The 140,014-nt window shown below is 36.3% G+C and overlaps 2 protein-coding genes and 1 pseudogene across 2 annotated transcripts in view; 1 reads left to right on the top strand and 2 right to left on the bottom strand.

The window, feature by feature from the left end:
* The window catches only part of CPZ (carboxypeptidase Z), a 57,400-nt gene extending 46,352 nt beyond the window's left edge, over positions 1-11,048 (bottom strand). The window contains exon 1 of the mRNA XM_031941580.1: positions 10,833-11,048. Coding sequence (XP_031797440.1) covers positions 10,833-10,929 — 97 coding nt within the window. The 5' untranslated portion in view covers positions 10,930-11,048. The remainder of the gene's footprint in view (positions 1-10,832) is intronic.
* A 15,493-nt stretch (positions 11,049-26,541) lies between these two features.
* Positions 26,542-37,171, bottom strand: GPR78 (G protein-coupled receptor 78). Its single transcript, XM_003773415.4, has 3 exons — positions 36,020-37,171; positions 34,518-34,631; positions 26,542-28,864 (listed from the first exon to the last, which is right to left on the bottom strand). Exons 1-3 carry the CDS (start codon positions 36,685-36,687, stop codon positions 28,627-28,629), a joined length of 1,020 nt encoding a protein of 339 aa, XP_003773463.1. The 5' UTR covers positions 36,688-37,171; the 3' UTR covers positions 26,542-28,626.
* A 12,919-nt stretch (positions 37,172-50,090) lies between these two features.
* On the top strand, positions 50,091-95,635 carry LOC111721390 (annotated as a pseudogene).
* The last annotated feature ends 44,379 nt before the right edge of the window (positions 95,636-140,014 follow it).

Raw genomic sequence — 140,014 nt, 5'->3', positions numbered from 1 at the left:
AGGACTTTATATTTGTTGTCAAAGGACCAGCCAAGATTAATGCAAAAATGTTCATTGTCGGAGAACTGGACACCAAGAGATGGCTTTTTGCAGCAACAGGACCTTAAAAAGAATGACTGCTAATGAGTAGAGAGACTTTAATCAGCAGGGAATCCCCACAGAGATAAAAACAGAGATCCATGAAACACTAAAGTGTTTCAGGCATCCAAATACATTCTTGATGGAATTGTGGATGGCCAAACATTCTGGGAATTAATTTGAAATTATGCCAAAAAATGTGACCAATTGTCCATATCCTTTGAGAGATTCAATGGTAATAATATCTCAGAAAGGTATATATATAATAAAATAATTATGACACTACTTTTTGTAGTAGCAAAGAACTGGAAACAAGGTAGATACCCATCAACTGGGAAAATATCTGAACAAAGTATACTTTGTAAATGTAATGAAAGAGAACAGGGATTGTTTCATTGACTGTATTTGAATCCCCAGTATCTAGCACTAGGCTTGGCATATATTATTTAGTTGTGTCCAACTTTTTGTGACCCCCTTTGAGGTTTTCTTAGCAAAGATAAGGTTTGCTATTACTTTCTTCAGTTCATTTTACACACGAATAAACAGAAGCAAAAAGATTAAGTGAATTGCCTGAGATCACTCAGCTACTAAGTGTCCGAAAAAAGATTTGATCTCAGGAAAATGAATCTTCTTGCTGCCCATGGTTGGCATATAACAAGTTCTTAATAAATACTTGCTGCATAATAAAAGATGATGCTTCTAATATAGAGAAACAAGGAAAGATCTGTAATAAAGTACAGAGATACAGAGAGAAGAAAGCAAAAGCAGAAAAGCAACATAAAAAATGACTACAATAATGTAAATGCAAAGAATAGCAAAACAATTAAAATCAAATGCTATGAAATCAAAGGACCCAAGTTTGGCATACCAAAAAGGATTTGATGATGTATCTCCCTCCCTTCTTTGTAAAGGACAGGATATTATAGATATGGAATACCATATATAATATTAAACTTGTTTGGGATTTGGTTAATTTTTCTTTTTCTTTTGTCCACTATATAAGTGATGGCTTTTCAGAGCAAGAGAGATATACTGGGAAATGGAGGTGTGGTAAAAACTGATATTAACATGTTTGAAAAATAAATTTGAATTTATTTGGAATTTGTATTTCAAAAATAAAATTTAAAAATATGTATGATTTAGAGCTGTAAGGGATCTTTATTTTAGAGGTCAAAAAATGGAGACCCAGAGAGGGAATGGGACTTACCAAAGAGTACATGGAGTATACAATACATAGAATTCACAGAATATACAGTACAGAGAATTTAAAGAGTATACAGTACAAAGAATTCAAATTTAGTACATTATTAAACTACTTTCAAGCAATATAGTGATGAAAATGGTCAACATGAATAACTTTTTTCAATGTTATTTTATCCTATTCCCCTTCTCACAATCTTCATTTCAATCAAATTATCCAGCTAGCTGTTCCCTGCACATGACATTCAATCTCCCACCTCCAGGTCTTTGCATATATGACCATAATGCATGTCCAGAATGCACTTTCTCTTTTCTTCTATTTAGTAGAATTCCTAACTTCTTTCAGAAGTCAGCTCAGGTACCACCTTGTATGTGAGACTGTCCTTGGTTGTCCAGCTATTAGTACTTTCTATGAAATTACTTTATATAAACTTTATTTACTTGTTTGTCTTCAAGCAATTTTCTGTAAGTTCCTTTTGTTTTTGCCTTTGTAGCTTCAGCCTCTAGCCCAGTGCCTTACATCAAGTGGGCATTTAACATGTCGTTAAATTGAGTTAAGGTTAGCACCTTGTAATCTGACAGATCTCAAGTTACTTACTTGACATTATACAAATGGAACTTTTTAAAGCTGACAATATGTCCAAATATGACCAACCTCAGAATGATTAAATAACTTCATTTTCTTGACTACATACAAACAACCCTAGAGCTATTGAATAACCTCATTTTCCAGCCTTTCTAATTCAATTCGGTGAATACATTAATAACACATTGATGGCGGAGGGAGGAAGGGAGACATTTCTGAAATGAAAAACAAACTATTTAAAATTAGGAGACCAGGGTTCCAGTTGTAAGAGTCCTACTAGCAGCATGTCTATGGATAAATCATCCCTTTCCACTCCCCCAGGAATCTCTGTTATTATGACACCATTTTGAAAATAATAAAGTGTGTTCTTACCATGATGTAATGTGGGAATCGAGTGAGCTAATGCATGTAAAACACCCTCAAACCCCAAAGTATCATATAAAGATCAAGTACTATTGTTATCGTTGCAGTTATTATCATGTTATCTAGTGAATCAAATGAGAGGTGGCGTTTTCCACAGCTCCTATCCATTTGGCATAAATGTTCCCGTGGACATATGTTAAGTGTGAATTTATTGGGTAAATTAGCTTGTTTTAGCTTATGAGTCACTGACATTTAGGACATTAAACAGTGCCAGACATATGCTTACAATGGCCTAATTTGGAACCTGACAAACCATGACAAAAATCAATACTTCAAAAGAACCAGAAAAAAATATACCAGGATACCAACACTATGTGTGGCACCCATACTTCCAACTTTAACATTCATAGGAACAAAATGGAAAGAAGAATTAGCACCTATCAAATGAGTGCCCTGGTCCATGTGAGTGCAAACATTCCTAATGTTTTTGGATTTTTGTTTGTGTGTGGGAGAGAAAGGGACTCGTTATGATAATATATTTTAATAGTTTTTTTTTTCACTGACCACATCCAAAAAGGAACCATGGAGTCTGAATGCAGATCAAAGGATCAAATCATACTATTTTCACTTTTTTTCTTATCTCTTGGTTTTTCTGTTTTGTTCTGAGTCCTCTTTCCAAACAGATTAACATGGAAACAGATTAACATGATTGTATATGTAAACCTATATCAAATTGCTTGCTGTCTTAAGAGGGAGGAGGAAAGGGAGAGAGAGAGAAAAATTTAGAACTCAAAATCTCACAAAAATCAATGTTGAAAATTGTCTTTACATGCAATTTTTGGGAAAAAGAAAATACTGTTAAGTAAAACAAAAAATAGTATTTTATTTTTCCTCTAATCATATGTCAAGAAAATTCATAGCATTCTTTGTTACAAGATTTTTAGTCCCAAATTTTTCTCCCTCCTTCCCTTCCCCTTCTTTCTTCCAAAGATGACAGTTTGATATAAGCTTAAACATGCTATCTTGAAAATCATATTTCCATATTAGTCACAGTTGTAAAACAAGAAACACGCAATTGGATCAAAAGTAAAAAATATCACAAGAAATAATACAGTAAGTGAAAAAATATGCTTCAATTTGCATTCAGTCCATTAGTTCTTTATCTGGATGTGGATAACATTTCCTTTGTAAGCCCATACTTGCTTTGGATCATGGTGTTGCTGAGAAAAGCTAAGTCATTCATACAATGTTTTTCTAGTTCTGCTTATTTCACTTTGCATCAGTTTGTGCAAATCTTTCCAGATTTTTCTGAAATCTGCCTGTCCATTATTTCTTATTGTATAATAGTTTCCTTTATTTTCATATAACCACTACTTATTCAAATATTCCCTAATTTTGTCACCATGAAAAGAGTTGCTAGGAATATTTTTGCATATGTAGGTCCCTTTCTCCTCTTTTTTATGATCTCTTTGGAATATAGACCTGCTAGTTGTATTGTTGGATCAAAGGGTATGCGCAGTTTATCTGCCTTTTGAGCATAGTTCCAAATTGTTCTCCAGAATGACTGCATCAGTTCACAACTCCACCAACAATGTTTTAGAGTATTTAGAGAGTTTTCCACACCCTCTCCAACATTTATCACTTTTCTTTTTTGTCATATTAGTTAATCTGATAGGTGTGAGGTGGTATCTCAGAGTTGTGATAATTTGAGTTTCTCTAATCAAAAGTGATTTAGAGAACTTTTCATATGCCCATAGATAGCTTTGAATCCTTCATCTGAAAACTAAATTCATAGCCTTTATCAATTGGTGAATGGCTTGCATTCTTATAAATTTGACTTAGTTCTCTATAAATTTGAAAAATGAGGTCTTTTTCAGACATATTAGCAGAAAAGATTGTGTCCTTGTTTTCTGCTTTCCTTCTGGTCTTAGTTACATTGGTTTTTGTACAATAACTTTTTAATTTAATATAATCTAAATTATTTATTTTGCATTTTGTAATTCTATCTCTTGTTTGGTCATTAATTCTCTCCTTCTCCATAGATCTAATGACTAGATTATTTCTTGTTCTTCTAATTTTCACATTCACAGTTATGATTACTACCTGCACATTTCCTTCTATTTTATTCTTCCTTCTGCTTGTCATTTTCTTTTAACCCTTTTCTTCCTCACTAGTGTTTGCCTTTGCTACTTTCTTCTTATCTTTCTTTCTCTCAGTACCAACCCTAACTTTAACCCCTCCTATTTTTTTGTAGAAGGTAAATTTGTGTATTTTATTCCCTTTCTGAGCCAATACTAATGAGAGTAAAGTTAACATCTCACTCATTGCCCCCCATCTTTTCCTCCACTGAAATAGTTCTTTTATACCTCTTCATGTGAAATATTCTGACTCCCCAATATATGAATTATTTTTTTCTGGTCACTTGTAGTATTTTTCCCTTGACCTGATAGTTCTAAAATCTTGGTATAATCTTCCTTAGAGTTTTAAATTTTCTAATCTCTCTTTTGAAATATCTGTGGATTTTGTCAATGTCTATTTTGCCTTCTGCTCCCAAGATATCAGGATAATTTCCCTTGATAATTTCTTCAAAGATGCTGTCTAGATTCTCCTTTTGATTATGACTTTCAGGTAGTCCAATGACTCTGATACTCCTCTCCTGGACCTATTTTGCAGGTCTGTTGTGATTTTTTTTTCCAATTCTAACTTTTAAGGTGTTGTTTGAATTAATAAGATTTTTACATTTTCTTTTCCACTTGACCCATTGTACTCTTTAAGGAGTTGTTTTTTCAGTAGGTTTTTGTATCTCCTTTTCCTTTTGACCAATTCTCCCTTTAAAGCATTTTTTCAAGCTGTTGACTTTTTTTTCATAATTCTCTTTCATCATTCTCATTTATTTTACAAATTCTTCTTCTATCTTTCTTATATGATTTTCACATTCCTCTCTGAGTGCTTCTAATTATTCTTTCTGGAGCTGAGACCACTCTCAACTTTTTTATTTTGAGGGGGGGTTGCCCATAGGTATTTTGACATCATTGTCCTCTTCTGAGTTTGTGTCTTGGTCTTCCCAGTCACCATAATAACTTTTTGTAGTCATATTATTTTATATTGTTTTTCTTTTAACTCATTTTTGGCCTTTTCCCTTGCTTTTAAGTTTGAGTTCCACTTCCAGGATAGAAGGCACAACTGCTTCAACTTTCTTGTGACAGTAGCTGCAGATTCTGCCTATTTACCTGGTACTGTGGCTATTTACCTGGTGCTGCACTGATACTGCCCAGAAGCCCACAGGGGACCCTCCTGTCTGGTATCGTGTTGAGGTGGTGGGGTAAAGGGTGGTTGGTGCTAGTAGAGTGTAGTCTGACAGCATATCTGGTACTGAGCTGTCCTAGTGTGGTGTCTGATGCATGCTGAGACTCTATTTTCTGTGTTTTTCCAGTGCTGAAGCACATGGCGGTGTGGCTTTTGAAGGCTGCCTGTTTGCCCAAGGTTATAATGAAGTGTGTTGGGATTTGTGCTGGTGGCTACCTGTTTTCTTAGGCACCCTTACCTACTCCAGGCTGTGCTGAAGACATGGTTGATGAAAAATGCCTGTTTGCTAACTTTCCCAACATCCCTAATGTTCTAAGGAATCTGACATTCTATTTCCTGAGGTCTCTTCCAGCTCTGATTGTCTAAGAAATCTAACATTACATTATCTTCCAGCTCCGATATTCCAAGGACCTTGATATTCCATGTCCTAAAGTTTCTTTCATTTCTGATGTTCTATTCATGTTGACAATTCTAACATTCCAGTATTATATGTGCTTAAAGTCAGAAAAGCTGAGTGTGATGTCCACACATCTCTAAAGACTAATCCAACTCTAAATTCCACATGCTCAAGCAAGCCATATTGCTTCTCTAAGTAGAAAACAGTGGATGAGCCATGAATTTGGAGTCAGGGGAGCTTCTGCTGAGCCAACTTTCTCAAAAAGGAGCAGAAACTATTTATTGAGGACAAAGCCAGGTACTCCTCTTCAATTTATTCTTTGGATCTCAAGACTAAGATTTAATAGTCTTTTGCCTTGAGTTGGACTATAAGCATTAAATCAATCCATCTATTTCATGAGTATAAAGTATCTAAAAATAAGATGCCTTCTAAATATAAAAAATAGGTTTTTGATCATTAAATTTAAAGTTCACAAAAGTTGAGATAACCTATTAATTCTCTCCTTTTACAGAAAAGGAAACTAAGTCCAACAGATGAAAAGTGGCTTTTCCAGTATCACAAAATAGTTGGTCTGAGAAGTCTACCATCTTTAATTTAACTCTAGAGCTAATATTCATTTCTCTGGACCACTTGATCTTTTAGCCAATTTATGTTGTTGTACAGTCATTTTAGTCATGTCAAGTTCTTCATAATCTAATTTAGGGTTTCCTTGGCAAAGATAGTGGGGTAGTTTGTCATTTCTTTCTCCAGCTTATTTTAGATGAGGAAACTGAGGCAAATGGGGATAAGTGACTTGCCCAGAGTCACACAGTTCGTATCTGAGACCAGATTTGAATTCAGGAAAATGAGTCTTCTGAACTCCATATCCAGCACTTCATCTAACTGCTCCCTTAGTTAATGAAGGTTGTATTTATATAAATATGGGGTTCAAAACATGAAATTAGACATTCCTGGTTCTCCATCCTGAGAAGACAAATTTAGATAATACAATAATATGTGCAAGTCTAGATGCCATACTTAATTTTAAGATCATCAACCAGTGTAATAATATCTGAGAGAGGGTTGTCAGCAATATGATTTGAAAACAAATCATTCAGGAAATAATTAAAAGAATTAGGTTTAGATTGGAGAGAATTTAAGAACATGTACATTTGAAGAGCTAGCATGTTATTTTGCTTGATCCCAAAGAAGAAAACTAGAATAAAGAAAAACATAAGTTACACAGAGGCTCAATACATTAAATAAATGCCTACTGATAAAAACTCTCCAGGGGTGGAATGAACTAATTTAGAGATCTGGTAGAGGAGATTCATATGCTGAGTTGGACTATAAGTCCTCTGAGTTTTTTTGCCTCTGAAAATCTATGATTTTATGACATATATTAATGAAAAGGAGGTTATATTGGATCAATGATTTCTAACTTAGGTTCCCTGGACCTCAAGGAGTATATAGAGAGACTGAAGGAATTCAATTGGGACACTAAGGAATTCAATTGGGATACTTTGTTCATCTATTTAACAATATTTTCTGAGAAGGGGCCTGTAGGCTTCGCCAGGTGCTAAAGAGGCCCATGGCACATGCAAAAAAAAAGAATAATAATGAAGAAGTCCTGATACACATAATCTCTGAGATTTGTCTCTGACATTGTGATTCTGTGACTTTATGAAGTGTTTTACTTTGAGCAGCAGGTGGCACTGCTGCTAGCAGTTAAGGGTGCACATTTTATTTAAAATATTGAAAATTATAGAAGCTCTGAGTCCCAGAAACTTTCATAGTTGGAAAGGACTTTGGATCATTTCTTCCAAACTGTTGGAATCCTCTCTAAAGCATTCCTAACTAATGTTTATCTAGCCTCCTCTTGAGCAACTTCAGTCACACGAAGCTTACTGACAGCCATTTCCTTGTTGGACAGCTCTAATAGGATAGTTACATAAAACTGAAACATGCCTGCTTATAACTAATGTACTATCATCGAATCTTGCATTGAAAACTGGGGGAAATTGCTTAGAGAATATTGAGCTCAATATCTTTATTTTGCAATAAAAATAGGTTGTCCAAGCTAAGACAGTGAGATAAGCTCGGTTTCAACTCCCATCCACAAAGCATTATCCCTTCTTTTGTATTATTCAGTCTCTTAATATGAATTCATTCATCCAAGTTTTCCCCTTTCTCCCCAAATAGAATGTCATTAAATAAAAAATTCCCTTTCTAAGGCTTAGAGATAATGTAGGTTAACTCCATGATTTCATGTATTTGAAAACCAAACCCTAAGACATCAAGGATTTGCCTAAGATTGCATAGCTAGCAAGGGGCAGACTTGGAACTAGAATTTAAATTTACCTATTCTTGGATATTGCTCATTATACCTTTAGATCTAAGTCTTTCTTCCATTTTTTCATGGCTCTCTCTACCTGTACCTGTACCTGTACCTGTACCCGTAGATGAAAATAAACCCAGTGCTTTCACTCAGCCTTGGATATGATATAGTTTCTTTCCTCTCATCAAACTGGATATTCTCTTCTGGACATACTCCTGTTCATAGTAATATTGGTTCTTTTTTTTAAAATCAAAATCTTGGGATTGGACCTCTTGAAATCTTGCGTCCTCTTGAATGTCTCCAGTGATGAATAGATCACTACCTCATAATCTGTTTCATTATTGGGCAGCTCTAGTGAGAAAGTAATATTAAACTAAGATTTGTCCCCCTTGTAATATTCACTTATCAATCCTAGTTCTCCTTCCAGAAGGTCAGGTAGAGTGTCATATAATTATAGTTTTCAGAGCTGAAAGGAACCTGAGAAACAATCTAGTCCAAATTCTTATTTTTAGGTTATATGCTGAATTTTATATTAATTAAAGAAGTTATTCTATAGGTTTTCACATCATTAACAAAATTATTTCACAAAGAGTCAAGATTTTCCAGAGTTGATCATTCCTTATTGGAAGGTTAACCCTTTTTAGCCTGAAAGTAGATTGTTTAACCAATAGATGATCAGTATGTGGCATAATCCACTATACCAAATAAGACAGCAGTCTCTTGAAGGAATTAATTATCAGTGTCAATCAATATTTCAATCACTCAACATATGTTTTATTGAGGGTCTTTTGAGAGGCTGTCTCTTTGAAAAATAGATCTCAAGAAGCCTTAGACAATACAATTACTAAAAATACATTAAAGTATGGCATTTCTATGACACTATATAATGTTTTTATATGTGTTATTTGCAATCATGGAATACTGGAATTGAAAGGGATATTGGAATGTAGAGTATATAATATTAGAGTGTAAAATCTTTACCTTACATGAAATAAAAAAGGAAATAAAGAATTTCACCAGGACATCTTAGACAAAAAAAAAAAAAAGAAAGAAAGAAAGAAAAAGAGAATGGGCCTTCTTTGGGGCAAGAATAAGTGATAAATGATGAATTGTCCCTAACCTACATCCATCTCTATACAATATCAAGAGAATTAGAAGTCCCCAAACATACTTTTTGGACCTTTCCATGGATGATTTAGAGAAATACCTGAAAAACAATGCTACATACAGGAAGATTGCTTGGAGCCACAGGGCTTGTGTGGGTGGCATTCTGCACCAATGTAGTCATTAGCTACATCAGTAAGATCACAGCTCCATGGAATCATTGAAGGAAGAAATAGGAAAAAACTTAAGAAATAGAAAATCAAGAGTTCTCAGGGATCTTAGAAATAGAATGTTTTAAGGATTTTAGATGGAAAGGATGTTAGAACCTAGAATTCCAAAACTGAAAATTTTGAAAGTCATTAATGAATTTAGAATGTCAAGAACCAAGAAAGTTAGAGATGGCAGGCAACTGGGAAAATAAAAGTTAGAGATGGGAGAGAATTTAAGGAAACAAATTATTATTGGTGCAAGGGTACCTTAAGTAGATGTTATCTTGGCCGGCCACCTCACCCTTCCTTATGTGACATTTTTCACAGAAGGAATATGAATTCTTGATTTTAGAGTAACCCGACTTAAGTCCATAGACAGGGCAGAATTTGTGCTTAGAGAAGAGAGAACCTAGATCTTCTGGATCCCAGAAAAGTGTATTTTCCTCTGTTACACTGCGCCCTTTGTTTAATTGTGAATAACATAAATCCTCAGCATTTGCCTACACAGGCAAATCTGAGTAGAACTTGGGGGGCTGGGACTCCCTCCCATATTTTCTGTTAATTCACAAAATGGTTGTCAGTTTCCTATCCAGGCACTGGAAAGCACTGCAGGATCCCCCAATCACAACCAAAAGACCCTCTTCTCCCACTAATCTCTGCCCCCAGTGCCGATCTCCATCTGTATTCCTCCAACTAGCCTCCTCTGTACACCGCAGTGTTATCCGGAGCCCTTAGGTACCTTCACTCTGCCTAGTGGATCAAAAGTTCACCCGGACTGAATATCAGGCTGACCAGGGTTCCTGGAAAGGCAAGGAAGAGCGATTCCCAGCAACCATCCCCCTCTTTGCAAACACATAGATAAGAGGAGACATATGGCCCTGATCTAGCCGGCAGAGGCAGCCTCCCAGCCCTACATGGCTGGAAGCCACCCCTTCACGGGACATAACCCACCCCCATCCCATCACGTGGCCACAAGAAGGACCCGATGCAACGCAGCAGTGGTACCCCAATGAAATGCCCTCTACCTCCCTCCCCAGAGCTGGGCAAGGTTCTGTGCTACCTCAACCTTATCTCCCACTCCCAATTCATTCCTCAGCTCAAAATGTCTCTCTCTCGACTCTTTTTAAAAGACTTCCCGAAGATATCCCCCTTTCCCCGGATTGAGCCCTGCAGGCAACTTATTTTCTTGCCCCTTGATGTGTGGCTCCCTTCTCCCCTGAGGGATCCCATCTCCCTTGGGGGCCAAAACGTGGCAGTGGCCCCCTCTCTTACCGATGGTGTCCTGATCGGGCTTACAGCGGGGGCCAGCCGCCGTTAGCCCGGTCAGGGAGCCGAGCAACAGGAGCGGGAGCGGGAATGCTGACCGCATGGGGGGCGCCTTTTGTCCGCCGCCGCCTCAGCCGAAAGCTGTGATGTGGCACTGGCTGCAGCGCGCTCCCCTCGCAGCCTCTCGGAACCCCGCAGCCTGGCCCAGCCAGTCCTCCCCTCTGCTCCCCTCCCCCCGCCCCCCTGCCTGCCCTCCTTCCCTCCCCGCACCGCGCTGCGCCAGGGGCCAAAAGCCCAGAGAGAGTGGGCCGGGCGGACGGATGCGCGCACTTTATGGAAGTTGAGCACAGAGAATCAGATTACAGTTGGCAGCCTGGCCGTCCCTCCTTCTTCGAAAGGAAAAGGGTGGGGGTGAGGGTAGGATTTAAAAAAAGAAATGGGTGTAGAAGAAGAAAAAAGAGAAAACATACATGTTGCGCTCATCCCTTTCATTGTCTTCAGTCTTTCAAATGAGTTAGACAGTTGGAAGAGGGGGAAGGGAGCCTCCTAAAACACAGATCTCAGAAGGCCTTTATTGGGAGGGAGCAGGAGAAGAGAATCAGAAATCTTTAAAGTGGAAGAAAAGGGGATTTACAGCTGAAAGCGAGCTTTCAGTTCGTTAGGTCCGAACCCCTTCTTTGACAGAACCAAGAGGTTGAATTGACTAAGGCAGAGCATTTGGAGGAATTTGAATCCAACTCTTCCCACTCCAAAAATTCAGGGATCCTTAAACTACAGGAAGCTCCCACTCCTGTGAATTTGTTTTGTCAAAGACCACCAATGATCTCCGATCCCACAGCCTTTCCTCCTGGATCACTCTACAATATTTGACACAGCAGATCACCATCCACCTCTAGCTGACCTCGCTCCTCCCTTCTCTTCAGTTATGCTAATCATGCTGCTTTCCTTGGAATTGTTTGAGCTTTTTTATTTTTTATTTATTTATTTATTTTTTTTTTTGCTGATTCATCATCATCTCTCCTCCTTCTGAGTACGTGCATTTGTCAAAACCTCCATCCCTTTTTCTGCCTCTAAATTCTCTCTCTTTTGACAATATCGTCCATTCTCATGGTTTCTGTTATCCCTTCTGTGGAGATGAGTGCACATCCATAAAGCCAGTCCCAGTCTCTTTATTCAACTACCATTTTTATTTCCAGTTGCCTGCTGGATAGTCTACTTACCTTTTTATTTGCATTTGAAACTCATTATGTGCCAAGTGTTATCATTGTCTCCTGCAATCGTTCTAAATTTGTTCTTGCTTCAAACTTCCCTTTCTGTCGATAATACTCTTCCAATCACTTAGAATGGAAACCTTAGAGACAGCCAAGTACAAAGAAAAGAATGTGAAATTTGAAGACACTGGACTTGAGCTTTGCCGTTCATTGCCTGTGTGTTCTTGAAAAAGGCATTGAACTTCATTTTCCTTACCTGAAAAATGAGAGATTTGGACTAGATAATCTCTAAGGTTGTTTCTAATTCTAAGTTTATGAACCAGTGATCTTTGACTTTTCCTTCTGCCTCACCTTCCATCTTAGTTGCCAATTCCCATCCTACAGATTCTACCTCCCCCCACCCCCATTTATATATATCTTGAGTTCTAACTACTCTAGTTCAGATCCTTCTTTCTTCTTGATTTGATTCTTGTAATAACTTCCTAACTGGTTCTTCTGTCTTCTGCCTCTCTAATCTATTCTTTCTACAGCTAGTTAGCTGCCTATATCATCTCTCTAAGGCACAGATGGGAACATGTTATTCTACTTCAGTGCCTCTCTATTTCTTCCAGGATAAAACACAAACTTCTCAGTATGGCATACAGAGCCTTTCACAATCTTGCTCCAACTTATCTTTCCCATCTTAATTCACACTACTTTTCAGCCAAACTGGACAGCAAGCAATACTTGCTGCATTCAGGCAGACCACCACCACTACCACCTGTGCCTCAATTGTACTCCCTTCTTATGTCTGTCTGGTGAAATGATTTTCTTCCTTTTGAAGCTCATCTCCACCATATGGCCTTCTCAGACTTCCCCCTCCCCAACTAAAAGGATTTGCTCACTCTTCTCATTTTCTTCTTTATTCCTATCACACTCTACCAAGGACCAACTTATTTCCTTACCACCCACTAGAATTATATTATATGTTTCTTGAAAGCCGAAACTGTCATTTTTCATTCTTGTATTTTCAGTGCCAAGCTTAGTGCCAGACACATGGAATGGAATGAATGGAATGGAAGAGGAGGAACTTAAATCATAAAGTGTCAGATCTGGGAGAGGGAAAGCATAAGATGTAAGACTTGGAAAGGAACTATGAGATCAGCCAGTCCAACCTATCATTCTACAGAGGATGAAACAGACTCCCAGAAAAAAAAAGTGATTTTTTTTCCTGAGGTCACAAAGTAAATTGGCAGCAAAGTCAAAACTTGAGAATAGATTTCTTTCCTCTCATGTTAATATTCTTTCTGCTGCGGCAGGCAAAAAAAAACTGTTCCTTCTTTCAATTAGAGACCCAAAAAATGAATAATTTGTTCTTCAATTCAATAAGTTGTAATTATAAGAGACTCCTATGTGCTAACTTCTAAAGGACTGTCCTCTAGTTAAGAAGGACATTGACAAATATATATATATATATATTTTACATATACACACTTATATATGTCTATATGTTTATGAATATGTACATCATACACATTTCCCCTATAAAAAAGTATCTTCAGGATAATATAATGACTCTGTAGAATTAGAGTATATATTAAAATTATAGAAGGCAGTGTGTCTATTTGTTCACTGATATTTAAAGATACTGATTTATTTCCAGATTTAAAAAATAAAGGGATTATATTACATGTTTTCTAAGGTATTTTCCAGCTCTACTATCTTATGTTCTGTACACTAAGATTCTTTCCAGCTCTTTTATTCTATGTATTGAGGTCCCTTTTAATTTTGACATTCTATGTTCTAAGACACTTTCTACCTGTATGTAAAAAGCCAAGTTCTATGTAATAAATACTCTATGGGGTCTCATAGACATCCTGTGGTCTATAATCTAAGATCCCTTCCAGCTCTGACTTTCTATATTATCCAAATTTTATCATTTTTTAGTCCTGTAATATGGTAAAAAAAAAAAAAAAAAAGCCAATTTGAACCTTGAGTCAGAAAGATCTGGATCCAGATCTCAGGTTCTAGTCCTAGATTTTCTTACCTATGACACTTGCCCCAAGATTGAGTTTCCTCATTTATAAAAGAGAGATGATTTACCTAAAGAGTTACAATGAAGCTCAAATAAGAGGATATGTAAATGCAACTGTTGCTGTTCTTTGATTTGGAATTAGATGATAAACAACTGTAAACTTGCACTATTATCAGGCCTATAAATCCTGAAAATCCTGTGCTCTTATATCCATAGAAGGAAAAGGGGTTCTTTAAAAGTCATGGTTAAAATGTTTGTGACAAAGGCAGTTGCTTGTTCCCTCAAGTGAATTTGGCAGAAAGACCCAACATCTGTTGTGGATTCTCCACAGAGAGAGCCAGAGGCTCTAACTGTCCCTCATGATTATATAATATGTCCCTTGACCGGATGACACAATTCCATCATTACTTCACTGTGTGACCTTGATACCTATGTTAATGTCTTTGGGCCACAAATTCCTTCTCTATCAAATAAAAGACTTGGATTAAGTAGTCTTTAGTTATGGTCTTGGGCAGCTAGATAGCTCCATAGTGAACAGAGTGTCAGGCCTGGAATGAGGTTCATCTTCCTGAGTTCAAATCCAGCCTCAGATTATGGCTGTTTGACCCTGGGCAAGGATCACAGATTATAGCCTCATACCAGCTGTGTGACCCTGAGCAAGGTCTGTTGGTTTTAGTTTCTCATCTGTAAAATGAGCTGGAGAAAGAAACAGCAGAGCACTCCAGTATCTTTGTGAAGAAAATCCCAAATGCAATCACAATGAGTTGGACATGACTAAAAATTTACAAAACAACAATTCATGATTTTAAGAATACTACCTCTAATAACTTAGTGGCCATGTGACTCTGAACAAGTCACTTCTGAGAGTGGTATGATAGAAAGAGAATACAGTGCATGTTTTAGGGGATCTATGTACAAATCTTAGGTCTGCTACTTATTACTTGTATGAGCTTGAACAAATCCCCACATCTCTCTAGCCTCATTTTTCTGACCTACTTTTAAGTAAGTTGAACTCTGCAAGGTTCATTCCAGCCCTAAAATCTTGTAAGAGTTTTTTCTCCTCCCCACTTCAACCCCATCCCCAAGTAGCTTGTGCTCAAAAATCAATCCCTTTCAAAGTTCTTTTAATCTACAATAGGAAAATTGATTCTTAATCAATGTAAATAATTCTTTTCCTACTAGGTCCCAATTCTCAGTGCCAGAAAATTCAGTTGGGATAAATAATTGTACTCTACAATCCAGCTTCTTAGATTATGGTTCACAGCCCCATTTGAAGTCTCATAACTGGGGGTCAAGAAATTATGATTTATTATCAATAAATGTTTGACTTGTTTGGCTATTCTAAATAACTATATACTTGGGGTCACATAAAAATTTCTCAGGTGAAAAGGGGTCAGAAATGGAAAAATTTAAGAGGTCTGCAGGATTCCCAGAGAGTTTCACCCATGCAACTAATAGCTGCTAACAGTACAACCACTGTCACCACTACCACGCAGATCCTGAGAGAAACAAAGTAATGGTGGGAGCAGAGAATTCCAAGGAGACATTAATTTGTAGGGGGGAGGTTTATTATCCAGCATCAGGCAACAAACATTTAATTAAGCACCTACAATATGCTCAGCACATGCTAAGCACTGGGGATACAAAGAAAGGTTTTTTTTTTTTTTTTTTTAAAGTCCTATTCTCAAGGAACTCATTAACATGAAGGAAACTGTTTAAAAACGATATATACAGGATATACTGGAGATAATTAGTAGAGAAGAGGTGCTACATTAAAGGTGATAAGGAAAAGCTTCCTGTATTGAGGGAGAAGAGGTTATCTGGGAAGTCAAGGAAGCCAAGAGGCAGAGATGAGGAAGGACAACATTTCTGGAATGAAGTTTTTGGTGAGGAAATAAAGGGATCAACTATAATTACAGGCATTCATCATGTGGCTTCTAGAGTACTTCTATGAGGACCCAGTTGGCAAGTGAGCAGATATGTCCAGAAGGAGCCAGTAACCTGAGACAAAGAACTGTTTCTATCATCACCCAAATATACTTTTGACTCAGATCACTATTTGCTCCAAAATAAGTGTCATTTCTTCAACCAAAAGTTAACCTGCCTTCCTCTTTTCTACCTTTTTTGTTTTTGCAAAAAGATATGAAAGGATCTGCTTAAAGAAACTGTCTCATTTTTGATCCAAGATCTGCCATTCTACTTGTGGGACTCCAGGCCAGGTACCTTCACTTGCTGGGTCTATGCTTAGTTGTCCTTAAAATAGGAATGATGATTCCTGAATTATCTGTGATCCCAAGAGTTGTAGCAAAATCTTTTACAATCTTTGAAGTATTACATAAGTGTAAGCTAGTCTTATTAGGTTTTTTTTTCCCCTTAATTCAATAAGTCATCTCTTAGCTTTGGGTGGATTAAGAAAAATGTTTAAATCCACATGGATGCAAAATTATATTTTTCTCTGGCATGTGAATAAATCCTTTAATTAGTTATGTCCAAAGTTACTCCCAAAATGATGATTAACATTTATCTACCCACTTGATAGCAGAAACCAACAGATCAGGGACTTGACTATATCTTCCCTGCCTCGTTGGCGGTAGTCCCCAAGCAGTCATCAAGAGACTGTATGATTCTTCCCTTCACTTCTCAAGTTTTTGCTAGTAATAAGCAGTGGTGGATTGCTGTCTGAGCTAGGGACTTAATTATATGGCAAAGCCAATAATGAGTCTGGTCTGAAGGACTCTCCTTGGGCCTATTTAGAATTCCATGGGAACATCTTTAATCACAGGTTTTGTCCTCAAATAAATACTTAAAGGAGTAAAATCAAGCCAATTCCAGGGGAGGTGGGAAACGGAAGGGGCAATTAATGAAAAGGGACAGAGATTTTTTTTTTCCTTTTGAAAGGAGGAAAAAAAGAAAAGAGATTAGTTCCTGTAAAGGACTACTTAAAGAATTATACAATTTAGAGCTTAAAAGATCTTTATGTATATCATCTAGTCTGTTACCTGACCTTGAACAATCTAACCTTCCTTTTCTGGTATTAGAATGAAGGACACTTAGATTCTTTTCAGATCTGACATAAAATATTCTCAGGTACTTCTGAATTTTATATTGATAAGTATATCACTCATTTGGCACTTATGATATTTTGTTTTCTATATTTTACAAGGACAGGGACATTATCTGTGATTTTACTGATTTAGAGAAGAGACATCCATGGGAGAAAATCCCCCCCCCCCCACCAGTGTAGATAGCCAGGTACCTTCTCTGCAATTGATAGCCTTAGAGAGGTTTCTGGGACATTGACTTGTCCAGGATCACATGATCAATATGTCAGACTCAAGGCTTGAACCCAGCTCTTCTTGACTTTGAAGTTGGCTTTTTACCCAGTATCACAAGAAGCCTTTCTTAAAATATGGTTCCTGCACTAAGATTTTTGGGATGCCCTGTATGCTTCTATATTGCCATCTAGAATTTAAACTCATTTAAAACATGGATCATTTCTTTTAACTCCTTGTATCCACAGAATCTAGCACAGTGTATGTGCTCAGCAAATGTTTAGTTATTTTAATTAAATTCAACAGACATTCATTTAGTATTTACTATGTATAGCCCCCTTAATTCTAGTGACTTTCCTCTATTAATTATTTTCAATTTGTACTATATTAGCTCATCTAAAGAAAATTGTCAGTATATTGTCTCTCCCATTATACTGAAATCACTGAGAACTGTGGCTGTTTTTTACCTTTGTATTTCCACATGGTAGGTCCTTAATAAATGTTTATTGTTTAACTGAGTGACTCAATATAGTTATTTAAAATAGATATTAAAAAATAACAGTCTCTGCCCTCAAAGAGTTTGCAATCTAGGAAAGGGTAAGAAATGTGTACAAGTAACTAACAGTAAAAGTGATGAGAAGAAAAATAATAGAGAAGAAATCAAAGAGAGAATCATGGGAAAATAGGGAAGGAGCAATTCTTCATCATGGAAGAAATCAGAATGTCATGGATCAATTGGTATATAAATTGGATCTTGATGGAAAGGAACAATTTCAAGGAGGGTAACAATATGGATAAATGAATGCCAGAAATCAAACAGTATACAGATCAATAAACAAGCTTTCCAAAGGAAATAGAAAAGCAAAAATGACAATTGGAAAATGAAGTAGATGGAATATTGAGTTGATAAAGTGGAATGGTATGAAATAACAAAAGAGTTTGGAGACGTATACATTGGTGCTATACTGGTAAGAGTCTTAAATGCTAGAATCAGAAGTCTGAATTTTATTATGTAGACAGAAATGAGCCAGTAAAAATGGAGCATAACTTAGACATCTATGTGAAGGATGGAATGAAGAGAAACAAGACTGAAAGTAGAGATGGCCATAAAAAAGCTATTATAATAACCTAAGCAATAATAGCTGACACTTGAATAGTATTTTATCAAGAAAATGCAAATATGCACATGTATATAATTTTATATGATTTATAGACATGAAATATCTATGTATCATATATTTGCTCTTTTCAACTCTGATAGACAAAAGCTAATTATTATTTCCAGTTTACAGAGGAGGAAACTAAGGCTAAAAGAGATTATGTTACAGGAGGTTATATCTACTACGCCGAGATAAAGAATCCAATGTTCCTGGCTCCAAGATTAGCACACTCTTCACTAGGCTTTAAAAAGACTATTAATCATGTGAATATAGAAGAAAGAAGGAATGTCCAAGATATTATGGTTGCAGAATTGAAAGGATTTGATAACTGATTAAATGTATAAAGTGAACTAGAGGAAAGAGTCAAAGATGATTTCTTCATTCCAAGCTTTGGTGACTAGAAGGAGGATGATATTATCATCATCCAAAATAGGGAAGTTTGGAAGAGGGACAATTTTAGAGTAGAAAATTATGATGAGTTTTAGAAATACTTAGTTTGAAGCACTAAAGAGACAATCAGGTGAATATTACTAGCAATTCGCTAGAAATCAGAGAAGTGATTGGGGAATAGGATACATAGATAGACAGATACCTGTACACAGATACACACACATATATGTATATACATATATAAATATATATGTATATATGTGTATATAGGCTATCAATATAAAAGTTTTAATTGAAATGAATTATAAGATCAACTAGAAAGAAATTATATAGGGAATAGAGAAGGGATCTAAAATTGGACACTTAGAGAAATCCACACTCGGAATGGCTCCTAATAGAATCCTAGAATATCAAAAATGGATTTTTGATGAACATCAAAAAAAATTCCTTATTTTACAGAAGAGTAAACTGAGGCCCAGAAAAAGGAAATGATATATTTGAATCCTACATTTGCATTCAGAAAATTAGCTTGACAAATTTATGATTGAAAAAGCATAATTACATAGAAATTTATATTTAAAAAAGCTCTGAGAAAGGTCCTTAGGAGTTATTATTTCAAAAGAAGTCAATGGTGCAATCTGACAATTGGAGGGAAATATTATAATCTTAGCCTACATTTGTTTAAGAGAGATATTGTATCAGATCTCATGTTCCATTCAGAGAAGAAAATTTCAAAAAAGACATTAATAAGCAAGAGACTGTTGAAGGCAGTGCAACTAGGATGGTAAAAAAATGTTTGTGTTCATTTTATATGAACATCAGTTAAGGAAGTGGGAATATTTGACCTACAGAAAAGATAAGAGGGAAGTGTTAGCTATCTTTAAATATTTAAAGGTATCTCATAGGAAAGAAGGGTAGTTAGTGCAGTATAGTGCAGTGTTAAACCTAGAATAAGGAAAACTCATCTTTCTGAATTCAAATCTGACCTCAGACATTTACTAGCTGTGTAATCCTATACACAATTAAGTTTTCACTTAACTGTTTGCCTCAGTCTCCTCATCTGTAATAATCTGGAGAAGGAAATGGCATAGCATTCTAGTATCCTGTCCAAGAAAAACCCAAATCTCATCATGAAGAGTTAGACATGACTGAAAAAACAGCATGTGGAAGAAAGATTTTATTCCTTTTGATAGATGAACCTAGAAGCAATTAAGAAAAAGTGATAAGGAGCTAGGTTTTGACTTCATCTAATAAAAGATTTTTACATAATTAGAGTGGTCCAAAAGTTGAATGGGCTGCATTCCAGAAGTAGCTAGCAAAGGTTGATTTGTCATTATTATTATCAGTGGGTATTATTGTTTAGATGTGCGTTGAACTAGATGAGATTTTATTAATTATAAAAGTTAGGAAGACTGGGACCAGAATTCGGATTTCTTAATTCTTAGATCAGAATTGTTTTTAGCAACATCCAGTTTCTAGACCATTATAATTTTTCTGACTAATTTTTACAAACTTGACCTTCCTTTTCTCTTTGAGCTCATGAGATACATAGAAGAATAATGGATGTTATTTTTATTTGAAAGATAAGAAAATTGAGGACCAGAGATAGAAAGTAATTTGGCTTAAATCATTGACAGCAAGTTAACGGCAGGGTTAAGACTGAGACTTAGGCTTCCTCTAACAAATTTAGAGTTCACTATACCATACCCCAATACCAAAACAGATTACATCTCTCATTAATAGGTAGATGATAGACACATAGATGGATGGATATATAGGAAGATGATAGATGTGGTAGATAAAACATCTATTAAGAGTTTACTTTATGGGTTGATTAACCTACCTAGCAGAGGTGGCTACAACTAGGAAGAGAAACATAAAGGCAAAATGAGAAGAGAAAAGGCATTTTGTCTCTGAAGTGCTTGAGCTACATTTCAGAGTTTGGATCATGCTACTAGAAAAATCCCATCATCATAAAATTCATCATCCTGTGAGATAACATCAGTTTGGGTATTCATACCTTACTGCTATCCTTAATACTCACTGCCGCTCTGATTGGAGAGGTGTTCAAAGAACTCCCAAACCTACATTTAATGTGAGATTCCAGACCAACCAATTCTTCATTTTCCATCAGTTGCATTTCTTTGACTAAATTACACCATACCCCCTTGCCAGGTACATTATGTCTCACCTCTATCCACCTTTCAGCTTCCTGTATGCATTTTCTTGTCCCATTAGATTATAAGCTTTTTGAGGGCAGAAACTTTTGTTTTAATGGTATCCCTTGCAATTAGCATGATGCCTGCCATATAGTAACTGATTAATAAATGTTTATAGATGGATTGGAATTCATACAGACATTAAACAACTAGTTACATATACAGATATTATATAACCATAATTATATAATTATAATAACTATAATACTATTATATATAATATATAAATATATTATATAAGCAATATATGTAACCAGCAGGTGGCACTGACAGGTAAGATTAGCTGCATAGGTGAAGTAATAATCTTTACTTTGGCATTTGGCATTTGGCCATTCCTCCCAAACCACTTTATTCATTAACTAGGTGAGGCAGGGATGTCCATGCCTTGATTCATGCCTTTATTCTCTAGATAACCAGAAGTTTCCCTAAGATTTCTATCATTCCATGTAAATGAACACTGTCTTACTTACTACTCAATAGCCATAGCATAATTGGTTCCAAATCATATGATTCATGTATCTCTGTTATTTAGCAAGTTAAGAATTATTACAAAGATGAGTAAGAGTCAATAAAATTAACTTTAATTAAGGTATGAGTTAATTAAAAAATGAAACTCATAAAAATCTCTTATTTCAAAACTCCCAAATCTTGAATGAAACCCTAGTTATTGTAATACTTTTTTTTCATTTCTGTGTATTCCCGACTGATCACTGACTTCCTCCATCTCAATCCCTTTGTTCAGTTAATAGAGATGAGTCATAGAGAATTTATAACTAATCATAGTTTCATATAAGACAAAAAAATAGAAATAACTTAAGTAACTAAAGAAACCATGCTAGTTCAGTAAACTATCATTTCTTAAGCACATATTATGTGCTAGAAATATAACAAATGCCTTCTGTGGACCCACTTTTTGATAGACACATGATGGACTTACCGTAAAAATTGCATTTTTTTACATTATCAATATGATACTTTTTTTTGCTTGACTATATAGATATTTGCTACAAGGTACTTTTTCCAGAGAGGGATGAGAGACACAATAATTTTTTGTTAATTGAATAAATTAAAAACCAAATAAAACTAAATGAATGCTAATCAAAAACATAAAGGAAGGGATAGGATAGAGGTGTTAAACCTTCATTACTGTCTTTTTGCTAATCTCAAGGAACAATAATAGCCAGTAGTTTTGAACCATTTCAACCTTTTACCCATTCTTTAGATTTTAACTAGATAGAGTGGCAAGCAGGGCTTTTAAAAAAATCAATATTAATGTCCTTCTTATCTCCAGTCTTACTCCTTTCTCAAACTAAAATGAACTTTGTTCTTAGCCATTTCAAATCGGTCTTTTCTTTCCTGAATCTTGAAGTTTTTAACCTCTAAGTCATAGCATTTTTCCTATGTTTATGAAGACATGATCTAGAACCCAGTTATATGCATAAACACAAAATATGTTGTTGTAAATATGCTCACTGGTATAAATCAGAGTTAAAAGGTTGGCCACTATCACTATTACTATTCAATATTGCTAAATGCTATAGTTAATGCTAGCTTTGACAATAAGAGAAGAAAAAAGAGATTAAAGGAATTACAGTAGGTAATGAGGAAACCAAACGATTACTCTTTGCAGATGATCTGATGGCATACTTAGAAAACCCTAGAGAATCAATTAAAATGATTAGAAATAATCCACAACTTAAACACAGTTGCAGGATACCAAAAAAATCGACATAAATCATCAGCATTTTTATACATCAGTAACAAAATCCAACAGCAAGAGATACAAAGAGAAATTGCATTTAAAATAACTGTGGATAGTATAAAATATTTGGGAGTCTATCCGCCAAGGGAAAGTCAGGAACTATATGAATAAAACTACGAAACTCTTTCCACATAAATAAAGTCAGATCTAAACAGTTGGGAAAATAACGAAGTGCTCTTGGGCATAATAAAGATGACAATAAACTAATCTATTTCTTTAGTGCTATACCAATCAAACTCCCAAGAAACTGTTTTATTGACCTAGAAAAAATAACAACAAAATTCATCTGGAAGAACAAAAGGTCAAGAATTTCAAGGGAATTAATGAAAAAATACAAATGAAGGTGGCCTAGCTGTACCAGAGCTAAAACTATAGTACGAAGCAGCAGTCATCAAAACCATTTGGTAGTGGCAAAAAATAGACTAGATGATCAGTGGAATAGATTAGGTTCCCAGGACAAAATAGTCAATGACTATAGTAATCTAGTGTTTGAGAAACCCAAAGACCCCAGCTTTGGGGATAAGAATTCACTATTTGACAAAAACTGCTGGGAAAATTGGAAACTATTGACATTGACCCACACCTAACACCATATACCAAAATAAAGTCTAAATGGATTCATGGTCTAGACATAAAGAATGATATTATAAACAAATTAGAAAAAAACATAGGATAGTTAACCTCTCAGATCTATGGAAGAGGAAGGACTTTGTGACCAAAGAAGAACTGGAGATCATTATTGATACCAAAAATAGATAATTTTGATTATATTAAGCAAAAAAGTTTTTGTACAAACAAAACTAATGCAGACAAGATTAGAAGGGAAGCAATAAATTGGGAAAACATTTTTACATTCAAAGGTTCTGATAAAGGCCTCATTTCTAAAATATATAGAGAATTGACTCACATTTATAAGAATTAAAGCCATTCTCTAATTAATAAATGGTCAAAGGATATGAACAATTTTCAGATGAAGAAATTGAAACTATTTCTAGTCATGAAAAAGGGCTTTAAATCACTACTGATCAGAGAAATGCAAATTAAGACCTCTCTGAGATACCACTACACACCTGTCAGATTGGCTAAGATGACAGGAAAAGACAATGATGATTGTTGGAGGGGATGCAGGAAAATGATGAGTGTTGGAGGGGTTGCAGGAAAACTGGAACACTAATACATTGTTGGTGAAACTGTGAACGAATCCAACCATTCTGGAGAGCAATTTGGAACTGCTAAAAAAGTTACCAAACTGTGCATACTCTTTGATCCAGCACTGTTTCTACTGTGTCTATATCCCAAAGAGATCTTAAAGGAGGGAAAGGGACCCACATGTACAAAAATGTTTGTGGCAGCCCTTTTTGTAGCGGCAAGAAACTGAAAAGTGAGTGGATGCCCATGAGTTGGAGAATGGCTGAATACATTATGGTATATAAATGTTATGGAATATTATTGTTCCATAAGAAACAACCAGCAGGATGATTTCAGAGAGGCCGGGACAGACTTACATGAACTGATGCTGAATGAAATGAGCAGAACAGAGCAACAAGAAGATTATATGATGATCAATTCTGATTGACATGGCTCTCTTCAACAATGAGATGATTCAACCCAGTTCCAATTGTTCAGTGATGAAGAGAGCTACACTTAGAGAGAGGACTGTGGGAACTGAGTATGGTTCACAACATAGCATTTTCACTCTTTTTGTTGTTGTTTGCTTGCATTTTATTTTGCTTCTATCTTTTTTTTTACTGGATTGATTTGATTTTTCTTGTGTAGCATGATAACTATATAAATATGTGTGCATATATTAAATTTAACATATATTTCTACCGTGTTTAACATGTATTAGACTACTTGCCATCTAGAGGAGAGCATGGGAACGGGGGGGGGGGGGATTGGAACACAAGGTTTTGCAAGGACTAATGTTGAAGAATTGTCCATGCATATGTTTTGAACAATAAAAAGTTTTAATAAAGAAAAAAATTAAAAAGCGAAAAAAATCAGAGTTAAATAATTACCTGATGAATTAGTTCTATGGAGTGCAACAAACTAAATCCTACAAGAAAAGAGAAGGGAGGGAGGAAGGGAAGATAAAAAGAAAAGAAAGAAATAGAAAAGTGAAGAAAAGAACAAAATTTATTATATATCAAGCATTCTCTATGCCTTCAATGCATATCTATGCATTTGAAAGTTCATTAGTTGGGGTTAGGGATATCACCTAAATTATTGTGGAGATGGAAAGATCTAGATTGATTACTCAATTCAAGCTCTTACCTATCACAATGCATATGGCATATTGAAAAAAAAAAAAAAACAAAACACTTAACTTGGTAGCTAAACATGAAAAACCTGGGTTCAAATCTCATCTCTGCCAGTTATTAGCCAAGTGGTCTTAAACTAGCTGTGCCTCTGATTCTGTGTAAAATGGAAATTTGTACAATTTAAAGTTATAATTACATAATAATTCCTTCTAGTCCAGGAAAATGTGCAGTGCACATTTAAATAATGCAACCACTTCTTAGGATTCATTATTTGTACTAATCAGGATTTAGTAGCACTTATCTTAATTGGCCATTGTAAGGAAAATGACTTTGCAAAGTACAAAGCCCCATAGAGATGTGAATTGTCATGCTCCTTTTCCAAAGTCTTTGAACATATATCTATACTCTCTGTTGTACCAATAAATGAACCTGAAGATACAATGTATGGCTAGATTAACTTTCAACCAAAGAAATGGCAAACACGCAAATGAAACTTTTATTGATTTAGAAATCATTTGGGAAACCACATAGCTTCATGATACACCAAAGGACATGTGAAATATTTTCCTCAATATCCACAGCACTAAAAAAAAATAAAATAAAATAAACAAACAAACAAAAAAAAAATCTAAGCTAAGAAAGGCTAAAAATCAGTACTTCAGCATGAGTGTCCCATCCACTGAGTTTGATATCCAGTGGCCATGAAACAATCCAATCTGTATCAAAATACATATTAAAAAAAAACAATTTCACTTGAAACAAACACAAATCTTTTGGATTCTTCCACAAGGAAGGATTGCTATCTTTCACAGTGATGACAGACTTCCTTGGAAATTTTTTTCCTAAGGTATCAGTGGGATAGATGGAAATTCTGTGACAAATAGGCAACATCTTTTTTTCACATGAATGCTTCCCCTGAACAAATATTCTATTTACACAGATGTACAAAGGACAAACACCTTACTAAAAGGACAAAACAGGACAGCACATTCCAATTTAACATAAGCAGAATAATTTTTTACTGCATTGAGGCGTACATGACTCACATGCAAAGAAAGCAGTAGGAGAGCTTTCTGGAGAAGTTTTCATCATTATGGATTGGGGAAGGATCACTGAAAAATTAAATTCTACTTTAAGTCTCTAACTAGGTTCTGGTTCCATTAATAAAGGAGGCTTCATAGTCCTGCAGTAGAAAAAATGCTGGATTTGAAATGAGGAGACCTGGGTGTGAATCCTCCTACCTTGTAACAGAGTAGCCTAGAATGAATCACTTCCCTAAAATTGACTTCAGTTTCCATATCTGTAAAATGAGGAAACAATCTCAAGATATATTCTAATACTTGTATTTTTATTCACAAACTTGGGTTCTTAGAGTAATTTTTGTGAAAATTCATATCCTTCCACTTTGCAAATGTGACCCACTTAAGCTAGATCCATTGGATTTGGGGCTTGGGCTTTATTTTTTTTTTTAGATCAGTGAATACCTAGTCAATATAACTTGCATTTATAATAACACAATCAAAATCAGTGTCATTTATTGAATATAAGCCAGAATCACAAAATGTTGGAGTAAGGTTGAATCTTAGAGTCTAATTCAGTGCTTTGTTACAACAACCAGGAAACCAAGGGTTATAGAAACAGAGACTTGCTTGAGATTACACAGCTAATTAGCAGCAGAGTTGGAATCAGAATCTGGTTGTCCTGTTCCTTGAACACTGTTTAATCCATCCCATCATACTTCTCCCAACAAGATATTTGACTGACTTGCAATGGACCCACACATGTAAATTGGTTTGAAAACAAATCAAAGTAAATTCAAATGATGAATGAGTTAGGTGATAACCTATTAAAGTAGGTCAAGCAAGGAGCAATCTGTTGGTAACCCAAATGTCCACCAAATGAGTTTGTACATAATGATGGACATTGCCTTTGAGCATTTTAAAGTCAAATCTTTGGGAATAACTGAAAATCCAGGATTGGATTTTCTAGTTCTTATCTTGGACATGTGATTTATAGAGGAGCAAAAATGGGAGTATCCCAATGCATCTTAAATTTGCCTGATAATCTTTATATCAGGCTATGGATAATTATTCAACACTTGAATGTTGTCAAATGAATGATTTTTTAAACATCTGGCACTCCAAGCCCTTCTCTCCCATGTCCCCTCATCAATGGATCTTGGTATGTTAGAAGTTTGATGACAAATCAGAATTTCATTCCATTGATACTTTACAAATGGGGGATTATGGTGGAAGGTAGGCTGAGAGTGGAGATCAAAATATCAAGTCATTGCTTCAAAGCTTGCTTAAGTTAATTTTTTTTTACTCTACTCATGGTATGGAGGAGGGAAGTTAAGTTCCTGTCTATAATCTTTCTGTTTTATAGAACATACTATATTCTTAGCTTTTATGGTGTGTAGTGATAAATTTTTCCTTATTCCAAATGGAACCATTAATCACTCATCCAGAAATAAAAGGTGACAAAGTTATCAACATTAAACTTGCTGGTTTCTTTGATCATTATAGACTACTCTTCCAAATGGAAATGTTGGACTAGTGTGGTATCAAAGTAAAAGTAAGTATATTTAAAATTTACTAATTTACCAATAGATTAAACCAAACTCTTTGGTGAGGGAAGGAGGATGAGAAAAGGAGATAAGAAGGTATACTGAATTGAATCATAGATAAAGAGCTAAAAGGACCTTAGTGGCCATAAAGTCTAACCTCTCTCATTTTACAGATGAGGAAAATGAGTTAGACTTATAGATGGAAAGGAACTTTCCCAGGGTCACATAAGTGGTAAGCAGTAAAGATGGGATTTGTACCTAGCTTTTTAAACTCAAATGCAGTTCCTTTTCTGCTCCATAATTTTGCCTCTTAAATATGATAATGCTTTCATGTTATTCAAATGATGAAGGGCAGAGACATCCCTGGAGTAGGGACAGGCAAGGATTCTGAATGTTCTCCAGTTCTTCTTGCCAGGCTTCCCTTCCCATTGCCATAGCATTCCTCTAATTCATTATAAGATCTAGAGTTAAAAAGCATCATAGAGATCATCTAGTCTAATTTTCTCCATCCGTCGATGAAAAAGATGAAGCTCATAGGAATGAAGATCAAGGCAACATGTATCAAAGCTGTTATTCTAGTCTAGGTCTCCTGACTCCAAAACCAATTCTTTCCCAACTCACCCAAGATCCCTCAATATATCACATAAGAAAATGAAGCACGGACCCTTAAGACCTTATAGGGAAAACCCCAAATTCCAGTTTAGCAGCAAGTGGGGATGGAAAGAGTAAATCCCTATCCTTTGCCCTTTTCCCTGTCTTGGTCTTGATTGAAGTCGTGCTACTGAGACCAATGCTGCCCCCAAAGAGCATGGGATACTCTCTGACTCTGAGGTGACCCAAGTTCCCTTCACAGCTATCAGCCCAATAAACAGGAGGCTTGCTGAAAAATGGCCAGCATGGTTAAAAACCTGCCCAATCTCAGTCCCTAAACCCCAATAATGCAGTTCAATTTGGCCGGTGGAGGCAGTAATCATTCTCTGTGTCAAGAGAGCTATTGTAGCCAGATGATGGGTATAAATCTCGTCTCAGCAGTCGGTTGACAATGTTGATCACCACCTTCTTGTATTGTTGACGCAGCAATGAATACACAAAAGGGTCCAAGGCAGCCTTACTGTAGGTGAGGCACTTGCTTATTACTCCCCAGTAGTTGTTGATTGTAATGAATGGAAGGAGTTCCACCAGCCTGTTGTAAAAAAAAAAAAAAAAAAAAAAATGGAACAGTCTAATATGATAATCAAACTTATTTAAAGAGTTCAACCTCCAGATATCTTAGATCAAGAGTAGCAATCCTTGAGTCACTAGAAGAACCCAATTCAAGTCCCAGATCTGCAAATTAGTATTGTTATGACAGAAGATTAATCTGAGCCTCAATTTACTCATCTATAAAATAAAGATAATATTCGAATTTATCTCACAGAATTGTGGTGAAAGCAATTTATTAATCAAAAAGATTTCTAGAAATGTGAGCTGTGAATATTTTTTCTTTTTATTTTTTCTTTAGTATTTTATATATAAACATTTTTATGTTCATTTTTAAAACTTTGAGTTCCAGATTCTCTCCCTTCCTTCCTCCCCCTACCTCCTCATTAAGAAGGCAAGTAATTCAATATACATTATGCATGTGTAGTCATGAAAAGCATTTCCAGAATAGTCATGTTGTAAAAGAAAACATAGATGAAAAAAAAATCCTTAAGAGAAAGAAAGTAAACAAAACAAAACAAAACAAAACAAAAAAAACCAGTATGCTTCAATCTGCATTGGTATCTAATTTTCTTTTTCTGGGTGTGGATAGCATTTTTCATCATAACTCTTTCAGCATTGTCTTGGAACATTGTATTGCTGAGAATAATATCATTCACAGATGATCATCCTCCCCTTTTCTCTCCTCTTCTCATCCCAAGTATCACTTCTATATAAACTCCATTTATGATATCAGCAAAATGTTGTCATATTTATTTATTTATTTATTTTTATTATAGGACCTCAGACACAAAAGTTTCCCCTGGGAAGCTAGTAATTTTAAATATGAAGAAATTATTGGCAACAAAGGTTCTGAGAAGAGATAAGCCAGTCTCCCTAAACTATACACTGTCATCCAGATCTCCTTGACCCAAAATATTCTTATTAGAATATCTTTACATAAACTGATTTCTCATATTTCCTTCCTCAATCAAGATTCTTTGCTCAAGGAGTTGAAGAAATGGAAGTTTTGGTGATTTGGGAGCCATTTCAAAGGACTGCTAACTGCCCAAGATAGGCAGAATTAGGTAGAGTGTCAATAAAGGCTTGATATAGCCATAAGTAATAGAATCAAAAGACAAAGTTTCTAGTCCTAATCCCCTTACTAAATCACTGTGTGATTTTGAGCAAATGGCCTCTTTTCACTGGGTCTCAGTTTCTTCATCTGGAAAATGAAGGACTTGAATTCAATCACTACTAAGATTCCTCTTAGCTCTCACATTCTGTGTTCTACATACACAAACTATGGAAATTGGCTTTTAAAATAGTTCCTCAGCTTGAAGTAAAGAGAAATCAGGCATGATAATAACCATGGAAAAAAATTCATCCCTCCAAGGAGCTTAATGAAGCCTTTACAGACACAACATCCTCTTGCTAAGGTAGGAAGTAAGTATCATTATCTTCATCTTACGCACAGAGAAACCAATTGGTAATTTCCATAACTTAATACAGCCAAATCCTTTTTTTTAAGTCTTTAAGGAATAATTATTTATAAATCTGTGACATTTTCAAAATGTTGAACACTGGTAAGTTGTAGCTGATGAGAGGATTTTGGTGAGCCATGACTTGTCATAGGGTATGGGAATCACAGTGAGGGATAAGATTTTAATAGAAATCAAAGTCTCCTTAAAGAATTCAAGTTGAAAAACGCAAAAATTATGCACTTTACTCATTTAATCAGTAGAAAATACCTAGAATGATTCTCCCAGAATTTCATAAAATGACAATGGATGTTTAGGACATAGACTATTAGCACACAGAACATAGAATGCTATAGCTGAAAGGGATCTTAGAACATTGAATTTAAGAATGTAAAATACAGAATGTTAAGCTTAGAAGAGAATTTCAAATAGGAAACAGAGTTTTAGAGTTATAATTTAAAAAAACCTTTGGTAATTATTTCATCAAAAGCTCTAGATTTTAGAGATAAGAAAACTGAAATTCGGAGAAGAAATGAGTTGTCTAAAATCACACGGCCAGTTTTTGATAGAACTGGAGATAGAAATAACTAAAGTTTACATAGTATCTACTATGTGCTAAGCACATTATAAATTCTATATCATTTAATCCACACAACAATCCAGAGATGCAGGTAGTATTATTATCTCTATTTTACAGATGATGAAACTGAGACAAACAGGAGTTATGTGACTTTCTCCTCACTTTCTCTTCCTCTACCATTGCCCAGCTAGTAAGGGTCTGGGGCTGGATTTACTGTCAGGTCTTCCTGACCCCAGACCCAGTGCTCTAACCACAAAGCAACTTCTGACTTCTAGCTCAATGAAGAAATATTTGTGTATTCTTAGATTAGGCAGTAGAATACTGGAACTAGTGTCAGGAAGATCTGAATTCAAATTCTGATTCATATACTTACTAGCTCTGTGAAATTAGACAAATCACTTCCTCATCTGCAAAATGGGAACAAAAATAGTATCCTAGGGTTGTTGTGAGGATCAACTCTGATTATATTTGTAATAGTGCTTTGCCAACCTTAAATTGCTATAATAAATGCTAGTCTATTATTACTCTTATGAGGATGATGGGAACAATGTCATAGTTTAAAAGCTATAGCATCATAAGGTATCTTAGACATCATTTAGTCTTTTTAAGTATGGGATATTTGAAAGACACTTAGGCTTGAAATCAGGAAACACAACTCTGAAGTTCAAATTGCCCACTTGTAAGTTGGGGAAAATAATTTTCTTACTGACTGCCTCTCAGAATTGTGAAAACTAAATGAGTAAAAGCATATATTGTTTTTCAGTCATTCAGTTGTGTCCAATTCTGTGTAACCCATGGACTGGGCCAAGGGTTTTCTTGGCAAAGATACTGGAATGGTTTGACATATCCCTTAGTAGTGTGTCTCCATTTACAGATGAGGAACCGAGGCAAATAATTATTAAGTAACTTGCCTAGAATCACACAAGTAGTAAGTGATTTGAATTCAGGTTTTCCTAGCATCACCTAACTGCTCCTCTAATGCACAATGTATTTTTAAAACTCTAACTTTCTATATAAATATTCAGTTTTAATATAACAAATAAGGAAACTGAGCCTGAGAAACAGGAAATGGCAGGTCCAAAGTACACAGGTCCTAAGTAGTAGAGCTAGATCCTCTGACTTCATAACCAGTGCCTTTCTCACTTCATCATGCTGACTGATATTGCTTTTGAAATTTTAATGTTCAAAGTAGCATTTGTTGAATTTAGGAAAATCCCTAAAGAAGATATTCTTCAATTTCAAGCAAAGCTGAGCAGCTTCCCTAAGTTCTCTCAGCTAGCACTATGCTGACCTTGCAGGATTTTTGAAAATAAATCTTTTCTGGTCAAATTTACAAGTTCACTGCCTGTGTGTGTGTGTGTGTGTGTGTGTTTGCATGCATATGTGTCAATGCAGAAGGACAAATTTACAGAAGGATATAAGGAGCCAATTCCTAGTCAAAATCACACTGCAGTGATTTTCTTTTACTCCTACAAAGAAAATTAAAATACAAATTTAATAATGTTCTTCTAAATTGAACTCAGAGAAGCCCTAGATTTAAATCTTTGCTTTGTTACATTGGACAAAATGTCTTTCCTCCAAATCTTTCACTTCATGAAGAAGAATGGGTCATAATAAGTGAACTACCTACCTCATGGATTTGGAAGTTAATAAACTATTTGCTTCAATTAAATATCTTACAAGCTGGAAAGATGCAATGCAAATGTAAACTATTGTCATTATTTTTGGAGCAATGCCAGCAATACTGCAATAAATACCAAAAATTCTGAGACAACTGCTTTCAAGGAGATGACAGTGTGTTTTTTAGGATGTTATTGTCCTATCTTATATATATTATAAATATGTTAGTCATATTTCCCCATATATAACCATATTTTAAAAGAATTGAACATAAAGAATTAAAACAATAAAAAAGCTTATTTATTATTTCAAACAGGTTTAGAGCACAAAGATAATATGATTCTGCCCAAGCATCCATGAGAAAAGGACATTACAGTTTGCTCTGTTCCTATTAATCAAAAAAGAAGATTTTTTTTTTTTGCATTCCTGCTGCATGTGGAAAAGGCTGCAGACTCACACTATGAGCAGAAACACAGATCTGTATCTTGGTGGCATATGGTAATTAACAGACGCCCAAAAATGACTCACAGGTCCTTCATGTGCAGAATATTGATTAGTTAACATTTTGATTTTATCCTCCTCAGATAGAGACCTACTTTAGAATAGGGGAGGAGAATGGACTCACCCACTCAAGAAGGGTGAAAACTTTCTCTTTATTTTCTGTTTATCTCCCTACAGTACCCAAGGGAATAAAGCACAAGGCAGAATAGAAGAAATCAATGATCAAGGCTCTATTCCTTATGTCCTCTGATCTAGTCAGACCACATATGGAGGATTTTGTTTAGCTCTCAATACCCCATTTTTTTAGAGAATGACTTAGACAAAGTGAAAAAAGCATTCAAAGAATGATAAGAGCATTTGGAAAGTATGTCATTGAAGTATGGTTTGACCCAGCTAAGGATGTTGAACAAACCTTGAGAAGAAAAAAACTAAAGGAGAGACCATGATTCTTATTTTTTTATATAATATTTTAATGTGAGCTGTCAAGTAGAAGACAAATTTGTTCTGTTGCAGGATATTCTTAATCTTTTGAGGATAGTGGACTCCTTTGGTCAAAGTCTGTGGATGCATTCTCTTAGTAATGTTTTTAAACACTTAAAATAAAATACATGTGACTGCAAAAGAAATAAAACACATTGACATAAAGACATTTCTTTTTCATCCAAATTAGTGGATCCTTTGAAAACTCTCCACAGATCTCTGAGTAAAAATTCCTTTCTAGAACTAGATATAATGTGTAGAAAGTTTATTGACACCTCTCCATTTGATATTAGGAAAATCTTCTAAACAATTAGATCTATCCAAAACTGCAATGGAGCTTGCATATTCTACCCCTGGTCATCAGGCAGAAGTTGGACAAGCCCTAATGAAGATAATATTGAGGTGATTCTTGTTCAGGTTTGGTCAATCTGTCCATTATGTGATGACCATAATCAAGTCATTTCATTCACTGTTGTCACAAGTGATCTCTGGGCTTTGAATTCCTCATATAAAAGGGGAACAGTGATGATGGACAATTCTCTGGTCTTTGGAACTTAGTTTTCTCATCTAACTAATGAAGGGGATTAGACTAAATGATCTCTAGCCTCTAATAGATTTTGTTCTAAAATCTCTTCTAACTTTTGCAGTCTATGTTTTGTGTCCTAAAGTCCCTGAATATACTGTATACAGTATTCACTGTCATGTGTACTGAGGTCTCTTACAATTCCAACTCTCTTTTCTAGAGTCCCTTAAAGCTGAGATTCTGTGTTTAGTTTCTAAAAGTACCTTCCAGACTAATATTCTGTGTTCTTTGTTGCCTTCCAACTCTAACATTCTACGAATCAGTGTTTGCTATCTTCCAAGTTTGTTCACTTAGAAAGAAACTTTAACATTACATGACTGGCAGCCATTCCTGGCTGAGAACTACATCCAGGTTTCAGAGCTCAGAAGCGGAGCCATACTTCCAGGGCAGCAAGCAGTCAGCAAAGTCTCACCTGGTGATGACGTAAGGAGCAAAGCAGAGGACGAAAGAGCCTATAAAGATGCTGATTTTCTTGGTAGCCCTCTGCCTCCGCCGCTTCTGCTCATTAAGGCAGCGCTGTCTCACACTGCAAGACAAAGGGCAAAGTTCTTCGATTAAATGCCGAATCGGGGCGGGGCGTGGGGGATTTGGAGAGCAGAGCATAGTAGGCTTGGAGGTAGTAAGCCCTGGAGGAAAACTTATAATTCTCTCCTGCTCTTTGCTGCCCAGTAACTTCATGCAGTTCTGTTCCTGAAGTCCTTTAGGGAATTAAGCAAGGGGAGGAGAGGGGGCCTAGGGGAAAGATAAAGCCAGGATATCCGCCACAAAGTCAGGCCCTGGGGTCCTCCGTGAGTACCACGCTAGGGGTCCTGAGATTACCAAATGAGTCAACCAGGTTCCCAAGGGTGGCGCTTGCAATCTGTACAAAAGTACTGAAGTCTGAGATGCCAGAGAGTAGGCACTGAATGGCTCGCGCATTTATCCCTTAGCGCATAGGCTACCGAGGCTCAAAGACACACACACACACACGGACACAAACTCACGCTCAAACATATACAAACGCTCTCTTGTGTGCATAAAGTCACGCTCACACACTTATGAATACAGATACATTTATACACATACACAAGGTATCCAGATTCTTGGAAATGCATACTCATTCGTCCCTCGCAGACCCACCCCCTCACCCCCCCTCCTCCGGTAACACAAAAAAGCTCACAGACACAATTCACCTTTACCCACAGATCCATCGCACACATTCAAACACACAAATTCACTATCACAAACACAGTCCCGCACTCACATACCTCACCACTTACACACACTCATGAGTGTGTGTAAGAGCTTGGGCTGATACCCACTTATTTTCTGGCAACCATTTGTACACAAAAATGAGGGCTGAAAGGAAATTATTGGACTGCGGGTGCATGTCTGTGAATGCAACAAGGCTGTAAGCATCATTGTTGAATGTGGCCCCGCCTGAACGCTAACTGGGAGTCCTCCTTCCTGCTCTCTCCAGGCAAACAAATAAACAAACAAACAAACAAATAAGAGAGCAAGCAGATAAACAGATAGATAGATAGATAAATGAATAAATAAATAAACAGATAGATAAATAAATAAGGAAGGGGAGTTGAAGCCATTTCCACTCAGAAGAGTTAGACTAGGCATGAATTATTATTCCCACTTTACAAATGAGAAAACTGTGATCTACACACTTGGGCTCACTGGACTACATAAAAGATCGAAGTCTTCCCGACTGCTTGCCCAGAGACAGCATTTTTGTCTGTGAGTGTGACCTTGATAAAGTAAAGTGTCAGAACGGTCGGAGATCTTAGAGATCCCCAACTTATTCCAGCCTCTCAGTTTACAAAAGTCAATACTGAGCCCCGGTTTGGGGAAGAGATCTGAGCTTGGTGATTCACGGGTAGGGTCTTATCCGTGACCCTTTCTCCCCTCAGCCCCGCCGGTTACCTGGGATGAATATCGACCAGCAGAACGAGGGTCTGCATGGTGATGACGTCGATCCTCCGGCAGTGGAAGCGGGCCACGCGCAGCACCTTCAGGTAGGTGAAACAGAGCACCACGAGAGACAGCGCGAAGCTGGCGGCGTGGAAAGCCACCGTGAAGGCGGTAAAGCGCCTCCTCTCCGCCTCCACCCGCAGGTACAGCGTGCAGGACGCGTAGGTGCCGCTGTAGCCCAGCCAGGAGCAGGCGAGCGCGGCCAGCGGGAAGGCGAGCGAGTGCAGCCAGGCGTAGGCCAGCAGCAGCGCGGCATCGCGGCCACGCACCTTGCTCGCATAGCTCAACGGGAACACCACAGCCACCCACTTGTCCAGGCTGAGCGCGGCCATGCTCAGCATGGCGTTGGACGCCAGCAAAGTTTCCAAGAAGCCCGCCGCCTGGCACGCGCAGTCCCCCACGGGCTGCTGGCGCCACAGGAGACCCAGAAGAGTAAAGGGCATGTTCAGGACGGTCAACAGCAGGTTGCACAGAGACAGATTGACCAGGAAGAGCCCGGGCACTTGCTGGCGGAGCTCGGAGCTGGAGAGAAAACATAATAGCACCAGCAGGTTGGACAGAAGCGAGACGACAAGGACTGAGCCGAGAAGGAGCGCCAGGAGGGCTTCAGCCAAGTCCATTGCTCTACGGACTTACCCTGGGTCCCATGGCCAGGAAGAGATACGACTGCAAGCGGTTTGAGTCTGAGTGAGCGAAGCTCAAGCTCGGTTTAGGTTCTAGGAGCTGAAAGAGGAGGCAATGCGCACGCTGTCCAGGGTGCTGAAAGGTGCTTCTCTACGCACTGGGTATTGGAACCCATTGGCCGAATCATCTTCTTCAGCAGAACCCACTGGAACACCGACTGCTTCCCGGTATCTAAACCATCTCGTAATCTCTGGAGCTGAATCTTTTCTCTCCTCTCTATGTCTCAATTGAAATAGAGAGTCGTACCTCTGCTCACCCGCCTGCGGGTGCTGAGCGCGTCTTCCTCAGCCAGTTGGGTCCCCAGAAATTGTCACACCTTCACTGAGGCGGCCAGCGGTGACTCATGCGCAGAAGAGACTGAGAGAGAGAACTAGTGCAAGCTACACAGCAAAGAACCCACTTCCCTGGTTGGGACAACAATCCAGGGGGGAAAAGAGGGTGTGATGGAGGGAGCGCTGGAAGAAGGGAGAGGGGAAAGAAAGAATACAGAAAAGGAAAGAGGGGGGGAGGAGGGAGGAAGGGAGGGAAAAGAACTGATCTCTAAGGTCTCATGCATATCCGAAATTCTCCAATTCTTTAATTCAGAGAGGTTGGAGAGAGAAAAAGGAGAGTGGGAGAAGGCATAAGCAACTCAAATGCTATGCAAGATGAAACAACATATTGGTGAGTTCATTTAAATTAGTGAAAAACATGGTTTCCCTTTGGGTTTATAGCATTTTTCTTCCTACTTCATTTATTTTAAATAAATACTGCCACCACTACTCTCCTTAGACAGGTAGAGGGGATAGAGAAGTGGGGATACCAACTTTTATTGAAGGTTGTAAAATTGAAGGTGATACTGAAAGCACACACAACTTGATTAAAAGCATTAGATTTTTCAAACTCCCAATTTGCAAAACAAACCAGACAGAAAATGCCAAAGAATTAAAGTTTATCTTTTAGGGATAACTTTTATTTACATGTTTTTCATTGGACAAAAATAAATAGATAAAATAAACAGAAATATCACCTTGCCTTGCTCCTGCCTGAGCTCATCAGCAACAACACCCCCCCCAAAAAAAGAATTTTCCCTTTTCTGAACTTCCATAACTCTTTATTTATACCTTTATTATGGCATCTATCCCATTCTGACTGAAAATTATTTGTTTTCCTGTTTTATTACTGAAATCAGATCCTAATTCTTTGAGGATAAGGTCTATATCTTCAAACATCTCAGTTAAATCTTAGTCATCAATACCATTCCCCATCACACATATTATTCCATAGATATATATATAGGGAAGGCACACATTGAGAAATATTAGAAAGGGCACTTTACTTGAAACAGGAGATCTGAATCTCTGTTTTTATTTCATGGGCTCTGTTTTTAATTCAATTCACTTCCTCCTCTGAAAATATTGAACTCTATGATCTATATAGTTGCTTCTAGGACAGGGAGAGGGAGGAGGAGAAGAGGGAGGGTCAGAAGAAGAAAGACAGGGAAAGGGGGAAAGGAAAGGGAAGAGAAGAGGAGAGAGAGAGAGAGAGAGAGAGAGAGAGAGAGAGAGAGAGAGAGAGAGAGAGAGAATAAATATTTATATTTACAACCCTGCAGAACTACAGAAGCACATAACTTTAGAGTTGAAAGGGACCTCAGTGGCCATCTATTCCAGCTGAAAAATAATTCCCATTGCAACATATCTGACTAATGATCATCCAGTCTTTGCTTGATGACATCCAAAGAAATGGATCCCACCCCACTTTGAGAAAATATATCACATTTTACGAAATCTTTTATTATCACAAAGTTGTTTTTCCCTTTTCAACAAATCTAAATTCACCTTTGTGAAAAGTATGGTTATTGCCAGTTGAGGCTAAAGAGAGAACATCTAATCCTTCTAAGTTAGAACTTTTAAAATATTTGAAGAAAGCAAATTGAAACAAGCCAAATCTAAAGAACAATGTATACAATAACAACAATACTGTAAAAGAAAAAAAAACTTTAAAATATGTGGTTGCAATGACTAACCATAATTCCAAAAGATTGCTGATAACTTATTGCCTACTTCCTGGCAAAATAAGTGATGAACTCAAGATGTAGATAGAGATATGCAGTTTTCTTTCCAGAGAGGCACAAGCAGAATGGTGAAAAGCTTTGTTTTGTTTGATAACAGATATGTGATTTTTAAAAAATGTTTTCTTTTTTCTTTTTCCATTGGGAGGAATAGCAATAAGGTTACCGCATTTCTTTAAAAAGAAGAAAGTAGGATCATTGAAGTACATTTTTAAATATCTAGAGGAGAACAGAACAAAGATCAATAAGAAACACAACCAGGACAGTTTTGAAATTAACATGCTGATACATAAAGGGAACTGAATCAAATACATAAGAACAAGAGTCATTCTCTGACAAATAATCAAAGAGTATGAACAATTTTCAGAGAAAGAAATCAAAGCTATCATTAGTCATATAAAACATTCTAAATCACTAATAAAAAGAAATGCAAATTGAAATAAATCAGAGGTATTATCTCATACCCAAAGGATTGGCTAAGATGATAGAAAAAGAAGAAATTCTAGAAGGAATATGGGAAAGTAAATATGCTAGTGCACTGTTGGTAAAGCTGTGAACTGGGTCAAATAATCTGGAAAGTAATTTGGAACTATGCCCAAAAGCTATTAGACTGTGTGTACCTTTGACCTAGCAGTACTGCTACTAAGTCTACATCCTAAAGTGATCAAGGAAAAAGGACTTATATGTATAAAATGTTTATAGCAGTTCTTTTTGTGGTGGCAAAGAGTTGGAAACTGAGGGAATGGCTATCAATTGAGGAATGACTGAACAAGAGTATTATTATAGAATATTATGAAATATTATTGTATTATAAAAAATAATGAAGAGGATAATTCCAGAAAAACCTGGTAAGATATATCAACTGACACAAAATGAAATTAGTAGAACCAGGAGAACAATCTGCAAAGGAAAGGCAATATTTAAAAATAACTGTGAAAGACTTAATGACTGATTAACACAGTGACCTACTATAGTTCCAAAAAGATTCATAAGGAAAAATACTATCCATTTCTACATAGAGAGCAGAAGACACAAAGAGAAGATTAAAGATTAAGGTTTTTCTTTCTTTCTTTCTCTTTCTTGTTCCCCCTCCCAGAACATGACTAATGGAGAAATTTGTTTTTCATTACTTCATATTTATAATTGGTTCATATTTCTTGCCTTCTCAATTGGTGGGAGACAAAGTTGGGGGAAGGAGAAAATTTGGAATTGTAAATAAAATTCAATTACAAAAAGAAAATAACATGTTGAAATTAGTATATATTTTCTCAAAAGCAAAGTTTTCAGAATCCAGATTTGATGTTCACTCTTTTCTGCTCTATTTTGTATATGGAAATGTTAATCTTATTTGAATTCAATTATTCTCAGATTAAAAAAAAATGAAAGGAAGCTATCATGTTCCATTTTTCTCTGAGCTAAATACCCCCAGTTTCCCAAATCAGTTCCCATATTGCATAGTCTCAAAGTCCTTCTTTATTCTGTTCTTTTCTATGGACACATCTACTTGTCAATTCCCATTGTAAAATATAAATAGAATAAAATTTTACAAATGTAGCATAATCAGAGTAATGCAAGAGTGCTATTACTTCCATATTTCTCAAGCCATCTCACTCTAAATGTAGCTTGAGATCACATCTTTTTTGACTGTCATAATAAACTCAACCCAACTGGTCATGATGCAATAGACATTCTTCCATTTTTACTCCATAGGCTACACATCCAAAAGAAATGTTTACATATATATATATATATATATATATATATATATATATATGTGTGTGTGTGTGTGTATGTGTATGTATATATATATATATATGCACACTCTTACCTGCACACATATATGTGTATATTACATGTGTATATATTACATGGATTGTATTTTTATGTTGCATATGTGAGCACACATCATACATGTGTATATTACACACAAATTACATATGTGTATATGACAGATCATTAAGGTATATATTATTCTATTCTATTTATATATTCCTGAAAATAAAAAAAATTGAGAAAATAAAAATAAATATCAGATTCAAGGTAAGAATCATAGGTTTAAGATACAACTGAGGATCAGCTTGCTGGAGCTTTCATGACAGAGAGAGTGGAAAGAATTCTGAATTTGAATTCAGATCATCTTGCTTCAATCCTGGTTCTGCTACTTGCTATCTTTGTAATCTTTGGCAGGTTACCTAACCCCTTTCAGCCTTAGTTTGTTATATATGAAATGAGGGAGTAGAACCAGACGATCTCTTCCAGCTCTAAATCTTTGATTGTACAAAATGACCCAAAGTTAAACAGCTATTAGTGAGAGAGCCAAGATTCAAAATCTTACTCCAAATAAAGTGCTCTTATAGAAAATAGCAGAACTTTCTTCCATTCTTTATAGCTGAATTAGCAGATCTTTTCTACATATAATTAACAACCTGAAAATAAATAAGCAGTCAATTCAACTGTGTAGCATGTGATATGCAAGCCGTGAGCTATGACTAGAGTGATACCTTCTAAATCAGCAGAAATTTCTAACTTATCGTTAAGGAAAGAATTTATAAAATCATTCTAGCTCATCATAAGCTTCATTCTGGAAAGTTCTGAGTAGTATAAAGATGGATATAATCTTGAGGGTGGGTGTGACTCAACCCTAGAGAAAGTAGTGTATGGAGAATGCAGCTTCCTTGACAGGAAGGTCTAGTTAAGGGTAACCTATTGGGCAAAGAAGAAGTACATGGTAGATCTGAACTGGCAAAATCACATTATCAATGAGAAATTCTATAAATATCATAAAACAGTGGTGTCATACAAATATAAATGGGGATCATTACTCAACATATGGGGATCCCTGCAAACTGTAAATTGACTTAAATAAACACATTAATATTATGTTCCATTATATTTTTATTTATTTAGCTAAATAGTTCCTAATTACATTTTAATCTGTTTCAGGTCATATTCAGGAATGTTATGGTAGTATACAGGCCGCTAACACTTCTGGCATAAAGTAAAGCATCAGAAAGAAATATGACCGCCAAAAAGATAGGCTAGTTACTTAGTAATTATGAATGATTACTCAGGCACATGTTCTAGAAGTACAGATACAATGTGGAAGAAGACCTCAATATATAAAATGAACCCCCTATGGATGGTTTATGGGAAGACATAGTACTACATAGATTGGACAGATCTATAGTGTCTGGGCTAGCTTTCTGGAGGATCTCTCTGTAGTCTGTAGTCTGAGCTCCAGCTCTCACACACTGGAATCTGCTTACTTCAAATCCTCTCAGCCCTTAAATACCTTAGGACAATTACATCACTACAGCACACTGAGCATGTGCCAACTGTAGAACCATTATATCACACTAAGTACTAAGTATATGTGAACTAGAGAACCATTATCTCATCAATCACACTAAGTAAACACCCTGCTGTAAGTATCCTTGCTTCAAGTAGAACACGAGTGGTCATGCCCTCCTTAACTTCTCAGAAAAAGGTGTGAACACCAAGGGAAATGGGGAACCAAACCAGATATTATCAGCAGGGTTTCCTCTGGGCTGAAGGGTCTTATAACTTACCCAGAGTTCCCCCACTATCTTCAGCCCTCTACATAGACCCAGATTATGGGTCTACATCACTATAGGGAGTACCAGCATTATAAGACTGCTGAGGTACTAAAAGAAACTCTCCATAGACCTTTTCCTGAAAGAAGAAGAATCATTGAGTGAAAGAATGAAAACTCATTTATCAAGTATTTTATTTTTGTTGTTCAGTCATGCCTGATTTTCTGTGACCCCATTTGGAGTTTTCTTGGCAAAGATACTGGAAAGGTTTGCCATTTTCTTTTATAGATAGAGACAAACAGGGTTATATATAATATATGAAAATAATTGTCTGAGGTAGGATTTGAACTCAGTCATATGAATCTTCCTGACTGTAGGCTTAGAACTCCATCCACTATATCACCTAGTTATATGCAAATCATTGTGCTAAGTGCTGATGTTAATGGAAAAGCATGGATCCATTTAAAGACAACTTTCACTAGAACTATTATCATAAATTACTTTCATTTGCAAGTCACCCAGCTGGGGCCTGTATCTTCATTTAACATTCATCCTCAAGAACACAGTATACCAATTCTGTTTATTTATAGCATGGCCATACTATTGACATGGACTTCTTTTTCAGGAGTCGTATGGTAGAATCATTGAGTACTTTTTACAAATTGATGAAAACCTATTTAAATCTCAGATAAAAATATCTTAATACTTCAAGTATTCCTTCATGCTTTGGATAATAAAAAGAGAAGAGAGTTTGTGTGCTCAAAGACTGGAAAACAAATAGATTTGACCTTGTATTACACTTAATGGAAAATCTGAGTTTTTTTGGTGTGTTGTTGTTAATGTTTTTAAAATAGAATTATAGGATATCAGAACTAAAATAAACACAGAATGTGAGAATGGAAAGGAAAGAGAGTATAGAATGTTAAAGTTGGAAGGAACTTTTAGAGAGTATCTCAGTTTTGTTTGCATATATTTGTTTCCTCCGAAAAAATATAAGCTCTTTGGAGGGGGGCAATGTACAGCTTTTATCTTTCTTTTTCCTTCACCTAACTCAGTGCCTTGTATATTGTAAGTTCACAATAAATGTTGGACAAATTGAATTAATTACTCAGTACTAATTACTAGAGATATTGAGCAACATTTTATGTCAGATATGGCATCTGTGCTGGACCTTGAAATAAAATCAGGATAATATGAGACAGAGATGAGGAGACATGGGGATGGAGGGATAGCTCATGCAAATTAACAGATGTGGCTGAGTTCAGGGAATAGCTAGCTGTTTGGTTTGAGTAAAAAGAAGATTCTACTAAGGTGAATAATGAGAAATTAGACAGAACTAGGCTTGGAACCTAGGCAACATAATTCTTTTCATAGTCTATTATTTTTTTTTCAGTATTCCCTATTAATTCTTTACTAAGTATCTCCTTAAGGACTGCAGTTCCCATTAGATGAGGAAAAGGAACTGAAAAGGTAAATGTGTTGATTTTTCTGCTTCCTCAAGCTTAACCAGAGAGCTGCATATGTGAGTCACCTCATGCTGCAAAGGAAACAAATTCAAGATGTAATTGCTTCAGCAAAGGTCAGGACATTATAAAATACCCCCAAACAGCTCTCTAAAGCCTCAGCTATTGTAGCTGAGTAGATTGCAATAAATGGAGACAAGATTGTATTGAAAACCCGAGGATAGAATTGAATGTCCTATGATTCAGAGAGATTCAGAGAATATTGGAACATCTTTGTCTTTCTCTGATTCAGTCATTGGGAAAATGTTCTGCAGTGTTCTTACTGCTTCAGTTCACTAGATTCTCCTTTTTTCCCCAAGAAAAAGATGTCGGTTCGTAATTTAGTTACTATTAAGCTTTTGCTTAGGGTACAGGAACAATGTTATTCTGGAAAGGGGAGGTAGATGTGAAGGCCAAAGACCTGGGTTCAAGTACTGTTTTTGTCACTTAATACTTGCGTGACCTCATGTAAGTTTTGTAACTATCTTGAACCCGAGTTCCATCATTTATAAAATAAGAACATTGGATGAGGCTCTTTCCAGCTCCAGGTGTAAGACCCTATGATACAATTGTATGCAGAGTACAGTATTTAATGCTGGAAAAGACATCAAGTATAGACAATAAATAATGCCTTCTCTGGAACCATTCATTTACCCCACTCCATTTATGGGATTTTTCATGCTTGAGAATCTCCCAAGTTTCCTAGATGTTTGAGACCTTCTTGCATGTGATTTCATTGGTGGGAACTATTGAGAGTCACCCGAGTCAAACCTCACTTCTTTTTATAGAATAGCTAAACTGCCCTAATTCCTGAATTACCCTTATGCACAAGTTAAAGATGGACCTAGAAAACTGAGTGAAAGTTTAATTTAATGATTCATCAAGTCTTAGGAGCAGACTCTCTCAATACCATCATCTATTTCCTCCTCATGAAAACCATAATACTCATAGAACAAATACGGCAACATCTGTGGGAGAATGTCTTCCTTGTTTTGGAAGTATCAGTCCTACCCCTAATGTGTAGAGTTGAAGGTACCCCATCTTGTTGGGAGGTACATGCTGCTTTACTGCCTTTATCTTGTTCCCTCTACCTTTCTTTTAGGTATCTTTAAACTTTCCCTTAAACTTGAAAAATAAATGGATCTACTATTCTCAACAATGACTGACTTCTGGTTTTGCTATGAAATACCACTAAGACCCAGCAATGTAATCTAAAGGTCTTTATTAATAAGTAGCATTGAAAAAATAGATGGTACATCATCATCAGAAGCAGTTGATCCTTCTTTTAAAATCAAATTGATGGAGGAGCAGATCTGATCATTTCTTTTGGAGTACCAAAAAAGTATCCATCCTCAAGAAAGAATATTTAATGGGAACTGCCTTAGGTGACCTGTGAACAGCAATACAAATAGAAGATGAGGAGATTATTTAAAGCCTAGGACTTAAATGAATGAGTCAAATTAAGTGAGCTCTGTAATGCAGAGATAGATGACTCATGATCTCCATAATAAATAGCATAGCCACAAATCCTGATGCCATAAAGTAGTATCAGCATACATAAGCACAATTCCAGGGTGGTTTTGTTTTGCTCATTAGGTAGACAGGAAGATTTTAAGAGAGAAATAATCTCACTCTTAAATGGAAAAATAGGAAATGATAATTTCTATGATTTCTAGTGTTGGTAAACTTGCAGTGTGGAGTAATGCAGCAGTAGAACAGATTTTTGCAGTGTGGGGCAATGAACTATCCTAACCTTGGATGAAGTTAAAATATTGACTTTGATATTTGTTAGCTTTGCGATTATGGGCAAAATACTTAACTCTCTGAACATTATTATCCATTATTGGAATGATAATCCTTGTCTCACTTACCTCATAGGGTTATTTAGCACAAATATCTATCAAATACCAGCTTATTTGGCAAAAATATCTATCTTTGTAGATTTTAAGATATATGTCCATTAATCAATAAGCATTTACAGAGTACCTATTATAACCTGGGTACTACAATAATCATGGAGGACAAAATCAAAAGTGAAACAGTCCCTGCCTTCAGAAATCTTCCGTATGGCTAAAGGAAACAATAATATATAAATATCTAGACTAACTAGATCTACAAAATAAATGCCAAGCAGTTTGGAAATGGATGGGACTGGCAGCTGGAGATCAGGATTGTCAGAACTATGAGTATGGTTATAATTTATACATATCAATTCATGCAACTGATGTTTATAAGCTACAAATGCAGCAATAGTCCAATATTTCTAATATCTGTGATTTTCTCTATGTGGGCATTTCTTCCATTAACACAGATTGCAATCTGTCTATATCTTATAGATATATCTATATCTTTGTCTTTAAGAGTTGTTGTGACCAAGAATTTCTTTCCTCTATGATAATCACTCCAGTTATGATTATAAGCATTAATAGTGTGTTTCTCAAAATACAAGAGACTATAAAGCCCTGTGACAACCCAATGAAATTACACATCTTTGAAATATTAAAGAAATTTTATACATTTTACATTTGAGCTATAATATGAGACAGTTCAAGCAGTATGCCCATTTTTCAGAAGAAGAAACTGAAGTTCAGAAAATTGAAGTGATATACTCATGGTCAAAAAACTGTTAAATGGCAGAATTAGTACTAGACGGAGTGTTTTGACTACATCTTGTCATAGTCATGCTGTATTAGGCTACGTTGCTCTGATTCTAGCTCATCTTTATTTTAGAACCATATTCTCCTCATTCAAGATTATCTGTTTTGTCTTAGATTGGGATTTCTAACTTTTTTTGTATCAAGCTGCATATTGATGAGGCCAGTGAACTCCTCCAAATCTTTAAAAATAAACAAAATATCCAGGATGACAAAGAAAGCCAATTATACTGAAATTCAGTTTTTAATTTTTTTTTAATTTAAATTCAGTGACTTCATGTAGAGAATTCCTGCTATAGGGTCAAAATTGGAAGGAAGAAAGAAGACTCAAAACAAGAATAATGAATCACCTGAAAATACTAAAGGGTGGAGGGCTTGGAAGTCAAGAAAAAAAATTAATTTTAAGAGCAGTGAGGCATATGATAGGAAGTTATGGTCAGATAGAAGAATGTCAGAGTTTTTGATCAAGGAAATGAAATGCTTGAAGGTAATGGTGAGATTCAAGGTCTGAACATTTCTATGAATAGCTGAGGTATAATGGAAGAATGAGTAATAGGGTCTGGAGATATTCAAGAGCTGGGAAGTCAGAGTATTTGATGGAGTTATCAACATAAATAACCCTAAATGATCCAATTGCATTTTAACAAAAACCTTGCCTTCACCCAGAGAAGTGACTAGGAAAGGAATAGGGATCTGACCTGGGATTTCAATAGTTTGGGGAATTTTCATCCCTTGTATCTATGCGGATTAGCACTTTCTCTTCAATTGATAGTCTCAGAGAGTTGCAAAATAATACCAGAACATGCCAGAGATAGGCACTGAACCCAGGTCTTCTTGTATTGGAGGCTAGATCTCTATATGTTGTAGCACACACTACCTTGAACAAGTGATTGCATATAGAATTTCAGACACTAAGCAGGCCTGAGCAGGCTGCTAGGATATGAATGAAATATTTGTTCAGGCAGAGACTTGCAAAACCCCTCTCATTCTAACTCGACATGCTTAAAATTAACACAGAGTCTCCAGGACATTTTTGACCCTGCAAAGCATAATAAAGCAGAAAGAACACTAGCTTTGGAGCTAGAAAATATAGGTTCAAATCTTGATACTGACAATAACATCATCATCATCATCTAGCTTGTGTGTGTGTATTGTAGAGCACTTTAAGATTTTTCAAAGTGCTTTATAAATATTTCATTTTCTCCTCACAATAACCCGGTGGATTAGGTGCTATAATTATTCCCACTATATTGAGGCAGACAGAAGTTAAGTGATTTCCCCAGAATCCCACAAATAGCAAGCAACTGAGGCAGGGTTTCCAATATCCAATAAATATGTATTAAGAACCTACTGTGTCTTAGGTACTTAAGTGCTAGGGATACAATTAAGTAAAAGAAAGCTAGTCCCTGACCTCAAGGAGCTTTCATTTCAAAGGCAGTAGGAAAGAGGGTTGGAAAGGGACAACAAGGGCTATCTAGGAGGGGACTTCTTGTTCTGTGGAATTGAAACCATGCAGAACAGCACATGGAAAATAGAGTGAGTTGTCCAGATTCTGCCCTCTCTAAAGGAAGTCATTGGGAGGAGTTTGGTACTCTATACTCCAGTCCTCCAGTCAAAGGAGAGAAGAGATTGAGAGTGATGGTGTCAAACAAGGCTTGAATGAGCAGCATAGCCGTGAATTTGGAAGAAATAAGTTTATCTTGGAAGGGGCATCTTGTTGGGTAGAATTGAAAACAGGTAGGGCAGCAGATGAAAAATGGAGTGGATTTGAACTCAGGTCTTCTTGACCCCATTAATTATAGTTGGTAAGTATTTAAATAGTGACTTTAAGTTTTGGAAGACCTTTAGATACATTTCACCATTTGTGATTGATCAGTAGTACACAGGTCAGTTTCCATTTTGCTATATGATAACCCAAAAAGCTATGAAGTTTTGATTTCATTCAGAGAGGCAGAGTGCCTAGGTTTAGGAAGCTATTTGTTCTTGTGTATTCTTTGGTGGTCAGATTACATCTGGACTATTGTATTTAATTCTGGATTTTCCATTTTAGGAAGGATATTGATAAGCCACAGAGCATCCAGAGGAATGGAACCAAGATGGTGAGTCTATGCCATGTGAATATTGGTTGGGAAAATGGAGATGTTGGGGTATTGTGGAAGAGAAGATTTGGGAGGAACCTGATAGTTGCCTTCAGACATTTGGAAACAATATCATATGAAGATATTAGATTTTTTTTCTTTTAGTCCCAAAGGTAACAATTAGGAACATTGTGTCAAAATTATATTTAGTCTTGTGGTGAGGAAAACCTTCCAACTGTAGCAACCTTACTACAACCATGTTGTAGCAGGGATTTTTGTTCATATATGGAAAATTGAGGGGATGTCCATTAATTGGGAGGTGGTTGAATAAATTTGTGGTATATGATTACGGTAAAATACTATTATGTCATAAGAAATGATGAGAAGAATGCTTTCAGAAAAACCTGGAAAAACTTCCATGAGCTGATACAAAGTAGAATGTATTATGTACAAAGTAATAGAGATGTTGTAAGATAATGCTGTGATAATTAGGATGTAAGATGATTAGCTGTGAATGACATAGATATCCTCAGCAATACAATTATCCAAGATAATTATGAAAGACTTAAGAAAAATGCTATCCATACCCAGAGAAAGAACTGATGGTATCTGAAGGCAGATTGGAGCATACTTTTTGAAAGCCTCTCGAGGCTTATTTATGTTTTCATTTACAACATGACTATTATGGGAATGTTTTGCATGACTACACATATATAACCAATACTGAATTGCTTGTATTCTCAATGTTGTGGGGGAGAGAAAGGGAGATAATCAGGAACTCAAAAGTTTTAAAAGAGAATGTTAAAATTTATTTTTATGTGTAATTGGGGGAAAATAAGATACTAAAGGAAAAAACAACAACAACATGAGTTTGAATCCTGAATTGGCTTAGGTGAGGTACCCTGGGTAAATTACTTAACCTCTGTCTGGCTTAGTTTCTTCATCAGTAAAAAGAAATAAATACCTATCTCACAATATTGTTATGAAGATCAAATGATATGATAATATGTACAGCACTTTTCAAAACATGATGATATATTCCTTATTAATATATATTCCTCCAACTTATTGGTGCTCTGATTTTGAAGTAATCTTATTCTTTATGGCCCCTTTATGTTGATCATCACACAAGGAGTCCTAAAAGTCTTGATTCCGTTTGAAGTTTAATAGGTTCAAACTGTATGACTTACCTCACAAGTCTATTGGTGGGAAAGTTGTATTATAAAGTTTAAAATGGGAGAGAAACATGAATTATGATCAGCTTTTCAGTAGGAAAGATACAAAGATTTTTACATCAAAAAAATAAAATCATTAATATCACTCTTGCAGTTTCAACAACAATAATGGCTTGTCTATCACTAGAGCTTTGTGGGTTACAAAGTGCTTTCCTCACAAGCATCCCATAAAGATTGAAGTTTAACTGTGATGATAACTATTTGACAGGAGGGGAAACAAAGACTTCTTGTCTACAACCACTCAGCTACACAGGAAGCATAGGATGGACCTTGGGTTTAAACCCACGTCTTCTAAGCCTACACTCATTGCCAAGCTTGCTCCTGACATTTTCCTGCTGTACAATGCTGCATTTGGGAAAATGAAGCAGAAAAAGAGTTCCCTGGATCCCCACCTCTTCTTTGCAGCCAGGTCAGACAGTCCATGTTGGCTGCCTTCTCTTTGGCAATGACACAGCCCGCAGTCCTGTGTAGTTCTTCATTGACTCATTCACATTGCTTACTGTTCCACCCTAAACTCTTTCCAAGTAGAAGACTAAGTACAATGGGAATTCAGGGAATGGAGAGGTCATTTCAGGCCTCAGAGAGATGAGGGAAGACTTCCTCAAGAAGGGAAGCAATTGAGTTGATCAATCTTACTCTTTCTGACAATATGGTCATGTTAGACTAATGAAAAAATAAGTCAAACAGATTTATTTCCAATGTGGAAAAATAAATTGTCCAGAGAACATGACATTAAAACAGTAAAACCCATTTAGGATCTTATGACACTAAATATAAGCATTCTGGTTATCCAAGCAGAGACTTGGATCTGAATTCAAGGAATATGAAGATTCAAGAGGATCAATGAAAGGAATGAATAAAAAAAAAACTAGAGAAGCAAATGACATAGAAAACTGGAGGCAACAGCAATAAAGAAATCAGAGACCTTAAAAGTGGAAGAATTGAATGTAAGTAGGAGTGAGTCTGTTCTGTAGTTAGATATGCTCAAGAAGGACTTTGTTCTAATTCTTCACAACTGGAAGATAAAACTAGCCATCTGGATAATTCAGGTAGTAATTTCCTCTGCTTAGAGACTTAGAATGTCAGAGCTGCAAAGAACCTCACCACAGAGAGTATTAGAACTGGAATATTGATGTTAAAGTTTAGAACATAGAAAACAGAGCATTAGTCTTTGAAGATGACTTTAGCCTTCTGCATACTTCACCATTTAGGTGGTCCAGCAGTTAGAGTATCTAGACCTGGATCAAGCATCTGAGATCTGAATCTAAGCTCAAAACTGCTCTTACATTTACATTTACTGGCTGTATGACTCTGAGCAAGTCACTTAACCCCTATTTGCCTCAGTTCCTAATCTGTAAAATAGAGGCACACTGCAAAAGGAAAAGGTAAACCAGTCCAATATCTTTGCCAAGAAAACAAGTATATGGAGTGACAAGGAGTCGGACATGATTGAATAACAGCACACACAGTTCAACAAATGAGTTTTCATGGTGCTGGTTAGTTCAAGGCCTAGAAATAGAAGCCAAAGTATTCTTTTTATTTTGTTTGTTTTATTTGTTTAACTTACATGATTCCTTCCTTTCTTTTTTCCTTTTTTTAAAGTTAAAGTTATGCTATTTTTCTCCCATATTTGACATGCTGTACAAGAAAAATCAATCAAAAGGGAAAAAATACAAGAAAAACAAACAAACAAATAAACAACAACAACAAGCTGAAAATGCTATGTTGCTATCCACATAATTCTCCATAATTCTCTCTCTAGATACAGATGGCTCTTTCCATCACAAATCTCTTGGAATTGCCTTGATAATTACATCATTGTTGAAAAAAGCCAACTCCATCACAGCTGATCATCACATAATTTTGTTATTACTGTGAACAATGTACTATTGGTTCTGCTCATTTCACCTACCATCAGTTCATCTAACTTTCTTTCATGCAATAAAATTTATATCAGTCAGTAAACATTTATATATTAAATACTTGCTATGTGGCAGGCGCCATGATAGGCATTGTGTATAAAGACAAACCCAAAACTATCTCTGCCCCCAAGGAATTTGCATTTTATTGGAATAGATAACATACACACAAAAGAATATCTGCAAATTAAGGATGAAGAAATTGGGGGGGGGAGGAGGGTGATGGACTATTAGTAGGGAAAGAGAGTCAAGGAATCATAAATTGTATACACATGGATCTGAACTCTGAAGGAAACCAGGGATGCTAAGAGATGGAGGTAAAGTGCATTTCAGACAAGGGGAACAGTCTGTACAAAGGTGTGTGAAGGTAGGAGATGGAATGCTATGGATGAAAAATGAAAAGACCAGTTTGGCTGGACAAAAGGGTATATGGAGAGAAGAGATTGTGTAAGATGACCCTAGAGGGCTGGGTTGGAGACAGTTTGTGAAGGGTCCTAAATGCTAAATAAAAAAAAAGTTTGTATCTGATTTTTGAGATAAGAGCCCAGTATAAAGATAGTTAGAAATGATGATAATGATTTCTATACATATTTATTTATGAGGAAGAGACAGAAATAATCAAACTTTATGAAAATAAGACAGATGACAGCTTAATTAAAGGAAAAACTTTCAAAAAATTAGAGCAATTCCACAATAAAATGGGCCACTTTCATAGGCAGCTGATCTAAGGGCTGTATACTTGTTAAAACTCACTGCAAATTCCACCTACTCTAGGAAGCCTTCCTTCATTTCATCTATTTGCTGAGATTCCTGCCTACACTAAAATTCGGAAGCACTTAACTATTTGCTATCCATAAAGCACTTAGCCCATACTGCTGTGAACTCTTTTATGTGCTTATTTTGTAATTAGACTGCAGGCTTCTTGAGACCAGAATTAATATACTCAGGACATATTTTAGTGCTCCAAGTTCCATATTTGTTTATATTGTGTTTGTTAATAATATCTGACAGTATGTCAAGTATAAAGTGAAAATTCAAATCATACCCACTGAACTTTTACACTCTTCTCTCCACCATACCATGTCAGTGATGCCATCGACATTGACATTGATGATAATATCATAATTATTTTATTGATAGTGGTAATGGGGATGAAGCCAGGACTTAACCTAAGGTGATGGCAAAGTTAATAAGGAGATAGAGATGAAGGTAGTCAGTGGTAAAAATAATGTTGATGATGGTAATAATGGTGACAAAAATGGGGATAATCATAATGGTGGGGAGGTTTATGTTTACTGCAAAAAGGCAACTGGTTTTCTTGTTGGTCTTTCAGAAACAAAAATCATTACCACTTCAGCAAGTGACTTGCTATCTCAGATATTTTTCATTTATACTGGGTGTAAGTTTGATATACCTATTTACATGTCATCTTCCCTGTTAGAATATAAGCTCCTTGAGGTCAAGGATTGATTTTATTTATTTGTATGTCTAATACTTAATACAGTGCCTGATATATATTAAGTATCTAATAAATGTTTGTTGATAGATTGATCACTATCAAATAAAGAATATTATATTTGAAAACAAAGGATAAGATCCTCAAAGGTATAGTAAAAAAAAAAAAAACTCCCCCAACTACCCTCACAGGCACAAATATTATCTAGAGATGTAATTGCCATTAAGTTTAATGGAGCATTGAACTGCATTATTAAAGCAAGTGAAATCTAGGTGAGCCACTGACTTTTTTAATGAGCAAAATGTTGGGAAGAGAATTCGAATAATCCAAGTTCCTCCCCCCTTCTCCACTATGACATAGCCACCAGGCACAGTCCCAGGAACATTTCATTAAGCAAAGTACTAGATATCATACTCCCTTCTCAAGGTACCACCTTCCCCTTCAGTCCAGCCTTGTTAGATCTATGAGCATATTCTATCACGCTCACACTCATGCTCACACAGAACTACATTGGGCTCATCTGAAAATTCCCAGGCTCCAGGCCAAAATTGATTTAAAAAAAGTTTGAACATGATTAATACTATCAAATTGGGGGAGAGAGGGGCTAATGGGAGAAACCACATCTATAATAACAGAGTGGGGAGGGGAATAAATCTAAAGGAAAAATTACAGAGATGTGGTTCAGTAAGTTAGAGCTAGAAAGAAAGGTGAGAAACACTAATTCAAATCCCAATTCAATAAATATTTATTAAGAACATATCATGTACGTAAGAAAAAGGAATTAATCATATGGATCACTAGTCTGGCATGGGGCATAATACACTATTAATGGGGATCTTCAGGGTTTTTAATATCTGAAGGAACTCTCTCTTTGCCAAAAGTACAGAGACTAATAATTTGTTGACTTGCTCTTATTCATCATTTCGTCTTTCAAAAGTTGAAGGGAGCAGCAAGGGGAAATTCTATTCTGGATCTGATTCTTATTAACAAAGAATGCCAGGATGGAAATGAGGGGAAGTTAGAGGAAATAACCAATCCATCTAGGAAGTTGTAAAAGAGGAGAGGAAAGCTGGTTGTGGTTTGACATGAACCTCAGATTTTTGAAGAGCAAATTTCAAACAGTTCAATCAACCAAAAACCCTTGGGCAGTTAAGTGGCAAGGCAGATAGAATACTGTGTCTAGAGTCAGGAAGACTCAGCTTCCTGAGTCCAAATCTGGCTTTAGACATTTACTTGCTATGTGACTGTGGGCAAGTCACTTCACCTTTTTGCCCCAGTTTCCTCATTTGTAAAATGAGTTGGAGAAGGAAATGGCCAACCACTCTAGGATCTTTGCCAAGAAAAATGCCAAATGGGGTCACAAAGAGTTGGATACAATTAAAATGACTGAACAACAATCAAAGCATCTATTACACTACAGTAAGTACTAGGGATACAAAAGAAGCAAAATCCCTGCCTTCAAGGAGATAATGTTTTAAGAGCTCAAATTCCACATAGGAAATAAAGCCAAAGATAGGAATCATTAAAGGAAGAATTCTATTTTTATTAAAGCTTTTTTATTTTCAAAACATATGCATAGATTATTTTCAACATTCACCTTTGCAAAACCTGTTCCAAATTTTTTCCCTCCCTTTCTCCCATCTCTTCCCCTAGACAGCAAGTAATCCAATATATATTAAACATGTGCAATTCTTCTTTACATATTTCCACATTTATCATGCTGCACAAAAAAAATCAGATCAAAAAGGGAAAACATGAGAAAGAAAACAAAATGCAAGCAAACAATAACAAAAAAGGTGGGAAAAAACTATGTTATGATCCACACTCAGTCCCCACAATCCTGTCTGTGAGTGCTGATCACAAGAACATTGAAATTGGCCTGAATCACCTTGCTATTGAAAAGAACCACGACCATCAGAATTGATGATTGTATAATCTTGCTTTTGCTGCATGCAATGTTCTCCTGGTTCTACTTACTGCACTTAGCATCAGTTCATGTAAATCTCTCCAGGCCTTTCTGAAATCATCCTGCTGATCATTTCTGATAGAACAATAATATTCCTTTACATTCATATACCATAACTTATTCAGCCATTCTCCAAGTGATGGGCAGTTTTTAGTTCCTCACCACTACAAAAAGGACTGCTACAACCTTTTTTGTACATGTGGATCCTTTTCCTTTTTTTATGATCTCTTTGGTATATAGACCCAGTAGAGATGCTGCTGGATCAAAAGATATGCACAGTTTGATAACTCTTTGGGCATAGTAAAAAACAAATTCTAAAGGCTCAAAAGGAAAGAATTGTGATAAAACTTTAAAAAGATATTTATCTAAAGAAATTGTGAGATCTACAAGGAAAAGAACAATTTTTACTGTGATATCATGGGAAAAGAATACTGATTCTGGAGTCAGAAATATTGATTATAATTCACCTCTGGTGCTTACTATCCAGGCAAAGCATTCCTACACTATGCTATTTGCTTTCCTAGTTTTTTATCCACTTTCTTTACTGATCCTGTTAGGTCTTTATATTCTTGGCATTCAGTTCCAGAGCTCTACTGGAATGTCTAGTATGTTTATACCAGGAATCATAAGATTCTAAATGGGTTTTAATCTCCTTTTATATAATGGACCTCTATGGTAATCTGATGAAGCCTATGAATCCTTTTTAAGAATGAAATTTTCAAAAGTAATTAAAAGAAGTGCTAAATTTTAATTACAGCCTAGTGAAACTAAAGTTGCCTTTAAAAAAAATCTAATTTCAAGAACTCCCTGATTTCTATCCATAAGCCCATTGGGAGTTCTTGAATTCAAGTTAAGAAGTTATAAAACTCAGATTTAGAGCTATAAGGTACTGTATAGATGATGAATAAATGAATGAATAAGCCCATATCTTTCACTAAACACTGAATATTGTCATATGTAATGAATAAGTTCCATCAATTTGCTTTCTTTCTATATCTATGATCACATCATCTTTTTGTTGTAACGTAGTAGAAAAATGTATTTGGAGTCAGCTCCATTAGGATCAAGCTCTAGCTATGTCATGGACTAGTTGTGTGACCCTGGGATAGTCACAACTGCCCTGAATCTTATCTTACTCATGTGCAAAATAAGATAATCTAAGTTCCTTTCCATTATAAAGCCCTAACATTCTATGTTCTGTGTCCCAAATTCCTACTTGTAACATTCCATTTCTTAGATTTTAAGACCACATTCCTTACACTATTATTAAGGATCATAGATACTCCGTGTAGTCATCCTAACCCTCACTTCCATCCTTTGTATGGTTTTTTAATCTAGTTTGATTACTGGATTGCTGTGTTTCTACATTGGTCTTCAGACAAATGGCATTTTCCTTCTTTACTGAAATGACTTCTCTCTGTTCTTCAGAATTTTATTCTTGGGCATTCTATACTTTCCAGACTGGCTTTCCATTGTAGAATTTCAGTTCATTGAAGCCTGTTTTTTTTCTTTCTTCTAAATACTTTGACATCTTCCTCCACAAAATCATTTTGGAGGTCACTATGCAAATTATTCTCCTGCTTCTGATTAATTTGTTCTCTACATCAGTTCGTACAAATTTGCTCAGATGTGATATTCCACATTATAGTATCTATCTGGCTTTTTGCATTCTAATTTGTGCTACCAGTGCTACTCTCTATTTTCTACAGTGCTTCTCAGATCTAACATCCTATATTCTAAAGTCCCTTCAAAATTTGGTTATATTTTTCCTATTTCTAAGTTCCCTTCTAGCTCTAACATTTTATATTTTAGTCCTAAATCCCTTTCTAGATAGAACAAGCAATGTCCAATTTCTCTTGTTTCTAACATTATATATAGTTTAAAGTTCATTTCAGCTCTGAATTTCCATGTTCCAAGGCTTCTTCCAAAGCTAACTTTCTAATTCTATGGTTCATGTTCTTTTAGAGTCCTAGCATTTTCTCTTCTAAGTTCTTGGCTCCCTTTCAGCTCTGCCAGTCCCAATTTAATATTACAATATTCCTTTAAACTCCAGAATTTTACCTTCTATATCTATGTTTAAAATCTTTTTTTTCTTTTTTCCTGAGAAAGGACAGAGTTGTCCCTTCCAGTATATCCTTACCCCTATTCCACCATAAGCATTAGGTGAAGGCATCCTCAGAATATAGCTTTAATCTGGCAAAACAAATCCACACACTGACCACATATATCCCACATAACTCTGTCTTTCTCTCTGTCTCTGCTTCTTTATTGCTACATATACATATGTATATATATGCATGTGTGTTCTTCCCAACCTTGACAGTCTATGAACATCCATCACAAATACAAATGCTTATTGAACTATACAAGTTTACTGACACTTCCTTCTTTGTAACCTCCTAAATTAGATGGAAAAGCTTGTCTAGACCAGCTAGTGATGACTCCCTGGGAAGGCTATCCAAGAGTCCCTGTGTTCAGATCATGCTGATAAAATCTTCCACAATCTTCCTCTGTTTGAGGGTTTGTCTATTCATGAAGCACAGAGTTCTCTCTAGACTAAGTTTGTCTCATTTTCAATTGTAAAGAGGCTGGAAACTTTCTGAGGCTACTTTTAATTCAGGAAACACCTGCTTCTGAGCTCTTTGGGAACACCAGGCTGGCAAGTCCGGTGCCATGTTGCAGACGTGGCTCTAAGTGTTCTTTAAAATCTACTCCTCTACTTTGTGCTCTTTGATCTTGGCTCCTTCCTAATTTCCTGCAAATATGTCCAAATCTCTCTCATCCTTCAAGAATCTTTCACTTAACTTCACATTCCGTCAGGCTATTACTTCTGTCTCGCTTCTCTCTTGCAGCCAAATAGCTAGAAAAAATCTCATTGACACCTCATTTTTATAACCTTGAATTCACATATCACCGGATTATAACCTAGTTTCTGATTGCATCATTTCACAAAAATTACTTTTTTCAAGGTCACCAACGAACTTTTAATGGTTGCTTTTTTAGTTTGACCCTCTCTGAAGACTTTGCTTAACTGTGTCCTGAATATTCGATTCTCCCTTGACTTTTCTTATACTTCTCTCTTCTGGCTCTTCTCTTACCTCTCTGACCCTTTCTTTTCTTTTTTTCCTTCTTTTTTTGTGTGAGGCACTAGGGGTTAAAGTGTCTCATCCAAAGTCACACAGCTAGCTAGTAAGTATCTGAGGTTAGATTTGAAAATCCTCCTGACTCCAGTACCAGTGCTCCATCCACTGTGCCATCTAACCTCTCCCCCCTCCTTTTTTCTGACCATTTCTTCTCAATGTCCTTTTATAGATCATAATCCATGGCCTGAATCCTAATTATGCATATTCCCTGAAATTCTCTCCTGGCCCATCTTTGCTTCCCTTCCTTCAATATATTCCTTTTCAGTGATTTCTTCAGTTTCCATGACTTCCCTTTTAAGTTTTGACATTAGCTCATTGTGTGACTTCCTCTCTAAACTTCAGTTTATTCCTCTGTCAAAGAGAGGTGCTAAAACTTGCCCTCCCTTCCTCACAGAATTGCTGGGAAGATTCAAAGATATAATGTTTTCAAGGATATTGTAACCATACAGAGTCATGTTCATGTCAGAAGTTATCTATATTACAAGATAGGATCACCGATCCAGATGTGGATGAGCCAACTTCAAAGACTATCTGGCTCCACATCATCATTTTACAGGTAAAGAAATTGAGATGTAAAGAGGGTTAAGAAGTGAATTACTCCTGGTTACTTACTTACAAATAATTTCTCAGACAGTTAGGGGTCAGGCCCTGTCTGAGGTGTGATTGGAACCCAGTTTCTCTAACCACAAGAGCTCCTTCCATTGCCCTCATAAAAATGCCATTGCTTTAGAGATCTGCCCAACAAGAAAAAATGCCATCCAATTGCTGAAGCACAGGGAATGTGGGACTGAGCCATCGGGCTGTTCTTGTGGCAGCTGGATTCAATTGGAACAGAGCTTTATCATTGAACCATATGGCTAGATCATTTGACTCCAGGCAGGATTATTTTCTGTAATGACATTTTTGTATGGAGCTCAGTAACTGGGCTGGCACAGGACTTGGGTCTTCTGGGTACATATAAAATCATCACCCTCTGGAGAAGAGAAAGGTGCATCCTCATTACCTCAGGGTAAGGAAATGGCATGTGTGCTTTAGCCCTTTGTTCAGCAAATTCCACTAACATTTCATAGTATTTGGAAGTGGAAGGGACCTTAGAGATCCTGAAGTCCAATACTCTCATTTTATAAGTGAGGAAATAGACATGGCCTCCCCCCATCTCCAAAGGGTCAGCAAGCTGGGTGGCAAGAGTCACAGTTTGTATTCAATCGATCTGACTCTAAACCCACGGCTCTTTCCATACCAATAAGAAAAAATGCTTGTGGTTCTCTGATTAGTATTGTGGGAAGGCAAAGAAAAATATGATATGGTCACTGACCCTGAAGAAATGAGGTAAATTAAAGATTCGTAAGGCTTTGCCTTTTTAAAATTCCTTTAATACTTCAAAAACTAATGATTTTGTAGTCGTTTCCACCAATGAATATCTCAGTAATACACACACACACACACACACACACACACACACACACAATCCCAGCAACAAAAACAACACAAAAACAACGTTGGTTTGGAGCCAAACTTCTGTGATTGAATGTCACAGTTTGAAAGTGTCAAGTGACCAGCCATGTGGTCAGATTGGGGTCTTAACTGTTTTTTCATTGTCTAGACTTAAGAAAGTTATGGAGAAAATGCTGATGGTACAGAATAAAATTACAAGTATGTTGAGCATACATTGAGGGAGGGAAGGGAGAAGAGAGACAGTTGTTAAACATTTACCAATATTTCCCTGCCTACAGTTAGGACACTTTATCTTTTGGGAGAGTCTTCCTTCAATGTGCTCTCCTTCTCTCTCTCCCTCTCCCTCCCTCATTCCCTCCTCTCTCTCTCTCTCTCTCTCTCTTTCTCTCTCTCTCTCTCTCTTTCTCTCTCTCTGTAAGTCTCTATCTGTCTCTGTATCTCTCTCTCTCTGTCTCTCTCTCTCTCTCTTGTCTCTCTTTCTCTTTTCCCTCCTCTCCTCTCTCATTCTCTCTCTCCCTCTCTATCCTTCTCCTCCCTCCTCCCCCTCTCTCTGTCTCTTTCTCCATCTCTCTCTCACTGTCTCTGTCTCTCTCCCCACTTTTTTCTCCCCCCTCTATCTCTGTCTACAATTTTCTCTCTGTCTCTGTCTCTCCCTCTTTGTCTCTTTCCATCTCTATCTCTATGCATGTCTCTCTCTATCTTGCTCGCTTTGTCTTCTCATTATTCTCACTGTCCATCTCCATCTCCACCTCCCTTTATCTCTCTCCCTCTCTTCCCCTGTCTCCTCTCTTTTTCTATTTATTTTTCTTTTCTTTCTCTCTTTTCCCTTCCAAGCCATTGTGCTTTCTCTCCAGAGTCCTTGCTCCTTCCCTCCTCCCATTATAAAACCTTTTAAATTCTAGTTAAAATAAGTGGTATGCAAACCTCCTAAGAAAGATCAGAACCAGATCAAAATGAAATAGAAAAATATTTAACTCAACTAAATAAAAATGCAATACAACATAAATAATATTGATTTATAGTTTTCCTTCCTTCCTTCTTTCTTTCTTTCTTTCTTTCTTTCTTTCTTTCTTTCTTTCTTTCTTTCTTTCTTTCTTTCTTTCTTACACTGAGACAATTGGGGTTAAGTGACTTGCCCAGAGTCACACAGTTAGGAAGTGTTAAGAGTCTGAAACTAGATTTGAACTTCAGGGCTGATGCTCTATCCACTGCACCAACTAGCTGCCCCTAATTTGTAGTTTTCTGAGTCAAAATGCAGCTCATAGGGAGTAGTTTCTTTTAGAGCTCACACTTTTGCGCTAAAGGATTCCGGACCCTTTAAGGGGTCCATGAGGTCAAAATCATTTTAATAATAATTCTAAAATGTTATTTCCCTATTATAATACTCCTTTCTAACTATATACCTAGATTTTTTATATAATTCAACTAAAGCAAACATACCCACCAAAGGAATAAGGAAGATCTCAAAAGGTGAAAGAATAGATCATAAGTTCAGAAAATGTAGAACTAGAAGGAATAGTTGATACCATTAGTTTCAATTTTATAGAAGGAAACTAAGGATCAAAGAGGTGGAATACTTTCCCAGATATCACATAATAAATAGCAGAACCAGAATGGGGTCACACAGAGTCATCGTCCAAACCACCATATCCAATCATAGTGGTTACCGAATGTGGGACATAGAACTATCTCATTGTTTGAGTGAGTTTGAGACTTTTCCACCAGGGATACACAGAACACAGAGGGAAACAGAGACACATGGGAAAAGCCCAACAGGCACTTAGACACCAGAACTATGACACTCTGTTCCACAGAGATCTCCTCTGGCTTCTTTGTTTTCCCTACTCTCAACACATTCATTCTTCAGTTATGACAGGAGGGACTTTTCAAAGAACACTGACTCAGAGACCTGAACTCATTGTGCTACCATCAGCTATGTACAGTTCAAGATATCTATGCATGATTCTGTCATCCATCAGTCTGCTATCTCTCCCATTAATTTCTATACCACTTCACACTAGTATTTCATATTCAAATACTTAATCTAATAACATCTCATATAATTTTTTGTGGAGTTGACCCATAGTTATTATTTTTACTTTTTACATTTACTCTCTGCCTAGCCCATTTGATTATACCAACACTAATGTTTTACAAAAGCAGAGCCTGCTTTCTCTTAAAAGACAGTCATTTCAATATTCAGAGATTGTGTATCAGTTTCAAGAGGACAGAAAACTAGAACTGAATATGTGTCTAAAATTTGAATGGTCTCCTTCAGGAAATATGATTTCCCATCTCTGGAGGTCTCCAGAGCAATCAAAAAAAAACATGGGAAGGGATTCATATTGGTAAAGTTTGGACTGAATGATCTTTGAGATCTCAATTCTGAGATGCCAGGGTTCTAAAACTTTTCTGAGTCGACTTAATTTTATCTCCTTGAATATCCATTTCCAATTTTAGAAGAGATATTTTAGGCTATTATGTAACAGTATAACAGGAACTTGACCCTCAGCAAATTTCATTCATTGTAGCCTTTCCTGCCATCCCTAGAATCACACAGAATCTTGTATTGATAGCAGCCTTGGATTAATGTGATCAAAAGACCTATTTTCTGCCTGGAAAATGAATTTCCCCTTTTGAAAATGAAGTTTCTTTACAAGATGGATTAACATGTCAGGAGGTTGAAAACACAATTAATTTTACACAGAATGAAGCCTACAGTTTCTCTAGAAAGGGATGGGGATTACTCAAACTAGGGAAGAGAAGGTTGAAAAGGCAGTTTAATAATCACGGTTTCCAAAGACAAGACAGACCACTACACAATGGGTAAATTGAGGTTTCCATGCTAAAATGGTACTCTATAGCAAAATAACGATTTGGACATGTATTTATTTTGTATTTAATTTATACTTTAACATATTTAAAATGTATTGGTCATCCTGCCATGTAGAGTAGGGGGTGGGGGGAAAGAGGGGGAAAATTGGAACAAAAGGTTTGGCAATAGTTAATGTTGTAAAATTACCCATGTATATAATTTGTGAATAAAAAGCTATTAAAAACAATAAAATAAAATAAAATGATAGATGGGGTATTGCTCTCTGTAACAAAGCACCTCTCTGCCCGTTTTCCATAATGGGGATGGGCGGCGGGGGGGGGGGGGGGGGGAGACTCTACCATTAGAGTTATTCCTTTGGGAAATGTAACATTACCTAGAATATCATCCATATACACTGTGCTTCATGTGTGGGACATAATCTCTCTCATTCTCTTCCTACTTCTTCATCTTGTCCATTCTTCTGTACCTTCAAGACTCAGTTCAAATACCATGAACTCCATAAAGCTTTCCCTGATTACTCCAGCTGAAAGGAACCTTGCCTCCTCAGATTCTATTTTTACTTTGCTTGTAGCACACAATCAGAAATCCTGAATTAGAGGGGACCTAAGAGACAATCACCATATCTAGATGACATAGTAGACAAAGTGCTGGATGTAGAGACAGGAAGGCTCATTTCCATGAGTTCAAATCCAGTCTGACACTTATTAGCTGTGTGACCCTGAACAAGTCACTTAACCTTGTTGCCTCAGTTTCCTTATCTATAAATGAGCTGGAGAACAAAATAGCAAACTACTCAAGTATCTCTGCCAAGAAAGGTCTAAATGAGATCCTGAAAAGTCAGATAGAACTAAAACACAACTCAATAAAAGAGATTATTTAGTCTAAAATCCTTCATTTTGTGGATCTATTTTCCCTTTTGTTCCTAATGATGATGATGATGATAGCCTTCCCTCACTTTAATCCAATTACTTGAACATTATGGCATCTCCTCCCTGATGTCATAGTCCCCTTCAAGAAAGAATGACAAAAAACAACAACTGGCAATATTTATAGTGTCTTAAGGTTGACAGAATACTTTACATTGATTATTTCATTTGATCATACAACAACCCAATGAATCAAATGTTATTATTGATCTCATTTTAAAGATAAGGAAACAGAAGCTACAAAAGATTAAGTGAGATCTGCTCTGGGTAATACAGCTAGTAAGTGTTAGACACATTTCAAATCCAGGTCTTTCTAACCCCAAAGTCTAATATTCTCTCAGCTCTCTGAGCTGTCCTAAAACATTTTCCTATATTTATTCACCTACCCTATTCCTAAAATGGAAGCTACTTAAGGATGTAAGCTCCTTCTTTTCTGTCTCTTCCATTCCTCAGGGCCAACACAAGACTCCATAAATATTTTTTTATGTGTATATGCATGTGTGTATGTGTATATCTGTACATATGTGGGAATGTATACATTTACATATATGTGTAATATATACATGCATGTGTACATACATATGTATGTATCTAAGAGAGAATTCAAACTATAAAGCAAAAAATTTTCACTTCAAGAAAACTTATATAACAAATACTACATATTGTGTTTAGAGCTATCCATCTTTTTTTTTTTTTTTTTTTGGTTCCTTGTAGATTTTCTTTTGTTTTCTGCTATGCATTTTTTACTTTATTACTTTTTCCCCCTTTTCCCAAGAAGACTATAATTAAACATGGATATTATATATCCATTATATATCCATTCATATATAGATATTTGCATACCTGTATATCTATAACAACTCACACACACATATTCACTTGCATCTCTGTAAGACTGTACTCTGCTTGTTTGTCCTCTGTTTCTCTGAAGGTGGATATCTTTCTTCCTAACTCTAAATTTTTCCATTTTTTTCTAAATCTACCAACTCAAAATGTCCTATACCACAGCAATAGTCCAATGTTATATTTCTAGTTATTTAAAATGACCTAAAACAAGATTGATTATTACAGTAGACATATAGTGTAGTTTCCCTAAATTTTTTTTTTATTAAATCTATTTTAGCTTTAACTTTGTCTGAGATCATGATTATTATCCCTGGAGGAATGTTTTTAAACTCATAAAATGAAACATTCAGCATGATAAAGGAAACCAGTTAGACAGCAAAAGATATAAATTAAAACAACAACAACAACAATTTCATGGACTCCAGGTTAAAAATCTCTCTTCTAATGATACTTTTATTGTCATTCAGCCATTTCAGTTGTGTCCAACTCTTTGTGACCACGTTTAGGGTTCTCCTGGCAAAAATACTGGAAGAGTTTGCTTTTTTTTTCCTCCAGCTCTTTTACATATGAGAAAACTGAGGGAAACAGAGGTAAGTGATTTGTCCACAGTCACATAGCTGGCAAGTTTCTAAAGTCAGATTTGAACTCATGAAAATGAGACTTCTTGTCTCCAGGCTAAGCATTGTATCCCCTAAACTATCTAATTGCCTTCTAAAGATAGCTAGTATGTACCTATTTTCTCATTATTTCTCCCATTGAGAATATAAGTTCCTTGAGGACAAGGATTATTTTTGCTTTGCTTATATCTGTTACTTAGTGAAGTGTCTGGCATATAATATGAAATTTATAAATGATTGTTGAATATGGCAGAGTCAAACACAGATCCCTGGGACACCCCTCTAGATGCTTCCTAACTGACAGCAAATCATTAATGATGGCTCTTTGGTTTCAGCTGTTCAAACAGTTCCAAAGCCACTTTACTACACTATTATCTAGCTGTCTCCACCTAATCTATAAAAATAGCATGAAACATTTAGTCAAATGCTTTACTAATATTTAGAAAAACTATATTTATAGAACTCTGTATTATAATATATAATAATTATATAATTATAATATGTCTGTCAAAAAGGTAAATTAATTTGGCCTCATAAAACTGTTCTTGATGAAGTCATTTTGACTTTCAGAGATCATCTTCCCTTTTCAAGATATTAGCTAGTTACCCTTTACTAACAGAATTCTAAAATATTGCTAGAAGTAAACATCAAGTTCCTTGGTTTAAACTTAGCTGATCCTACCTTGATTTTAGTACCAAGACAGTATTTACCTTTCTTCAATCATGCTTTCTCTCCTCCACTCACCATGATTTTTCAAAAAACTATGGATTAGGGCTACTTAATTATATCCAGCAGAACTTTCAGAATTCTGGGATGTGGTTTATTTGGGTCTGTCATTTTGAACTCACCAGATGTTCTCTTCTTTATTTCTTTAGTCATCTTGTATTTCTACTTTTTATTAGCCATCATTATTTTCTTCCCTAAAGTCCAAAAGTTACTCATTCTCCTTGGCAATAATAATAATAATAATATAAGAAAAGTAGAATTTAGTAGCTCTGATTTCTCTCATCATCCTACCCACCTATAAAAACAGTGATCTTATCCCTTTTTTAATTTTCCTTTTTTCCTCTCTCAGCATTGCATTTTAAAATCCTTTCTGTTATTCTTAGCTTTCCTTGCCAGCCTGAGCTCAGCCTGAGCTTTTGTACTCTTGACACTATTCTTAGAAGAATCTGCCACACTTTTGAATTCATCCAACATTAGCTCTTTTTGCTTCTATGTTATAGACATGTCATTTTAAAAATTGAAGTTGATCCATAAGTCTCCAGTGCACCCACATTGGTCTCATTAAAATCTCCCACTTTTCTTTCCCACCAGAGTTGTTTCTCTAGGCTTAATTCTTGAACACTTCCCTAATATCCCTTCTTCGCTTCCTCTTTTTCTACTCTGGGCCTAGTTCATTGTCCAGCTTTATTATCTATCTGAGATTTCATATCTATATATCTATCTATATGTAGATAGATATATAGATATATTTATATATATTCTAAAGGGTATACATTTATATGCATTTTGAAATCTGGGCAATAGACATTCTTCATTCACTTGATCTTTTTTTGTGAAAAGGTCGAACTCCTTTGAGTTAAAGCTAAGAGATCCAACTTACTCTTTAAAATTTGCTCTCCTCAAACCTAGAGTGGATACCAGAATTTTCTGACTTCCCCATCACAAATTCTTCCTTAAATATTTCCATCATTTCTACTCCAGTAAAAAAAAAAAGTTCAGAATACAATTCATCTGTGCCTGATCATACTGTATGACTCTTGGCCAAGTTTTCCTGAAAGTTTACCATATAACCTTACTCAACATGCTAGAAGTTTTTCTCACACGACTCTAGCCATTCACTTAGCTCAAACTCTCACCACATGGAAAGCCATCCTAGCCATTTTTTCAGGCATATAATTTCTTAATGGCATTCCTCACTCCTATGCCTTGGAGTTTTTGGTCTGTTCTGTGTTTCAGCCTACTCACATTTATTATGCTTTTTTTCATTGACCTCTTGAATTAAGAATGTTTATCTTTAGGTCTTCAAAGGCAGTTATATCTAGGTCTTGTGATATAGAAACTAAGTAAAAACCATTTTCAATGATCAGCAAGATGATTTCAGAAAGGTCTGGAGAGACTTATGTTAACGATGTTAAGTGAAATGAGCAGAACTAGGAGGTTATCATACACAGCAACAGCAAGATTATACAATGGTCAGTTCTGATAGTCATGGCTCTTTTCAATAATGAGATGATTCAAGTAAGTTTTAATAGATTTGTCATGGAGAGAGCCATCTGCATCCAGAGAGAGGACTGTAGGTATTGAATGTGGATCACAACGTAGAATTTTTCCTTTTTTTGTTGTTGGTTTGCTTTTTTTCTCTTTCTCATTTTCCCCCTTTGATCTGATTTTTTTTTTGTGCAGAATGATGAATGTGGAAATAAATATAGAGGAATTGCACATGTTTAACCTATATGAGATCACTTGATGTCTAGAAAAGGGGGTGGGAAGAAGGAAGGGAGAAAACTTTGGAACACAAGATTTTTCAAGGGTGAATGATGAAAATTATCCTTGCATGTCTTTTGAAAATAAAAACCTATTATTAAAAATGTATTGAAAAAGAATGAAAAGTATCATCACTCAAAGCGTTTTTCAATTTCTTGGAAATAATTCAACTTGCTTTCCTTTTTAACTCCAAGTGAAACTCACTGTCCGTGCTGTCTGTCCCAGATAGACATACTGTTGAATAAGTTCTGTTGGGTGAACATTCAGATGCGTATTAAAATCTGAACAAGAAAGATAATTTTCATCCAGTTGATTTTTCTCATATGATTGTACAGATCAAACTCCTTTCAGTCATTATAAATCTCTTCCAAGAAATTCTTAACATCTCACATTTCAGCTCAATGGAAAGAAAATCTTTCTAACAAATAAAGATGTTTTGCAGAAAACACTTAGATGAACTGAGGCAAAGTGAAGTGAGGAGAACCAGAAGAATTTTATGCACAGAAATAGCCATATTATAAGATGATCAACTGTGAGTGACATACTATTCTCAGCAATACAAAAATATAAAAAAAATTCTCTTAGACTTCTGAAAAAATGATATCCACTTTCGTAAAAAGAACTCAAGGAGTTTGAATAAAGATGGAAGCACACTAATTTTTATTTTTAAAAAAAGATGTTTTAGAAATTAACAAGTTATGTCATATTCCTTATTATTGGGAATATTTAAGAAAACACTGAGTAATCACTTCACAGTATCATAGAATCACAGAATGTCAGAATTAAAAGGAATTTCTGAGGTTATTTGTCCTTTAATTTAGGAGTTCCGGTAAGGAACCAACTGCCTCTCATTCCATTTGTGGGTAGTACTAATTGTAAGGAAATTTGGGGATATTTTTTTTCCTTACATCATCCCAAATTTACCATTTCCACGATTATCCCTACTTACATCCTCTGAGTCCAAGAAGATGAAGTCTAATTTCTCCACCATATTATAAGGCTACAAATACTTAGGACAAGAACATCATAGATTTGGGATTCTTATAGACTTGAAACAGCAATTTCCTCTTTTTATGAACGACAAAAAGAAATATAGGGAAACTGTGAGTGACCTGTCTACACACCCTCACCCCTACCCCCACCATATAATACATACATATATAAACACAAACATATGTATATATCTATATTGTAGATACACATACATAAACATGCATACATACACATATGTATATGTACACACATACATACATAAACACACGAACATGCATCTACATATATGTGTGCATATATAAACATATGTACTACATATACACATATGTATAGACATACATATAGAGATTGACGATATATAGATCTATATGTATGGATGTATATGTCAGAGCCACATATTCTCTAACTCCAAACCTAACACTTTCTCAACAACACCAGCTTCCTTTGAAGACAGACATAGGGCCTAGTATTCTATTTCTTCTTCTGGGATGAATTCTAATTCATCCTCCAGTCCTTTGGACAATCTGTTATTTGTAGATTCAGTGATTGTAAGAGCCTCTAATTCTTTGACTCTAAAATATGGGATCCTATGATTCTAGGTAAAACTCCTAAGAAGAAATAAAATGGTCTTATTAAGACTTGCCCATTTCAATTTCCATAGTGGGAAGGGACTTGCTAGGGAAATATGGCAATTGTTACTTAAATATCTCACACATGGGGAAGACAGGTGGCTCAGAGCCCCTCAGAACCCTTGAAATCTATTCCCTTGGAGAGAAAAAATAGAAGCAAATTTTCAGGGACACGTACAGATAGCCAAAGTATTTTTTTTTCCTGTTGTATAGACCTGACATTCCTCGTAGAGTCATTATAGCTTTGTTCTAAGTGTCTGGGAACATATGAAAAATTCTCCCATTTACCTGAGGTTGAATGGCATCCCTTTTGCCTATTTACTGGCCTTCAGCTTTTAATTTTCTTTAACCTGTGTCTGAATTTTTCAGAGCACTGAACTCCCTCTGGGAGCAGCTTTCATCTCACTCTCTAGGGCTTCCCAACTGGCTAAAGGGCAAAAGAATCACAAGGCCCAAATCCCTCCTTCAGAGACAGCCTCTTATTTTTTAATTATAGATTTTTATTGACAAAACATATGCACAAGTAATTTTTCAACATCGTCCCTTGCAAAAACTTCTGTTCCAACTTTTCCTCTCCTTCCCTCCACCCCCTCCCCTAAATGGCAGGCAGTCTCATACATGTTAAACATGTTTAAATATATCTAAATACACTATATGAATACATATTTATACATTTCTCTTGTTGCTCAAGAAAAATTGGATTTAGAAAGGTAAAAATAACTTGGGAAGAAAAACAAAAATACAAGCAGTCCACACTCATTTCCCAGTATTCTTTCACTGGATGTAGCTGGTTCTGTTCATTACTGATCAATTGGAACTGATTTGGATCCTCTTATTGCCAAAGACAGCCACTTCCATCAGAATTGATCCTCATATGGTACTGTTGTTGAAGTATATAATGATCTTCTGGTTCTGCTCATTTCACTCACCATCAGTTCATGTAAGTCTCTCCAGGCCTCTCTGAAATCTTCCTGCTGGTCATTTCTTACCAAACAATAATATTCTATAACATTCACATACTACAATTCACCCAGCCATTCTCCAATTGATGGGCATCCATTCATTTTCAAATTTCTTGCCACTACAAAAAGACCTGCCACAAACATTTTGACACATATGGGTCCCTTTCCCCTCTTTAAGATCTCTTTGGGATATAAGCCCAGTAGAAACATTGCTGGATCAAAGGGTATGCACAGTTTGATAACTTTTTGAGCATAGTTCCAGATTACTCTCCAGAATGGTTGAATCCACTCACCACTCCACCAACAACACATCAGTATCCCAGTTTTCCTGCATCCCCTCCAACAATTGTCATTGTCTTTTCCTGTCATCTTAGCCAATCTGACAGGTGTGTAGTGATATCTCAGAGTTGTCTTAATTTGCATTTCTCCGATCAATAGTAATTTGGAACTCTTTCATATGAGTAGAAATAGTTTCAATTTCATCATCTGAAAATGAGACAGCATCTTATTGAGATAATTATATTTCTCTGTCACTTTAAAGTCTTATGAGGAACTTTAGTCACATTTTAGAGATGGAAAAATTGATAGCTTAAGTAACCCACAGTCCTGCACTTAATAAGTAGAAACTCCTTGATGATGGGCACTAAATTTCTTTGTCATTTTTCACTCTCAATTCTTAGCTTTATCTGTATCTGATGCTTTAGAAGAAAGAGGGGGGAAAAATAACAATAATAGCTAATATTTGTGCAGCACTAAGATTGTAAAGTACTATACCTTTATTATCTCATTTGACTCTCACAATACCTTCTGAGGTAAATGTTATTATTATCCCCTTTTACACATAGAAAATTAAGGCATTTATGTTAAGTGACTTACCCAGGATTTCATAGCTAATACAAATCTAAGACAGTCTTTGAACTTAGGTCTTCCTGACTCTAAGCCTAGTGTTCTGCCATGTGTTAAGAAGAGTTTCCATTCTGGTGTTCTCCTACTATGCGATCTTAGATGCTTAGTACTCACTTTGTCTATACCCAAATAGCTCTTCCCCACTACCACCTTCTAAATTATTTTGGCCTTGTCTCCCCTACAGAAATTCTCATTGACTTGGAATCAGAGTCCTGGTAACAGACAGGCATGGAGTCTCAAAGATACTTCAAGAGTTCTTAATTTGGGATCCATGAACTAGGATGGTAACAATGTCGATGGAGATAATGTCATCCACTTTCCTTTCTACTTTTTTTCCTAGAAAGAAAACTAGAAAGAATTCAAGAAATCCCATGAGCTTTTACATCACAGCTCATGCTCAGGGATGAGAAGTGAGGGTGAGAGAAGGAATGTTGAGGAGGGAAAGAATAGGAGAATAGAATTATACTCTAGTAAGTTCCACACTGGTACCAATTCCCAGAATCGTACAGTGCAAGTTGGATTCTGAAGTTATTTCTCAAGTCTACCGCCTTCTCTCTACTCACTTGGCAATACCTAGTTTTATCACTTCCCACATAGACAGCTTATTCTCTCTGCCTCCATCAAGCTTTGTTTTCTACTATTTTCCACACAAATATCAAAATAATATTCCCAAGGTGAAGTTCTGACCATCTCACTGCCCTAATCTAGTAGCTCTAGGAGATGGACTGAAGTATGTTCTATCAGCTTGAGTTTAAATTATTAAAAAGTAGTATCTGCATTTATTTATATGTCAAAATCCATATGCTACAAATTAGTGCTTGTTTTATTTTGTTAAATATCTGGACTGAAGAAAGTGTCAATAATAAAGATTAAGTTAAAAAGTATATTACATACTCCCCCACCAGAAATCTAGCTGTTGAATCAATTGAGTCAGTATATCCCTTTATTCCTCTCTAGAGATTAAATGAACTTTTCTCCAGTTGATAAATAGTCAAAGGAGATGAATAAAAAGTATTCAGAAGTTAAAATTATCAATAGTCACATGAAAAAAATGCTTTAAGTCACAACTGATTAGAGAAAAGTAAGTTAAAACAATACTACTATATCTGTATCCCAGAGAGATCAAAGAAAAAGGAAAAGGATTTATATGTACAAAAATACACAGTGGATCTTTTTGTTATGGCAAAGAATGAAATTGAGGGCATGCCCATCATTTGGGAAGGATAGACAAGTTGTGGCATATGGATATGTAGTGGAATTCTATTGTGCTACAAGAAATAATGATCAAGATGGTTTCAGAAAAACCTGGGAAGACTCATATGAAATGATGAAAAGTGAAATCAGCAGAACCAGGAGAACATTGTATACCATAATAGCAATATTGTAATAATAATCAAATGTAAAAGACTTAGCTACTCTATTAAATGTGATAATTCAAGATAATTCCAAAGGACTCAGGGCAAAAAACTGCTATTCATATCCAAAGAGAGAATTAAGGATCTCTGAGAGCTGATTGAAGCCTATATTTTTACTTTTTTACGTTTCTTGCTCTTTATAAGTTTTTTTTTCCAATGTGGCAAATGTGGAGATATGTTTTATATGATTTCACATATAAAATTGATATCATGCTTACATTTTCAGTGGATGGGGTAAGGACAAGAGGGAGAGAATTTTGAACTCAAATCTTTCTTAAATATATATTATAAATAAATAGATAAGTGAAGAGAAGGGGGGAAATTGCATGAGCTCAGCAGATGTGCAATAGAAGATTCAAAGAATGAAATCATCACCAGAATGGAGATTGTAGGTTAATAATAATAATAATAATAACAATAATAATATTACATGTATATAAAATTTGCAAAGTGCTCTCTATCCATTATTTCATTTGAGCCTCAACTCCATAGGTTCCTTTTGCTTCCATAATAAGAAACACCCTCTTTTATCTGGCATTTAGAGTCCTTCAAAATCTGCCCTACACTATCTTTCCAAAATCCTTCTTTACTTCTTTACATACTCCATGCTTCAGCAAAACTAGTATACTTGCTGTTCCATACTTAGTATATCCTTAATCCATATCTTTGCACAATTTATCTCTCATACCTGGGAAGCACTTCCATTTCCATCTACATCTTAAAATATTTATGTTCCTTCTTGGGTCAATTCAATCAAATGTCACTTCCTCATTAATTTAGTTGTCTCCCTACCTCCTGCAAAATAATATTTGTTATATATGTTAGTTTTACTTATTGATATAAATGTTGTCTCCCTCCAATAGAACACAGCTCCTTGAGTTCAAATACCAGTTGAGGGCAAATAATGGTCCATTTTTAGGTTTGTATATTCACTATAAGCAACTAGTGAATAGAGAGCTAGATCTGGAATCAGAAAGACCTCAGTTCAAAGTTGCCTCCAACTTTGGGCAAGTCACATTACTTCAATCTGCCTTAATTTTCTCTTCTGCAAAATGAGGATAATAATGACACCTACCTCCCAGGGTTGTTGAGAGGATAAAATGAGATAATTTCGGTAAAGTGTTTTGTAAACCTTAAAGCCTTATATAAACATTAGGTATTAGCTATCAGTGCCTGGCACATAGTACATGTTCAACAGATCCCTGTAAAATAAATGGATTTAGTACAATCCTGGTCTAAACCACAGATATCCTCTAAAATATAATTGGTCAAGTCTTTGCTTGAAGACCTCCCATGAAGGAAGTCTCATGATCTCCAAGGAAATGCTATCTACTTTAGGACAGCGCCAATCATTAGAAAGTTTTTGATATAAATAATAAAAATCATATACTCATATCAATAGATGCTGAAAGAGATTTTAATAAAATCTAACACCTATTCCTGTTAAAAATAGTAGAAAGCCCAGGAAAATACAGCTTTCCTTAACATGGGAAATAATGTCTATCTAAAATCCTAGATGCTGACTTTTTCAGTGACTCTCTTCTTTGTGAAACCATTTCCTTTGGGGTCAGGTGAACTATCTACTCTCATCCTTTCCATTCCCAGGATGCCCTAACTCCTGTCAGGGACTCTATCCAGCCATAGCCAGATCAGGGGGAAACAAATTAGACATTTTTTCCCTTCAATTCTTCTGGCCTCCTTTCTAAAGGGCCTTGGAAAAGAGTAAGTAAGAAAGAAAAAGAGAGAGACAGAGAGAGAGAGAAAGAGAGAGAGAAGAGACAGACAGAGAGAGGGGGGGGGAAGAGGAGGGAGAAGGGGAGGGAAGAGAGGAAGGGAGAGAGAGAATAGGAGGAGGAGAAGGAGATAGGGAGAGAGAAAAGAAGCTACATTTTAAAGTCTGCAATTCCGTCATTAGTTTTTAATCAATATTTCCAATCTTTTGTGACAAATTGTGGATCTAGGGCAACAGCATCCAGATGCTTTTTTAGCCAAAATGTTAAGGATGAAAAGGTTGTTTTGTTTCATGGGAAGGAGAAGGGTTTGATTAAAATGAGCCTTCTGCAAATTTATATTTTAAGTGAAGTCTAATTGTTAATTTTCAATTTAATTTTAAAGTATTTGAAGAATAAAATAATACCCTTCATATTTATATATAATTGTTCAATAGAGATTTGCCTTTTAAAAATAAGCATAATTCCTTGAGTAGACACATTAATGAAATTAACTTCACAAGTCTATGATTTAACTTTGAATCTGTGATCATAGGGTCTCTTGTTATGTTGATTATATACCAGGATCACTTTCACTTCTTTTCTTTGTTGGGATGTTCTAGAAGCCTCCCCTGTCCTTGCTGTTGATCTATACAAACCTCAGGCCTCTTCCATTGACCAGATCATGCTTCATCTTCTCCATGAAAGTTTCTTTGGGGAAACTTGCTCTCTCTACTTCTTCTAAAGCCTTAATAGTTTCTGCCCTACAGATGAAACAATCTGGCTCTGTACCAAATTACACTGTTGTCTTCATACCTAAAACATAACATCTTCCCTCCTCCTTTCTATCTTATTGAATTCTTGTATGTCTTTTAAAGTCTAAATCAAATGCCATCTCCTTTAGGAATTCTTCCATGATGTGGCTCTTTTCAACAATGAGGTGACTGAGACCAGCTCCAGTGATCTTGTGATGGAGAGAGCCATCCACACCCAGAGAGGGGACTGTGGGAACTGACTGTGGATCGCAACATAGCATTTTCACTTTTTGCATCTTGTTTTCTTTCTCATTTTTTTCCTTATTGTCCGATTTTTCTTGTGCAGCAAGATAATTTTATAAATATGTATACATATACTGGATTTAACATATATTTTACCATGTTTAACATATATTGGATTATTTGCCATCTAGGAGAGGGGATGGGAGAAATGGGGAGGAAATTTGGAACACAAGATTTTGCAAAGGTCAATGTTGAAAAATTATCCATGTATATGTTTTAAAAATAAAAAGCTTCAATTAAAAAAGGATTTCTTCCATGAACCCCACAGCTGATCTTCTTTGGAACCGGCATAGCACTTAATTTAGATCTTCTCTAAAATACCTATTTGTCTTATCCTTCAGATTCTAAGGTACCTGAAGGCAAGTAACTTGTCTTATTCGATCTGTATTTTTTTAGGCTTAGCACAGTGACCTGCATCTAGTAACATAATAAAAATTTATTAATTGAATGAATGACAATTCACTTCAATGATAAAAACAATAATAATCCAATAAACATTTATGAAGATCCTACCATGTGAACGTGAACTATAAATTCTGGGAATTTGAAGATGAGAAATAGCACAATCCTTCTCTGCAAGGAACTTAGATTCAACTAAGGGGAATGTGGAAAATATGCATGATAGAATGGAGATGCAAAATTACTTGAGGACAGTTTGGAAATGCAAAGTTCTGCAGGAATATTTGAAGAGGAAAAGGAAACTTTCCACTGGAGGCAATCAAAGAGGGGAACTTCATGGGGAATTGGCACTTGAGTTAGCCCTTGCACTGTGAATTCTATGAACCCAAAAATATAATGACAAAGGCTTGAGTCATCTCACCTCCCTTAGACACACTTCACCTTATTATCTGTTTCCCAAAATACGCCACCTAGAATTACACATAATACTCTGCCTCAGTTTACCAATTATAAAATTAGGTGGAGGGAAATGGCAAACCATTCCAGGATCTTTGCCAAGAAAACCCCAAAATGGGGTCATGAAGAGTTAGACATGACTGAAATGACATAAGAGCAAGTCCAGATGTGATCTGACCAAGACAGAGGACAAGAGGACTTTCACTTCCCTTGTTTGCTCTTGAGTACAGCACAGGAGAATGTTAGGAATGACTGCATACAATCAGTAAGCATTTATTAGTCCCTTGGCATGTGGTGAGGAATGTGTTAAGCATTAGGAATCTAAAGAAAAAATAAAAACAGTTCCTATCTTCAAAGAACTTAGATTTTAATGAAAAATAAATCATTATATATATGTAGACATCGGATGTATGCATGCATATATGTACAGACGTGTATATATTATACGTAGTATATACAAAGCTAATACAAAGTACTCAGAATAATGCTCATACTTAGCAAGGGCTAGAACAGGACTTGAGAGAGCAGCAGAATCCTTTTCTCCTGTGGCTGCACAGAATAGATATTCAGAAAAACAATAGCTGGCATTTATATATTTTTTTAAAGTTTTTAGATATATTACTTCTCTTAAGTTATATCACAACAGCTCTATGAGATTAGTACTATTACCTCCCTTTTTCAGATAAGGAAATTTCACACCACAGAGATTAAATGATCTGAACAGCATCACACAGCTGCTAAGCTTCTAGGGTAGAATTTAAACTCATATCTTTCTGCCTTCAATTCCTGATTCTATCCACTATGTCAGATATAATATATATAAAATAAATGTTTATTGAATAATGTATGAATGAGTGTCCTCCTGTCCTTCAGTTTCCTGTATCTAGAAAAGAATTCTTCCCTTGGGGTACCACATTCTTTTCTGCTCAGAAAATATCATTGACTCACAATAGCTATAAAAGCTTAATTACATGTAGCATTTTCTGCCTACAGAGTTCTTCCCCATCTACTCTTTCATTAGACCCTAAAACAGCTGAATGAGAGAAGTTAGACTAGGATCGTTGAACTCAGATAAGGAAACTGAGACATTATTTGGTCAAGGTCACACAGACAGTTGGTTGCAGAGATGAGACTTCAACCCAAGGCCCTCAATTCCATGTCCAATATACATTCTACTCTTTTATGTTGCCTGTTACTCTTCATTCAGTTCTGAAGAGCATTTTTGTTTAAAGAATAAGGAAAGATGATGATGATGGTGATGATGATGAGGATGATGATGATGATTTCTTGTGTGAACACCAACCTTTGGTGGTTTATGAAGCACTTTTCTCAAAGCAACTCTATGAAATAGATAATAAAAGCACTGATCACCACCATTTTATAGATCTGAAAACTGAAGTACTGAGAGATAAAATAACTCCCAGAATTGCACAGCTAGCAATTAGTAGAGTTGGGAAATGGACCCAAATCATAGAATCAGCACTCAAATTTAGGAGTTGGAAGGGACTTCAGCTATCATGACTGAAAGGAATCCCCATGATAGCATAACAGATAAATGCTGCTGTCTCTGCGAATTCAGTCATCTTTCATTAATGCCTCTATGAGAACAAATGAACCTCTTTCCATTTTATGAGCTGCTCAGGCAGTTGAGGATGCTGATTCACAGGTCACCCAATACAGTTCTGCTCTAATGAGCTGCTGATTCGTAGGCATTGATTCTGTCAACTCCTTCACCTTGTGGCAGAGCCAAAAGGTGTTAAAAACAATGGGGATTTTCCTATGACTTGTCAGTTCCATTTTATCTAAACCCAATGAAAAACACCCGTCCAATTCTCTTTGATTTCCTCAATATCTGATTGAAGCAGTCATCTAGGCTCATCTGTCATTCTCAATGTAATCAAACATTCATCAAGCATTTTCTTTGCCTTTGTGTTGGGGGTTTTCTTCTTCAAAAGACTTTTTACCAAGAATAATGTTGAAATGTTCACATGTGATCTCTGAAATATAACAATAAACAAATTCAATAATTCAACAGCAATTCTTAAGTGACGATATTTACAGCAGACTAATATCACAAAGATTAAATGGAGTGCAGTGGCAAGGATTGGGAGTTAGGAGGCCTGCATTATATCACAGTCACACAACTGTCTCCCTGTATTACTTCAAACAAGTCAGTTTCTTAGTATGGGCCTTAATTTACCCTTTTATAAAATGAGGGGATTATATTAATGATTTCCAAGTTTCCTTTCAACTCTGACATTCTCTGTCCTATGGGTAATTCTAGGTCCAAATATTCTTTCTAGCTCTAGCATTCTATGTCCTACATTCCACTGGCCGTGACAGTCTATGTTGAGAGATAGGATGCTAGATGATGTCAGGATTAGCTGTATTTTAATCCTGCTTCAGACCCAGATTTGTTGTAGACAAGTCATTTAACTTACATAAGTCTGTTTTCTCATTAGTAAAAAAAAATAATAGAAAGAGCTTTTTCCCTCTTATTTTTATTTTTCCCTTCCAACATGATTCACATGGAAAATATATAAAAAGGAATGTACATATAATTAAAAATGTTGTTTTACATGTGATTGGGGAGAATAAGAAAAATAGTACATATAAACTGTCACTGCCCAGAGTTGTTTGAGATAGTACATGCAGGCAGCTAGGTGGCACAGTGGATAGAGTGCCAGAATTGGAGTCAGGAAGTTTTAACTGGCCTCAGACATTCATCAGTATGTGATCCTAGGCAAGTCACTTAACTCTGTTTGCCTCAGTTTCCTCATATGGAAAACAACTTGAAGAAAAAAATGGCAAAACATTCCTCTAACTTTATTAAGAAAATCCCAAATGGGATCATGAAGAGTTAGGCACAACTGAATAATAAAATGTATTTTATAAACTATAAAGTACTTTATAAATGTAAAACATTTTACTGGGAATTCTAAGGTCTCTTCCATCTTCTGTCGACCAAAGACAGTTGTCAAACTCAAATATAAATGGGAACACTAAAGATACAAAAAGATCGCTGTGGGCATAACATTGTGTAGAAAACCATATTTTTTTAACAAAAAAAAATTATTATTTTATTTATCAATTTATTAATATGTTGTTAATGTGGCTTTTATTAATATTTTGTTTATTAATGTGCTATTGATACTTTGTTAATACTTCTTTTATTAATATTTTTGTTAATACATTGACAATTAAAATTATACAAGAGCTACATTTTAATCTGGTTCAGACCACACTGGGAGGACTGTGAGTGAGCTGTTTGACACCTCTGATCTAGAATGCTTCCAGTTTCATCTCCATATAAGTCCATGCTTCTAAATAAGATATTGTTCCTTCCTTCAAGAAACTTCAAGAAGTCCGGTACTTTAATTATTCCTGAGACCCAAATATAATAAAAAATGGAATTTGGTAAGTACATAAGAGAAGTTCAACATAATCATCAGAGTAGGAGGAAGGGAAGATTTTGAGAAGAAAACAGCACAAGAATTGAACCTTGAAACATTAGTTCACCTGGCATGATGAAATCCTCCTCACAGGGTTTTACATTTGCTCTGCCTCTACTTTTCAGGGGAGTTGGCACCCAGCACAGTATTTAATTCACTCCTTTAACTGGAAAGTCATCAAATTGGCTCCCAGAAAACTTGCAGAGAGAGACATTGACTTGTATTCTTCACAGGAATATGTAAACAGAGAAGCCAAGGAGAGAGTATTGCATGTCCTATATGTAGGTTAAGACTTCAGAATGCAGAATAAAAGTCCTATCACACACAGGAGAACTCTAGTTATTATCCCTTTGAATGTCAGAATCTTTTTTAAGACAAAAAACATTTTAAAGGTTCTCTCCCAATTCTATGTATCTATGAACTCTAAGAATAAAGTTCATATTGGAAATCACTATGATATCACAGTATTATCACATAGCTCATCAGTACATGGGTTTAGTTCTTAGACATCAAGAGTCAATTTATGTGGGTCCAGAGAGCAGAGTTCTAAGGCTATCTCTGCCTTTAATATGCTGTGTGACTATAGGCAAGAAATTTAGCATCCCTGGGTATTGTTCTCTATGAGAACAAATTCCAAAATTTGAAATGTTTTAGAAAATATTGGATTAATTCATTTGGCAAAGGAGAAAGGCAGAAGGTACGGCTCCTTCTTAAGTCTTATTGAGGTTATATTATTCAGAGTTTAGACAATGGCATAAAGACATTTGCCCAATTGAGTTCATGTAGGCAGTTTGGCAGTTTGAGATGTCACTCTAATTGGGGGAACCCAAAACTGTATGGACCTAAAACAAGCACTTAGTGGAACCTAAGCATTCCTGACAGCCATTCACTTCCCCTGGAGCATCCCCAAGGTCAATCTGACCTATACAGTAAACTTCTGGGTTGGACAATTTCTAGCCATATAAAGCTATATTCAAACAATATTCATAAGTGAGAAATGATAAAGTATTTTCCTCACAGGGTCTCTGTTTCATCTCTTTAAATGAGGAACTATGCAAAAATAGTATAATGAAAAGAACAAAACTTGGTAAGTAAATAATAGAAGTTCAAAGTGATAGGAAGGCAGAAGCAGGAGGTAGGAGAACTGGATTTCAATATTAGCTTTGGTATGTACTTGCTAAGACATGGACAAGACATTTGACAACTTTGGTCTTGTTCTACTTTTTGGTTATTTTTCTATCTAAAAATGAAGAAATTGGACTAGAAGATTATTCATTTTATTTGTAGATGACTAAGCTTGATTATTAACCTAAACAAAAATCCCCTTTTACGGTAATCAACCTAACCATTAAATTATTTCTACATCTTTACCTCACTCTGTGCCATTTAGACTAGAGAAGTGAGTACCGCAGTACATTAAATAAATTCATTGATCAGAGACTATCTGGTATCAAAGATATTATGTGTATGCCATATTGCCTATCAGACCATAAGCTCCTTGATAACAATGATAGTCATTATCTTTTGTCCCCATTTCCCAATATAGTAGCTTGTAAAAATTATCAAACCATTGTTGAATTGAATTGAATTGAGCTGAATTTAAAAATATTGCTGACCTGGAATTTTACAGAGACCTAGAGAAAGAAAGTAAAAGATCCAGAGTTCAAAATCAAATCTAGTCTATCTAGTTGCCTAAGAAAGGGACATGGGAGTAACCCATGTAAATAATCCATGAACAAATAACGATGATGTATGTCAGGGAGTGAGGGTAGTCTCTTGACCTAGAAATATCTCTCAGACTAGAATAAGTTGCCTGAAAGAAGATGGAGAGAAACTATAAGGAAGGGAGGGGAAAGAGAGATGAAAAGGATTAATTCATTAGAAATAACAGCATCCAAAGCAAAATTCATCTGACTGAAAAAATAAGGACATATTCTGTTCAGTCTTTTTATGTCTTGTAAAGAGAAGAGACAAGGGATCCCAGAGAAGTTTCTCAGTTAATTAAGACCAGACCCTCCCAAGTCACAGGCAGCCAATCATTACTCAATCTGCTACAGAGGACCAGCAAGGCTAATTCCTCACCTTCTACTTCAAGGGTAGCTGCATTTGAGGGTCTAAGCAATGGTTATCAGGTCATTTGTATAAAAGCAAGACCTCAAGTCTTCAAGATTCAGGTGGTTTTAAGATGAACAATCCAACTCTCACCTCTTGATCCTTCTTCCCCTCTCCTCCTTCCCTTAATTTCTTTCAAGTAATTACATTATTACTTTCCAGTTCCATGTCACCATTGGGCAATGCTGTGCTATATTAATACTTTAGGAAAGTTAACGTTTTGGGTTGAGCATGAGATTTCTTTGTTACAAGAAATTCCTTCTCCCAATGTAGATCATAATTTTTTTTGCTTTGAAATTTTTTTATTAAAGCTTTTTATTTACAAAACATATGCATGGGTAATTTTTCAACACTAATTTTGCTAAACCTTGTTTTCCAGATTTTCCCCTCGTTCCCCTCATCCTTCCCCTAGATGGCAGGTACAGGTAGTCCAATACATGTTAAATATGTTAAAATATAGATCATAATTGCTAAGAGTCTTATAGAGTCGCTTGAATAACAGAGGTTAAATGATTTGTTCAGATTCACAAAGCAAGTATATGTTAGAGGCGAATTTTGAATCCAGGTATTTCCAACACTAAAGCTAGCTCTCAATACTCTATGCTACTTTGCCACTTGCAAAAGTTAATAGCCACATTTTTACCCAATTAAAAAAACAACAAAACTAATTAGATTAAATTAACATGTTAAAAAAGACTTCACAGGCATATAATCTTTGCTAAATTGTATTTTATTATACAAAAATCAGGCTGAAATAGGTTGAGAGCCTCACTTTAGGTTTTAAAAAAATCAACTGATTTGTTAAGTACCAACAATGTGCCAGGCTTTATGCTAGGCATTGGCAAGAAAATTTTTGCCATTCAGCAACTGGGTCATAGGAATCCTTTGCCTCTTTCCTAGGTATGGACCATCCTTCTCAGAGAGGATCTTTGCTGACTTCTTTCTGCTGCAGACCCAGCTCTTTAGGGTCATTTTCTAGGAGGCTCTTCCGTTTCTGGAGGGACCTGGCCTACTTTTAGGAGTTATCAGCAACAAAGGTGGGGAGGAGGGTACCAGCCTTCATTGTAGAAACCCAACCCAATCAAATGTAGCTGGCCGACAAAGTACGGCTGAGTCAGCCCTGTCCGACTCATTGGGGAAATTCTGTTCAATTCAATTACATCACTGCTGTTGCTGCAGACCTAATTCTAGTTGGATGATTCAGAGAGGCAACATTATCAAATATGCAAAGCATTCCAAGGGTCATTTGAAAGTTTGGGGCATGGATAAAGCATTCTCTGTGAGAAATCTGGGTGTCAAGCCTGGGAAGATTAAAACCAACACACATACACACACACACACACACACACACACACACACACATCCCACAATTCAACAAATAACTTCACATAGTCAGGATAGTCTAACAAAATCTTGAATCTCTTCTCTCATTGGAGATGTCTAGATAAACTAAATGACCAATACAATTTTATAGTTGGCAGAGCCCATCAAAAGGGTGAGGGATTCTCCAAAGTCCTGTAGATGATAAATAGTAAATCCAGTATTCAAACCCAGATGTTTGTGGTATAGTTGAAAAGGCATTGTTCTGGATTCAGAGAATCTAGGTTCAAATGTTGCTTATAGTAACCTTTAGCAAATAATTTCACTTCATTGGACCTCAGTATCTTCATATTTATAACAGGAGGGTTGGAATGAGGCAATTCTGGGCAAATCCAATGGTCTTGCAATGGAGAGAACCATCAACATCCAGAGAGAGAGAATTATGGGGACTGAATGTAGATCACAACATAGTATTGTTACCTTTTTGTTGGTTGTTTACTTGTATTTTTTTTCTTTCTCATTTTCCCCCTTTTGATCTGATTTTTCTCGTACAACACGATAAATGTGGAAATGTTTAGAAGAATTGCACAAGTTTAATCTATATTGGATTGCTTGCCGTCTAGAGGAGGGGAAAAGAGGGAGAAAAATCTACAACACAAAGTTTTGCAAGAGTGAATGTTGATATGCTCAAAAAGTTATCAAACTGTGCATACCCTTTGATCCAGCAGTGTTACTACTGGGATTATATCCCAAAGAGCTTATAAAGAAGGGAAAGGGACCTGTATGTGCACGAATGTTTGTGGCAGCCCTTTTTGTAGTGGCTAAAAACTGGAAACTGAATGGATGTCCATCAGTTGGAGAATGGCTGAATAAATTGTGGTATATGAATATTATGGAATATTACTGTTCTGTAAGAAATGACCAACAGGATAATTTCAGAAAGACCTGGAGAGACTTACATGAACTGATGCTGAGTGAAATGAGCAGGACCAGGAGATCATTATATACTTCAACAATACTATATGATGACCAGTTCTGATGGACCAGGCCATCCTCAGCAACGAGATCAACCAAATCATTTCTAATGGAGCAGTAATGAACTGAACTAGCTATGCCCAGAAAAAGAACTCTGGGAGATGACTAAAAACCATTACATTGAATTCCCAATCCCTATATTTATGCACACCTGCATTTTTGATTTCCTTCACAAGCTAATTGTACAATATTTCAGAGTCTGATTCTTTTTGTACAGCAAAATAACGTTTTGGTCATGTATACTTATTGTGTATCTAATTTATATTTTAATATATTTAACATCTACTGGTCATCCTGCCATCTAGGGGAGAGGGTGGGGGGGTAAGAGGTGAAAAATTGGAACAAGAGGTTTGGCAATTGTTAATGCTGTAAAGTTACCCATGCATATATCCTGTAAATAAAAGGCTATTAAAAAAAAAAAGAGTGAATGTTGAAAACTATCTTTGCATGCATTTTGAAAAATAAAAAGCTATTATTATTAAAAGAAAAAAAAAAGAAAGAAAATAGGAGTGTCAGACTAAACCAAGCCTTTTTCTCCTCTTATCACATTATCCATCAGATATGCTGTAAAGTAGACCTATGTAGGACAAGAAGATTTGACTCAATGATTCTCAGATCCTTCTCCCAAGTCTACTCTGAAATCAGTACCAAGTATCTCTTCAGGAAAGGTAGAAAATAATTTGTTTCAGGTTTCTTTACTTCCAAGAACTTGAATCTTGAAAAAAGAGTTTTAACAAGCCCTTTTCTTAACTTTTAGAATCATAATACTTTCATCAAACTGATTAAGGTTCTGAATAGAAGGTCAGCAATTTAATCCAAATCATTAAAGCCTAGAGGGATGAAATGCCTGCTTCCCCAGATGTAGCCTAGATTTCATGGAAAGGATAGCTGGAGATACAAAATTGTGGATAGGGTTTCAGTCTGCAATTGTTCGTTGAGCCCAATAATTCTATCATATCATCTTATATGTTTTTCTTTAGAGTCTCCTCCAAGCTTTACATTTCTGGAAAATTGGATAAAGATGACATCCCTGATTTTCTCCAAGTCCCTGATTAATGTAGATATAGATATAGATATAGATGTATACTGAATAGTTTGAGTCAAGAATAGCTCTCTAAGACATTCCACTAGAGACTTAGCTCTGAGTTGACATTAATTGATTCATCACAACATTGTGGGTGCTATCATTGAATCAAATCCCATATCCACCTACTATAATTTTACTGCATCCAAGTCCACATTTCTCCATCTTGTCCACAAGGATGGATGGAAAGAAAACAGGAGGAAAAGAAGCAAGAAAGAAAGGGATAAAACAAGCATTAATTAAGAGCTTACTAAGTGCCATGCATTGTGCTCAACACTTTACAAATATCTCATTTGCTCCTCACAACAATCCTAAAAGGTAGACAATGTTATTATTCTTATTTCATAGTTGAAGAACTTGAGGCAAACAGAGCTTAAATCATGTATACCCTTAATCCCTATTTTCTTTGCTAAGAGGAACAAAATGTCTTTCATCAGCTGTATCTTCCAAAGAAAAATTGGTCATCAGATGGTTTCAGTTTACTCATTAGAATAGGAAGCAATAAAAGTGAGTAGGGATGGGCTAGAGTTAGGTGGAAGTAAAGAAGTGAAGTAAATAGTACATGATATTGAATAATGGAAATAAGCAGTAGGTGATATAGGAGAAGAGACTACAATCAAAAGGTGGAATTTCAGGGTGCAGGATTTTAGAAGTTGAATAGTGTCAGGTGATGATGAGCTCTAAGATGAAATGGATTGCCCATAGGGAGTGGAAGGAAGTAACTTAGAAAAGTGACAATGGTTTTCTTCGATTAACTAGGAAGTCAAGGTGACAGGTCATCAATGTGAACAGCGCGCGAATTTAAATTTTTTTAAATTCTTTGAAATTGATGGTGAGAGTTAGGAATGATATGGCAATTGTAAGCCATTCATTTTGCCACTAAAAGCATAAAGAAAGTCTAACAGATATTAATGGTGAACCACTAATATTGAACATTTTTAATTCCATCATGTCATGTTATGTTTGGAAATTCAAATGGTATTGAACACTGAGAAGCCAGTTCTTCTGCCTATCTTAATTTCCTCATCTGTAAGATAAAGAAATCGAACTAATTCATTTTCACTCTTTCTTTAAAATCTAATGTTCCTTGTTCTAAGGTCCTTTTCACCTATCTCAATGTATAATCTATAGTCTATGATTGTGACCTCTTTTTGCCTGAATAATTTTATGCAACCAAAGGCATATAGGTAAATCAAATAGAAATACAAATCAAATATTTACTGATAATAAATCATAATTTCATGATCCACACACTCAGTTACATGACCCCCATATAGATTAAAAGCCACAGTTTATGAAGATTTGGTCTATGAGGCATTATAATATAATGGGGAAAGGATGTGACCTAGAACAGTGTTGTACTAAGGAAAGAGTTCTCATTCAAAGCATTGACTCTTCATTCAAATCCTGCCTCTGAAGTTTCTTGCCACCTGTGTGACTTTGGGCAAATTCAGTTCTCTAGCCCTTCATTTTCTCATCTATAAAATGAAGGAGGAGTTAGACTAGGTGGCCTCTGAGGAGCCCTTCAAGGCTACTTCTCTGATCCTGTGAGATGTGGACAAATCCTGTTTCTGACTTCCTAGCGACATGAATCTGGATTAGTCATCATCTTGTCTGAGCCTTGGTTTCCCCTTCTCTAATTGAAAGAGAGATACATCCACAATATATTCTCCCAGGAATGTCGTTGTGAGGAAGGTGCTATAATGGGGGAGCTCATTATCAAGCTCCCTTCTAAAGTTGCATGTTCTATGATTCAAAAAGCTTGGATCCATTTGGGGATATACTTCATGCACATCAAAAATCCCAATAACTAAGCATGGCGATATAAGGACATAATTAAAGTCCAAAAAGAACCAGAGAGACGATGAGAAATGCCACTTGGCCAGAACAAAGACTGTGAAATGGGGAATAGAATCATAGAATCTTAGCCTGAGAAGGAACTTCTAAAGCTATCTGGTCCAGTTTCCTCTTTTTACAAATAGGAAAACAGGATTGTTGAGGAAAATGTTATGTTCAAGGTCACACAGAGTCCTAGAGATTAGAAATCTGATCTTCTGATACATGGCTTCATGCTTTCTCTGCTACTAAGATCTCTTAAGTACAGGAATTCTTAACTTGGGACCCAGGAACTTAGACTTTTAAATAATATTTTGAGAAGGATATTTCTATTTTTTTCTTAGTTACTCTACATGGTTTACTTTGTGCACTATTCGAGATAGGTCTTCTTAAACTTTTTGCACTTGTGACCCATTTTGCCCAAGAAATGTTTATACAACCCCAGGTTGTATAAAACCCCAGTTTTCATATAAGTATATAAAATAAACATACAAAATAATCATTTACTGATAATTGTAATTTAGTGACTCACATATTCAGTCACTGAGTTTTGACCTTAGAAAGGTGACATAGGCTTTACCAAACTATTAAAAGGATCTGTGGCACAAAAGAGATGGGTGGAACATGAGATGAGATGAGATGGGCTTAGAGGCTGGGGTGAAAATAGAAGACACAAGCTTGAGCTATTCCATCCTCCTCCTTTGATTAGGGGTACAAATGGCATAGAGGCATCTGAGGAGTAATAGATTGGCCTGTTCTCAGGAGTCCAGTCCCTTGCAGTTGTTGATTCGATTGTTTGCATATCTTTGTATTTTAAAATCCCAAATATAGACTTGGAAGGGGAATTTTAAAATCACATTTTTTTTTTTGCATTTAAAAATAACAATAGCAGCCTGAACAGAATCTTGGAAATGGAATGCGGGAGTACAGAGGCAGGAAGGACTGGTATTCATTGGGATGGATGAATTCCCCTAAGCTCTTGGCTTTCCTGAGAAGCTGTTCGAAAATTTCATGTTAAAAAAAAATAATAACCCAAATAAACAATGAGGCTGAAACTGAAAGAGACTGCCTGTCTCAGAAAATCCAAGGGCCAGAAGCCTCCTATAGCTTCATGGAAACTAATCTAAGGAGAGAAGAGTGAGAAAAGTAAAGTTATAGCTTAATGTCCAGATGGTCCTTTTGGTAAATCAAGAGACCTTGACAGAATCAGGGTCCTGAAATTTAAAAGCCTTTGTGTTTAAGGCCCACCACTTCTCAAAAGTGATTTTCACTTCCTTCCTTCCCTCCTTTCTTCCTTCCCTCCTTTCTTCTTTCCCTCTCTTCTTTCTTTCCTTTTCTCCTTCCTTCCTTCCTTTCTTCCTTCTTTTCTTTCTTCCTCCTTTCTTCCTTTCTTCCTTCCTTCCTTCCTTCCTTCTTTCTTTCTTTCTTTCTTTCTTTCTTTCTTTCTTTCTTTCTTTCTTTCTTTCTTTCTTTCTTTCTTTCTTTCTCCATCTCTCTTTTTCTTCCTTCTCCCTCCCCATCCCTTCCTTCCTTTCTTTTTCTTTCTTCCCTTTCTTTCTTTCCTTCTTTCTTTTTCTTTTTTTTTTTCTTTCTTTCTCCCAAGAGTTTTCTTCTTTATCCCAGGAGTTTTTGACGCTGACGTTAGACTTGGTGTGAACACTTAATCATTTTAACTCAATGTAGCTCAGACTATACCTGGGCTTAAAAATATTGTTCAATTCAACCTTCTCAATGGTAAGGATTACAGGTATCAAATCCCATTGTTCATATGATCTGTTATAATTACAGTAGTCTTACTGCTTCTGTCCTTACCGGTTCTGGCAGCTAACATTACAATACTCCTAACAGACCGCAACCTAAACACAACATATATGTATGATCACACAGGACTGAGATCACCTTTATATATTTATTTCTCACCATTCCCATATCACTTATTTCTGTAACTCTCAAATACCAATGCCATTAGCACATAATATTGTATATTAAAATTTCTGTGTAGTATCTTATCCCTTTATTAGACTTGTCTTATGTAAACTTTGCATTTCCCTAACTGGGAACAGAAATTGCAAAGCTTCTTCAATGACTACTAATTTTCCCCAAAATCTAGGTCCATTTTTTGGATATCAATATTCTACATATGTTATCATATAGTACCTAATCATGAAATAACTATAGTGTGTAAAGAATTTAAACTGAGAACCACATCGGGGGGAAGCAATAGAAAGATATGAGGTAGTTAGAAATAGCCTGCAACATATAACAAATATGGGATTGCAAGAAGGAACCAGAAGAAAGGATACTAAGAGAAAAATGCACGATTGAAAGAGATGAGATAGTCCATCAGTGAGAGAACTAACCGGTGGATAGACAGGCCACTTTTTTGGATTGAGCAACGCTGACCATTGGGTACCAAAATCACAATCTATGACTGGGACCTTACTTGAAACATTTCTATTTTAGTGGTACCTGCCAGGAAGGTCAACTCTGTTAACATCCTTTCAGAATTTAGAATCACTTTGAGAGAGAACTTGTAATCAAGTGCTGAACTTGAAATTTGGAAGATCTGAATTCAAATCCCAACTCGGAAATTTATTAGTTGTTTGAATATGGTCAAATCACTTAACCACTTTTAGCTTTAGTGAGTAAATGGTTGTACCTATCTCATAGAATTACTGGGAGGAGCAATTGAGATAACATAAGTGTAGCACTTTCTAAACCTTAAAGGACTCTATAAATATTAGCTATTATAATAATACCAAGGAACTATACTTGAGGAAACAATGCTTTAAGGCTTGAATAGCACTTTCCTCAGGAGACTTCTGTGTGGTAATAATAATAATAATAATAACATTAACTTTTATATAATACTTATTACATGTCAGGTACTGTAATAAGTATTTTGTAATTATTATATTGTTTGACTCTCACAACAATCCTAAAAAATAGGTGCTATTATTACTCCCATTTTACAGATGAGGCAAAGAGGAGTTTAATGACTTACCCATATTCATAAAATTAGGAAGCATCTGAGAGTTGATTGGAATTCAGGTTTTCCTGAGTCCAGGCCTAGTGCTCCAACCATTGTACCACTTAGCTGCCAGTAAATAATTAAGGAATAAACCCAAATCATTCTGGTTCTCATCAATGGGCCACCTTCAGGCCAAGCTCAATTGGTATTTGCTTTGGCCCCGATTACCTCAGAGTACATGCAAATAGCAATTATTGTTGTGGCCAGAAATCCTGAGGGTCATTCCCTCACAGATGAATTCCTTTTTTTTTTTTTTGACCAGATAAAAAAGGCCATTTTTGGCCTCATTTCTTGTCTATTCTTAATTACTGATTGGGTGCTGCCTCAATCAACTTAAACCTGTTAAGACCTTAGCTAAAAAGAACCAATATCTTCCACTGTATCTAGGCTATCGCCAGATATCCTAATTTATCTATGGTCACTGGATCCAGATGGCTCTGGAGGAGATAGTGAGACAGATGACTTTGTATAGCCTTTCCTCACTTAATTCCAATTTACTTATATGTCATGTATCACATTCTTGATATCATGGTCTTCAGCAAGAACAAAGGACAAACAACAACAACAAATAAGGTTTAATATTTTACAGATACCGTTCAGAAAAATTAATTTACTTGCCCAAGGGAAGGACCAGAAAATAGATTTTAAGACCTTTATTTTGCTTTCTTATAATGACTCTCTGTGGTTGCAAAGGATTCCTTCCCACATAGTTGATGTAGCTTGCTGAAAAATGTTCATTAAATCTAAGTTATGAAAGACAGCAAGAAGGCACAATGGATAGAGCACTGGACTTAGAATCAGGAAAACTCTTCTTCCTGAGTTCAAATCTGGTCTCAGACACTTCCTAAGCTGGGTGATCCTAGGAAAGTCACTTTATCCTGTCTCAGTTTTCTCATCCATAAAAGTAGCTTCAGAAGGAAATGCCAAATCACTCTAGTAACTCTGCCAAGAAACCCCAAAATTAGGTCAAGAAGAGTTGAATACAACTGAAATGACTGAAAAATAACACCAAAGAAAGAATCAAGATTGTACCTAGATGATAAACAAGATAAAGAAAGATAGCAATGATATTGGGGAAATGATTGTACAAAGAGAAAGACATGGACAACATTTAGAAAAATGACAAATATGCTCCAAGGAGTAAGAGAATGGTATCTTCCCCATTGTTATGGGCAACTTTTTTGTCCTATGGAACCTCCTGGTGTTAGACAATCTGACCATAGTTAGCACAAAAGCAGAAAGAATATCCTTAAGTCATGATGAAGAGAACACTGGACAGGTATTTAAGAGGTCAACCAAATAATTATATATTTCTCAGCACCATTGGTATGCCCAGGAATCTGTTTCCATCCCTCACCCACATATGTGCCAGGTCTTCCATATTTCCTCTGGAACTTTGAATGAAGCTTTTCTTTATTTGTAGCATACTATCTCTTGTATCATAGCTATCTGTTTATATATCTTCTCTCATTCATATTCCTTTTCATTATTAGTAATGTTCTTATTATTATTAGCTGCATTTATATAACTCTTTAAGATTTGCAAAGTGCTCCTCTCTAGGGTTACCTTTCATCCATTCTGTATTTATCTTGTTTGTTCTGATTTTTATATAAACATATATGTAATATTCTCTATTCAAATATGCCATTTGAAGACTATTTCTGTTTTTGGTTTTTTTTTTTGCAACACCAGTGCTTAGCATAGGATAGGCATTCAGTAAATTCATTTTGATTAATTGATTGATTCACATACATTATCTCATTTGATTCTCCCATGACCTTGTAAGGTAAGTGCTACTAACTGTAGATATCTATAGAATAATACATAGGTTTTATTTATAAATATTGCTACTTGCATTATTATGTTACTTATGAATAACATCTATATTTTTATAGATATTTTATATTTTATTTTATAGATAAATAATTTTTTATTTTTTATTTTATATTTTATAGATATATAATTTTTTATTTTATAGATATTTTATCTATTTATTTTATAGATATTTTATAGATTTTTTAAATATTTTTATAGATTTTATTTTATAGATATTTTATATTTTATTTTATTTTATATTTTATAGATATTTTTATAGATAAATAAATTTTATTTTATAGATAAATTTTATATCTATTTTATAGATTTTATTTTAGATTTTATTTTTTAGATTTTTTTAGATTTTATATAGATAAATAAATAGGTTTACAGAAGTAACTAACTTGCCAATGGTTATTGTGTTTTAAAAATACTTTATTATTTATTAATATTATTTGAACCTAGCTTTATATGGTTAGAAATTGTTTGGATTGAGAAATGCTTAGGTCAACCCAAAATATTTGTGTTTTGAGTTCATTCATTGAGGTTTTATTTTGAGTTCAACAAAACTCGTGTTTTGGGTTTCCTGCAAGTTTGTATTCGGGGTTCCACAAGTTATATTGAATGTTTACGCTTAGCTGCTGACCTACATCTCAAACTGCCCATTTCTAGAAAACGCCTATCTGGTTAAAGGTGGCAAACCAAGAATTTGTTCTTATGTCCTTTGCTTGAACTCTTTGCAATGTAAACTTCACAGAGATGCAAGGAGGGAGTCATCCTCCCTTTCTGACACTCTTTTTCTGAATAAACAATAAAATTCATTTTAAAACTTTTGAGATTTGGGGGTTTGTGATCTACCACTACTGTACAACTAGTAAATATTTCAGGTGGACTCTTTTGAATCCAATATTCCTGCATCTTTGGAAGTCTTACACATAAATTCTTTAATAAATATATATTGAATTCCATTGAATTATAGACAAAAGAGGGAACAGAGATAAGGAGAGTGCACTAAAGAGCACTAAACGTGGAGTGGGAAACTCTGAGTTCAAATTTTACCTTACATATTTAGTAGTTGGATTATCCCTGGGTAAGTAATGTGATTTTTCTGAGTCTCTTTTTCCTCATCTGTGAACTGATGATAATAATAGTCCCTATTCTATCGATTGTTGTGAGAATTTAATGAAATGACATATAAAATGTTTAGCAAACCTTAAAATACTATTATTCTCATTGTTATTATTATTTTTCAGAGTTAATCCCCAAATTTTAATTCTTTGCATTAGAAGTAGGGAGCCATTCATAACTAATGGTAGTTTGGAGGAAAATTACAAGTGTTAGAAAACTGTAAATATGTTTGTCATGCAGAAAATCTGTGTTAGAGCTAAGACTTCATTTGTAACCTGATTTCTTTTATCGCTACACTGATCCCATACTATGCCTCCCACTTTTCCCTTGGATCTTGTGGATTCCTGCTCCACTTTTGTGATCTCAAGGCAAATATCTTCCTTAAGGCCCCTCTTTAACTTCTATTTTCTTCACAATATACCTTACTCTGATATATGGTTTTTCTGTTCACTGATCACCTGGCACTTGGTTTTGGTTCCTTAATAAACTAAAACTTTGCTATAACATGAATTGTTCAATTAAAAAAATATTCATTTATTTTTTATAAATATTCAACTTTCTCTCCCAGCTCCCTCTCCAAATAAACAATTAAAAAAAACACCTCATCATAACATATATACATATTTCAACAAAAAAAATTTCCGTATTGACTATGTCCAGGATTGTAAATTTCATGCTACATTTTAAATCCATCAAATCTCCGACAGGTGGTGGGCAGTATGTTTTATCTTCAGTCCTCTGGACTCATAATTTATCATTAATCTTGTATGAATTCTGCATTGTAGGCCAGAGGCACTAGAAGTACATGGTGAGAGATGAAGAGAGGATAAGAGACCCTCAAAGCAGGTTTTTTCTAAATGATAACTTAGCTATAGACTAGCCTTGCTGGCCTCTATCATTAATAGTCTCTAATCAGCAATTAATATCCCCTCCAGTTATTATTAAATGCAGTTGATTGCACAGTAAGCCAGCTACTTAATGTCTGGCCAGGACTTAGGTAAGATAAATAGTTCCAGACATGACCAGTTCAAGTCATGAGTGGTAGGCAGCCAAGAAGAATCATTGAGGACATAAGCATTGGGGTCAAGCCAAGAAGAGCTTTGGACAGAGGTTCCCACAAAGGAACAAACATATACATAGTGGGAGGGAAGGAATTAAGGCAGGAAGCCAAATTCTACTTAGTACAGTTCAGCAGTCAGGGATGCTCAGCCAGAGAAAGAGGAGATGTTAGATGGACGTGATCTGTTCCTTCAAATATCTGAAAGACTGACAAGGGGAAGAGAGAGAAGCAAGCTTTCTCTGCTTGGTCCCAGAGAGTAAAAATGAAAGTAATGGGGGAAGTTTGGTTCTAACTTTTCACAAAGAGTCCTATTTAGAGCTGCTTGACAAGAGAATGAATGTCAGCTTCAATTATTTCTGTGACACTTGTTGCCAACACTTCTGGCCATCCATGTTCTTTGCTCCCCTGAGAGAATTCAGGAGAATAATAGAATTTTCGGTGGAGGTAGACTCATTGAGTCAGGCAAATATCCAGAAGTGTGACATGTGTGGTAGAGGCACTGAACTTGTTATTTTAAAATAATATTTTATTATTGTTTTAAAATTATCAAGTATTTATTTTCTATCCCTTTCAACCCACCCTAGACACATGCATATTGAGAAGGAAAGAAAAGAAAATCGAAACTGTTTTTTGGAGTTCCATATTGGTACACATTCTATTTGTTCTATACTTAGTATAAATGTGAATAATAAAGTAAAACAAATTCTCACACTGACCATGTTCAAATATGAGTCTCTCATATTATCTCTTGAGTCCATCATCTCTCTGTCAAGAAGTAGGTAGAATACTTCATCAGTCCTCCTCAATTATGACTAATCATGGCACTAATCAGAATTCTTAAGTCTTCCAATGTTATTTGTCTTTACAATATTATACATGTGAACATATTGTCCTTTTGGGTCTGCTTACTTTACTTTGCATCAGTTCACACAAACTTTTGTGGGTTTCTCTGAAACCATTTAATCATTTCTTTTGGTATAATTATATTGCATTATGTTCATAAACCGTACTTTTTCAGCAATTCCCCCAAATGATGGGCCTTCCTTGAGTGTACAATTCTTTGTCAAAAATAAATCTGCTACACACATTTTTGCACATATGAATCCTTTTCTTTTTTCTTCAATCCCCTTATCTTTTATACCCTCACAATAGTCCTATGAGAGAAAAAAAATTAATAGATATATGGAAAAGTCAGGTGAGAGCTCTCACACCACAATCACATTAATGGTTATTTGACTTTGCACCATAAATTTCCCATTGCTTTCTACAGCTGACATTCTGTTTAAAAACACTTTCCATGTGAAAGACAAGCATGGAGACAAGAGTTTAATCAAGTGTATTAACTCTAAAATTATAATATATATAATAAAGATCACATATGTGTATTTATAATATAATATAAATATTAGATTTCATCAAAAAATGATTTATAGAGATATTAAATATACCTCATCTTAGACATAAGCATCCACATATATTCTATAGACTGGGGCAACAAGTTTCATTTGGGCATAGATAGCACTTTTTACAAAGATGGAGAATATAATTGTACAAATGATCAATCCATCAACCTAGGACTTAATGTTAGTATGTGATATTTATGAAAGTATATAGAATCTAAAAAGATAGAACATTACTCTGCCTTTGTATATTATGCAGCCTTGCTTGTACACTTCCAATGAGATCCCAATAATCTCTCTGGATTTGAAGTAGACTCCAGAGTTTACCATCTAGTGAAGAAAGCAGCTTTCTAATGAAAACCAAGCCCAATGTCAAGACAACAGTCTTTCATTAAAAGAGAAAATGAAGAAGAGAAATTGGGATAACACAACTTCAAGGGAAATGCTTAACTAGAATTTTTAATGGAAAGTGTAATATCTAAATGATAACTTTAAGCAGGGGATCAGAGTTATTCTGTGCCAGCTGCTTGGATAATTAGACATGTGTGCAAAAAGTATTTGAGTGGGAGAATTATTTTTTAGGGTTTTCTGGAACTGGCATACTTTAAACAATTACAATATTACTTTCTGGTGATGAAAAAATTCTCCACTTAAGTTCTTCTTGGGTGCCTCATTGAGGTAAGCATATACCTCAGGGGTTTAGAAAGTAAGCTATAAAAAAAGAGAAAACTTTATTAAACTTTATTAAACTAAATACTAAAGTATGGTAAGGTTGTATATAGTATCTATAAAAGGAGTGTCCTCGCTGATTAAATCAAAGATAAGGCTAAGAAATTATAAGGGACAAACTTGACCCCCAAAAGATATAAGAAGACATCTCCCTTACTCTTTCTTCAAAATGGGAATCCACAGGTATGGAACATTATATACATGAGATTTTTTCCATGTTTTTGAAGAGGTTGTTACCTTTTTTCCTACATTTCTTTCAACATTTGTCATTTTCCTTTTCTGTTAGTCAATCTGATGGGTGTGAGGCTATACTTCAGAGTCATTTCAATTTGTATATCTCTAATTATTAGTAAGTTAGAGCATTTTGCCTGCCTTGATTGCCTGACTGATTTCTTTTTTTCATAAATTTAATTTTAATAATAAAGTTATAAAACAAATAACCTAAGAAAAAAATTTAATTAAATAGTTAAATTGTTGTTTAATTGTCCAAGAAAAAAATTATATAAGGGTTCTTGCAAATAAAAATAGTACATTGGCAAATAATGTAAACAATTTGTCCATATTAAGTTCCTTAAAAATTAATCTTGGATATTAGCCCTTTTATGTTAAACTTTCTATTTAGCTCTGATTTGCTTGATAAAAATTCCTGAAAATCTGCAAGTTCATTGAATGTCCGTTTTTTCATTAAGTATTTATAGAAAATTTTGCTGGATATGGTATTTTTGGCCACAGGCCTAATTTTTTTGATTGTCAGTATATATGATTTCAGAGTCTGCGGTCTTTTATTGTGGTTATTGATAAGTCCTGTAAAATTCTAATTGTAGCTCCAACATATTTAAATTGGTTTTTTTTCTTGTTTCTTGAAAAATTTTCTCTTTTATCTGGGGGTTTCAAAATTTGGCTATACTTTTCTTGTGTATTTTTCCACAAAGTTTGCCCAATTCTAATTTTCAAAAAGTTATTTTCATCATTAAGATTCTGTATCTCCTTTTCTAGTTGGATACCTTTTTTTCATAATCTTGTTTTTCTTGGATTTTTTTTTTAGTTTTTCCTTGATGTCTCTCATTTGATTTTTAAATTCCCTTTTGAGTTCTGTAAGTTCTCTCTGCTCAGGGAGCATTTATCATTACTCTTTGGGGTAGAAGTTCTTTTTACTTCAATGTCCTCCTCTGAAGATGAACCCTGATCTTCTCTATTCCCATATTACTTTACAGTTTTCCCAGCAGTTTTTGTCAAATAGTGAGTTCTTGTCCCAATAGCTGGGATCTTTGAGTATATTAAAACCAAGGTTATTATGCTCATTTGCTTCTGGGTATTTTGTATGTAATCAGTTCCATTGATTAATCACAATGTCTTAGCCCGTGCCAAATTGTTTTGATGATGGTCACTTTTATAATATAGTTTGATATCCAGGACTGCTAGACCTCCTGCCCTCAATTTTTTTTTCATTGATTCCCTTGGTATTCTTGACCTTTTGTTCTTCCAACTGAATTTTTTCCCAGTCTTACAAAGTAAATCTTTGCTAGTTTGGTTTAAGACCAAGTAAATAAATTAATTTAGATTCATTGTTACTTTTATTATATTGGCTCAGCTTACTCATGAGCCAATAATATTTCTCCCATTATTTAATCTGTCTTTATTTGTGTGAAGAGTATTTCATAATTGTGTTCACATAGTTCGTGTGTGTATATTGGCAAGCAGACTCCCAAATATTTCATAGTGTCAGCGATTATTTAAAATGGAATTTCTCTGTCTCTGCCTTCTAGGTTTTGTTGGTAATATGTAGAAATTCTAGTCATTTATGGATGTTTATTTTACATCCCACAATTTTGCTAAAATTCTTGTCCCGATTGGTTTTTAGTTGATTTTTTTGGGTGCTCTTAGTATCATATTCTCTACAAAAGAGAGAGTAACAGAGACAGAGAGACAGAGATAGACATAGAAAGAAAAACATCAAAATGGAGAGAGATACAGAGAGAATTTTGTTTCCTCATTGCCTGTTTATTTCAATTTCTTTTTCTTGTCATTGCTACAGTTAACATTTCTCATAAAATATTGACTAATAGTGATGATAATGGGCATCCTTCCATCACTTCTAATTTTATTGGAAAAGCTTTGTGCTTATCTCCACTGAAGAAAATGTTTGCTCTTGGTTGTAGATAGATATTAGCTGTCATTTTTAAGAAAAGTTCCATTTATTCTTATGCTTTCTAGCATTTTAAATAGGAATGAGTGTTATATTTTGTCAAATTGTGACATTTACTTTTCAACAGCCTCAGCAGTCCCCACCCTAATTTTCTTCGTTCTTTAGTTCTGGCTAAATGCCACTTCACAAGGAAGAATTTTATTGGTTATTGCCTAAGAATGGAGAATAAAGGCAGCAGTAGGGGCAGGGAGGTGAGGAAAAGGGAGATGCTGACAAAAACTGTAGCAACTGCAAGAGAGTTGCTGAATTGATTCAATGGCATAATAAGCCCATAAGTTAGGTTTGAGAAGTAGTAAGGTTTGGAGAATGTGTCTCATCCTCTATCTTGTTGGCACTTATTACAATATCAATTATCCCCCAATTCTCTGTGCTACTGCCTTATCTTCCTTATTGGACCATAAGTTCCATGAGGGTAGGAATTCATAAGATCATTGAACTTTGAGCTAGAAGAAATAATAGAAACCATTTAATCCAATCCTTTCATCTTGCAGATGAAATAAATGAACATGGGAGAAAAGAATTAACTTCCTTGAGTTCAAGCAGCGAGATAAGATTTAAAACCTGTCTCTGACTTCAAATTCAGAATTCTTTCACAATATACAATGAGGAAAGTCAAACAAAAAGATTGCAAAGGCTCAGTTGAATAATCTTTTTTCTTCAAGTAAGTTTGTCCACTGAAGTTTTCAGGCAAGTTCTTGCTTCCCCCTCCTGACATTGTAAAGCTAAACCAAACACCTTCAAAGTTAATATCAGCTATTTACTCTGACCACACAGGGGACTCTGAGTCAGGGAAAAGACCATATTTTACTAACTCCTGTCAGCATGACTCATTCCGTGATGGAAAAATCAATTGTTTGCCTTAAAGAAAAACACTAGGGGACCAATTGCTGCTGTCTCCCAAACCCCAGGTGATGTATCTTCCATGACATGGGCCAACCCATCTGGGAAGGCAACTATCTTCCATCCCTAATAAGAATATCACTCTTTCCCAAATTCCCCCTATGAGGCAGGGTGAGGGAAGATAATAAGAAGATCCTCTCTACTGCTCTCTCTCAGAGCAGCATGAAACAATCCTGGGTCTGCAAATTCCCAAGTCAAATCCAAGTGCACTCATAGAATCCTGGAGCTGAAACAGGTTTGAAAGGCTTTCTAGGTCTCCCCTGCCTGAATCAGAAATACCCCTCAGACTACAAAATCACTGGCGAGGCATTAGCCAGACTTTGTATGAATTCTTCAAATGGCAGGATATTCACCCCCTTAATCACAAAATCTTGGAATTGAAAGGGGGCAAGGATCCACCCATGTTACCAGTTACTGAATTGAAATATTTTCTAAAAGATTATTGTAACTTTTCAGTTTGCTGTTTTGTTTTATATCTAGTACATACCTATTTTTATACATACTCTCCTATCAGAAAGTAAGCTCCTTGAGGACAGGTGCTATTTTCTCTGTGATTATTATTATATTACTATGTACTTAGCACATAATAAAATATTAATAAATGCTTATTGATTAACTACTTGATCCATTTAATGACCCCCAACTATATATATATATATATATATATATATATATATATATATATAAAATCTTTCAAAGAAAAATCATTCTACTTTTTGGACAGTTCTGATTGTTACCAAGTTTATTTTTTCTTCTGCTCAATTGCAATTTGCCTGTCTGCCCTCTTCTATCAATTGTTCTCAATCCTGTTGCCTAGGATCAAGTAATATAAATCTTATCCATCTTCCCTGTCTTCTTATATCTGAAGACGGAAATAATATACTCTTGAAGCCTTCTCTTTCCTAGGATTAACATAACCAGTTTGCTTAAAAACCTTAAAGAAATCTCTTTCACCATCTTGTCCATTGTTCTCCAACTTGCCACCACCTTTCCTGAAATAATGATGATGATGATGATGTCCCACTGAGATAAACTGAGAATTATATTGATGGCATGGAAGAGATAATTTTGTAGCCTAAGTCCCTATCAATGGCAGCACCAGGATATCTGAGCTATCTCAGATAAAAGATATCAATCCCTTTTGGTCTTGTCCACTTGGAAAAAAAAGGGATTTTGGACAATCAGAGGACGCATGAAGCCACTGGGAATCTGGGAGTTTGGGAATGCTTATTTGCATCATTTGCCAATTTTTGAAGCATAAATGTTCCCATACATGAGCTGATAGGAATTCACTCTAGCACAACTGTTTACTTAAGTCTTACTTGAGTTTCACAGATGGAAATGATCTCTTCCTCATTTGATCTCAGAATGTTTATGTATTGTACATAAGTACTTTGTATTGTAAATGAATTTGTATTATAGTTATAAGGATTCTCCCCCTATTAAATCAGAAGTTCCTGGGGGTCCAAATGGTATCTTACTTCTCTCTGTAGCCTGAGTTTCCAAAACCTTACTAAATGTGATAGAAGCTCCTTAAACATTTATTGAAAGCTCCTGAGACTGTCAAAGTTTTAGTGTCATCTTTATTTTACTTATTCAACCCTTCAAGACATCCCTGTTATTCTCCACCCCATACACTCCCACATATTTATGGGTCTGATATTTATTTTCTTTCTTCTTTTCTGTCCCATATTAATTCTGCTCTTAGGAAAGGATTCATCTCCAGGCAGCAGCAGCAACAGGTAATAGAACAATCTATTGAAAGAAGAGAAAGGCATTAAGTTATACCCAGAAATCAAAGATAATGAACCCTATAATTCATGAATTCTATAGTGGAGAGTATACATTTGGAATAAAGAGACTCAAGTTCAAATGATAGCCCTGACTCCTACTGATTGCATGATATGGTGCAAATTATTTTAATTCAACTCAATTTAATAAATATTTACTGAGCACCTACTATGTGCTAGGCTATTTCGCCTCTTTGAGATTTAGTTTCCACTTCTGAGGAATACAAATTATTGTTCTGCCCATCTTACAAGACTATGGTAAAAATCAAATAATAAATACATGAAAAGGGATTTATAGTATTAGAGCATTATGTAAATAGGAGCAAGTGTTATTATTGTTATCATCATTGATATTACTGATTTTCAGAGAACATTGGAATTTTTCATGAGTTATTTGATTTTTCTTTTATGGTTTGATTTGATTTATTAAAGTCAAAATAGAATTTCTGATATTTTTAAAAATTTTATTTTTCAACTAATAAGCATTATTTTCCCTATCACCTCCTTGCTATCTCAATTAGAGGGAGAATAAGAAGGGAAATCCATTGCAAATGATGGGCATAGTCAGATAAATCAAATTCTCATATTGATTGTGTCCAAAAATGTATGTCTGATCTCAAGTCTATCTGTCAGGAGAGTAGCATGTTTCATTTTCAGTCCCCTGTAATTATGGTTGGTTGGTGCATTAATCAAGTTCTTCAATTTTTCAAAACTTTTCTTCTTTACAATGTTTTTATTCTATAAATTATTCCCTGGTTCTGCTCACTTCACTCTGCATCAATTTCTATAAGTTTTTCCAGATTTTTTTTGAAATCATCCTTTTTGTCATAGCTTATGGCATTTAGTATTCCATTATATTTCCATACTATATTTTGTTCTGTATTCTCCAGTTGTTAGGCACTCCTCCCCTTAGTTTTCAGTTTTTTGCCACCATAATAAAATCTACTATAAATAGTTTTTATGTATGGATATTTCTTATCTTATTTGATTTCCTTGGGTGTATAGGCTTATTACAGGTATTGCTGGCTTCCTAGGGGTAAACACAATTCAGAAACTTTGAAGGCATAATTTTCAAATTATTTTTTAAAATGGCTGAACCAATTCACTGCTTCACCAATAATATATCAATGTGCCAGTTTTACCAAAGCCCCTTTAATATGTACTCTTTTCTTTTTGATCAACTTTGACAATCTGATAGGTATGAAATGAAACCTCAGAATTGCTTTAATTTGCATATCTCCAACTATTACTTGGAATATTATTTCATATAACTATTGATAGATTAAATTTCTTCCTTTGAAAATTGTCTGTCCATATCTTTTGAACATTAACCAATCAAGAAATAACTCTTCTCCTTATAGATTTGAATCAGCTCCTTTTGTATCTTGGAATTTCTAATAATTTTGAAGAAGACTTCTACTAATATCTTTATTCTAATGCATTTTAATATCACAGAAAGGGCCTGGACCCTCAAACACTACACCAAAAGTAGCATAAGTCCCAGAGATTCAAGCAAGCAATTAGTCATAAAGCATTTATTGTACATGAGGCATTGGACTAGAAAGTATGGATATGCAAAAGCCAAAAATAAAGGAAGGAAGGAAAGAAGGAAGGAAGGAAGGAAGGAAGGAAGGAAGGAAGGAAGGAAGGAAGGAAGGAAGGAAGGAAGGAAGGAAGGAAGGAAGGGAGGGAGGGAGGGAGGGAGGAAGGAAGGAAGGAAGGAAGGGAAGGAAGGAAAAAGAGCAAAAAGAAAAATAAGGAAGGGAGGGAGGGAGGGAGGAAGGAAGAAAGGAAGGAAGGAAGGGAGGGAGGGAGAGAAGAGAGGAGGGAGGGAGGGGAGGAAATGAGGGAGTGAAGGAAGGAAGAAACTATTTCTATTTTCAAAAGTTGGGAAGAATTAGAGATGAACTGTATGCCTTTCATTTGGGGCTAGTCCCATCACCAGGAGTCTAGACACAGGAAGTCTTTGCCATGTATGCCTCTGGGGAAAGTACCTTTTCTAAAGAAAGCACCAATCTTTTGAAAAGCTAAAAGGCAAAAGATTTTTAAAGAAATCCTCTTCCCTCAGATCTGATTAGGGAAAATAGGTCTAATTAGTCCTACTACATTTTCACCTTGTATAATTATACCCAAGAAGTTCTATTTAATTACTCTGGCAGAATCTAAAGAAATGAGTTGCATATTTTTATGGTTAAGAAATTGCCTTTCTGCCTTCTGGGATTTGCCCTCAGATGCACAGTTTCACCATTTACTGTTGGGTAGATATGGGGAAAGCCCTGGCCTAGGAACCAAGAGACCCAACTTTAATCATGGCTCAATATCCAACTTATTGTAGGACTCTGGAAAAGTCCTTTTCCTCTCAGGGCCTCACTTTCCTAATACATAAAATGGCAAGGTTAGATGAGATGATCTCTGGGTCCCTTCCAGCTCATTCTGTGATTCTATGATTCATTATTAGAAAATAAAATGTATGCCCTCAATTACCCTGGGGTGAGGCAAGAGTCTGATGATTTCTTGCCTCTATTCTGAATTCACTGTGTGCAAAGCAATCACTTTGAGAGAGTGACTTCCCAGAAACCATCAGATCAAGGATGCCAAGTTGGAAAGTATCACTTCCTTTGTGGCGGAAAAGGACATTGGACTCCAAGTCTATATGGGAAGAAGAAAAAGGAGGAGGGAAAAAGGCACCCGCTAATCACTGATCGTTACCATTTTCAAAATGTAAAATGTAAATAAAGTTATTATGGAGAGATCGGAAAACTTGATATCAAGTATCAAGAACAGTGGTTCTTTTTAGTACTAGATTGTCAAAGTAGAGAGCTAGTCTTGGATTGAGGTAGACACGGCTTAGTCTGGCTCTGGCTAATCACTAATATATGCTGTTTCAGTCAAATTGAAAGCTGTTTAAAACTTTAGCTTAAAAAGGCCAACATCTCTCACTGCATCCTAACCTGACACTTGACCCAGGTGGTTCTGGAGGAGAAAGTGAGGCAGGTGACTTTGTTCAGCCCCCCCCCTCACTCTATCCAATTCACCTGCTTGTCAGGGCAGCCTCTCCCTGATGTCATGGTTGCTTTTGAGAAAGAAGGACAAACAACCCCTCATGCATACTAGCTTGGAATCCCAGTACCAGAAGCCAAATCTCTCAGTGTCTTAGAAAATTCTCTCAGTCTTACCTGCTCACCTGCATGGGTAGAAGGATTTTTCACCTTCAAGGCTTCACAGACCCCATTGCTATTCAGATACTGCCTGATTTTGCATTCTTCTAACCCAATTTGTAAGATCCAGTGCTCATTTCCTTTCAATGTCCTCATTATTCTCAACTCGGGCCCCAATCCCTCCTTCTTAGTGAGAATCAGATGTAGAATAGTGATTCCATTTGTGGGTTCCTCTACTTAGAAAATAAAGTGATCATTAGAGACACAGAGTGCTATGAGAGATAGAACCTAGGACTGGGAATCAGAAAGTTCAGGATTCAAATTCTACTTTAGATTCTTGTTAGCTCTGTCACCTTAAGCAAGTGACTTCAATTTCCTCATCTGTAAAATGGGAATATTAATGAATATTAATACCACTTACCTCACCAAATTTTTGTATCAAATTAGATATTTGTAAATTATTTTACATACCTTAAATTAAAATATGAATGTTAGCTATTAACATTATCATCTTCATTAAAGTCAGTCAATGTTAACTCCTGTACTTTAGGTAGAAAGCTCCTGGAATTTTCTAGATATTTGTTCCTTTCTCCTCTCTACTGTGCTCAGCCAACAAGCTAAGCCTGTGATCTGTTTTTGCAAATAACGCAACTATTTCCCCTTTCTGTTCAAGTAGTTTCAGCAACATAATACAGAGTTGGGAAAAAATATCAGAAGCTATCTTCTCCAACCCCCTCAATTTATAGATGAGGAACTTGAGGTCCAAGTGACTTGATTAAGCTCACGTGGATAGTAAACATCAAAGGCAAGATTTAAACTCCAGATCTCTAATTACAGAAAATGCTTTTTCCACTCTACCTCTGATCTTCATTCAAATATTTTCCACCATGTTTCCTCCCCACTCTGCTTTCTGCATTAGCTCATAAATAAATCACATTAAGGATTGTCCTTCCCTTTAACTAGCCTTCTCTTTTTGTATAAGGCAGATATTTCTGATCCAATATCTTCTTGTGGGTCTCATTTGATTAACTCACCAACACTTATGACTTCAAATATGTCTCTATAGAGAACAAATAGGTTCTCTAGCTCTTCTTGCACAGGACTTGCACATTAGGTATTTTTGTCTAGATACCAGGGGCAAGAAGTTTTGTTGTTAGCTTTCTTTCTTGGATTTATTTTTCTTCACCTGTGACTTTTATCTCATCTCCACTATTATAATTTTGTCTGAATTGTAGCTACTCTCCATGTTCTTTAGCTTGGTAGATATGAGACAGTTTTCTTTATCCCATCCCCACCCACACATTCATTTTCAGTTTAAATCTCTTTTGATTAAATTTGTAAGGCTCCAAGCAGATGCGTACCTACTGAAGCTTGTTAGGTCCTCTATATCTCTGGCTAGGATAATATCCTCCCTGCTTTTTGAACCATGATCCATTCTCAAGGTCAAAGCTAATGAATTACTCTCTGTCTTACCTCTCGATAGCCCTTTCTCATTAAATAGCCCAGAAACTCTGCATTGTTTTTCCCAACTTCATTTTTGATCACCTGGATTTCTAGCCACCGTTTGGAGAATGAAATAATTTAATTATAGACTTAGTGCAACACTGGGTAGATGTTTGATATACATTTATGACAAACATGGGACTAAGGAGACTCTCGCATCAGAATTTAAATTCAGCCTCTTGCTGAATGCAGCATTATTTTTTCCTTCAAATTTTGGTTCTTTGTCCATATGTTCACTAGAAATAGAATGTCATTATAATTTATATTGAATATTTGGATGGGTTGGTGAAATAAAAGTTACTATTTTTAGAAACAAATGCAGGGTGAGTGGAGCCTATCTGGAGCCATGATCTGGAGAAGAGCACCAAGAGTCACCCAAAATGACTACACCAGGTACTTAAGTCATGCCTGCATCCTTTTAGTACCAAGGTACTCTGAAAACATATAGTTTAAACAATCAAAATCATATGATCAAAGGATTATAGATTTAGAGCTATAAATGAGGGAAGTGAGGTTCAAAAAATTCAGAGGCTTAAATAGGGGAACAGGTTTTAGTGTCTAAAAGTGGATTTGAATACAGTTCTCCATAACTCCAAGACCTGTAGTCAAAAGAAAGTTGCCAATACTGATGTTCTTAGAGTTTTTGGTAATAGACACCCTGCCTACTAAAGAAATATATATATATATATTTCTCTCTCTCTCTCTCTCTCTCTCTCTCTCTCTATATATATATATATATATATATATATACACATACACACACATGTATACTCTAATACATTATGTCAGAAGTTGGGGCTCAATTAACATGTAAGTTGTACCTGGATTTCAACAAAATATTTAGTCAAATGTCTTCTTTGTTGACAAAATGAACACCCTGAATCTAAATGAATGATCAGATCCCAAAGAGTTTTGGTTTATGAATTTTGTCAACGTGGGGGAAGGTTTCTCATAGAATAGTTATTAGAAGAGGGAGTAATATCATGATAATGGATGAAGTTCAGATTGGAATTGTATAACCATTCTCTAGAAATGATGATTAAGATCCAGTTGCATCAAAGAAGATGATTTCTGAGGTTCCATATTCAGATACTACAATTATGTGAGTGTTTATCCTCCTTTCTCTGAGAGAATGAGGAACAGGGAAGAAAAAAGAAATAATGAGGATACATGAGTTCTAGTCCTGGCTCTTTCCAGCTATATGGTCTTTGGCAAGTCACAGACCTCTCTGTACCTCAGTTTCCTTATTTCTCAAAGGAGGATATTAATCCTGTCCTGCCTCCCTCAAGGGGTTGTATCAAAGATTAGATAAGGTAACGGCTGTGAAAACTTTGAGGAAATCTAAGTTCTGTGCAGATGACATTTCTGTATTACATATAATTATTCCAGCAGCATTATTAATACATATAAATGAGATTCTCCTCATTATTAAGTATGATCTATTGGGTACATTTGAGGCAAAGAAGCAGCTTGAAATTTTCTTCAGGTTTTGCTGTTCAGAATTCACAGTCAGACGACTTCCTTCCCTCCAAGGAACAGTGATTAACTGCTTCCTAGTCTCCTCTGTAGAGCTAACACTAGCCCTCCCCTAGATCACTGGCTAGAGTCCCTGTCTAATTGTCTAATGCATTTGGTCTGGCCCTGGACTCCCAGGGGGCTTTTCAGCTGCCCCTTGCTCTGCTGCCTGTATTAGCCATCATCCTCCCTGCTGCTCTTTGACATCTGGAAAGCATTTGAAGTTGACATTTTCCCAGGTCTAAGGGGCTATTTCCCTTTATTCTCCGCCCTATTGGCAAACTGCAGGTTTCCTTTTCCTTCTGTTTCAATAAAAAACCATGCCATTGATTGAGCTTAGCTAAACAGAATTCAGCATTGACTGTTTTATTTATTTTTTCCATAAGGAATTCATTATGACTTTCGCCTTACAGAGAAACAGCATGATACAGTAGAGAGACTGGTGGAATCAAGATTAATCCCACCTTAAACCTTAATCCCACAGTCAATCCACCTAATCTCTCTAGTCTTACTTTCCTCATCTATAAAATGGGAATAATAAGACTGTTCTGAGGATCAAATGAGACAGTGTTATAAAGCATCATATAGACATGAGTTGTTAGTATCTCTTTCCACTGTTATTGGTGGAGGTGATTTTCTGCCAAAAGAGTACAATTTCTTAATTCCTTAAAAGATGGTCTTAATGAGTAACTGGAGCCAAAAAAATATCCAACCTCATCTGCTGACTTTAAGTCTCTGGGGATGATTCTCCCAGCTAAATGCTGCTTCTCAGATGGCACTAGACAAGAATGTAGGTGGTTCCAGATAGAAAGTTGTTTGCACTTAGTAAGACTTGTACCACTGATTGTGCTCCCAGGACCTCCTCCATGTAAAGTTTAGATATCAAAGATGGAAGTTCCATAAATATAAAATGATGAAAAAATTAATTAATCTTATATTAACAATTTGAGAAAGATCATAAAATTATATTAAGTGATGGTATTGCTGTATGCATATAGTATGTATGTGAATGCATGCACATATATATTTGGAAAAGGAATATAACTGAATAAATATTTCTTTTAAGCAGAAAAAAATAGTTAATACTTCCTAATGTCACCCAGACACAGTTCATAGACTTAAGATTAGAGGGCATCTTAAAAGTCATCTGTTCTAATTTCTTCAATTTAGAGATAAGAAAACTGAGACTCGTAGAAAGTAAACGACCAGAAAAAGTTAGAATCACAGAATAAAGAAACAGCTGGACTTAAGCTAGGAAGTTTAGTGATTAAGTCCTTTTAATTATGTCTGACTCTTCATGACCCCCTTTGAGATGTTCTTGACAAAGATACTTGAGTAGTTTCTTTTGCCAGCTCATTTTAAGATGAGGAAACTGAGGTAAATAATGTTAAGTGACTTGTGCAGGATCACATAGCTAGTAAATGTGTGAGGCACTCTATGCACCTAACTGTCTGAGTTTTAGGAAGAACTGAGTTTAAATTTTATCTTATGCACTTAATGGCTGTGTAACTAAGCATAAGACACACTCTGGGTCTTAGTTTTCTCAGGCATAAAAAAGGTATTATTATGCCTATAGTGTCTACCTTAGTGTTGGAAGGTTTTGAAGTATTCTACAATAATAACAATAATTGACATTTGCATAATTCTTGAAGGTTTATATATCATTTTATAAATATTATCTCAGTTCTCACCAAACCATGTGAAGAAAGGACTGTTATTATCTGCACTTTTTTTAACAGATAAAGAAAATGATCCCCAGAGAGATTGAATGGTTTATTCAGGGCCACAAAGCCAGTATTTGACAGAAATGGGTCTTAAGCACAAGGCTTTTTGGCTTGTGGCCAGTTTTCTTTCCATTCTATCACACTGATTCTCAATATTATTTTATATTCAACTTTAACTCCCTTAATTTGGTGTATTATTTAAGAATTTATATTCAGAAATGTGAAAGCTGGTGTGGTCTAGTGGATAAAGAATTGACCTTGAAGTCAGGAAAACTTAACAGGAGTCAGGAGTCTTGCAACTTACTGGCTAGGATGTCGGGCAACATTCTCAGCAACTCCAGGAAATTTCTAAGACTCCAAATTGTAGAGAAGGAGTCAATCTACATTACACAGAATTTCCTTATCTGGGAGCTCACTATATCAATAAAATCTTAGGTACAGACATATCATTCAAAAATGACCCAAGACAAGGGTTAATAGAGAGATTCAACATTGTTCTGGGTTCTTAGAAATATTTAAACAAGACTTAGAAGAAGCCATTCACTTTGCTGGATAAGATATACTATGGATAATTTATGAAATAACTTTCTGCATCACCAATTTCCTATTGGATATTTAAGACATTTAAGAAATAACATATTTAAAACTGAATCCATATCCCACCACCACCACCACCAGCCACCGGAATCCAAATGTTCCTCTTTCTGTCAAAGGAATTGCCATTCTTCCAGTTTCCCACATTCACAGCCTGGGCATTGTCCTTCACTCCTCACATAACTCTCACCTCACATGCTCTCATCTTTCACCAAATCTAGCCATTTCTACCACCACATCTTTCATATCCTACCCCTTCTCTCTACTCATCCAATTTTCATCTCCATGACTTTGCAATGATCCATTCTTCCTGCCTAAAATTATTCCCTCCTCACCTGAATTTCATTTCATTGTTGTACAGCTGTATTTGATTTTTTGTGACTTCATTTGGGGTTGATATACTTTTCCATTTCCTTTTCCATCTTGTTTTGTAGATGAGAAAACTGAGACAAATAGGGTTAAGTGACTTACCCAGGATCATATAGTTATTAAGTGTCTGAGGCTGGATAATGAGTTTTCTTTATCTCAGACCTGGAACTAAATTTCATAGATCCTTCTATTCCTTCAAAATGAAGTTTAAGCATCATCTTTCTGATCTCACAGTTATTAGCGCCCTCCCTTCCAGACTACATTGCATATAAATTTGCATTTATTCACTTTAAAATATTTTCTATATGTTTATATGAACGAATAAGCATTAAGTTCTTAATATGTGGAAAGCACAAACCCATCTCCTCCACTGCTTGACAATAAATATTGTTTCACTTTATTTTATTTGTATCCCTAACAAAGTGCCTGGAAAATAGTATATGCTTAATAAATGCTGATTAGTTGTTGATGGATTTATAAAAATCACAAAAATGAGAAGGCATGGATAGTTTAGGATCTGCATTGGTAGAGTGCTTCATGGATGAAAGCATGGCTCCAGAGACATGGCAAAGTTTTCCCTTATTATAAATAAATACCTTTTCTCAAAACCAAGTTTGTCAGTTATGGTAAGGGAAATGAGACAACCGGATATTGTCACAGAAGCAGAAGGGGGAAGTTAATCAGGGATCAAGCATGAAGAACCCCTGAAATCACTGAGTCACACAAGATCAGGACAAGGAAGTTCAACTTCATCTTTATTAACATGCAATAATTAATAAAGGAGATAGCCCCAGAGCCACAATTGAGGTCCCATTGGTTGGTTCCAAGCAAGACTGTGCATCCCTGCAAAGTAGGTGAGCTTAGTAAGCCCCAAATTCCAGGGGTTGGACATTTTATAGGTTAGACTAATCTCAACACACTTGAAATGCTTCTCACTTCTCTATCTGCTTTTGATTTCCTATTCATCTTTCAAGGTTGCTCTTGAAGTCCACCTTCCCTGGGAAGTCTTCTCAGTTATTCTAACTTACAATTATTAATCTAGCTTATAATTATAATAAGGGAAGGGCAAAAGGAAAGGGAAGGAAAGAAGAAAAGGGAAAGGAAGTGGAGAGAAGGGGAAAAGGAAAGGGAAGAAAAGGAGAAAAGGGAAATGAAGGGGAGGGAAGGGAAAAGAAAGAAAGGGAAGGGAAAAATAAAAAAGAAAGGATAGGGAAAAAAAAGAAAAAGTTGTATCAAACTGAGACCTGTTTAACACCTTAGCTTAAAAAGGTCAAGGTCTCTCACTGTGTCCAGGGCATCTCCATTGAACCTGATCTCTATCTTGGTACTAGATCCAGATGGCTCTAAAAGATAAAGTAAGGCTGGTGAGTTTATATATCCTCCCCTCAATTAAATCCAATTCATTTTCATTTCATGGCATCAACTCTCTAATGTCATAGTCCTCTTGGAGAATGAAGGACAAACAACAACAGTAACAAATATGCGTGTGGCACTTTTCTAAGCACTAGTGAAAACAAAAACAAAAAAACTAACTCCAAACCATTCCCTGCTCTTAAGGAATTCTCACAATCTATTGAGGGAGACAGTGGGGGCAAAATGAAGTTCAAACAAGATACATGCAGGGTAAATTCAAAATAATTAGCAGAAGGTTTGTGTAAAGGCTTCTTCCAGTAGATGGGATTTCTGTTTTGACTAAAATCTGTCCACCTACCCTAATGAAGGAGAAGCTTTCTAGTCACTGTACTTTTGCAGACGGGAACTATAATGACCAATAGGTACAGAGAAATGATGAAACCCAAAGCTAGCAACTGAGAGAAACTGGGCAATGATTGGATGGAAAGAGAGATAGCAGCACTTATATAGGGCCCAGTGGGGAACAGATCCAGAAAAAGGACATATCTACAGAAGACCTTAGCAGACCTGCAGTTTCAGGGCCATGAGTCACCCCTTCATGTGCTTCTCCACCCAAGTCCAATGATCCATACGATTCTCATATTGCATCATCCCTACCTATGTCCACTCTTCCCACTGCTTACTAGCTGTGTGACCCTAGGCAAATCATTAACCCTATTTGTCTCAGTTTTTTTTTTTCATCTATAAAATGAGCTAGAGAAGGAAATGGAAAATTACTCCAGCATCTTTGCCAAGAAAATCCCAAATGGAATCACAAAGATTTGGATGTGACTAAAACAACTGAAAATCAACATAACCTAGATTAAGGATAGGAAGGTTCAATTGCTATTTTTTATTCTATTCTTTTTAATTGCTACATCATTTTATCAAATTCTTTATTTTCAATTAATTTCATAGTCTTACTGAGTGGCAAAGGTAAGTATATTGGTAGATACTTATAAGCTATGATTTTGAGTGTATGATAACCCAGAAAGTATCTTGAGAAATATTTCTGGTGACCCCCAACATTAAAAGGAGGGGTCTTAGATACTACACAAGTGTTACTACAACTGGTTTGCAGGCAAGCAGCTGAAGCTTTTGGAGTAAATTGATTTGTTCAGTCACATAATCTAGTAACAATGCCTTTTTATTCCAAGGTTGATTCCATTCAACCACCTCAGTTTTCATTAATAAATATCTATTGAATATACATGTTATAAAGGATGGAGGTATATATAAGCATTTTCTGCTAAACTTGCAGTATATGAAGACTAAACACAACATAATTTGTGGCTAAATTGCTTTGTTGCACCTTGGCAGAGGTGAAAATTGTTCCCGTTGATCAGGCTTTCAGAAGAGCTTTGGATTCATGGGTTACGGTAAAATTCCTTGCCTAAGCATTTTGCAAGCATTAAGTAAATGAACTGATTGGGAATGTTGAGTAATGTTCTACTGCTGGATGGCACTGCTTTTGTCCAGTGGGAGTCAGCAGCACAGCACCTTCAAGGCAAATGAAATGAATATTGGCAATTACTCCATCTAAATCTTTGCTAAATAGGCAAGAATGTGACAAAAAGTCTAGAGATTGTTAAGGCATGTCCAGGAACCCCTGGGATCTGATGAAGAAAGACTCCTTATTCTATAATGAAAGAATTGGAAATGGGAGCGAGCTCTAAAGCTCAATTTTCTCCTTTGTAAAATGGGGGTGCTGATTCTTGATACCTCCTGCCTCTCTAATTGTGAGGATCAGTGAAGATAGTAGATATAAAGCAATATATAAATGGGAGCAATTAATCTTTTTCCTCTCTCTGAGGTTCAGTTCAAGATATATGGCTTCCCAACTTCCAGAAAAGTAGGTGATATAATTCCCATGATTGAATTTCTCCAGAATATAAGAATTCTATGATCAAGAAGTCCTGACCAGAAGCAGGAGGCAGAATTCATCAGATTAATCACTCAAATAGGGCGAGGTTTTCTATTCATTTCTGGCTCTACCATTTTATGTTCTAAAGGCCCTTAAAGAACTTCCATTTCTAAGATACCTTCTGGTTCTTTTTATAGTATAATTATACTATTCTATAACTTAGTTTTCTAAATTCTCTTCTACTTCTAATATTATTTGATCTAATTTCAGTTCCAGGGTTGGCCATTCTATGACCTAAAATCCTTTCTAATTCTAACATTCTATATTCCTATCATTCTAAATAGGCATGCCCTACCTAAAGTCATTAATTGATTTTTTGAATACATGACATTAGTCGAAACCACATTATACAAGGCAATTAGTTCTATATTTAGACCATCTGATTTACATTTGGCTGAATGATTGGGACATAATAGCAGAATTTCATGGTTATGGTTGTGTTTGTTTAGAACCTGTTGTGAGCATTACAGTGAAAATAATTTTGGTAAAGACAATGTTATTATGCAAAGTATTACACTGTGATTTATTTATATATTAAATAAACTCTCCTAATTAAGGTATTCTCATGTGGCTGTAAAATATGGTTATAGACCTTTTGAAAGACAAGGTATTACTTTCAAATCACAGCATTAACATAATTCATGTTGGCTTTCCTCCCCATATTTTCAATAACCACTCAAATCACTTTGAAGGATTTTGTTGAAGCAACAGCATGAAGAATCTAATCTAAATCTTGTTTCTGGGTCTTTTTCCTTAATTGAGTCATGGGTGATAAAATTTACTTATTTAATTATTAATTTTTGACAATATTATCTTAAAGTCTCTACTATCTGGAATATTTGCTTTTTAAACTCTAGTTATTAATTGGCTAGCTTCTTCTCTCTATTCAGATAAAAAAGAAAGGAGTTCCATTTGGTTAATTAAATAATTTTAAAATGCCCTGGAACTGAAAACAGGCCTAGTTCTTCCATTTATGTTTCACCCTGGACAATTTGCCTGAGATTTCATTTTCTCATCTATAAAATGAGGATAATAATAGCTATATTATTTGTAAGAGTTTGGGGAGGAAAGCATTTTGCAAATAACAAAGTACTATTAAAAAGTAAAATATGACAGTTATCATTAGCAACAGTGATAATAATTCCATAGAATTTCTGCTTGGCATAATGAATACTAAATCTCTGTGAAATTATTAATCTATATTCATTCATAAAGTGCTTTAGGCTTCAAAAGCACTTTCACAAACATGATTTCACTTCATTATTCCATTAGTTCTATGAGGAAGTTGAGGCAAAGATCATTATCTCCATTTTGCAGATGAGAAAACTGATTTTCAGGAAAGTTATGGTATATTCCTTAGTAACAAATCTGGTAAAGAATATATGTAGAATTCCAACCTAAGTCTTCTTATTCTAAGTTCAGGGATTTTACCCTCAACTATCGGACCAAATATTAACTGCCCTTATCAATAGTTGACTTTTTAAAAATTCCATGGCTTTTTTGCGTACAGACCCTAACCAAAAGTGACAATGAATCACATTTAATTCATTAACCTCTGAAGCCAGAAAGGAGTCACCATTTCCTGGTTAGAATGTGACACAATTGAAAGCACACTGAACTTTGGAGCCAGAAAGAATGGATTTTAATCCTGGATCTGTTCCATAAAAGTGGTGTGACCTTGACCAAGCCAGATCTCCTTTATGAGCCCAGTTTTTCTCATCTGTAAAGTGAGAATTTTAATTTTTATGTTACCTGTCTGATTGGTCGTGTCCATAGCTAAACGTCTATAACCCACTTCTAGTGATTTACATGGTTAAAAATGATGTTGCTGGTGTTTTTCCTGGGCTTATATCCCAAAGAGATCTTAAGGGAGGGAAAGGTGCCCATCTGTGCAAAAATGTTTGTGGCAGCCCTCTTTGTAGTGGCAAAAAACTGGAAAGTGAATGGATGCCCATCAATTGGAGAATGGCTGAATAAGTTATGATATATCAATGTTATGGAATACTAGTTTTCTATAAGAAAAATATCAATAGGATGATTTCAGAGAGGCCTGGAGAGACTTGCATGAACTGATGCTAAGTGAAATAAGCAGACCCAGGAGATCATTGTATATGGCAACAAGATTATATGAAAATCAATTCTGATGGAGGTGCCTCAATCATCATTGAAATAATTTAGACCAGTTCCAATGATCCAATGATGAAGAGAGCCATCTGCATCCAGAGATGTGGGAACTGTGGGAACTGAGTGTGGATCATAACATAGCATTTTCACTCTTTTTGTTGTTATTTGCTTGCATTTTGTTTTCTTTCTCATTTTTTTCCCTTTTTGATCCAATTTTATCTTGTGCAGCACAAAAATTTTGCTGTATAAATATGTATACATATATTGAATTTAACATATATTTTAACATGTTTAATATATATTGGATTACTTGACATCTAGTGTAGGGAGTCGGGGAAGTGAGGAGAAAAATTTGTAACACAAGGTTTTGCAAGGGTCGTTGTTGAAAAATTATCCATGTATATGTTTTGAAAATAAAAAACCTTACTCTCATCAGAATTGTCTCAAAAAGAGAAAAGCATATATTATTCAGCTGAGTATAGAAATCTGTCTTACTCTACATGAAAGTAAGTAGAGAAGAAGATAGGAAAAAGGGGGAGGGTGATAAAAAGGAGGGCAAATTGGGGGAGGGAGTAGTCAGAAGCAAAACACTTTTTTATGAGGGACAGGAAGAAAGGAAAGAGAGAATAGAATAAAAAAGGGAGGAAATACAATTAGCAACAGTAATTCTGAAAAGAATTTTAAGCAAGTTTTTCTAATAATGGCCTTATTTTTCAAATATATACAGAACTGAATCAAATTTATAAAAAAAAATAAGAGCCATTCCCCAGTTGATAAATGATCAAAAGATATGAAGTTATCAGATGAAGTCATCTAAACTATTTATAGTCATTTGAAAAAATACTCTAACTCACTATTGATTAGAGAAATGTAAATTAAAACAATTCTGAGATACTACCTCATACCATTAGACTACCTAATAGGTAAGAAAAGGAAAATAAAAAATGTTACAGGGAATATGGAAAAACAAGACATTAATGCACTATTAGCAGAATTGAACTGAACTAACCATTCTCTAGACCAATTTGGAACTAAGCCCAAAGGACTATAAAGCCATCATACCCTTTGACCTAGCAACAACAATACTAGGTATATATCCCAAAAGAGATACAAAAAAAGGAAAAGGACCTATGTACAAAGATGTTTATAGCAGCTCTTTTATGGGAACAAAGAACTGGAAACTGAAGGGTTGCCTATCAATTTGAGAATGACAACAAATTATCACATATGATTATGCTGAAATACTATTGTGCTATAAAAAATGATGAGCAGTACCCTCTTTGAAAAACCTGGAAAGACATCCATGAACCCATGCAAAGTGAAATGTACTAAATACAAAGTAACAGCAATATTGCAAGATGATCAGAGTGAATAATTTGGCACTTCTCAGCAATGCAATGATCTAAGATATCTCAGAAGGAATTAACAAGAAAGATGCTATCCATATTCAGAGAAAGAACTGATTGTGTCTGACTACATACTGAAGCATATTTATTTTTAATTTTATTTTTCTTGAGATTTTTGTGATAACATGGGCTATGTTTTTTTTTTTTTTTCACTAGATGACTTTTATGGAGAGAAAAGAAAAAAAAAAAAGAAATGAGGAAGGAGAAAAGTGCTTGAGTAGTTCCACCAAACTAAATATGATGGAGAATAGATGTAGTATATGATGAATTATATTTAAGAGGTTCAGAAATTCATACAACTTCAAAATTCAACAGAGGAACCAGCAATAAAATCCATAGCCTCAAAGATGGTACACTAATTCAACAAGACATGGTTGGAAAGTCATGTGAAGTACAGAATCCAAGACAAGGAGACAAATTTGAAGTCAATAGATATTATTAATACTTAGTGGGATAAGATTATGACTATTAAATGGTTCTGAAAGGAAATGGTTTATTCAAAAGTAATAGGAAAAGTAAAAATGAGAAGGACAGAATGGCATTAAATAAAGAAAATATATTTATTAGAGAAAATTCAGGAACCAGAATCTTAGGGGGATTCATTAAAAAGCATTTGAGTAGAGATTAACAGAATAAGAAAAAAGGAATGTCATTAGAATAAATGAACTACAGATCACCTGTATAGAAACAAATCATAATTCAGACATTACTGATAAGGGATGTCAGTTATCCAGAAACTCCCACATTTCTCTGCAGAGAGCAGAACAGTTAATAGTTTCTGTAATGATAATTTTGTCCTTCAAAAAGTGGAGGAAAAAGCAAAGGAAATATTTATTCAAGGATATAATTCTCACTAACAAGTAAGAATTACCCACAAGTAGGTTTAACAAGTAGGCTTAATAAGTAGGCTTATGTGGAACTGATGAGAAGCTTAAGAGGAAATCATCAGGCTTTTAGGACTTGACACAGAGAAGGAAAAAGAAAGCTAAAGAAAGTCTTACGTGTATTTTAAAGTTTAAAAGGGCAGCTTTTTTAAAGTTTAGAAAAACTGCGAATAGAAATTTATGACCTAAAATTTCATAGGAGGTGCCAGCTTAGGGGAATATTCGAAAAGCTTTCAAGAATATAATTCTGAAGACACAGAGTAACAATTCTAATAAATACCAAAGGGGAACCTTGTCAAAATTGACCAATCCATATATGCAGTAACTATTTAATATATAGAAAGTGGAAACAGACAGAGGATAAATATAAAACCATAGTATAGTAGGAATAGTATCAGAAAAGCAGGAGATCAGAATGAAATGAAACTAGTGAGAAAATGCTAAGGACACTGAGTAGTTTAGGGGAATTAAAGATTAAAGAAAGGAAAGGATGTTTTGCTTCAGAACACATGACCTTGTATTGCATTCATAGAGAGGCTTCTGGGGAAGGACTTGCCCCATCAAAATAATATCAGCATCTTACATCCAACTACTTGGCAATTTGTAATCTAAGGTAGAGGTTCTTAACAGCTAGGAATGGATACTCATCAGGGGTCTGAGAATGTGAATGAGAAAAAAATACATTTTAATAACTAACTGAAATATAGTATTTTCCTCAATTATGAATGTGGGCCACAAACTATAATGAAGAGAAGGGATCTAAAAGCTTCACCAGAATGCCAAATGAATCCTTGATGTATTGAGATCAAGAATCCTTTAAGTTGAGTGTAGCTTGAGAACATAAATAGATGAATAGATTTAATATTACAAAGTCAGTGTGAGTCAGAGGGAAGACTTGAACTTAGGTCTTTCTGACTCCCTGGCCAGTTGTCATGTTGTCTCTCTTAGAGCAGAAGGTATGTTGGCAAGGAGTAATAGAAAGAAGGCAGAATCATTCAACTTTTCTTTTGTTTTTCCTTTTTTCTGTTAAGGCCCATGATGTTTAGACTACAAAAGGCATAACAGAATTGATTAATAGTGGTTTAATTTAAACAAAGCTCAAATCAATAGTACCCTTTCCTAAATGTTTGTGAATGCACATAATAAAAACACATGAAATCAACTAAAATGAAATTCAATTATCAAAATGTTACAAAAATAAGTTCCCAGAGTCCAGGTTAAGAACCACTGCCCTATCAGGATGTGAGCTCCTTGAAAGTAGGGACTATTTGAACTTTAGTGTTTGTATCCTAGCAATTAGGACAGTCCTTGACATTTTGTAAGAATTTAACAAATCCTTTAATTCATTCTTATACATTAGCTGAAAGACTTGGGGATCATCACTATCAATATTAATGACAGCAAACTTGGGTATAAGGCTTTACATATAATTAATGTTAAATAAATACTACTGATTGATTGTGCCCTTAAATGTTATATATTCTCATACTGTCAGAGTTTACTTCTCTCCATTAATTCTGTCTGAAATATCCTTCCGTATTGGATTCCCATCCATCTTTTTAAAGCTCCATTCAAATGTTCCCTCCTATCCATAGGTAATAACCTCTCCCCCACTGCACATATTTCTGTAAAGCATTTAAGGTTGTATATTATGCTTATCTGTTTTGGAGTCTTATCCCTTTACTAGAACATGGTCTCCTTGAGGGAAGGGTTTGGGACCTATCTAAATGTTATGCTTCCCTTAGAATGGAGTATAGTGTTCTGCATGAAGTAGATCCTTAATAAAATTTGGTTGAGACTGCTAGCAAATTCCCATTTGATGTTAGTATTAATATTAGGAAGAAAGTGACAAATTATTCATAGCTCCAACTCTTTCAGAGGTGTTTGATTTTATGGAATGATGTTTTTTTAAACCTAAAGGCTCTCTAATGGGAAAGAATTTCAGGCAATAGGACTGAGGCTTCTGAGCCCTGAAACATCTTGTGTAGGTACTTGCTGGCCTGCTAGATATTCCAGGAAATCCAATCGATGGATTTGTTTGACTCACTACAAAAAGTGCACAGCCTTGAAAGAGACATAGACACACAGCAATTTCTAGCCATAATTTTGAAGCATTGATTCTTACAATAAAGACTAGTGGCAAAAATTAATGTTTTAGAAAGATATTTCTGAGGAAACTAAAGATTGTAAAAAGAATTCTAGGAAATCAGATCTTTCCTACTCATAAATTGAAATACTTTATATTCAATATTCTAAGGTTTCTACTAGCTCTGTCAGAGCTGGAAGGTATCTGAAAATATGGAATTTTAGAACTAGAAAAGATCTTAAAGATCAACTCATTTAACTTTTTCATTCACTCAGCATTACAAGAATGATACCAATTCTTTGACATGTCTTTCCTTGTCCTAAGCAGAGGACTTGTGCTGAGACCCAGAAGAATTCTTTTTTGTTTATTATTTAGTTTTTCTTTCTTTTTCCCCTCCCTTCCTTTCCTTTTCCTTTTGTCTTCCTCCTTTCTTCACCTCTTCTCTACTATAGATTCTAAGAGCTGGATTGTAGAGGCCATTTAAGTCAGCCTGTACCTGAACAGTAACATTTCCAACAAGTGGTCATTGAAAAGCAACATGATAGTGAGTAAAATATTTGACCTAGTATGATAGAAGCCTGGAATAAAATTAATTTATTAGCTGCATGATTATGAGCTTAATTAATCTATACAACCTTCTAGCCCACTTCCTTACATTAAAAAAAAAGATAAGTAAAGGACCCTTTTTATAGGGTTTGATTTTTTTAGAGGAACAAATGAGATAATAAGCATAAGGTATTTCACAAATCATAAAGTGCTACAGAAATTTCAGTTTTAAATCTTATAAAAATATGTATACATATATTGTATTTAACATATTTGACAGGTTTTGGTCTATCTATACCATTTAGGGGAGGGGATGGAGGGAAGGATGGGAAAAGTTGGAACAGAACTTTTTGCAAGGGTCAATGTTGAAAAATTACCCATGCATATGTTTTGTCAATAAAAAGCTATAATAAAAAAATCTTATAGAGACTCTAAAAGATTTTCAGTGATAAAAAAATCCATTACCTCCCAAAGAATTCCATTCCACTATTGACAAGGGAAACAAAGAGTATCAAATGAGAATATTTGAAAAGCACTTAAGTTTTTAGCATTTAGTTCATAGTAGGTATTTAAAGGTGATTGCTGTTCCCTCTCCCCAAGTTAAAAATCCTTTCACAGGTTTGGTTTGGTTTATATTGAGTCAAAATTTGCCACATTTCAACTTCTACTCATCATTCTTAGTTCTGCCTTTTGAAGCCAATGAAAACAAATCTAAACCCTTTTTCATTTGACAGCCTTTTAAATACTTGAATGTATTTTACATGTTCCCCAGGTCTTTCTTTCTCAAGGCTATGTACTCCCCCCACCCCAGTTTTTTCAATCCATCCTTATATGATTTTTAGGCTCCTTATCATCACTATTCCCCTGCTGTGGATGATTTATATTCAGAATATATACATATATATGTATGTACTCAATTGGTAATAGAAATCTATATTACTTAAAATGGAAGTAGGAGAGGAAGAGGGTAAAAGGAAGGGAAGTTAAAAAAAGAGAGAATAGATAAGAGAAGGTGGTAATTAGGAGGAAAATAGATTCTAGAGCACGGACAAGTTAAAGAGAGAGAAGAAAAACAACAAAGTAGTATGGAAGGAAATGTATAGTAAGGAATCATAGCTGTGAATGTGAATGGGATGAACTCACTTATAAAACAGGAACTGATAGCAGAATATATTAGAAAAAAAAGGATCCAATAATCTGTTCTTACAATGAACACATTTGAAATAGGGTGACACATAGTTAAAATAAGGAACTGGAGCAGAATCTATTATACTTTAATTTAACAAAAGACAAAACAGACCTAATTAAAAGAGACAAGTCCTCCAAGAATGGAGTGAAATATGCTGTATGTGAAATGATTGCAATGTTCTTTGGTGACCAGCTGAAAATAATTTTGTTATTCTCAGTTAACACAATCATTCACAACTATTCTGAAGGAGTTATGGTAAAAAAAAAAAAATCCTATCCATTCATAGAAAAGGAATGATTGTGTCTGAATGCAGATCAAAATATTCTCTATTTCCCTCTTTATCTCTGTACTTTTAATTTAATTTTTCTTGAGGGTTTTATTTTTCATTAAGGTGGGAGATCTATGTTTTTTTCTCAACTTTTACGGAAATGTTTTTCAAAATTTTAAAGATAGTTTCTTAATTGTGAGGGGGAATCAGGGAATGAACCTAGAAAGCAAAAAAATTTAAAACAAGTATAAAAGAATATTTCTGAATTTATATTGGGCAAAATATTAAATAAAATAAATAAAAAGCCAAAAAAATGCATTCACTTTGGAATATAAATGAAGTTATAAGAATAACATTGCATTTCAATTAGTAAAACTCAACATAATGAGAATGGGAGAAACCAGAGTGCAGAGTTTAGAAGCTAAAGAAAGTGAGAAGAATAAGTGGAGGCTACAGGCAATAAACATTTATTAATTATCTACTGTACTCCAATTTCCATAGTAAGCTCTGGGTGAATACAAAGAAAGTCCTAAGGTGGGTCCTGGCCTGGAGGAGTTTCCAGTCTAAGGGGTGACTCCATACAAAGAACTCTGGACAAATAACGGGGATACCAGAAAAATTGGAAGTAAGGAAATTGTCTCTTCAGCTTCTTCCAAGCATACAACAAAGGAGAGCATATGCAAAAGCATGTTGACAAGTGTCCAGTTGTCCTCCAAAGGCCAGGTAGCACTCTTGATAGATCATAATCCCTGTGCTGCTGCTATCTTTCCTGCCCACAATCTCTTTCCTGATTCCTGCCCCTTTGCTCATATGGTCTCTTCTTTCACAGACTTGGTCCAGAAGCAGCAGTAGACCCTATTCCAGAAGGCAAAATCACTGCTCTTCCAAGGTCCCCCTCACTGTATTCCACCCTTGCCAATGGGCAAGAATGTACAAGTGGCGGATGTCAAGGGCCAGGAGGACAGCATTCCTGCCAGGCCAAAAACGGAGGGAAAGGACCTTGGGGCCCCACTCAGGGTGAGGGGTTTGGCTTTCGCAGTTCCTCCTATGCCCTGGGTAAATCCTTTAATCGTGGTGGACCCATTCCTTCCTGTTTTCCACAAGAGTCATCCCAAAGCCATCATAGCCTGTCCTGGCCAAGCAGCTGATGCTCCTTTAAAGAGGACATCAGAAGTCCATCTGGCACTGGCCACAGAATGCCAGACATCCTCTGAGACTGGGTTCGAATCCTCCTTTGAATGGCCCCAGAGAGAAGCATCTGCAGCCCAGTCTGTGCCAGGCAAAGGAGGAAAGGAGTCTCAAGGTGAAAATAAGTCTTTGAAAAATGAAGATTGGCAATGGGAAGCCATAGAAGTGAAGAATAACCAAGAAGAAATTACAATACAGAGTGTAAATACTGAAAACAAATACAACAATGTGAAACATAACTAAAAAGACAGATCTGGAGAACAGATTAGGAATAGAAAACTGAAGAAATGGACTACCTAAACATTTTGACCAAAAAGAGAACCTTGACACAATAGTGCAAGATATCAATTGGGAACATTGTCCTGGAACGATAGGACATGAGGGGAAATTGTACAAATAGGGAAAAAAAAAATTCCACAATACCTTCTCAAGGAAATCCGTTGGTGGAAAACAAATCAGAATATTAATGTTAAATTTAGAAACCCATACATCAAAGGAAAACATTTAGAAGAAACAAAAGAAAATTCATATAGTGGGAAGTACAATTGGAATTGAACAAGACATATCAGCAGCCCCAGTAAAAACTTGAAAGTTACCTACTGAGTGCTGATTGTGAGAGGAAAGGACAGACAAAGGGAGAGCAGAAAGGAGAAAAAGGGACAAGGCAGCATGGAGCAACACCAACTTAGAGAAGGAAGACAGAAATATGAGAAAGATTGTGATAAAAGGGGAGGAAGGCAAACCAGAAAAAGAAGAGGGAAGAAGAAAGTGAGAGCTTATATTGCAAAGATTTCATATAGTATATTATTTAAAAACTTGTTTTATTAATCTTGAAATTAGCATTTTTCCCAATACATGCAGAGAATTCAACATTCATTTTTGTCCAACTTTGTGATCCCAGTGTTTCTCCAGTGCTCCTTTAACCCTACTCTTCCCAAGACAGCAAGCGATCTAAGTGAAATAGTTATAACTCTTTTATGCATTGAACCACATTCCTCAGGTTGTGGGAAAAAAAAATCTAATCCCGAGGCAAAAAGCCAGGACAAAGGAAAAAAATTAGGAATCTGTGTGTGACCCCCTGATGCAGATGGGCTACCCAGAGCCATCTCTAGATGCAAACAGAAAGCATGGATTCTATGCTTGCAACAAGAGGTCCCAAGCATGTAAAGGGAGCTGACCCCCAGGCCAGAAAGAGGGAATGGATTAAACAGGAAAACTTTTGGGTTCAGTGGATGAACTGAAAATGAAGTAACCACTGACCAATGACCAGCAATACTGTCGCCTTCCTAGGGGGTCACATGGCTTCCTGAAACTTAGGCCTAGGGTCTGACCTTTTCTGTCCTAAAATCTTCTGAGTATAAGGGGCATGTGATGTCCTGAAACTTGGGCCTAAGGTCCTAGAGCCTCTGACAAACCTTCCCCTGGTCCCATTCAGTCCCTTTTCTCTATTTCATTCCTTCTCCCACCAGTCCTGACGCATTTCTTCCACTAGGACATCCTGGTTATCGAGGCCTTCAGGCTAGAACCTCTCCATCTACCATTTAGAAAGATCCAACAGCCTCACAACAATGGTAGCTTTCTGGCACCAAGATAGCTGAGGAATCTTGATCCATTCAAGTGCTTAAGTCCATAAGCAAGCAGGTGATAGGATGATACTGCTTAAAGCAATAAGCAGAAATCAGAGACCCCACTTCCACCGGCTCCCACCATCTGTTTTGGAATTCCTGTCTTCACAGAGTCACAATTGGCATCTGGCAGCTGGTATTATCCATGGAACTCCAGCACTGGGCAGGCTCAAGGCTGCAGGACCATTATTGCATTCTTCCCATCTCAAGCAGTCCAGACCCAGATTCATTTGAGACAAATGTTCAAAGGTCTCATCTTCTGTACCTGCTTTAGACTGAAAAGGGCAAGGAGCCAACCCAGCCTAGTGGGGTATAGACTGAGGAGAGGAGACAGGTGACTTGTAGGTGGCACCAGTAGAATGGGGTGCCAAGTGTCAGAAATGGGGATCCAGTGATTTCAGGTTGACCAAGTAGTGCTCTGGTCAGGGGTAAATACAAAGCAGCATGGGCCTCTATGACAAAACACAACAGAAACCTAATTCCAGGGACAGCTTGCACTTATTGTATCCCCTTCCCTAGATGGCAGATAATCCAATATATGTTATACATATTAAAATTTATGTTAAATGCAATATATGTAAAGATTTATACAATTATCTTGCCACACAAAAATCAGTTCAGAAACAAACAAAAAAAAATGAGTAAGAAAACAAAATGCAAGCTAACAACATCAAAAACTGTGAAAATACTTTTCCAGACTCAGTTCCCAGTCTTTTTTCAGGGTGTTGTTGACTCTCTTCATCCCAAGATCCTTGGAACTGGCCTCAATCATCTCATTGTTGAAGAGAGCAGGAAGGCACAGATCCCGGACGAGCCCCCATCACCTGGGTGGCACAGGATGCTAGACTCCCTTAACCAACTTGACTATTCTGAGGCATCTCCAGATACAAAGAGAAAGCTCTTCTTCTGTCCTCTTCAAGACATGTCTAAGCACTGCAGCTGAACAGCCCAGCATGGTGTGGGGCCTTGAGCCAGAAACAAGAAATGGAGTAAATAGCTAAAGACTTGGGTTCATTGGATGAACTGAAAAGGAAGTAACACCTGACCAATGATCAGCAATCCTGTCTATTTCCTGTGGGTCATGTAACTTCCTGAATCTTATTCCTATGGTCTTACAGCCTTTGAGAAATATTCACCTGGGCCCATTCAGAAGGAAGGAAGGAATGAAGAGAGAATATTAGGAAGCAAGGAAGGAAAGAAAGGAGGAGGAAAGATTGATGGGAGGGAGGAAGAATAGAAATTGCTCTTGTCAAACTGACCTTAAGTTAAGTTGAAGAAGCCATCTTTGCCTCAATTTTTACCTAACCTTATTGACACCCATTTTTCCCAAGTCAGGGGGCCAAAAGCTTTATTATGTTGACAAGAGGTGGGCAGAGTTGGGGCAAGATTCAGCCTCAATTCCTAATGAATCAGATGGGGGATTTGCATTCTGGCTAAAAACAGTCTGTGGGATCAAAATAGCTCTAACAATGTCAAGAACTCAACAAGAGACCTTTGCAACAAAGACCCACTGAAAGACAAGATAATCTTGTCAATGTTCCTCTCCAGGTAAACTGCCTCAGGCAAAAAGACCTGTTAAAAACCTTGCCTCCAGGGTCTTCTCCAATCCTCCTGACCTGCCTCTGGGCAATGGACCCAGAAGGATCCAGAGGAGATAGTGAGGCTGGTGACCTTGGACAGCTCTCAAATACTTAATCACTTCCTGGTCAAGGTCATAGTCATAGCCAAGTTATTCAGATGCAATGAAGATGCTTCTCATAAGGTGAGAGCACTGGCATGCATGGGTCAATGAAATGGGGCTTCTTTTCACCCTAAATTTCCAAGATTTTGTTGAGTACCAAGGATGCTTTGCATATGTTTAAGATATATCATGGATTTTATTTGTTATTGAAACCCTGGTGAGAATCTATACCTTGAAATGAAGATCATAGAGACACACCTTGATTTCAAAGGATTTATACATCCACCCTCTCATTATGTCTTCCCACCAGTCTTGCATAGGATCCCTTTTATTATCCACAGTTTACAGCTGAGCAAACTGAGTTGTAGAAATTGTGTTGCTTTTTGGATCATTACTTAGGCTTTCATAGTGTCTGAACTAAGACCTCAAGTCTGGTCTTCTGATTCTTAGACATTAACCTGAATGACTCTAATGATGAGCTGTAAGTAAGCACATTAATAAATAACAATCATTTACATTTTCATAAAACTTTAAAGTTTACAGAATATTTTTCTCAGAACACTGCATACATACAAGTGGTGTTATCCATTCCCATTCTGTAGGTGTAAAAACTGAGGCTCACCAGGAACATGTGATAATATTGGAACACCAGGCCATTTTTTATCATCAAACATAAAAGATAGCAAGGGAAGACATATAACAAAACACTATATGCTTCAGTGTATGTATACAGAGAGTACAGGAATTTAGGGTGCTTGTAGAGAGAACTGCCCACTCTATCAAGCCCTCCATCTTATTTTCAAGTAAATTTGTAACACTGCTAGAGGAAATTATAGATGCTGAAATTAACCCTTTCACAACAAATCTCCCAGTGCCCTAGCAAATTGGCTGAGTCAGATTCACAAGATTTCAAGTGAGGCAGACTCTACCTACGGTGTGAGAATTAAAAGGAAATTTGACAGCAGGATGATATCAGAGAAGCCTGGAGAGACTTACTGAACTGGTGCTAAGTGAAGTGAGCAGAACCAGGAGATCATTGTACACGGCAACAACAAGATTGTATGATGATCAATTCTGATGGACATGGCTCTTTTCAGCAATGAGATGATTCAGGCCTGAGCCAATGATCTGGTGATGATGAGAGCCATCTGCACCCAGAGAGAAGGACTGTGGGAACAACACAGAATTTAAGCACTTTTTGTTATGATTTGCTTGTACTTTTACTTTCTGTCCCAGTTTTTTTTAAAAAAAAAACTTTTTGATTTCATTTTTGTTTTTCAGCCAGATAATTGAATAAATGTGTATGCCTATTTTGGAATGAACATGTATTTTAACCTGTTTTGCATATTGCATGCCATCCAAGTGAGGGAGTGGGAAGAAGGGAGGAATAATTGAAATGCACAGTTTATCAAGGTCAATGTTGAAAAAGATTATCCTTGCACATGTTTTGAAAATAAAAAACTTCAATAAAAAAGAAATAAAAAGAAGTTTGCCAAAAGGATGTGAATGGAGGTAAAGAGTGTTAGAGAAGATAGAAATGAAGAGAAGGAGGAAGATGTCAATTTTGTGGCCCTATCAATAATGAAAGAAAAATATCTGTCCTGGACTTGAACCAGAAAGAGAAAAGACATGAAAGCTGAATCAAAAAAGTTTTACAAAGTAGCATATCAAATTCCCTTTATCCATGAACACCGGACACAAATGTATTTTTTTTCTTTATTAATGGACAGTCAGATAAAGACAAACATTTTAAATGCTTAGTGTTCAGAAATATGTTCAACCTTTGGTAAAGATATACTCTTGGTGGAAGATGACAAACTTTTTAATGAGAATCTAAGGGAAATACAGCTTGAAACCCATTTATAGCAGAGTAGCTTTGGTTCAGGAAACTATGTAACGTACAAGGGTCCTGTTTCTGCACATATACTCCAGTCTCCCAATCACAGTAGTGATTGGAAGGTGATAACAGATATAACAGAAAAATAGTTCCGTTTGATGTCATCACTACCTCACAATCTGTTACTAAGAGGATAAAAGGCCAGGAGTCTCAACAACCGTGCTCTGTGTGAGAGAGAGAGAGGGAGAGTGAGGAAGAGAGAGAGAGGGTGAGCGAGAGCACCAGAGCCCGAGAGAGAGGGAAAGCAAGAGAGGTGGAAAGAGAAGGAGGGAAGGAGAGAAGTAGTAGGTGAGGGAGAGAGTTAGTTGATAGAGAGATAGAGAAGTTATATAGAGAATTTAGAGATAGATATATAGAAGATAGAGTTAGCTACAGAAAAGTTAGAGATAGATATAGAGAACATAGATAAGATAAGGATAGAGATAGATATAGATAAGATAGAGATAGATATAGAGAAGATAAGGATAGAGATAAGATAGATATAGAGAAGATAGAGATAGATATAGAGAAGATAGGGATAGATATAGAGAAGATAGAGAAATTAGAGAGAGACTACATTTACAGAGAAAGAGAAGATAGAGATAGAGAAAAAAGATAGAGATAGATGAGAGTGAGAGAGTGTGTGAGACAGAGATCGAGATAGAGACAGGGAGGGCAAGAAAGGAGAGAGAGGAAGAGAGAGGGAGAAAAAGGGAGAGAGAAAAGAGAGAGAGAGAGAGAGAGAGAGAGAGAGAGAGAGAGAGAGTTTGTGTGTGTGTGTGTATTTGTGTGTGTTCACTACACGACCTGGTTATTTCACCAGCTAAGAGGCTGCCTTGTTTTCAAGAAGTTCTTACAGTAAGAGACTCCATGATACAGACTATTTTGGGGGTGGGGATAGCTGAGCATGTGTAGAAGGAGAAATGAGGGAGTTTATATTTTGGGGAGAGGTTTGTAATTTTGTAGGAAGTCATTGTTGTAGAGATCAATGTGAGTGACCTACCTTGTGCCAGCAATAGGAAATGGACAAGATACTTGTTCCTCTGTCCTCAGTGTTCTCAATACAACTGAGATCATAAGAGAGAAGCCACTTCTATAGACTCTGAGGAGATAACTTAAACCATCTGAGACTCACCTTTAAAGAAAATGGCATTTTCTTGTTGTCCTGAATAGGGTTCTCTGCTCTTGAGTAGAAGATAGATGTGGACTTGAGAGTTAGGATGACTTGAGTTTTAAATTCAGTCTTAGACAGAGTTGAGAGTCCCTGAGGCAAATCATTTCCCCTCTTTGCCTCCCTTTCCTCACAGGGTGATGTAAGAATCAAATGAGATGGTATATTGGGGAAGGCTATGGAGTACAGTGCAAAGGACAGAAGAGACCTGTTTCTTCTCAATCTCTCTCCCTGATGTGATCCCGACATTCCCTCCAGGTCCTCATTGATTAGAGCATTCAAACAATTCCATCCTTTAGGGGATGAAGCTGAATCATCAGACATTTGTGGATCTCCTGAGCCAGAGAGGAGGTGGGGCAGAGCAATATCAAAGTTTTTAAACTTTTTTGGACAAGTTACCTCTGAAAGCTACTGGAGATTTTTCCATCTTTCTGCAAACCACATTTTAAAGTCATAAAACAAATTCTTTGTAATCTCAAAATGTATATCTATTCCACTTTTTTTGTTTGTTCGGAGAGGGTGGAGAAGGTTGTTTATTGTATCTGTAGATATCCAATGTAGGTATGGAAACTCCCTTTCTTCCTGTACTTGGGTAGACAATCTTCATTACTTCTTAGTGACCTGGTGTGCTTCAAGGCACTGAAAGTGTTAAGAAAGGCTTGTCGGGGTAGAAGTGTAGCTGAGGACTTTCAGAACCATCTGACCCACATTGTAGTTAGTACTTTGCCCTTAGGTCTTGTGGATTTGAGAATAGAATATGAGAGAACTCTTTAGGGAAGGAAGAAACAAGGATAGGAGCCAATGGACTGTAAGCCTGACAGGTCCATAGTATGGAGCAAAATCAAAGAAGATTGTAATTATTCCCAGTAATTTTGTGCTTTGTGCAGTCTGATAGAAGGTACCTACCACAGCAAACAAATGACCTTGATAGATTCTTAATACTGACAAACACTTTGCCTATAACGTTTCATCATCTTCTTCTATTATCATACAATGGAGTTTCTCAGTTGCTGCCTTTAGATTTCTTTTAATGATGAGGAGACTGTAAAGAAGGGATGGGAAAAGGAAGAAACAGGGATGGGGACCTGTAGGAATGGATCATTTTTGTCAATTGTGTTAAGGCTGATTCTACTGTTAAAACACAGAGGACGATGAAAGGCAATAGTTGGGCTCTGTCCAATGAAGTATTAGAGCCTTTTTAGACTACTTGCTGCTCCTTTAGCTGGGAAGATGGGGTAGTTCTTGGAAACAAAGCTTAGTATTTATTTGACATTTTTTTCCCTCAGGAAATCCTTGAAATTCAACATGGTGAAAAGAAATAGAGTATTTCCCCACGGTGAGAATCGATGAACAAATATGTAGTACTTGTTCTTATGTCGGTCACTGTATTAAATGAGAAAGATACCCCCAAATATTCCCTCTAAAAGGGAGGACCAAAAGTACATCAACTAGAATATGTCATATAGAGAGGATAGAAAAATAACAACAGAAAGTATAATCGTAATGGAAAAATGAAGCAATCAGAAGATTTTAGGAGATAGGTGGATAGGGTGACCAGCTTGTTAGCTATGGGAGTGAAGAAAAGAAAACCTCTGGGGAAAATGTTGTTGAGTAAGGAATGAAAAGATGCCTCAGTCAATGGATGATATGTGGGCTAAGCAAAGGGAAGAGTGGTGAATGTCTGAGCCTGCAAACCTGGGTGATAGAAAGGGGAATTTCAGAAGATAGCAGAGGGTGCGGAACAAAGAATAGATTCTGTTTTGGACATGTTGAGCTTCAGGTGCAATTGGGCATCCAGGTCAAAATATCCAACAGATATTACAGGCAAGTTGGAAAAGAGAATTCAAGATAGAGACTGCAATTGCTTCAATATACTTGGGAGTGTTTTAAGCTTTATCTGTTTCCATTACTTCATAGGAGGATGATATTTGTAACTTATTAGGACATTCTCATAATTCTGGCAGTTAAGAGTAAATATCACCAGAAGATAAATGGTGTGAGCTGAATAGGAAGAGATAATATCTTTTTTAAAAACATGATTTAAAGGAGTGAGATAGGAATGTATTGGGAAAAGGGAAAGGGAGAAAGGGAATGGTACAAATTAACTTACTTATGAAAAAAAGTCAAGAAAAAGCTTTTCCAGTGCAGGGGAACAGGGCAACGAGAGGTTGGTTGAATGAACTAACTCTCATTGATATTGGTTCAAATAGGAAGCAACATAAATACTGATTATGAATATTGAACTCCATCTTAGCCTGCAGGAAAATAGGAGGTTAATGCAATATGGGAAGGGGAAGATGATAAAAGAACAGATCTTTTTTGGAGGAGTCAGTGATCAATAGGGAAACACTTTTGAGGAGAGGGAGTGAAATGAGAGAATAAATTGGAGGAAATACAATTAGCGATAGTAAATGTAAAATCAATTTGTGAAACAAGTTTCTCTGATGGAATATCATTGTCTCTGGGAAATGATGAGCAGAATGTTCACAGGAGGAGAAAGAAAAATCTAGAAAATCCTCCATAAACAGAGTGAAATATGCTTTATGTGAAATGATAGCAATGTTCTTTGGTGACCAACTGAAAATGATTATGTTATTCTTGGTAACACAAGCATTCTGAAGGAGTTATAGTAAAAAAAAAAAAAAAAAAATTCTATCCATTCACAGAAAAGGAATGATTATATCTGAATACAGACCAAAACATTCTCTATTTCCCTCTTTGAATCTGTACTTTTAACTTAATTTTTCTTGAGGGTCTTATTTTTCATTAAGGTGGAAGATCTATGTTTTTTCCTCAAGTTTTTATGGAAATGTTTTGCAAAATTTTAAATGTAGTTTCTTAATTGTGAGTGGGAATCAGAGAATTAACCTAGAAAGAAAAAAATGTAAAACAAATATAAAAGAATATTTTTGAATGTAAATTAGGTAAAATATGAAATAAATTAAATAAAAAGCCAAAAAAATGCATTCACTTTAGAACTTTGGAAGTTATGAGAGTAACATTGCATTTCAATTAGTAAAACCCGACATGATGAGAATGGGAGAAACCAGAGTGCAGAGAGTTTAGGAGCCCAAGAAAATGGGAAGAATAAGTGGAGGCTGCAGGCAATAAACGTTTATTATCTTCTGTACTCCAAGCTCCATATTAAGTTCTGGGTGTATACAAAAAAAGTCCTACGGTGGATCCTGGCCTGGAGGAGTTTCCAGTCTGTAACTCCATACAAATAACTCTGAATAAATAATGGGGATACCAGAAAAATTGGGAGTAAGGAAATTGTCTCTTGGGCTTCCTCCAAGTATACAATGAAGGAGAGCATGTTGAACAGGGTCCAGTTGTCCTCTTGACAACTACTGACAAGTAGCACTCTTGATAGATCATAATCCCTGTGCTGCTGCTATCTTTCCTGCCCACAATCTCTTTCCTGATTCCTGCCCGTTTTCTCATATGGTCCCTTCTTCATTCACAGACTTGGTCCAGGAGCAGCAGAAGAGGTTATTCCAGAAGACAAAATCACTGCTCTCCCGAGGTCCCCCTCACCATATTGCATCCTTGCCAATGGGCAAGGATGTGCAAGTGATGGATGTCAAAGGCCAGGAGGACAGCATTCCTGTCAGGCCAAAAACAGAGGGAAAGGTTATTGGGGCCCCATCCAGGATGAGGAATTTCACTTTCCCAGTTCCTCCTAGGCCCTGGGTAGATCCTTTAATCGTGGCGGACCCATTCCTTCCTGTTTTCCACAAGAGTCATCCAAAAGCCACCACAGCCTGCCCTGGCCAAGCAGCCAATGCTCCTTTGAAGAGGACATCAAAAGTCCATCCGGTGCTGCCCAAAAAATGCCAAACATCCTCCAAGACTGGGCTCGAATCCTCCTTTGAATGGCCCCGAGGAGAAGCTTCTGCAGGCCAAGAAGGCAGCCCAGTCTGGGCCATCAAAGTAGTCAGTGCACCTCTGAAGAGGATGGCCAAGGTATCCCCTGCACTGCCCAATGAGTCTAAGACATTCCCCAAAGTTGTCTCCAAACCCTCCTCCAATTGGCCTCAAGGAGAAGGTCCCCCACGCCAAGAAGCCATCGAGTCTATGACATCAAAGGAGTCAGTGCACCTTGTAAGAGGACCACCAAAATATTCCTGGCCCTTCCCACTGAATCTAAGAAATCCCACAAAGTTGTCTCTGAACCTTCCTTCAATTGGCCCCAAGGAGAGGCTTCTGCAGTTCAAGAAGGCACCCCAGTCTGTCCTATTAAAGTAGTCATTACTCAGAAAAAGAGGACTGCCAAAGTGACCCCGGCACTGCCCACTGAGTGCAACACATTCCCCGAAATTCTCTCGGAACCTTCCTCCAATTGCCCCAGGGAGAAAGTCCTTGAACTCAAGAAGCTGCAGCAGCCTGTCTTACCAAACCCAGTGGTCCCTGGAAGAGGCTCACCAAAATCCAGCCAGCCTCAGACCCTAATCTAAACCTTTGCCAAGGACGGTCCCCAAGCACTCATCCCAAAGTCCCCAAATAAAAGGTTGTGGACAACAAGGGCCATTTTGGGCCTTTTTTGAAAATTTCTACTCTGGACTCTAGGAAGCTGATCGAGCCTTCCTGATTTCCCCCACAAAAAGGAACAAATTTATACCTCAGGGAGAATATAGACATTATAATCAAAGACTTACGGTATCCCTGGGAGTCCTTCACAAACAATCGCAAAAGCTGTTAAAAAAAAAAAAAAAAAAAAAAAAAAAAGCCATTGGGCTGGGGACAAGCTGTCTAAAGTGGCAACACCTCCAGGCTAAATCCGAAGAAACAACAAGAGGGGACACCTGGCTAAATTGGGAGTGGTTGTAGACTTAACAGGAACCACAGAGACACTCTTGTCAAGTTGAGATCTGAGTCCTGGGGGCCTGAGTGAAGCTGGGCTGACTAGGATGGTAGGCAGGCCTAGCTGTGCCACTGAGAACTTGAGGACGTGGCCCTGGCAAGGAGGACCCAGCCCCAGTGGGGGCAGAGGCAGGGGCCGAGGACACCGCTGGCTGCAAGTACTTGCAAGCACGGGGAGCTCTTGCTTTGGAGTTCCTGTTCAGAGAATTTTCAGTTCCTGGTCAGAGTCTTTGGGGTTCCTGCTCAGAGGGCAACTTTGAAGGGAAGCTTGAGGAATTATCTCCACACACATCAATCGAAGAGCTTAACACTCATTCCTCTTTTTAAAAAATGCACCTGCAAAGAACCACCCACCACTGAAATATGTTATCAGAACAGGAAAGGGGAGAGTTCATCTTCAGAGGACACAAGTAAAGAAAGCTTTTATCCCAAAGAATAATGTGTAATGGCTGCAAAACCAAAGAAAATGTGGAGAAGAACTCAGACAAATTTAAAAATCAAAAGAAATTGAGAAAAAAGTAACCCCCAAAAAATCCTTTTAAGAAAAATCAAAAGGTTATGAAAAAAAAAAAAAGGAAAATCAACTTGCAAAGGAGGAAAAGAGTCTCAAGACGAAAATAAGTCTTTGAAAAATGAAGACTGGCAATGGGAAGCCATAGAAGTGAAGAATAACCAAGAAGAAATTACAAAACAGAGTGTAAATACTGAAAACAATACAACAATGTGAAACATTACTTAAAAAGATAGATCTGGAAAACAGATTAGGAATAGAAAACTGAAGAAATGGACTGCCTGAACATTTTGACCAAAAAGAGAACTTTTACAAAATAATGCAAGCTATCAATTGGGAATATTGTCCTGGAACGATAGGACATGAGGGGAAATTGTACAAATAGGAAAAAAAAAATTCCCCAATACCATCTCAAGGAAATCTATTGGTGGAAAACGAATCAGAATATTAATGCTAAATTTAGTAACCCAAACATCAAAGAGAAAATTTTGGAAGAAACAAGAGAAAATTCATACAAGTGGGAAATACGATTGGAATTGAACAAGACACATTTGAAGCCCAGTAAAAGACTGGAAAGCTACCTCGTGAGTGCTGATTTTTAAGAGGAGAGGGCGGAGAGAGGGTGAGAAGAAAGGAGAAAAAAGGATGAGGCAGCCTGGAGAACACCAACTTAGAGAAGGAAGAAGAGAAAGAGAAAGATTGTGATAAAAGGGAAGGGAGGCAAACCAGAAAAGAGGGAAGAAGAAAGTGAGAGCTTACATTGCAATGATTTCATATAGTATGTTATTTAAAAACTTATTTTTTTAATCTTTAAATTAGCATTTTTCCCAGTACATGCAGAGAATTCAACATTCATTTTTGTCCAACTTTGTGATCCCAGTGTTTCTCCAGTGCTCCTTTAACCCTACTCTTCCTAAGACAGCAAGCGATCTAAGTGAAATAATTACAACTCTTTTACACACGGAACCACATTCCTCAGGTTATGGAAGAAAAAATCTAATCCTGAGGCAAAAAACGAGGACAAAGGAAAAAATTAGAAATCTGTGTGTGACCCCCTGACTCAGATGGGCTACTCCAAGCCATCTCCAGATGCAAACAGAAAGCATGGATTCTATGTAACGAGAGGTCCCAAGCACACAAAGGGAGCAGCCTGGACATGGTGTGGGGGGCCCCAAGCCAGAAAGAGGGAATGGATTAAACAGGAAAAGATTTGGGTTCAATGGGTGGACTGAAAATGAAGTAACCACTGATCAATGGCCATTAATGCTGTCTCCTTTCTAGGGGTCACATAACTTTTTGAAACTTAGGCCTAGGGTCTGACCTTTTCTGCCCTACACTCCTCTGAGAACTGTGGTCATGTGATGCCCTGAAACTTGGGCCTATGGTCCTAGAGCCTCTGAAAAACCTTTCCTTGGTCTCATTCAGTCCTTTCTCTTTATTTCATTCCTTCTCCCACCAGTCCTGATGCATTTCTTCCTCTAGACAGGGGTCCTCAAACTTTTTAAATAGGAGGCCAGTTCACTGTCCCTCAAACTATTGAGGGCCGGACTATAGTAAAAACAAAAACTTTGTTTTGTGGGCCTTTAAATAAACTTCATAGCCCTGGGTGAGGGGGATAAACGTCCTCAGCTGCCACATCTGGCCTATGGGCTGTAGTTTGAGGACCCCTGCTCTAGGACATCCTGGTTATCGAGGCCTTCAGGCTTGTTCCTCCCCTCAGCATTAACTGTAACCTGCCATCTACCATTTAGAAAAATCCATCAGCCTCACATCAGTGGAAGCTTTCTGGCACCACTATATCTGAGGAATCTTGGCCCATTCTAGTGTTTTAAGTCCATAAGCAAGCAGGTGATAGGATGATGCTGCTTAAAGCAATGAGCGGAAATCGGAGATCCCACTTCTACGGGCTCCCACCATCTGACTTGGAATACCTGTCTTCACAGAGTCATAATTGGATTCTGGCAGCCCGTGTTATCCATGGAACTCCAGCACTGGGCAGGCCCAAGGCCACAGGGCCATTATCCCATTCTTCCCACCTCAAGCAGTCCAGACCCAGATTCAATTGAGACAAAGGTTCAAAGGTCTCATCTTAAGGACCTGCTTCAGACTGAAAAAAAATGCTTTAATCGTGGCAAAACCATTCCCTCCTGTTTTCCCCAAGAGTCATCCGAAAGCTACCATGGCCTGTCCTGGTAAAGCAGCCTAGGCTTATCTGAAGAGGACATCAAAAGTTCATCTGGCACTGGCCTTAGAGTGCCAAACATGCTCCAAAACTGGGTTCAACTCCTCCTTTGAATGGCCCCAGGGAGAAGCTTCTGCAGCCCAAGAAGCCAGCCCAGTCTGGGTCATCAAAGTAATCAATGCACCTCGGAAGAAGATGGCCAAAGAATCCTGCCCAATGAGTTCAAGACATTCCCCAAAGTTGTCTCTGAACCCTCCAATTGGCCCCAGGGAGAAGGTCCCCTATAGCCAGTATTATCCATGGAACTCCAGCAGGCCTAAGGATGCAGGGCCATTATCCCATTCTTCCCACCTCAAGAAGTCCAGACCCAGATTCATTTGAGACAAAGGGACAAAGGTCTCATCTTCTGGATCTGCTTCAGACTGACAAGGGCAAGGAACTGACCCCGGCCTAGTGGGGTCCAGACTGAGGGAGATAGATAACTTGTAGGCAGCACCAGCAGGATGGGGTGCCAAGTGTCAGAACCAGGGATCTGGTGATTTCAGGTTGACCAAGGAGTGCCCTGGTCAGGGGCAAATACAAAGCAGCACTGGATTGTATGACAAAACATAACAGAAACTTAATTCCAAGGACAGCTTGCACTTATTGTACCCCCTTTCCTAGATAGCAGGTAATCCAATATATGTAATACATATTAAAATATATGTTAAATGCAATATATGTAAAGATTTATACAATTAACTTGCTGCACAACAATAAGTTCAGAAACACACACACAAAAATGCAAGCCAACAATATCAAAAAAAGTGAAAATACTTTTCCAGACTCAGTTCCCACATTCTTTCTGGATGTGAGTGGGCTCTCTTCATCCCAAGATCCTTGGAAGTGGCCTCAATCATCTCATTATTGAAGAGAGCAGGAAGGCAGGACGAGCCCCCATCACCTGGGTGGCACAGGATGCTAGACTTCCCCTCGGGGCTCTCCAGATACAAAGAGAAAGCTCTTCTCTCAAGACAGGTCTAAGCACTGCAGCTGAACAGCCCAGCATGGTGTGGGGCCTTGAGCTAGAAACAATGGAGTAAATAGCAAAAGACTTGGGTTCATTGGATGAACTGAAAAGGAAGTAACAGCTGTCCATTGATCAGCAATCCTATTTCCTGTGGGTCATGTAACTTCCTGAAGCTTAGTCCTTACAGACTTTGAGAAATATTCACCTGGGCCCATTCAGAAGGAAAGGAAGAAATGAAGGAAAAATGGAAGGAAGCCTGGAAGCAAGGAAGGAAAGAAAAGAGTAAAGAATGGTGGGAGGAAAGAAGGAAAGAAATTGCTCTTGTCAAACTGACCTTAAGTTAAAGCCATCTTTGCCTCAATTTTTCTAAATGAAAGAGCAAAGAGCTTTATGTTTCCATAAGGAGGGCAAAATTGGGGCAAGACTCAGCCTCAATTCTTAATGAATCAGCTGGGAGATTTGCATTCTGATTAAAAACAGGCTGTGGGGTCAAAATAGCCCTGACAATGTCAGGAACTCAAGAGACCTTTGCAACAAAGGCCCATTGAAAGACAAGATAATTTTGTCAATGCTCCTCTCCAGGTCAAACTGCCTCAGGCAAACAGACCTGTTAAAAACTTGCTTCCAGGGCCTTTTCCAATGACCTACCTCTGGGCAATGGACCCAAAAGCATCCAAAGAAGATAAGGAGGCTGGTGACCTTGGACAGCTCTCAAATACTTAAATGCAATTCACTTCCTTGTCAAGGTCATAGCCAAATTATTCGAGTGCTTTGGAGGTGCTTCTGATAAGGTGAGAGCAATGGGCTGCATGGGCTAATGTAATGAGGTCCCTTCCCACTCTAAATTTCCAAGATTTTGTAGGATACCAAGGATGCTTTGCATATGTTTAAAATACTTGATTTGTTATTAAAACCCTGGTGAGGATCTATACCTTGAAATGAAGATCATAGACACCTCATACTTCATTTCAAAGAATTTGTACATCTATCCTCTCATCTCTTCCCACCAGTCTTGCATAGGATCCCCCTTATTATCCACAGTTTACAGCTGAGCAAACTGAGTTATAGAAATTTTGTTGCTTTTTGGATCATTACTCAGGCTTTCATAGTGTCTGAACTAAGACCTCAAGTCTGGCCTTCTGATTCTTACACATCAACCTGAATGACTCTTAATGATAAGCTTTAAGTAAGCACATTAATAAATAACAATCATTTACATTTTCATAAAACTTTAAAGTTTTTAGAATGTTTTTTCTCAGAACACTTCATATTAGTGGTGTTATCCATTCTCATTATGTAGGTGAAAAAACTGAGGCTCACCAGAAACAAGTGATAATATTGGAATACAAGGATATTATCATCAAACATATAGGATAACAAGGGAGGGATGTATAACAAGACAATATGTGCTTCAGTGTATGTATACAGAGAGTACAGGGATTTAGGGTGTTGGTAGAGAAAACTGCCCACTCTATCAAGCCCCATTCCATCTTATTTTCAAGTAAATTTGTAAAACTGCTAGAGAAAATTATAGATGCTGAAATTAACCCTTTCACAACAAATCTACCAGTGCCCTAGCAATTGGCTGAGTCAGATTCACAAGATGATTTCAAGAAATGCAGACTCTCTACCTAGGGTGTGAGAGTTAAAAGGAATTCTGATAGTCAGTAGGGTGATGTCAGAGAGCCTAGAAAGACTTCCTGAACTGGTGTTAAGTGAAGTGAGCAGAATCAGGAGACCATAGTACATAGCAACAAGATTGTATGATTAATTCTGATGGAAGTGGCTCTTTTCAACAATGAGATGATTCCGGCCTGAGCCAATGATCTGGTGATGAGAGCCATCTGCACCCAGAGAGATGACTGTGGGAAGTGAGTGTGGATCACAACATAACATTTAAGCACTTTTATGATTTGTATTTTACTTTCTATCCCAGTTTTTTTTTTTTTTTTACTTTTTGATTTCATTTGTTTTTCAGCCAGATAATTGAATAAATGTTTATGCCTATTTTGAAATGAATTTTAACATGTATTTTAACCTGTTTTGCTTACATTGGAGTGCATGCCATCCAGGTGAGGGAGTGGGAAGGAGGGGGGAATAATTGAAATGCACACTTTATCAAGGTCAATGTTGAAAACATTATTGTTGCATGTGTTTTGAAAATAAAAAACTTCAATAAAGTTTTCCAAAAGGGTGTGAATGGAGGTAAAGAGTGTTAGAGAAGATAGAAATGAAGAGGAAGATGTGAATTTTGTTGCCCTATCAATAATGAAAGACAAGTATGTCCTGGACTTGAACTAAAAAGAGAAAAGACAAAACT

The sequence above is a fragment of the Sarcophilus harrisii genome, chromosome 6 (genome assembly GCF_902635505.1).
Source record: "Sarcophilus harrisii chromosome 6, mSarHar1.11, whole genome shotgun sequence".
Lineage (NCBI taxonomy): Eukaryota > Metazoa > Chordata > Mammalia > Dasyuromorphia > Dasyuridae > Sarcophilus > Sarcophilus harrisii.
This window is presented reverse-complemented; position numbering and strand designations above follow the sequence as displayed.

Coding starts and splice junctions, on each gene's coding strand:
- GPR78 (XM_003773415.4), bottom strand. CDS start 36,687: ATGGACTTGGCTGAAGCCCTCCTGGCGCTCCTTCTCGGCTCAGTCCTT. Junction 34,632..36,019: donor CTGGTCGATATTCATCCCAG/GTAACCGGCGGG, acceptor TTTGTCTTGCAG/TGTGAGACAGCGCTGCCTTA. Junction 28,865..34,517: donor GCTCCTTACGTCATCACCAG/GTGAGACTTTGC, acceptor TTTTTACAACAG/GCTGGTGGAACTCCTTCCAT.